The sequence below is a fragment of the Cryptomeria japonica genome, chromosome 4 (genome assembly GCF_030272615.1).
Source record: "Cryptomeria japonica chromosome 4, Sugi_1.0, whole genome shotgun sequence".
Taxonomy (NCBI): domain Eukaryota; kingdom Viridiplantae; phylum Streptophyta; class Pinopsida; order Cupressales; family Cupressaceae; genus Cryptomeria; species Cryptomeria japonica.
Window position 1 is genome coordinate 585,044,366 of NC_081408.1, and position 144,179 is coordinate 585,188,544.

The following is a 144,179-nucleotide window of genomic DNA, read 5'->3' on the forward strand; positions in this document are numbered from 1 at the left end:
TCCTACTAAAAGAGACTCAACCCTTCGACGAAGAGATTGGTTTGGTGACCTCATAATAATAGCCTTGCAAGCATAGTGTTGTGTCCTACATATCTAGCGCTATCATACATTGGCTAACCTACATGTATGACATTCCCAGCCTAGTATATAAACCTAGATCACAGTGAACCAATCGTGTAGATAATGGCAACCTAAACTACTTTGGTCAAAAAATTCATCACCCAGTAACTTCGAGCAAGAGTCGTATGTTTACCCACTTCTTAGCTCAATTTGGTATATTGACCATTTATACTCTTTTCAATTATGACATAATTCATTCCCTTAAAGGTGATAATAGAATTACTAACTAGGTTATTCCCATCAACGGATTATCCTAATCCTAGGATCAACCAAGTTAACCATATCTAAACTCATTTCTAATTAACATATTTACACCATTTTAGACATAGAATAATGTATGTATATATATGTATGTATGTATGTATGTATGTATGTATGTATCTCTATACATATATATACATATACATGTATATACATATAAATATACATGTATATACATATGTACATATATACACGTGTGTATATATATATACATATATACATATATACGTATATGTATATATATGTGTGTGCATATATACATATACATATACATATACATATTTATTTTGGCAAACTGCTACCTCCTTTTATTAACATCAAAATTAATTACATTAAATATTATTAGAAATCAAATGGCCTCCAGAACCTCTTGGAGGCGATCGATTTGTGCTGGGGTGAGAGAATCTTTATTAACCCTCACCATATATGCGTAAGTATCCGATTTAGAGTAAGTCACCCTGCATGCTTCCCACAATTTCTACCAACGACCCATAATCCTTCAGTGATTCAATGCATATGGCCTGGCTTACGCAGGAATTCGTGTCCAATTTTTTTTTTAATTTTTTTTTAAATTTTTTTACTGCTCCAAACGGCCTGGCTTACGCAGGAATTCAAGAAATACGCAGGGTAGAGGTATATGCAGGAATACGCAGGAGTATGCAGGAATAAGCCAGAAGGTTTCCAATATGCTGAGGGCAGAGGAAAGACAAATACACAGAGGAAATAGGAATACGCAGAGGGAATGCTTTCAGAGAGTTTTGTCGGCCAGTGGTTTCTGTTGCGGGACACTGTGGGTCCGACTGGCTTTGGAAGGGCCCCTCCCCTCCCGGTGGGTTCCAGTCTCTTCCTTTTTTGGGTTTGTCCTGCTTTTTGACTGCGGACAGGTATTCTCCGTTTCTGTCTTTTGTCTTTTTTCTCTTTTCTTTCATTAAAAATGGAAACTCAAGCAAACTCTTATTTCGAAAATGGACAAGAAGATCTTGCATGTGTGGAAACCAATCATTTTGGCAAGGTTAAGATTGCATCTTCAGTTAAAAACGGAAAATGGGTTTGGGTAAATGTTAAATAGTTTCGAGGCATCCTAAAATGTAGGGCAACACGTTTAAAATGAGAACAATCTAGAAAAAAAATTTCACAAAAAGGGATTAAGATGGGCCTTAGTCACAAGTGCAGCTCATTCAAATCTCCAATACAGGTAGGTGGAAAAAGTGGGTTTAAAGTTAGGCAAGATTTGGATTATTCTGGCATTATAGTCCCACTTCCACTCCTCTCCCCTGGTCTTCTAGTTTATATGTGCAAGAATTGTTAAAGGTGAAGAGGAGATTGGAGCTCTTGGAAGTCAAAGAGCAGATTTGGGAACATAAAATACATGTAGTAACAACAACAAATCACTCTTTGACAAACAATAATAAATTTTTAAAGGAGCAAGTAGCAATGCTGCAAGAGGCTCTCTCAGTAGGCAAGCGAGAATGGCAAGAGATGAAAGATGCTTGGCAAAGTATGAAAGTATTAGCAGAAGAAAACAGAGGCAAAGAGGTGATAAACTATAAAGCCTCACAACTTGAAGGGAAATCACATTATCAATCGAACTATCAAGCAATGAACGAAGAGACAAAGGGAAGTCTCCCAAAGGCATCGAAAACACAGACCCAAATGAATGGCAGGTCAACTAATGGAGAGAAAGCAACAAACACACAGGTTGGTACAATGCAAGAGAAAGAGTTTAAAGAAAGACAAGATAGAGAAGCCAACTTAATTATTAAAGGTGTGAAAGACTATGGGGTAAAGGAACACACTATTGACCTTGCAAGCGATTTCCTTAGTGACATGGTGAGGTGGCAAGGTAAAATTTTTGAAGCATGGAGGGTGGGCAAGATTTGTGATGATAGGGTTAGGTCCATAAAAGTCATCTTATCTAATATGCATGACAAACATATTCTTTTAAGCAAAAAAAAACTTTTGAGGGATTCTTGTTTCTTCCTTGATGAAGATTTAACTATTAGGCAAAAAGAGTACAAAAGAGAAGAATTGGGAAAAGTTAGACCAACAAGAGATGAAGGAAAAAGGATGTGGTTATACAAGGGAAAAGTTGTTATTGCACGTTTTGGTCCTCATTCTATAACAGGACAACAAGTTGGCAACAAAGTTATAGCAACAAATTCCTTGGCAGAGAGTAGAGGCTCAAGGTCATCATGGGAAAATGTGGTTGAAGACCCAATTTTGGGTCGGGCATGTCAATATGAATAACAATCAGTGCCTACCCAGGATTCCTTGAGTTTGGTTTGTTGGAACTGTAGAGGTTATCCGTGGAGACGTGGACCTGGGTTAGGGCCTATTGCGGAGGGGAGAGACATCATTTGTTTCACTGAGACACATGAGCACAAAGGGTGTATGAGCCCTTTGTTTAAGGGTTACTCAAAGATGGCGGTTTGGAACAAGGCAACATGAAATGGAAAAGGTTATGGAGGTATAATGGTTTTAGTGAAAGAAAGAGAAGGTCGTCTAATTCAGTTAGAAAGAGAAGACACAAACAAATAATTTGTATGGTTCAAAATTTTTGAAAATGGAAACCTCATTAGGATTGCAGCATGTTATTTTGCCCCACAAGTCTCAAAAACATACAAAAACTACAGTTTGGACCACAAAGATCCCTTTGCTGCCTTGAAAAAAGACATTGCAATTTATGCTCAACAAGGCGAGATCCTCCTTGTAGGAGATTTTAATGTTAGGACTGCAAGTGAGCAAGCTTGCATGCTTTGCAGTAAAGATGATTGCAATCCTCTATGGCTCACAGAAGTCAAAGACCATCAGTGGACAAGAGTGTCTGAAGACAAAAGCTACAATCACTTTGGGGAAGAATTACTTACTATTTGTGGCGTTTTTGATTTAATCATCTGCAACAGTGTAAGTAGATGGGCAAAATTTGGTAATTTCACCTGTAACACCTACAATGGGGCAAGTGTTGTGGATTATGCAATTTGTTCTCATAGCCTATGTGAGAAAATGGAGGTAATGATAGTTGGTAAACAACTCTAGGACTTAAAATTTGACCATAGGCCGATCTATTTAAGCTTTTCATGGTCAGATCAAAAGCGTCAAGAGGTGAAAACTCAGTGTACTCCACATTCTTCAAATAAAGGCAGAATTCTTTTAACCCAAAACAACTGCAATATTTTCAAGGTTGCGCTTGAGAGACTTGTTAGGAAGGTGAGAATCCTGTTCCATGGTTTCCATAGCCATGAACTCACAAATATAATCCATAGTGCACTGTCGGAGTGCAAAAGAGCCAGAATAAGAAATCTGAAACAAATTGCTTCCCGATAAATGCTTGGTTTGACGAAGAATGTAAAATTGCAAGGAGGAATTTGAGAGATCTGCACAAGGAAGAGATCAACATAAAGGTTTACAAGCATATTTTAAAATAGAAAAAGCTGATTTTGAGCTCACAAGGCAAGAAGAATTAATTTTCCTTAGTAAAAATAACCCCAAGTTTTTTTGGAAGGAGCTGCAATCCAAGAAAAAGCAAACAGAAAACAACATTGTACAACTAAACAATGGTTTGATTATGCTAAACAACTTTATGAGCAGGACGTTGGGGTGGAATCGCCTCCGATTTTCAACACTAATTCAGATCTTTTTACAAAGCAGGAAATTGAAAGGGGTATAAAAAAGTTGGGTGTTGGAAAAGCTAAAGACTTGGTTGATCTTCAAGCATAATATTTTAAGTGGGGTTTGAAAACTTTGGCGCCACACATCATGAAATTTTATAACATCATACATTAGGGTTTTCCTAAAGATTGGACTACTAGTCTTGCCATTCCTCTTTGTAAGAGTGGAGATGTCAATAATCCCTCTAATTACAGGACCATTATGATTAACCCTTTGTTTGCAAAGTTATTTGGCAGCATGATAGAGAATAGAATTATCAAGTGGGCGGAAGAGAATGGTAAGCGGGCAAAAGGGCAAGCTGGTTTTAGACCTAAGTATTCCACAGTTGATCATGGTATCACTTTGAGACATTTAATTGAAAAAAGATGAGAAGAGAAAGAAGAGATCTTCTGCTGTTTTGTCGATTTCAAAGAGGCTTTTGACACGGTTCCTAGGGTTAAACTTTGGAAAAGAATGGAAGATCTTGGGATTCTCATTCATCTTAGAGCTGCTGTCCATAGGATTTATGAGGAGGTTAAAGTCAAAATCACCTCTAATGGTCTTTCTGAAAGCTTTAGAAGTGATATCGGGGTCAAGCAAGGGTGTCCGTTATCTCCTACACTGTTTGGTTTATACATTAACAAGTTGGAAGAGTGGTTAAACTCTCAGGATGGTGATGGTGTTCATCTGGGTGAATTTGTGATAAAAGTTTTGCTTTATGCGGATGACCTCATTCTTATTGCTAAAACTGCTCTTGGTTTGCAAGAGCATTTGTATGCTTTGGAGCACTTTTGTAGAACGGTCGGGATGCAAGTCAATATCAACAAGACAAAAATCATGGTTTTCTCTAATAAGCGGAAACGAAACTAGCATAAGTTCTACTTTGAAGGCAGTATTCTTGAAGAAGTTTCAAACTATAAATATCTTGGGATTGACTTCAACAAAAATCTAAATTGGGATGGTTGCAAGAAGAAGAGAATCCTAGGTGGTTGGAAAGCTTGGTATGCTCTTCAGAATAGATGTAGAGAAGCAGAGCTTTGGGATTGGAAAGCCTCCCAAACTCTTTTTGGGATTTTAGTTCTTCCTGTTATTCTCTATGGTTGTGAATTATGGGCCAACAACACTTCAGGTTCACAGTGGAAGCAGATCGAGCAAATCCAAAAGCGCTTGATAACAAGCAAGTTCAAGATTAATAATACAATTCCTTATGATATCATGTTGAGTGAGACTGGGGCTGCTCCTATTGAAGCTATTGCTATGGTTCATCTCATTAGGTATCTCAAAAGAATTGGGCAAATGGAGGAAGGTAGATGGCCTAAAGCGGTTTTCAATGACACCTTGTGCAAAAGAAAGAAGACTTGGATGCAACAAAACATCAAATGGTTGAGTAAATGAAATATCTACCTAAATTCGTGCCCCACAAATAGTAAAGAGATAAAGGCTTTTGTTATGGATAAGTTTCACAAGTGGGCTTGCGGTAATGAGTTAGCGAGAAATAAAAAAATACTATATCACGGAGTTCAATCCCACTTTTGATCATAATCAAAAAGCTTATATAAGGGCTGATATTTCGTGGAAAGCTAAGTGTATTATTTCTCAATTAAGAACTAACTCTCATCAGCTCCGTAGTGAAACTGGTCGTTGGAAAAGACCAAAAGTAACATGGGAGGAAAGAGTGTGTATTTTTTGCACATTTGGGAAAGTTGAAACCGAAAAACATTTCATTTTAGAGTGTGACGCCTTCAAAGATGTTAGGGACAAGTATAGTAAATTATTGACTGAGGGATCTTGGTATGATTTTTTCAGCGAGGATTTTGTCGAGAGGTTGGGGCCACTTGTCAGCATTTTACACAGAAAGCGTGTAGATTTGCAGAAATCGGTTAGATCTGATGTGCTGTCCCATAGACTTTGTTAAGTCTCGTGGACATTAAAATAAATTTCTTTCTTTCTTTACGTCGCCAAAGAGGCCAGTCAAAGGGCGCACAAAAATCGATTTCATTGCTTCCTCCATATTGCCTCGAAGTTGAGGGTGAACAAGGTGATTGACAACTGCAAGTGTATGGTCCATGTCATCAGTGGTGCGTAGTTAATTTTAGGTAGACTACTCGAAAGCTTAAATAGCATTGAAAATCGCCCATCTCTCCGGACTATCAGTGATTTGACTAGATGGCTCATCAATAGCCACCTTGGATAGGGCCAAAGCTATTCTGGCTCCAAAACAAACCTTTCGTACAACGTGATAGCAAAGTGTTAGTCAATCGTAGCCGTTTATTGCAAAATCGACGGTGTAAAACGTGCGACTAACACGTGTGTTAGTCAATCCGTACTACCGTTTTGAAGCCAGAATAGACGCGTCCCTTGGATAGAAGGTTTGTCACCTGGTTGGCCTCCCTAAAAATTTGTTGCAAGGAAAAACATTTTTTTTATAGTTCGGCTTGAATGACTTTGATCCATGGGTCAAATTTCCAATTCTGAACAGAGTTTGTAATGATGGTGTTGATTGCCAATAAATACTCTCCCTTAATGTCTTCCCACACAATTTGGAGGTTTGATCCCCTCGAGCCACAATGTCTTCCCAACACAATCTTTAATGATGAAACCACATCTAGAAGCCCCAGGATTCGATTGGGATGCTCCATCAAAATTTAGCTTTAATTTGCGAGGGGTGGGGGGAATTTCCATCTCACCTTCGAATGATCATATTTATTTTTCACTATTTCACCTTTGGGCATAATCAAATGATTCTACTTCTTTATCATATCCTCATCCCAAGTAGAGAAGAACTTAAACTTTTTATGTTTCATGACAACATTCAAATATTCAATATTACCAATCTCAGTTTTATTCATAACAGTCTCAATAGTGGATTTGATACCCTTGAAAATTTGGGCGTTCTTCTCCCTCCATAGATGCCACAGGATAATGGCCAGAGTGGAGAACCATAATCCACTCCAAAGTGAGCCACGATCATGAGTTAGCCAACATTGGAATAGATCCCTGGCCGTGTTAGGGAGAAGCCCTTGCCAACCAAGTAAACATTGAAACTTCCTCCAACATGCGTTAGCAAAAGCACATTGAAGAAAGATGTAATCGGTCGTTTCATTGGCTTCCTTACAGAATGGGCATTGAAAAGGTCCCATGAAACCCAGTCATTCCATGCAATCACCAGTTAGTATACGTTTCCTAATCACCAGCCACGCAAACGCTCCTGCTTTTGGGAGAATGAACTTTTTCCAAACGAGCTTAATCGACCATTCACACTTGCCACTGTCAATTTGTGATACTTTGTGATGCTCTGCAAAATGGACAATGTTAGACAAAAGCTTGTGGTCGTATAACGCACAAAAACACAAGAAACAAAGACAAACGTTAGTATTAATCAACCAAAAACAAGTCTAAGCAGGCGTACCAAAAGAGACACTAAAAACATGATGATATATTTAACTATGGAAGCAAATACAACAAGGCATCTCCAAATGCCTTCTACCATGCTCTTAGCTCCTTCTCCCTTGTTCCTCTCCTCTCCAAGTTCCAAATTAGTGTAGCTCTCAACAACTTTTTGCACTATGGATGTCTTATGGAGATTCAAGATTGAAATGCTTTTAAACTTATGCTATGCAAGTGTAAAAATAAGCTAAATATGAGATGCTATGAAATGAACTAAGATTTATTTTAGTCCAAAATGACAATGTATTAGTGATTTTATGCTAAGATGCTCTCTAAAATTGACTATAGATTAAATGCATACAAGTTTTCAGGATCTGGATTATGAAGAAATGAGCTCTATTTATAGGTAAAATAGAGCAATGGATGGTTGAGATTGAGTAATCTCAACAAGGGTCAGGATTGAATGGTTTAAGATCCATGTGAGGACTTCCAACCCAATCCCAGGATGGCAAGTGTCAACATGAGATAGGTTGAGAGGAGAGGGAAGAAGCATTAAATGCTTGATATGACCTCAGGATTAACTTGGGAGGTAAGGTTAAGGTTGAGTTGAGTGGATAAATTCATTATTCAAAGAATAATGCTTTTATCCAATGGATAAACTCTTGTGCAAGAGTTAGTGAGGATAACTATGGTCAAAGCAATAAATTCTTAAGGAGACACATGGGTTACATGAGGGTTGAGTTAGAGGTCAATGTCTCTAACCATGGGTGCAAGTGGATTTAACCATAAATGGTTATGTAAGAGCCTTTAATGGTTTGGAAGACTTTAGAGGTTAACCATTTGAAGACATAAAGCCTTAAATGCTTTTCAAAAACTTTGGAGTCTTTGAGAAGTGACTCCAAGTTGCTTAGGAATGTGACAATATTTAGGGGATGGATTAGGCTAATTAGGAAGGGGTTTAGAAGAGTCTAGAAGGGGATTATGATTGCAAGTGGGTTTGGTGGGTGAGAGAAAATAGGATTTTTATTAAAATAAAATTCATTTATTTCAACAAATAGGTGCAACTTGCATTTTTAGGAGAATGCAAGTGGGGGGGATTTAATGATTTAAATAAATGTTTTAATTATTTATTTAAAAGAGGAAAGAGAATTAATTGAAATAAATAAGATTTATTCATTTTATTGATTGTGAATTTAGTTTAATGAATGAATTAAAATAAATTAAATAATTTATTTAATTAATAGGAGAATGTTTGGAGATGAATTAATTAAATGTTAATTTAATTAATTGATGGCTAGTGAGTTTTTAATCAAATAAATAGCAAATATTCATTTAATTAAAATGGACAGATTTATGTGACTACATTTACCCCTCTTTGAGACGGTGCGGTTTATCGTGTCGTTTCAAAGAAAGAAAAATAGGTGTGAAGAAATATGCCCCATAAATGTTAATTTAATGGGTGGTATGCCCCCTCGATAGATGGGCTGAAAATTTTGGAAAATCGTGCGATCTCTCGAAAAAGAATGAGAATTGGAGGGGAGGTAGAATAGAAGAAATTAACAACAACGATGAAAGAATGGAAGAAAACAGAGTGAATGCGGAGAAATGGCAAGCCAGTGAATACCCGTAGGTTATGCAGGAGAGACGGTGTAAATGTGGGGTTGTGCTTTTGATTGATGCTATATAATTGATCAAAATGGTTGGACAATCTGGTGCAATTGGTTAAATTGCCCTGGTTGAGTCAAAGTGTGACAGTTGATTTCAGTTGTTCGGTTGGACAAGATAAAGTCTGAGTAAGTGAATCAAAGTGACCTGTTGAGACATAGACAATTGATGTAATTGCCCGATGAAGTCAAGGTATATGAAGCAAAATACTCGTTGAGACTTAGACAATTGATGTAATTGTTCATTGTGATTGTGTTTGATTGGTGGATCAATTGATAGTGTGTGTGTGTGATGGATGGTTGTGGGGAATCATTGCAGCTCCGTTGAGACTAGGTCATTATGATAAATGCCTATTGTAGTCTAGGTTTGCCATGATCGATTACCTGTTGAGACTCAAAGATACTTGATCAGAGTATCTGTTGATAGTCTAGGTGTGTGTGAGTCGATGTGCCTGTGTAGATAAAGTAACTGAATTGATTGTGTGGATGACTGAGGATGGGAAGCGCAACCCCTCCTGTTAGAGATGGATGGTGATGAACGTAGCTTGATTGAGTTGATGGGAAACGATGATGTTGATAAGATAGGGAGGGTGAGGGGGATTCGATGTTGGATAGAAGAAATGGAGGACCTATGACTCATTCCTATGGAAGAAGAGGAAAATAGAGCATCCATTGTCATTACTATGCATGCATGATATGCATCTATTATGAATGTATGGATGGATGGAATGCAACGAAATGCAATATATACAGATGAGATGGAAATGACGATCCATAGTGCTTTTATTTTTCATTGTTGAGCATGATAACATCAAACTTGGATGAGGCAGTAGGAACCAAGGATGGAGCATTGTACCTGCAAACAAACAACATAAATAAAGAATAAAGAATATGGACCCTCGATAATGGTTCATGCTCATATGGTCGAGGTATACATTGTATTCAACAAACCATAGTGATTGTTGGTGTAAATAAATATTCATTTTTGGATATTATTACACTTACTTAAGTTAACTTAGGATAATGCATCTCTTCATAGTTTGGATTTGAGACACTTAGGGAAGTGTGCACATAGGGATAGAGCTTGTAGGAGAAATTCCACCTTTTGTGGTCTTATTTTGCTGTTACACTCCACATTCGGTGGGTCATCCACCTCTTGTGGAATATTATATTATTTCTCCTACCTACCCTTAGTATTTCTTACCTACCCTTGTTTCTCATTGAGCCACATGCCATATTTGTGTGCTCATACATCCATATGGCCTTGCCTATATAAGCAGGCCTATATTCATTGTATTGGTGAATCCAGTTGATCATTTTTGCATATTGATGAGAATACAATTTTGTTCTTGTCATTATATTTTGTTCTCTTTTATTTGTGCTTTCCATTGCCTCTTGATCTTGGCAAAATCTCACATGGTATCAGAGCCATTGGTTTGCCAATTGAGAGAATTTTGGGGTTTGCATTTTGGAGCTTTCTATTGCAGGTTATTATTGGAGCTTGTTGGGTCAGATCTGAGGTCATCATTGGATTGAGGAGGTTTGAGAAAGTAAGAATCGCCTTTTATTTCATCCAAATCCGACATCCGAGGCCAAATCTAGAGCCGTTTGAAGGTGGAGGGTGGTGACTTGTCCCAACAGCGATCTGCAATTTTGGAGCATTTTTTGTCAAATCCGTCATCGCCATTGCGCTCAGAAGGCCCAAAAACCCCAAGATCGACTGTCAATTCGTCGAAATCGGTCTCTGTCACCCCGAGTTGAAAAAATCTCCCCTCCCAGCGCGCCGTATGGACTTGCAAGTATAGGTTTGAATTTTTTTTAATTTTTTCCGTTTAATTATTTTCGGAAATTAAAAATATTTTTTTTTTTAATAAATTTGTAAAGTGGGGGGTACATTTTTTTGTTTTTTCGTTTTTCAAAAAAGGGGGGGCGAAATTTTTTGGGGGTCACCGCAATACTGTGAGTGACGCAGGCTGCAGTCACCGCAGTACTATGCCCCGTAGGCACTGCGGCCCCGCAGTGTACCTGCGAGTAACCACAGTCACTGCGGCCCCACAGTGTACTTGCGGTGGTACCGCAGTTGTTTGCGGGCCCCTCCCCATATGGGGGGGGTAAATTTTTAAAATTTTTTTTTTAATAAATAAAAAAAAAATTCACTTTTTCTTATTTGTTTAAAAAATAAGTTTTTTTAATAATTAAAAAAATAAACTTTTTAAAAACTTTTTTATCTTTAATAAATTTTTATTAAAGTTTTTTTTAATATCATTTTTTTAATCAAAAAAATGACTATCGCCTTTTTTGCATTTTTTTTCTTTATTTTTTAATAATTTTTTTTTTTTGCATGGGCATAATAATTGTTTTTATTTAGATTTTTAAAATATTTTAAAAACACAAACATCATTTAATAAGTCATATTGGGAACACTTTTTTTTCTTGTCACTTCGACCCTGTCTTGCAGTGCTTCCAACTGATAGTCAAGCGGGGGGGGGGGGGGTTGATTTGCTCCTTTATATCTCTTGGCCACATCCCAATCGGAGGCTTCTTTTTCTGCAATATTCTGCAGGGCTTCTTGGTGGCATCATCTTCATGTTTCCAGATTTGCACTATCATGTTGTATGCTCTTGCATGAGCAATGTTGTACTCGCACTATCATAAAGTGCCACACCTCTTTGTATCTTGTCATTGTTGACATATTTGATGTAATCCTCTTGTACATGTAGATTAGGAATATCTTGTGAGACTTGGTGCATGGCTCCAATTGAGACTTAGATTGTACACATTTGTGCATGGCTCCCGTGAGACTTGGATTGTACCGGTATTTATGCTATTTCTGAGTATCCAGATGATGCTCACAGTAGGTTGTCTCCATGCCTAATCTTCTTTTTGTTGCAGCGAGTGATTCATCGTCATCGACTTGGTACTTGGTTTTGTCACACTTTGACATTATTGGTGCAGCATTGGCTCTCTTTCTTCCTTATGGGGAGGTATTTTGGTCATCATCATTGGACCATCTTTGCAGGAGATTCGACATTGAGGGGGGGCTTCATGGTCTCTTCTTCTCTCTTATGGGGGGGACATAGTTTTGTTCTTCTCATTCATCATTGAGAGCATTGTGTGCTTTCATCATCTCTCTTTTGGGGGAGGGTTTTTTCCCATTAGGTTTTTCTCTCTTTCCCCACTTTATGGGAGATTGTATTTGCATTTGTACATGGGTACCTATCATGGCCTCGTAGCCGGGACTCATCTTGCATTGCTTAGTTGCATTGTTGACTTGAGTCTTCATTCCCCTAAGTTGCACTTAAGGGGGGGTGTTGGTGTAAATAAATATTCATTTTTGGATATTATTACACTTACTTAAGTTAACTTAGGATAATGCATCTCTTTGTAGTTTGAATTTGAGACACTTAGGGAAGTGTGCACATAGGGATAGAGCTTGTAGGAGAAATTCCACCTTTTGTGGTCTTATTTTGCTGTTACACTCTACATTCGGTGGGTCATCCACCTCTTATGGAATATTATATTATTTCTCCTACCTACCCTTAGTATTTCTTACCTACCCTTGTTTCTCATTGAGCCACATGTCATATTTGTGTGCTCATACATCCATATGGCCTTGCCTATATAAGCAGGCCTATATTAATTGTATTGGTGAATCCAGTTGATCATTTTTGCATATTGATGAGAATACAGTTTTGTTCTTGTCATTCTATTTTGTTCTCGCTTATTTGTGCTTTCCATTGCCTCTTGATCTTGGCAAAATCTCACAGTGATCCATGACTGGATTTTGCATATGATCACGTAGCTTAGTGAACTTCCCACGTAGACACCATTAGGACGTGCCCTAGTACTTCATCGGAATAATTCGCAGAAGACATACAAACAATGCGTAGGAACCATCCTGACCACTCTAATCACTTGCGGATATCTTGGAGTAGCGTAGGAACCTGATATAAATGAATAAATAACCCACAAATCTAACCAAGTATTTGATAGCTTAAACAAAATTTTCTTGTCAAAGACAATGTTATCATGTCTTTGTTTTGGTAAGGAAGGATGCATCCTTGCTAAGACAATTTGCGGGTTGATTGTTGATTGTTTGGTTGATATGAGAAGTGGTCATTGTTTGAGTATTTCACAATGTTTGTTTGGTATCTGCTTTGAAAAACGTATGTACAAGGCGTTGCCATGTTTTTTTTGTTTGATTTTTGATGTTTTATCATGTTTTTTGGATTTTGTGAGATAGTTTTCCAATGTTTTTGGGATTTTTTATTTATTTATTTTTTTTATATTTTTTTTTTTGAGTTTTGTGAGATAGTTTTGAATGAAGAACTCAATGAATCATAAGTAATGCATAATCCACTTCCATCAAACAGATTGAGGGCATTGCCCCTAGTTTAGACATGACTATGAAAAAGCGGGATGCGAGACGCATGAAGTACTATCCTTGATTGCAGATTAATAACAAGCCATGGTTTGAACAGATGGATGAATGGATGAAATGAATGCGATCACAACAAGTTTGAAAGATATTGGAGCCATAGCCTTTACGAGTGGTGCCTGTTTGCTAGGTTTTCACCATTGTACTTACCCAAGGTCCATCAGAGTGGTTGTTCACCGTTTGGATGCATGATTTTTCTTTACTATTTTGATGTTTTTGTATTTTCTTCAGGACACGAGACCTTGATGCTCTGTGTAGCTTAGGTATAAAACCGTTTGAGGTGCATGCTGTTGATTGGATCTGCTAGCGGTTCTCCTTTTGAAGTAGTCAACTGATATGCCCCAAACCCAAATACAACAATGATAACATATGGACCTAGCCAGTTTGATTCAAACTTTCTTTGATGTTCTCTTTTTGGTTGGTTACGAGGATTCTCTCAAAGAACAAGATCACCTACCTCAAATGTACGAGGTCTAACTCGGTGATTGTAGCTTCTGCTCATGCGCTGTTGATAGGCTTTGAGGTGATTGTATGTAGCTTGTCGTTTTTCATCAAGTAGCTCTAAGTCTTGAAGATGTGATACTCTGTATGCTTCATCATCGATGAGATTATGCAAGGAAACCCATAGTGATGGTATCTCAACCTCAATAGGTAAGATAGCTTCTGCACCGTAGACCAGTGAGTAGGGAGTTGCACCTGTAGGGGTTTGAATGCTAGTTCGGTATGCCCATAATGCTGGATTCAATTGAACATGCCAATCACAACCGACATCATTGACTGTCTTCTTGAGGATTCTCAATATGTTCTTGTTTGATGCTTCAGCCTGACCATTTCCTTGTGGGTAATAGGGATGGAAAAGCGGTGTTGGATATGAAACTTCTCACAGAGCTCACAGACATCTTGATTTTTGAAAGGAAGACCGTTATCTATGATGATGGACATGGGTACACCATACCGGCAGATGATGTAATTAAAGATGAATGAGGTGATCTGCTTGCTGGTGACTTGGTTGAGTGGAACAACTTTGATCCACTTTGTGAAGTATTCAATAGTGGTAATGATGAATTTGTGACCGTTGGATGAAGATTGATGGATTTTACCCACAAGGTCGAGTCCCCATTGACAAAAGGGTCATGGTGTTGTGATTGGTTGCAATTCTTGTGCTGGTGTATGTATCAGGTCTCTATGAACTTGGCATTTCTTTCACTTTTTAACAAAGTAGTAGGAGTTTTTTTCCATGGATGACCAATAGTATCCAGTGCGCATGAGTTTCTTGGCTAGGGACGGACCGCTTGCATGAGTTCCACAAATTCCTTCATGTACCTCTTCCAAGGCCTTTGTTAATTCATCTTGTTCCAAACATCGAAGGAGAGTACCATCAAGACTGCGTCGATATAGGGTTTCAACGATAATGGTATATAGAGCGGTTTGGCGAATGAAGGTTTTACGTTGGTTATTCGATTGGTTAGGAGGAAGTGTGTGATTGTGGAGGTAGGTGTAGAACTCACCATACCATGGGGATTCAGAACCGACAAGGCGACATATCATCTCGGATTCGGGGATATCATAAGCGGGAATCTAAAGCTGTTCTACCAAGAACTCATAGCATGTTGAATTCTGTGGAAGATCTAGGAGAGTTGCAATGGTAGCCATAGCGTCAACAACTCGATTCTGATCTCTGGGTATCTGCTCAAAGGTTATAGTAGTGAATGAGCTTTTAAACTGTCCACCATTTGTTTGTACAACATGAGTTTTTCATCCTTGGTCTGATATTCATCGGTTACTTGTCGAATGACCAGTTAGGAGTCGCCATATATCTGTAGCTCTTTCAATTTCCATTGGACGACTAGTCAGATTCCTGTGATCAAGGCCTCATACTCAGCTATGTTGTTTGTGCATGGGAATTTGAGCCTGTAATACTTTAGGATGCTGTCACCTTGAGGTGTGATAAACAAAATGCTTGCCCTCGAGCCATGCCTAGTGTATGAACCATCAAAGTATAGTTTCCATGGTTGTGCTGCTGTGATCATAAATATCTCTTCATCTGGAAAATTGGAAATGAGAGGATGATCGCTTATGAGTGGTGCATCAGCCAATTGATATGCAATAACCTGACCCTTGATAGCCTTACGATCTACGTACTCAATGCCAAATTCACTTAGAATCATCACCCATTTGGCTAAGCGGCCTGTCAATGCTGCTCTGATGAGTAAGTACTTGAGTGGATCGATCTTTGCAATTAGCTATACTTTATGTGTCAACAGATAGTGTCGCAGTTTAGTGGCTGCCAAGATTACTGCTAGGCAAGCTCGCTCAATAGGTGTGTAATTGAGTTCATAGCCAACCAGTGTGCGAGAGATGTAGTAAACAACACACTCTTTCCCTTCTGCATTGTGTTGTGCCAGTAGTACACCCAATGATGTATTTGTTGCTGAGATATAGAGTAATAAAGGCCTACTTGGATCTGGTGGGATCACCAATGGTATATTCATGAGATAGTCTTTAAGCATCCAGAATGCTTGCTGGCATCTGGCGTCCCACTGAAAGCAGATGTTTTTGTGTAACAGGTGTGTAAAGGGGTGACACTTATCTGCCAGTTGTGCAATGAATCTTCAGATGGATTGTAGCCGCCCTTGTAATGTCCTTAGCTGACTGATGTTTTTCGGAGGTGGCATGTCCATGATTGCCTTGACCTTTGCTAGGTCGACCTCAATACCTTTTCTTGAGACAATGTATCCTAGAAGCTTCCCGGAGGTTACTCCAAAGACACATTTCTTTGGGTTGAGTCGAACATGATATTGTTCCAGTCTGTTAAAATTTTTCTCTAATATTTCTAGATGACCTTCTCTGGTGAGTGATTTTGCCAGTAAGTCATCAACATAATATTCCATAATGGTATGCATCATGTCATGAAAGATGGTGGTCATTGCTCTTTGATAGGTCGCTCATGCATTCTTTAGACCAAAAGGCATTACATTCCAACAATATGTTCCCCATGGACATGTGAAGGTTGTCTTATGTTGATCCTCTGGTGCGATCTTTATCTGATTGTACCCTGAAAAGCCATCCATGAGAGAAAGCATGGCATGTCCTGCTGTTAGGTCCACTATTATGTTGATGTTTGGTAGGGGGAAGTCATCTTTAGGACATGCCTTGTTTAGATCTCTGAAGTCAGTACAGATACAGATGCCTCCATTTGGTTTGCCGACGGGTACAATATTGGATATCCAATCTGCATAATCAATTGGTCTAATAAAACCAACATCCAGGAGTTTCTTAAGTTTTGCTTTGATGAGTACTGCAATTGGAGGGTGCATCTTGCGAAGCTTCTGCTTGACAGGTTTGGCTCCTTCTGCGACGGTGAGGTGATGCATGACTAAATTAGGATCAAGACCAGGCATGTCCACATATGACCATGCAAAGTTGATCTGACGCTTCTGGAAGAACTCTGCAAACTTAGGCTGTTCCTCTGGAATTAAAAGAGATGCCAAATGTATGTGGTGAGGAGTTTTAGGAGTCCCTACATTGTATTCTTTTGTTTCCTCGATGAGAATTGTTGATCGTTCCTGCTGTGTACTAGAAGGGAGAATGTCAAACCTTTCATCCTCCGGCGCCTCAGAGAGGTTTTCACCATGGATACACTCTTTCTTTTTACTTTTGTGGGATCAAACAGTGCCACAGTGTGGTTTTCACTGGAAGATCCATGTTTTATTGTTATATTTTTGCAGCTGAAAGGTTTGGCATCCGCCCCGAAGTATGCTGCGCTATTAAGTTCAATGGTGAATCTAGCTTTGTGATCCCTACTTGGTATGTTATCCCGTAGTCCCAAAAAGTCAATGATCGCCTCATCGTTTTGGAAATGGTCAAGACATGGGGGATTAGGTTGGTTCCATTCGATGAGTTTAGGATGGATAATGGGCATTACCTCATCGATTAGGTTATGTTCGTTAGAGGTGTTAGTGAGGGTTAAGACGTTGTGGTGAAGGTCGTTGATGGTACTCTCCTTGTCAGAATCAGGCGTAGGATGTGACGTAGGATATGTGGAAGAATTTTCCAATTCAGGAACCCAAGAGGTCTTTATCTGTGCTTCTCCATAAACTTGGATGTCTTTGCGAGGTGGAGGTAGTGATGTGTCTTCCTCATCTGAAGTATTAAGCTTGACGGAATCAAATTCCCACTCATGTGAGTCAGTCTCTGAGTCGCTTTCCAGTATCCAATTGCTATACCATACTGGGATGTCTTTTGAGTTAAACACTGCAGGTGTGATCGGTTGATGTACCCTTGTGGATGAAATGATCGGTGCTACGGGAAGAATTATAGGGATCAATAAATCCAATACAGGGAGTATTGGTAGTGTTGAATATGCTGCTTCTGCTAGAATTGCCGGTGTTGTCGATACTGTTGTGGGTTCTGATAGTGCTAGTAGTGTTGTTGATGTGGTTGTTGCTACTGATGGGGTTGCTGGTTTGAGTGGTGGGATGATTGGTGTTGTGGATGGTTTTGTTGGGATTTTTAGCCTCAATGGGGCAGTTGCTATGATGCATGGTGCTGCTGATATAATCAAAGGTGACTTCTTTGTAATAGGCTGATATAGTAGTTTGCTGGGTTTCCCTTTGAATCTAAGCTTAGGAAGGATCTCCTTTTGAAAGCCTACTCCTATGTTATCTTTGGGCTTTAATTCCAGCTGTAGCGGTTCATGTCATCCTTACTTGCAAGGTCCCAGAGCACTCTGACCATCATAACCCATTCTTTGCATAATGAGAAGGCCTTTTCCATACTGATCTATGGGAAGCTTAGCTTGTGGGATTTTTGTGGTGATTGGGTCTTTATAGATCCATTCTTCTAGGTCCTCATCTCTGGTCTCTTCTTCTTGACTCTTTCCAAGGATGAAAGGCGTCAAAGTGCAGGCTGGCTTGACCAGTGGTGTTTGAAGTAACCGTTGAGGTTTACCATGAGTTCTAGGAGAAGTAGGCATTTGTCCAACACAAAAGAGTTGGCTCAAATTGTACTCCCCAAGACCTTCCTCTGCTATTTTCATCTTGAGCTTCTCTTGCTTGGGTATAGTGGTGTTTGAACTGGAAAGAGAGGTTGGACTTATATATGAGGTGGATGAGATGGCTTCTTTGTTGTTGGGCACGGTAATCTTTGGTTGATGAGTTATATTGTGACAATATGCAAAGGGGTTTGCATCGCCCAGGATTGTGATTTCTACACTATTATGTGGGAACTTGATACACTGATGGTAGGTGGATGGAACGGCTTGCATGGCGTGTATCCAAGGTCTTCCTAACAATAAATTGTATGGCAGAGGAAGGTCCAGAACTTGACAGATGATATGTTTCACCATGGGGCCTACTTGGATTGGTAGCACAACAACTCCTTTGGATGAACGCTCTGCATCATCATAGGCTTTGATTGTGATCTTCTTGCGGGGATCCACTGATTAAATTGCATATCCCAAAGTTGTGACTAATTGTAGTGTACAAATATTCCGGCCTACTCCATTATCGATAAAGACTCACTTGATCCTATGTTGGTTGATAAACCCTTCAATGTGGAGTGAGGCATTGCGAGGTTGCTGGAAGGATGAGTTGTCACTTTCAGAGAAAGTGAGACAAGGTGATGACCTTAGGTTTCCAACCATGGCTTGGAACTGATATGTATTTAGGTTTGCAGGGACTGACGCCTCTTGGAGAGCTTGATCCAAGATTGTTTTATGAGATGGGGATAGGCGCAATAGCTCTAAGATAGATATCAGTGCGGGTGTTTTGTCTAACTGTTCCACAAGGTTATACTGCTTTGGGATAGATGGGGTGCCTTGTGAAGCTACTTTTATGGTAATCTTGCCACGACATGTAACAACATTGCAAGTGGAGCTGGGATTTTTGATGGTTATAGTTACAATTTTTTCACTGACATCATATAGGTGATTCACAGTGTAATTATACGCGGCTTGCGTATAATCAGTGGTATCTGTGTTTCTCCCTGAAGTGGAAGGACCCCTTTGATCTTGGGATGGAAGTGGATTTTTGAACATAAGATGATCATTGTTTGTTGTTTTTGGGTCATGTCCTTCGATTTTGATTTCACCTCGATCAATAAGATCCTGAATAATATCTTTCAATCTGTGACAATTGCTTGTCTTATGCCCTTTCCCTTGATGGAAATCGCAATGTTCAGTATCCCTCCACCATGAAGGTTTGACTTGAGGTTCATAATTTGATGTTTTGGGTAAGGTCACCAGAGTTTGAGAAACCAACTGACGTAACACTGTTTCGATGGGTTCCCCTAAGGGAGTGTATGTTCGTTTTGGTTTAAAATTTTGTTGGCGTTGTCTGGGTTCCTCTTGAGAGACATCGCGTCCTTGATTTGGAGGAGCAACTGTGTTATTCTTGGGTGGGGGGTTCTGTCCTGCAAATCGTACCACAGGTTGTGCACTTTTGATAGTTCTTGCATCCACAACCCCGTCACTATTGAAGCGTGGGCGAGGGCCATCCTTTGGCTCGTTATATATCTTGATAAGCCCTTTTTTGATGAGAGCCCGTTCACATTTTAAACCTTTTGTGATCATGCCATTGAAAGAGTCTGTGTCTTTGACGTCTAGGTGAAATTCCATTTCATCATTTAAGTTGGAAATAAATATTTCCACTAGTTCTTGTTCAGGTAATTGAAGAGAATGTCTGCTAGACATTTGACACCATCGTTGCATAAAGACTGAAAATAGCTCACCTAGTTTTTGTTTAGTGTTACATAGATCATCCATTGTGATATCACGTTTAATGTTGTGTGAGTAATGTGCCAGGAACTTCTGGACGAGTTCTTCAAATGTCCTAATGCCACTTGGTAATCAGGAAAACCATGATGTGGTTGTTCCTCCCAAGCTTTGGGGAAAAAGTCGCATTAGGTATGTGTCCTCGTATGCCACTTCGAGGCAAGTTGAATGGAATTATCTAACATGATCGCGAGCATCTCCTTTTCCTTGGTACTTTTCAAACTTGGGTGTTTCAAACCCTCATGAAAAAGGTGGCATATGAAGATTCCTATCAAAGGGATAGGGACAAATGTCATTGAGTGAAAATTGATTAGTTTTTATACCACTATGAAGTTGTTGGGCGAGATTTTTGACTTGCTGCCGCAACATGTCTATTTCATTTGGAGGAGGAGGAGGTGGGGGATTACCTTGATGAAGGTTATATCTGATGTGATCTTGACCTCTTTCATCCTCATTGTGACTTTGGCGTTCTAATGCTTGCCTTAGTTGTGCAACATCAAAGTCAGAGGGTAGTTTGGCTCCCTCTTGAGCAAGTCTTAAAAAGTGAGCATCGACATTGCTCCTGAGTATTTCATCAAACAGTCGATTAAAGAGAGGGTTGTGTTGTGCCCTTTCTATTGCCGCTTGGATTGTCATCATTTACGTTTCCCCCAAGGGCTTCTTGGAATTCATTGATATTTTCCTCCTCTTCCTCTTCAATTTCTTGTTGTCTAGACCTGGACCTGGTATGCGCCATTTTGTTTATAAGTTTTTGTTGAAGTTTGATGAAAATGATGATGAGTTGGTGATGAAATGAAAGATTGATGTTTGGTGAAGTGTTTTGCATACAGATCCCTAGCACTAAAAGTAGATGCTACCAAAATTCTTCCTTGAATTGCTTGTTGTGTTTGATTGACAATGCTTGATGTGATAAGGTTTAGAGAAATCTGAGATGTATTACAGACTCAACTACCTAGTAATGAGAGGATTCACTCATAGACTAGTTTTAACCTGCGTAGAAATGTCTCTTAGGATGAGTTTATCCTAGATGTAGAGACACTCTAAAAAGTAATGTATTGTGTTTGATTCAAGCAATATCAAAATAGAACTTAGGATAAAAACCTCTTTGATGTTTTGAGAGTTGGAATGGATTGATGATGTGTGAATATGATAATGGATGAGATGTGAACTTCAATAGAAACTTTGTGTTATAAAAGGAACAAACTCTTCCTCTTCTTGTTCAAGGGTTGGTGGTTCTTCCCTAGCTGAGTTATATGTGATACAAATATCCGGAAAGAAGGCAGGATTGATCTTGCCTCCCTTATTTTGATGATAACTCAAAGCTCGATATTGAGTAAAAGCTCTGCGGTTTAATGAATCTTGATCAAACTCATTTGATTTCCCTTGAAGGTAAAGACACATGTGACGTAAAAAAGCTCTATGAGAGACAAAGATTTGTCTATTAAGATAGAAAATTTTTCTCCATTTGATAAAAGCTTTTGAGCTTAATGGTCTTTTCTTCAAGTTGATGTGTTGATGAAGATTCTTCTTTCTCAAGATGTGAAGAATGGTCATATAGTTTGATGCTTTTGATTGTTGCTCTTTGTTTTTGATCTTTTTGTGTTTTTGAAAATGTTTGTGTTGGATGAATACTTGTTTTGATTCGGGTTTATGATGTTTCTTTGACAAGAAAACAAAGCAAGCACACAAACACAAGAATGTTGCCTCAAAAGGCACAAATAAGTATGGGTCTAGATCAACACAATCTTTTGAACTTTTTATGACCCTTTCCTTCAAATGTATTTTAGGTGTTTTTCCAAAGCTTGAAGTCGGCTCAATTTGCATTGGTCTTGACTCACAACGAAAAACACTTCAAACAATCTTTATCCCTAAGGTCAAATGGCTAGTTGCGATAATTTCAGCCCACATCTTGATATTTCTTCGATTTTGGTACTACATACCTTATGAATCCCGTCGTGGCAGGTAAGGATGTGATATACTAAGTCTTGCGCGATCATAACAAATAGATGATCCCTATGATGGGGGAGTCACCACTTTTATTGGGCTACAAGTAACCTTTCAAAAAGCTATGTTTCTACTCAAGGAAATATGTATGGTGAGTATCTTGGGAGCAAAACCTTCTATGTTCTTGCACTGAATTTATCACAAATATCCTCAATCAATAGAACGGGTGGGCTACTACTTAAAGGTGTTTAGTAATTTTTGATGTTTTTGGACATAAGTTCATTCTGCAGTGACTCACTTAAGAGCCTTGTAACTTGTGGTGGGGCCCATTTGTCCTTTCAACAAGTTACACTGTAGGAACAACTATACCCAAGGCTACAAATTTCGCTCACACCTGATTTCTATAGCGGCTCGAAGGATTTACCGCGCGAGGTCGTTCCCAAGAGTGATGTGTCTCTTGGCAGGCCTCTTTTAAAAAGATAAAATTTGAGTGTTACTAACACTTTTCTCTTGCACCTAGGACCACGAAAGCCAAGGGAGAGGATAGTGTGTGTTAGAAGTAGGACCACTCGACCAACTCTTTTGCACAAGTGTGCCAAACACAAAATACACTTGTTCTTTTTAACTTGTCATTGCAATGATGTTCTATCTATTTGGAGATGTTGCTCCAACAACCATGATGTTCTTTTTAACTTCCAAGGCAATATGTTTGAGTAAACTAGGAATTTGAAATCCTAGTCAATTGAAATTGAAACATGTATGCATGAAGTAAATCGTTTGGCAAAATGAGACAAGTTGATTGTTCTTTTTATTTGGACAAAAATTGAAGTGTTGATTGTGAATTTTCAAAACTTTGATGCAAAAAATGAGATTTCTCTTGTCTTGTTTTAAGCACCAAATAAAAGTATATCCTAACTTGCAAGAAATAAAGTTGTGTTGTGAATTTTAGAGCACCCAATGAAGATTTTGATTGATTTTAAGCACCAAAATGGAGTGTTTGAGTTTTGTTTTTAACTTGCATGAAAAACAAAATTTTGTTTTGTAAGTTTTTAAAACACCAAATGAAAATTTTGATCTTAAGTAATGAAAGGGTTAGTTTTAAAACCTGCACATGAAACGAAAAGTTAGTAAAATCCGAACATATGGTGGGCTTCCACAAGCCTAAGAAAATTAATTTTATCGGTTACAAGACCTTTTTTACAACGTTCTGTTACAATAGCGCTACTCTGTGTGAAAACAAAAGCGCTACTTAACACAAACGCGCTAAAGTAAAAACAAAAGCGCTAAAACAGAATATTTATGCAGCAATACAAAAGCGCTAATGCCAAAACAAACGCGCTAACTAATGAAGAATAGTGCTATACTATTAACAAAAGCACTAATTTTTGGACAATAGCGCTATTGTAAAAACAAAAGCGCTAGAAGACCAAAAACAATAGCGCTAAAGCACGAACAAAAGTGCCGAAGCGTGACCTGTGTGTCAAGTAAAACAGTCAAAAAGTTAGTTTGTCTAAAAAAAGTTGGGATTCACGTCAGGTTCACCAAATGATGCTCTGCAAAATGGACAATGTTAGACAAAAGCCTGTGGTCGTATAACACACAAAAACAAAGAAACAAAGACAAACGTTGGTATTAATCAACCAAAAACAAGTCTAAGCAGGCATACCAAAGAGACACTAAAAACATGATGAAAAATTTAACTATGGAAGCAAATACAACAAGGCATCTCCAAATGCCTTCTACCATGCTCTTAGCTCCTTCTCCCTTGTTCCTCTCCTCTCCAAGTTCCAAATTAGTGTAGCTCTCAGCAGCTTTTTGCACTATGGATGTCTTATGGAGATTCAAGATTGAAAATGCTTTTAAACTTATGCTATGCAAGTGTAAAAATAAGCTAAATATGAGATGCTATGAAATGAACTAAGATTTATTTTAGTCCAAAATGACAATGTATTAATGATTTTATGCTAAAATGCACTCTAAAATTGACTATAGATTAAATGCATACAAGTTTTCAGGATCTGGATTATGAAGAAATGAGCTCTATTTATAGGTAAAATGGAGAAATGGATGGTTGAGATTGAGTAATCTCAACAAGGGTCAGGATTGAATGGTTTAAGATCCATGTGAGGACTTCCAACCCAATCCCAGGATGACAAGTGTCAACATGAGATAGGTTGAGAGGAGAGGGAAGAAACATTAAATGCTTGACATGACCCGAGGGTTAACTTGGGAGGTAAGGTTAAGGTTGAGTTGAGTGGATAAATTCATTATTCAAAAAATAATGCTTTTATCCAATGGATAAACTCTTGTGCAAAAGTTAGTGAGGATAACCATGGTCAAAGCAATAAATTCTTAAGGAGACACATGGGTTACATGAGCGTTGAGTTAGAGGTCAAAGTCTCTAACCTTGGGTGCAAGTGGATTTAACCATAAATGGTTATGTAAGAGCCTTTAATGGTTTGGAAGACTTTAGAGGTTAACCATTTGAAGACATAAAGTCTTAAATGCTTTTCAAAGACTTTGGAGTCTTTGAGCAGTGACTCCAAGTTGCATAGGAATGTGACAATATTTAGGGGATGGATTAGGCTAACTAGGAAGGGATTTAGAAGAGTCTAGAAGGGGACTAAGATTGCAAGTGGGTTTGGTGGGTGAGGGAAAATAAGATTTTTATTAAAATAAAATTCATTTATTTCAACAAATAGGTGCAACTTGCATTTTTAGGAGAATGCAAGTGAGGGGGATTTAATAATTTAAATAAATGTTTTAATTATTTATTTAAAAGAGGAAAGAGAATTAATTGAAATAAATAAGATTTATTCATTTAATTGATTGTGAATTTAGTTTAATGAATGAATTAAAATAAATTAAATAATTTATTTAATTAATAGGAGAATGTTTGGAGATGCATTATTAAATGTTAATTTAATTAACTAATGCCTAGTGAGTTTTTAATCAAATAAATAGCAAATATTCATTTAATTAAAATGGACAGATTTATGTGACTACACTTTGTAACCAAGCTTTGTGGAAGATTCGCTCGATTTGGTCGCACACCATATGATATTGTGCTCAAAATTACTGATGATCAGTTGGTGCTCGCCCAATTCTTCCATCAGTTTCCTTCTCATATCACTCTCTAGCATTTCAAAACATTTCCATTGAAACATAAGACTTCCATCATTCCATGTGATGTCCATACAATCACATATCGCAAATCCACAAACAACCTATGAGGCGTGAACGACATCGTGAAGTCCTTCTATGGATGACAAAGGAGCATAGCCATTCCATGAGTCATGCCAAAAGAGGACATCTTTCCCATTTCTAACTTTCCACAATAGGTGCTCAGAGATAAAAGTTCTACATTTACACATGAAATTCCAGATGGAAGATCCTTTCGGAGGATCAACAATAGTCGGTATTAGTAAGGATTCATATTGTCTAGATACTTATATCTTAATAGCTTACTCCACAAAGCTTGGGGTTTCCGATACATACGCTAAATAAGTTTAGCGTCAAGAGCTCGATTCTGAAGCTGAATGACACTAACTGCAATACCACCTTACTCTTTCCTCTTAGTTACATCTTCCCAAGTGACTAGTGGGACAAGATGGGTCTCATTAGCTCCCTCCCATAGGAACCTTCATTGTAGGGCCATCAGTTTCCTAACCATGTTGCTAGTGATTTCAATGCATGATAACATGTAGACTAACAAAAATTTAAGCATTGTAATCCTCTCGGCCATAATGAGCCATCTATCTTTCTAGTATGTCGTTTTCTTTTCACACTTCTCCACCCTATTTTCACATAGAGAATCTCTCGAAGTTCCACAAAAAAGAGGAATTCCCAAATATGTTGCAGGTAGCTTCTCGATTTGAAACTTCAAGATGTCTATTATTCTATGCTGTAATGAATTACTGGTATTGAAAAAATAAATTCTAGATCTCGATTCATTAATTACCTAATTTGACGCCTTAGAGTAGACTTCCAAAAGGTTCTTTATGGTTTGTGCCTCTTCAATTGCAGCCTTCCCAAAGATAAAAGTATCGTCCACAAAGAAATGATGGGTGAATGTTTTCAGTTCATTGACAACTGTGATGCCCTTCCATCTACCATCGTTCAAAGCTCGAGTTATCATATGGCTTAGCGTATCCACCATTATCACAAACAAGAAAGGTGATAATGGATCACCCTGTCTGAGGCCATTCGCGCCTTAAAAAAATTCGCACGAAGCTTCATTAACAATTACTGAGTATCGAGCCGTTGATATACATGCATATACCCATTCAATCCAATCGTTGGAAATCTCATTCGCTCCATGACTTTGGTAAGAAAGTACCATCTCACATTGTCATATGCCTTGCTCACATTCAATTTTAAGAGCATACATCTCATGTTGTGTTTCTTAATAGAATGAAGGGATTCGTGTGTAATTATGATTCCATCAGTAATGTTCCTCTTTGGAACGAAACCACTTTGTTCCTGAGAAATAACCTTGGGTAGAATCAATTTTAGGCGATTCGTCATTACTTTCAAAACAATTTTATATATGATATTGCACAATGAAATCGGTCGAAAGTCCGAAAAGGTCATGCAATCCAGTTTCTTTGGAGTAAGTGCGATATTTGTATTGTTTAGATCTTTGAGGATCTTCTTCTTTTTTCTTGATTCCTCGACAAGCCTCACAACATCATCTTGTAAAAATCCCCAACACTTCTCGCAAAAATGGGTGGTATATTCATTTGGGCTAGGAGATTTGTTTGGGTCCATTTGAAAAACAACCTCTTTAACTTCCTTGGTGGAAACTGGGCTCACCAGAAATTTGTTATCGTCTTCTATTACTAGGGATGGGATGCAATCCAGACATTCCATATTAATTTGTTCCGCCATCCCAACGCCACCAAGAATAGCTTTAAAGAACTCAACACCGACCCCTTGGATCTTCGAGGGGACCACGACTATCACTCTAGAAGAATTCCTAATTTGTTCAATCATGTTTCAACTTTTTCATTTTCGCCATATTGTGGAAGAAACTTGTATTATTGTTGCCTTCTAACAACCAAACTTCCCTAGATTTAGATCACCAATAACAATCTTCTCTCGCCAAAAGCTCTCCATATTCAACTAATAAATTCTTCTCTTCCAAGTACTCAACTTTAGTCATTCCACTAGCAGTTACCTTTCCACTTAGTTCATACATCTCTTTCTCCACTCTTTCTTTTTTTGAAAAAATATTTTTGAAACATGATTTATTTTAGTTCTTCAATTTGGTTTTCATATATTGGAGCCGTTTATTGAAGACAATTATTGTTGGAGTAAATAATTTTTATATTAATTATTCACTTAATTGCATTAATTCACTAAATAATCTATGCCTTAATTAGTAATTAATTATTGACATTTATTATTTAGTTAATTAATTAATTCGGGATAATATTAATATTTATCTCCATGCATAATGCAAACTAGGAAAAACAAACTATGTTTAGATTTCAAGAGTTTCATGCATTTAATTAGTCTATTATGCTATTTGTGCATACATGTCTGATTCATGCATTCTATTTCAACTCTCAGTCTATCTTATAAATTCCACCATTTAGGGTTTCTATCTTTAGAGTTAGATTTATTTACAAGGATTTCATATCCTTCATTGTAACTCAAGCCATTTCAAAGCAATTCAATCAATTTCATTGTTATTGTCTCCAATTATTTTGCTGTTCAATTCTCTCTTTATGTGCGACATGTATTCTTTTAGAAGATCACTAGGCTTGTGGGATTCACATTTCACAAATTCTAACTTGGTATCAGAGCTTCAGATCTGAAAAATTCATGTTCGCTTTTTTTTGAGATTATTTGCATACACAACAAATCGTTCATCTTGGGTTAATTTGGAGCACAGAATTAGTTCCCGAAGACTCGAGAAAATCATAATCGCCTTTTGTTTCGCTGAAATCGAATGCACATAGTCCATTTTGCAAGGGTTCAAAGTTTGAGGGTTTTCTCTGTTCCAGAGGGTACCTGAAAATTCAGAGCATTTTGGGCCAAATGGACCTCGCCATTGGTTTTAGAAGGCCTTTCAAACGAATTTTGATATATAACTCGCCTATTTTTTGGTGATGGGAGCATCGGGGTCAATTTTTTTTTCTATCTTAGCTGTACAGGTCGTACCGTACAAAATTATTTAACTTTCATCATTTCTTTTGGCAGTTTAACGACATGCCAGGGCGAGGCGATTAAATCCCGTTGGTTTAACCGCAAGTGGCAACAGTCACCGCAACTGTCTTCTTGACCGGCGGTGACACTGCCGTCGGTGGTTACCGTAGCGGCCGCTGGAGCTAGTTGCGAGCGACTTTTGTCAAACCATCGCAGCTAGCTGCTGCGCTTTGCCACCCGTCCCCGTTCCGCTCCACTGCCTAGCCTCACTCTGCTCTGCCCGAACTCCACTCCGCCTGCGCTTCGCCAGGGAGCCACCACCTAGCCACCAGGGGGGTGGCAAATCTTTTTTCCAAAAGGCCTTTTCACAAGACGATGGTTTTTTTGATCTAACTTGAGCATACAGAGGCAAAATTGGACAAACCATATATCGTTGGAAATCTCTTTCCAAGCCCGATCCAGATATGGAGGTATTTTTTTTTTTTAAATTTTTTTTTTCTGATTTTTCCATTTTGTAGGTTTTTTTGCCAGTTGAAGTCAAAAGTTGTTGTTTGCACTCCCGGGGGCATATCTTGTGCATTCAGACTCTGTTTTTTGCAAACGAGATATCATCAGAAAGATGATTCAGATCTCTATCGAGATCTTAGGTCCTTTTTTGCAGTTTTCTTACTAGACCACTGTCTCTTCCTTCTGAAGTCAACAGTTCTTTTTCTAGTCCTATTTTGCCTTCCTGTGATCCGAGCTCCACCTTTCTTGTCTCAAATTTGTACTTTTTCCAGCATCATGGAGAGAAGCATTCAGATTAGATGTACCTGTCATACCTCTCCCTTGTCAACATTATTGGGGGGGGGGGTTCTACTGTTGGTGCTAATGCTTCCTTAGTTTCGCGTTGGAGGTTCTATATATTCAGTGTTTGTTCCTATGTACTAAGTAGATGTAGCGACTGGTTATCCATGCATTTCGGTGAGATGGAGCACTTGTTCCTGTGTACTAAGAAGATGCAGTGGCTAGTTACCCATGCATTTCTATGAGATGGAATAATTACCATATGGACACTCTTGCATTCCTATTTCTGGAAGTTCTTTTTTCAGCATCATAGCAGTCATTCTATGGCAGTGTTTGCAACTTCTGCATGCTTCAATGTTTCTTCATGCTCGTCTTTTGGAGACGAGTTTTGTTCCCATTGGGTTTTCTCCTTTGCTCTATTTCTGAGAAACTTGCATGTTTGTTCATGGGTACCTGATCAGGCTTTATGTTAGGACCATCTTGCATTCATCTTTGCATGCTTTTTTCCTACACCTTTTTTGCCTCTCTCCCCAATTGTGCATTCAGGGGGGTGTTAGATTAATAATTTATATATAAATTATGCACTTAATTGTATTAATTCACTAAATAATTTGTGCTTTAATTAGTAATTAATTATTGGCATTTATTATTTAGTTAATTAATTAATTAGGGATAATTAATTAATATTTATCTCCATGCATAATGCAAACTAGGAAAAACAAGCTATGTTTAGATTTCGAGAGTTTCATGCATTTAATTAGTCTATTATGCTATTTGTGCATACATGACTGATTCATGCATTTTGTTTCAACTCTCAGTCTATCTTGTAAACTCCACCATTTAGGGTTTCTATCTTTAGAGTTAGATTTCTTTATAAGGATTTCATATCCTTCATTGAAACTCAAGCAATTTCAAAGCAATTCAATCAATTTCATTTTTATTGTCTTCAATTATTTTGCTGTTCAATTCTCTCTTTATGTGCGACAGGTATTCTTGTAGAAGATCACTGGGCTTGTGGGATTCACATTTCACAAATTCTAACTAATATCACGGTATATTGAAAGACATGCCATTCAAGACACCATTGTTCCATTCGAGCCACTATGTGTAGGTTATGCAACCACATTCCTTCAAAGCAAAATTGACATATTTGATTCTCTCTTACTTCTTCAATTCTCAATTCTACTGGAAAATGATCAGATATGGAAATGGGACAGATATAGGATGTGCGAAGTGTAAAAGATGATATCCACTTAGTCGAAACAAAAAATGGATCCAATCGTTCTGCAATATTTGTGAAGCCATCACACCTATTTCCATGTAAATGTACCATTGGACGAGAAGATGTCAAACAAGATTATTCATTTGCACAAAATGTTTGAAGTCTCTTTGTGTTTGACTTACCCGACATAAGCCTCTAGATTTTTCCTCAATGCTCAAAATTGTGTTGAAATCTCTTGCGAAAACAAAGTTATCAGTTAGGGATAGAAGAAAGTTTATGATATCTTCCCATAGATTCCTTTTTGTCTTTTGTCTTTGTTGGACCGTAGATATTGAGAATGGTAAAGGATAATTTGGAAGAAACACTCGCCAACTTAGCAGCCATCCAGTTTTGAGAGATATATTTTTGCTCAATCCTGCCTTTATTTCCCTTCCACATGATTTTGAGGCCGCTTGATGCCCCGATCGCTTCGCTAAAAAGGTCACTCCATCATTTGCAATGCTTGTTGAAAACCTTAGCTTCTTTTGAGGATAACTTGGTTCCTTGAAATAATACCAATTCACACTCTTGATGATCCATTTGGCGCTTAATCATGAGCCTTCTATTAGGGGCATTTAAGCCCCTAACATTGCATGTTAGGAGCTTCATTTCCCCAAGGGAATTGACGACTCCCTTAGACTGAGTTAAATAGGTTTTGATGCCTGCTCCTTTCGTCGTGCAATTTCTTCCCTTTTGTTTATCGGTTTTGTGCCCAGTGTGTTTCCTAATAGGTTATGTGTTAAGAATTTTAGCAGCTGATTGCGATATGGACCTTGGATTGATGATGTCAATCTCATCTTCAAAGGCTTATATGTTTAGATCCTCATTTGTTTCTTCCTCATCATCCAAAGCAAGTTGTGAACCACAATTGTAGGGAGTCATTGCCAAAAGATCAGCTTCATTCGAGCTCTCAGTTTCCAGAGTATCTTCCATTGATTTGAAATCGCATTTTGTTTGGCATAGCTTATCCTCATGATCGCCATTTTGTACATGCTATTCTTTTTTGGAGTCCATCGTTGGGTTGCAAGTTTTGGGAATTTTCCACTAAGTGTTTCCTGCTCCTACATCTAAGGCAGAAGAATTTCACCTGCTCCACTTCCAGCTCATGTTGCCACTATCCGAAGGAGAGTTTGACCACCTTCGAAATTATGAATATAGCTATTAGGCGTATATGCGCATAAAGAGTCGAGTTACTGCTTCCCATATCGATTTCAATGGTTTGGCCCAGATAACTTCTGATTCTTTTGAGGACCTCTTCAGACCAAAATTCAAAGCCCAGGTTGTATAATCTCAACCAAATGGGCGATTCATATGGATCCGCCAATTTGGGATTGAAGCCATGCGTCCATTGTTGAATGTAAACATACTGATCCTTGAACATCCATGAGTGAGATTCCAGAACCTGATTTCACATATCTTCATTGTTGAAGTTGATTATAAAGAAATGCTTGGGCAGAAAATATATTTTGGTTGAGCCGTCCCAAGTCTTCCTAACCCACTCTTTGATTTCTTGTCTTCACCAATATCTACCAAGGATGCGGCCAATGACAACTGTTCTACTTAAATCGCGAATGTCTGAGTCCATAATGTCAGACAAATTGATACTTAGGGTTTCGGTTGGCGAATTCGCAACTTGCACAATTTTGCAAAGGATCCATTTTTTTCTGTATCCATACTATACATATGTATATATGTACATATTCATGTATATATGTAATACATACATACATACATACATGCATGCATATACAAACACACAGATATATACACATATACATGTATATATACATATATACACATATATACATACATACATACATATGTGTGTGGGTACACACACAGACATGTACATATATATATGTATACATATACATGTACAAGTGGAGTTGGAGGTTCTTCCTTCTCTTTTGAAGATTTGAAGCTGGATGAGCTCTCCTCAACTTCCCATCTTTCTAGTTGTCTCGATTCAACTCTCTCATGTGTAAAAGGAAGAAAAATCACATCTTGTTTAGTTTGTTCTGGCTACAATGTGACAGGTGGGTTAATTTCACTAAAAACAACACTTCTACTATGTATCACCTTCTATGCAACAGGGTTCCAAAACTTGTATCCTTTCACATAATAATTGTATTGGATGAAGATACATTTCACATCCTTGTTTTTTTTTTTTCGACACATGTGCATATGTCTTACATCCAAGAACTCTAAGATGTCTCAATGAAGGCTTATGACAAGATCATGCTTCCATAGGCATTTTATCAACAAGAATTGATAATGCAAACCTTAGCCCAATTTTTTTGTTTTAGACTAGGACCACTTAGCATACACCTAGTCTTTTCCATCAACACCTTGCTCATCCTTTTTGCAACTCCATTATGTTGTGGAGAATGTAGAGTTGTCTTCTATCTATGAATACCACAATCTTTACAAAATCTATCAAAATCCACCACCATTATTAGTCCTCAAACATTTTATTTTCTTTCTAGCCCGCAAGTCAACCATCATTTTGAATTCTTTAAATCAACTAAATCTTCAAATTTACTCTTTAGAAAGCATACCCAAGTCTTTTTTCTAGGATAGTCAATAAAAGAAACATAATATGTGGATTTTTTAATAGAAGGAACATCTACAAGACCATACACATCACAATGAATAAGATCCAACATACTACAATTTTTTTGAGAACTCGAGTAAAACTAAACATGATTTTGTTTTCCATAAATGAAATGCTCACACAAATCAAAATCACGATTCCATAATCATTCAAACCTTCAATGAGGTTTTTATTTTTCAAGGTCATTAGATTCTTTTCTCCAATGTGGCGAAGTCTTTGGTTGCATAACATAGTCTTATCCATAGGTAATTTGTTTTAGAAGAAAAAGCAACCTTAGGTACCCAAAAACCATGACCATCCGCTAAAGGTGAAACCTTCACCTTTTTTGACGAAATATTCATAGATTTACTTTTCATAGAAGTACTATTACACTCAACAGCGTATGCATCCAACTTATATAGTGTGCTAAATTTGACACCTATAGAAATTACAATACCACCTTTGATCATTTTGCATTGCGCATCTGAAAAGACTACTTGCACACCCACATCTATTAGTTTTCTCATAGATATAATATTTCGAGCTAGTCTAAGGATATGCAACACATCATTAATCTTTTTTATTCTATCATTAGAAACTCGATTCTAACTTTATCACAACCAACAATATCTAAATGAGAGTCATCACCCAAGTACACAATTTCTATTAGAAGTCATATGAAAAGATGCACTTGAGTCAATTAACTATGCAACATTACCTGCATGAGTAGCCAAAGTTTCAATGAGCACGTCACCATCTTATTTCTTGGACTCAAATCAAAATCAAATTTCTTCTTCTTTTCTTCTTTCGACTCCTTATAGAGTTGTCCATGCTTATCATAATTCAAACAAATAACTTTGGATTTCCTCTTGGAGTTGAATTTAACATGCTTCTTATTCTTATTGCCTTTTTCCTTAGGTTTTTCACAAACAACTAAGGGCTCCTTGAAATTGATGGATACCTTTCTTCTCATCTCTTTAGAAAGCAAAGAACCCACTACATCTTCAATCTTCAAAATAACAGAAATACTACTGATAGCCATAACAAGAGAATCTCATGAATAGGGCAAAGAACAAAGCAAGATCTCACATTTCTCCCCTTCATCCATCTTGACACCTGTATATGCCAATTGAACCATCAACATATTGAATGCTTCTAGGAAGTCTGTAATTCATCCACTCTCTTCCATTCTTAAGGAATATAATTTCTTCCTCAAAAAAATCTTGTTCATTAAATATTTGGCTTGATACATCTCACCAACTTTTTTCCATAGCTTCTTTATAGAGAACTCTTCATGCACATTGATTAAAATAGAGTCTGCCACGCACAATCTAATTAAACCCTTGGCTTTACGATCCATAACATCATGTTGAGCAGTCATAGTAGAATCTATAGGTTTGAAGATATTCTTAGCACTAGAATCCCACAGATCTTGATCTATTGACAAATCCTTCAGCTTCAACTTTCACATCTCAAAATTATTTCCAAAAAAATTCTCTACCTCTATTATCCTTGATGAACTTGGCCATCTAACAATTCTCGCAACAAGATCACAAAGTATCTTTTGCACAAGCTCCCCCTCAAATCTAGATTAGCTCAAAAAAACCAATAACCCACAATTGAAATCAAAGGTGATCGGCCTTTGATACCACTTGAAAGGAAGTTAAAGCAAGGGAACAACTTCCTACACTAATTTTGAGAGGGTGGTAAAGCAAAAACTTTTTAGATCCTTACAATAGTTAAAAAAAATTAAAGAAAAATAATACAAATAGCATTGATACCACAACATATTGATTTATGTGAGGAAAACCCTTTTGAGAGAGAAACCCCATACTCCAAAAGTCGCTCAATAAATTATTTAGAAATCAACAACAAAATACAATATACTTGCAGAAAAAAGATTCTCAAAGGAGTATCACCAACTATAGATATGGAGGTAACTCAATAGTGAGGGTATGTACAATATGGACACTATTTGTTTGCTTCTCAGCAATATGCAACTCAAGTTAAAAATTAGAACACCGGGGACTTTTGTACTTGGTAAAAACTGTAGAGGGTAAGAACTTTTAAAACTCCAGTTGATTTTAGTTTTCTGGATATGTACGAAGTAACAAACTCAGGTCACCCAACTAAATAGAAATGCATCTGGGCCGATGATGTTATTTAGATCACAGGCTCCTGGAGGCAAGGGAGTTTCTCCAGAAACTCTCAGAAAAGTAATTTCAACTTGCAAAGATCAAGAGAATTTTCATAAGTTTTACAACAATGTATGAACATCTCAACAGTATTTAGGCATTTTGTGGAACTTAGTTTCTAGTCAATTAAGAACTAACATTCAGGAACTTCATCTAGTCGTATGTTGCAAAAAACCAGCGTATTGACATCTACATTTCAAGGAACCAGTGTATTGACATCTACATGAGAATTTTGTAATCACTTTTCCACAAACATGCACATAAAAGCATCATGTGAATTACAGCATAGGGATACAATAGTTCCCTTTCACAAGTTTAACTCATCTCCTGCTGATTGCACAATGTGCCAAAATACTGGATACCAGTCAAACATGAATAAGTAGTACATAAATATTCATTAATCAGCAATACGCCTGAACACAGATATATGAATCCAACAAATCATTTTGAATAATTGAAAAACTGGCCAAACAGTTTTTTACACTATACATGTTAAACTCAAAACAATTTCCATTGTTACCCTTTAAACGGTGACAACATATGTTAAGCATTGCTTTTTCTTTACCACAAGCCCAATTCTATGTCTGCAAATCTGTATCACGTATGATCGTTCTTGATGGAAATACAACTGCAGCGATTGGTAAATGCTCCAATCCTCCACATTCATCAATAATGAGCCGAAGTTTATCCACATAAAGAGTTCCATGGTGGCCACTTACAAGCATGACTTTCTTCTCTGATAATTCCTGCAATAAATGTTAAAAACCAGATCACATTTCTAAGGTACAGAACCATAAAAAGTTGGTCATTTAAAATTTAAATCAATAACCCGCTAAATTTAGCATGGAGATAATTCCACAGAAATTGATAAAAAGACAACGTTTTGCAATCCTCTTCTTTTCTCCCTAAGCTTTCCATTTACTGAAAACAGTTTGACCATGGCTATGGATATGGATGCAGCCATGATTGAAGACCCCCATTCTGAATAGGCTAATACAATATTCATAAAAAACACACACATTTAACACAATTTCCTAAGTTATTAGGGGAGATTTTCATTACTTCAGAAGCAATATAGACACATAATTGCTACAGATATAATTATAATTTGATTTAACAATTAACATACAAAAAATATACAAACCAGGACTTAATTAAATTAACAATAATGTGCCGGTAGTGGCATGGTGTGATGGTTAAGTTGTGGTATTGTTCTTGCCATCAAGGTTCAAACCCCACCAGAGTGGTATTGTTGAATGTTTAAATGGGGATGAGGTCCCTGTTTGTGACCTCACTGATTCATAGGTTCATAGCTCCAGTTTAAATGCATTTACCCCCTTTTCAAAAAAAAAAGTGAATAATAATGTCAATTAAATCTAAACTAAAATAAAATAAGGTAAAAGATAAATATAAATAATTAAATAAACAATAATAATCTAAAAAATAAAATTCACTTTCACATTTAGTTTTTCAAATCTTAATTAGAAATTAAGAACTATAATAAAATAAGTGAATTTAAATTAAAATAGTATTATAATTTAAATATTAATAATCTAGTAAAGAATAAACAATTAAATATATATTAATAAATTTTATTTATAATTAAAATAAATAAATTAATTTTTCAGAATTATATGACATTTAAACAACATTATATAAATATAAAATTAAAACACCTAAAATAATAGTAGAGTTGCATTGGAAGAAGATCCAAACAAATGGGTCGCTAAATAGAGAAAAACATTTCACTTGTCTTCCTTATTTGGTGCAGGTTTTGTTACCTGTGGCTATCCAGGGACCTAAACCGCACGGTGAATAGGGGAAGCGTTAAAAAAAATCAAGTGTTCCCTTCGTATGTACATGCATTTTAAGTGGCTGCATAGATGCTTCCAGTTTTGTTTATACCAAAAAAGTTAAAATTGCATGATTGAAGTTTTTTAAAATTGAGGTTTGGAAGATTCACAGCATGGAAAATCAGGGGATTTTAGGCAAATGTGGGTATAGTATCCAACATGTACACACGCTGTATCGTACCCATATCTGTATCAGGTACAGGGATGCACATGATTGGGGAGGGGTGGGGGCATATCCTGCTACTCTGGTCCTTACCACGTCTGTACACCACACTGAGATGACATCCACTGTATAGCCACACATCTAGAGCTGCCACTGGAAACATGGTTTAGAATTATTGAAGGTGTTGTAATCAGAGCAAATTTGTGGATCAAAACTTGCAGGAAATCTTTGGAATAGTAATTATGATTTGATCAAATATGTATTTAGGTGCTGCTATATGTGTTGGGCTTCATAGCTAGCACCTCACATGGTTCCTTGAAATCATATTAGTTACCAAAATCAAAGTTTTTTCTTCAGCATATCCTCCCAAACCCTATTTAAAGAATGCAACTTTGCCAATGGATGATCTCTCGTCTTCCTCTTGAGGGGGTTGAGGGGATACTTGGAGGAGAATTAAATATGGTTGAATGTGATGGTGATTGTTTAGGGGGGGCACAAAATAGCTGTTTGGATTAAATAAAGGTGGGCTTATAATGATTGCAAGAGAATTCTATCGTATGATTTACATTTTCTAGGGTTGCTTTACTACAGTTGAACACTTAATCCATTAGGTAAGCAAGAAAAAATTAATTACTAGCCAAACAGGACAATCTTTAGGCAACTAATATGCTGACAATTTCTCCTCTAGTGACTAAAGATTGGCCCTGTGGACACTTACATTACAAGATCAAATAATTATCCTTTGATCACTGCTATCTCCTACTTGGGGCTGATTGCAAGTTGGATACTGTCTTTATTCAAACTAAAGATTGCTCTTTCAGAGTCTGAAATGCATTTGAGGATAATTATAAGAGTTTGGAATTCGGTGACTAATCTGCTCAGGGATGAAGGGCAGACCATGTGATGGGAGGTGACCATCCAGCATTCAGGAAACTTTTTTGAGGACAACTAGTGATTTTTAGAGCAAAGAAAGGAAAGAAAAGTATGTCTGCTTCAATCTCCAGCAAGTTAGACATGATCTAGAAATACACTTTCTCAATGACGTGAAACAAAAAAAAGTAGCCAATGACTTCCATACTCAGATACAGAGTTTGATCATAGGCAACAGAAGCTAGAACTAGAGAGAGCACGCACTAAATTGTAGATGGAGATGTTTCTTGCAAATTATATTTTCAGTTGTTCAAAGGAAAACAGAAATTATGATGAAGTTTAGCCATCTGAGGTCCCAACAGAAATTTAATGGAGTATTTTTTAAGGATCTTTACTATCATGAGATGTTTCTGTCAAAGTCTACTTTCAGTTAGTTAAAAGATGAGAGAATTTAGACAAATTTTAGCCATTTAAGCTCCTAATAGAATCTAACAAGCTTCAGGAATATTTTCAGACTATCCTTTCATTATTATAATTATGAGGATCTATTACGGGGCCTTGTCCCTTCGAACTAGATAAACATCAAAATCTAGTTCATTCCCAAGCTTGGGTGACAAGTACCCAAAATCCCATACATAAGCAACACTAAGATCTATAATGCTAAAGACAGGGCACCCATGTTCCCACTAAAGCACACTTATACCCCAATAGACAGGGCACCCATGTTCCCACTAAGGCACACTCACACGCAATAGACAGGGCACCTATGTTCACTAGTGCAGGAAGTCACACCTTCACTGATACAAGAACCACCTCTGCCATAACAGGAAAGGGTGAAGACATTTGCAGACCCATCAGCTGAATACCATTCAATAACTCCAACCTCCAAGCCACCCTTGTAAGCATATTGTTTTCATAAACTGAAGGGGGAACACTTGTCACCTCCAGAAGTCCATTGTGATGATGTTTGATCGCGAATCTGATAACTTGAAACAAATCCATGATAAGGCCAACATCCTAACTGAGAGAATCAAACTCTTCCACAGACACCTCATTTTGCACGCACTAAATTGTAGATGGAGATGTTTCTTGCAAATTATATTTTCAGTTGTTCAAAGGAAAACAGAAATTATGATGAAGTTTAGCCATCTGAGGTCCCAACAGAAATTTAATGGAGTATTTTTTTAAGGATCTTTACTATCACGAGATGTTTCTTTCAAATTCTACTTGCAGTTAGTTAAAAGATGAGAGAATTTAGACAAATTTTAGCCATTTAAGCTCCTAATAGAATCTAACGAGCTTCAGGAATATTTTCAGTCTATCCTTTCATTATTATAATTATGAGGATCTATTATGGGGCCTTGTCCCTTCAAACTAGATAAACATCAAAATCTAGTTCATTCCCAAGCTCGGGTGAAAAGTACCCAAAATCCCATACATCAGCAACACTAAGATCTATAATGCTAAAGACAGGGCACCCATGTTCCCACTAAGGCACACTTATACCCCAATAGACAGGGCACCCATGTTCCCACTAAGGCACACTCACACGCAATAGACAGGGCACCTATGTTCACTAGTGCAGGAAGTCATACCTTCACTGATACAAGAACCACCTCTGCCATAACAGGAAAGGGTGAAGACATTTGCAGACCCATCAGCTGAATACCATTCAATAACTCCAACCTCCAAGCCACCCTTGTAAGCATATTGTTTTCATAAACTGAAGCGGGAACACTTGTCACCTCCAGAAGTCCATTGTGATGATGTTTGATCGCGAATCTGATAACTTGAAACGAATCCATGATAAGGCCAACATCCTAACTGAGAGAATCAAACTCTTCCACAGACACCTCATTTTGCACGCACTAAATTGTAGATGGAGATGTTTCTTGCAAATTATATTTTCAGTTGTTCAAAGGAAAACAGAAATTATGATGAAGTTTAGCCATCTGAGGTCCCAACAGAAATTTCATGGAGTATTTTTTAAGGATCTTTACTATCACGAGATGTTTCTTTCAAAGTCTACTTTCAGTTAGTTAAAAGATGAGAGAATTTAGACAAATTTTAGCCATTTAAGCTCCTAATAGAATCTAACGAGCTTCAGGAATATTTTCAGACTATCCTTTCATTATTATAATTATGAGGATCTATTATGGGGCCTTGTCCCTTCGAACTAGATAAACATCAAAATCTAGTTCATTCCCAAGCTCGGGTGAAAAGTACCCAAAATCCCATACATCAGCAACACTAAGATCTATAATGCTAAAGACAGGGCACCCATGTTCCCACTAAGGCACACTTATACCCCAATAGACAGGGCACCCATGTTCCCACTAAGGCACACTCACACGCAATAGACAGGGCACCTATGTTCACTAGTGCAGGAAGTCATACCTTCACTGATACAAGAACCACCTCTGCCATAACAGGAAAGGGTGAAGACATTTGCAGACCCATCAGCTGAATACCATTCAATAACTCCAACCTCCAAGCCACCCTTGTAAGCATATTGTTTTCATAAACTGAAGCGGGAACACTTGTCACCTCCAGAAGTCCATTGTGATGATGTTTGATCGCGAATCTGATAACTTGAAACAAATCCATGATAAGGCCAACATCCTAACTGAGAGAATCAAACTCTTCCACAGACACCTCATTTTGCACGCACTAAATTGTAGATGGAGATGTTTCTTGCAAATTATATTTTCAGTTGTTCAAAGGAAAACAGAAATTATGATGAAGTTTAGCCATCTGAGGTCCCAACAGAAATTTCATGGAGTATTTTTTAAGGATCTTTATTATCACGAGATGTTTCTTTCAAAGTCTACTTTCAGTTAGTTAAAAGATGAGAGAATTTAGACAAATTTTAGCCATTTAAGCTCCTAATAGAATCTAACGAGCTTCAGGAATATTTTCAGACTATCCTTTCATTATTATAATTATGAGGATCTATTACGGGGCCTTGTCCCTTCGAACTAGATAAACATCAAAATCTAGTTCATTCCCAAGCTTGGGTGACAAGTACCCAAAATCCCATACATCAGCAACACTAAGATCTATAATGCTAAAGACAGGGCACCCATGTTCCCACTAAGGCACACTTATACCCCAATAGACAGGGCACCCATGTTCCCACTAAGGCACACTCACACGCAATAGACAGGGCACCTATGTTCACTAGTGCAGGAAGTCATACCTTCACTGATACAAGAACCACCTCTGCCATAACAGGAAAGGGTGAAGACATTTGCAGACCCATCAGCTGAATACCATTCAATAACTCCAACCTCCAAGCCACCCTTGTAAGCATATTGTTTTCATAAACTGAAGGGGGAACACTTGTCACCTCCAGAAGTCCATTGTGATGATGTTTGATCGCGAATCTGATATCTTGAAACAAATCCATGATAAGGCCAACATCCTAACTGAGAGAATCAAACTCTTCCACAGACACCTCATTTTGCCTCCATAGGCATTGGATTTATGTATTAACCACACAGTCCCAAGAATTATCTACAAGCACAACACATGTCACAAAAAGATTATGTTACAACGATGAATGAATCCTTATTAAAGGATGAATGGAACCCTAGACTAAACTCTAAAGCAAGATTAAATTAGCTAGTGCTAAGTGTCACAATCATAATGAATGAGACAACTTTAGCTATTATTAGCCTGAATTAATAGAAGGTAAAAGCATCTAAGTTTAGCTCAAGTGAATAAAATAATTAAAGGACCTAATTAATTAAATAATTAGATAATGTCCTAATTATTCCAACACCACCCCCCCCCTTAAGATTAACTTAGTAAGAAGCTAAAAAACTAAGAATGAATGCAAAGATGCAAGCATGAATGGGTCCTAGAAACAAGGCCTGATTAAGTACCCATGTACAAACCAATGCAACTGTCACAAACAAAGAAAAGGAGAAAAACCCAGTGGGAGAAAACTCTCAAAAAGAGAGAAAAAGAAATGGAAAAGAGTAGATGTGACTAAGCATGAAGGACTTCAAACGCCCCCCCAAGTTCTAAATCAGTCACAAAAGTACAATCAATTTTCCCCCCATAGGAGAGAAAAGAAGAGAGGATGTTCCCCCCCATAAGAGAGAAGCTCCAATGCCGAATATGAAGGCTCAAGGTCGGAGGACAAATGCTAATGAAGATACAAGAGTGGCAAACCACATTCCTCCTCTTGGGAAGAAACAAATCCGATGGCCAAGGGAGAAGCAACTCCATGAAAGGAGATGGAGGGAATAGTTTCATGATGTGTGCCATGAAAGACTGCTCAATTATCCACATGTCTGAATCATGATATGCCAAATCAACTAAAGCAAGGTCAAACAACTGTGAAGATACCTGATGGACAACCTTTGAAAGCACTGCTAAAGATGAGATGATAAGAATGTACAATTTGCCATCAAAGAGGGATGCTGTAGGATTCCCTTCCTATTCTGTCCTTAAATCCCTTCCTATTCTATACTTAAATTTTCAGTTCGGTCCCATAGGCATTTCGTCAAACAGTTGGTGTTAAAGGACTAATTTGTAGTTTCTGAGTTCTTGAGCTAAAAATCACATTTCAAACACAAATCCTTTGCCTAAGAATTCTGTCAAACACTTGAAATTTAATATTTTTGCTTGTATTACAAAGACATAAACTCAAACACTTACTAAACTCACCAAATTGACAGATTTTTATGCATAATCATTTTAACAAATACTTAGAATGAAAACTGGTTGCAGACCTTTGCTTATTACTGACTCATTTTGTCAAACATTTGGCAGACTTCTTCTCAGAACAAAACTCTTAGGCAACCCAAACATTCAGATTTCAATATAAATGCAGATTTATTATCAACGACAATCACTCAGCAGACGTCTATATATTTGCAAACTTTATTATCATTTCACCACAACTTTACTAGATATTTTACCAGTCCATATTACAAATGGTTGGCTTCAGACAAAAGAAATGCATTAGAGTTTAGACTGCTAATAAAAACACATGCACCTGTACCAACTCGACTGTATATTCTGATTTTTGCCAGGGGTTTCTTGTTCTCAATGATGCGGCTGAATACATGGACCTGCCGATGACGTCTTGCTTAGTTGGGGAATCATGCCCAGCTGGGGGTGCCTGGAGTTGATGCCACTAGTTACTAAAACCCAGACATTTATGCACAGCAACTGCAATCCATCAACAATTTCAGTTGTGAACTCCGTATGAATCCACCAATCTTGAGGGAATGGGTTTCCGTCCAAACCTCCTTGGTTCTAAGGGGTTTCGTCCTCAGAACAACTCAGTCACTGATTTCCAGCAACCATAGAGAAATAGCTTCAATATCATATTCTCATAACCTGCCTCAAATGAAAGGATAGCCTTGCTTATATAGCTTCTCAAGTTGGTGAATGCTTGTACTTTTAGCAATGTGGGAAAAAACATTCTTTACTTATAATTCCTCATGAAGTAGCTTCTCAAACAAGCCGGAGAGCTTTATGAATTAAAGTGACTTTATATTGTCAATTTATAAAGTCACTTTATGAAAATGACTTAAATACATTTTAACCCCCACCTTATGTCAACATATCACAAAGTCATTTAATGCTATAATGACCCCACTCTTAATGACATTTTATAAAGTTAAATAATAACTTTATAATATAATCATTAGCAAATAATATCATTAAATGCCATTATAATTTTAATATCTAATTAACTGAACCTGGAGGTCAACCATTGTTCCCACTACGCATCCAGCTGCCTTACTAAAAATAGTAAGCTTTCCTCTCTAACAACCACTGATTTACTATAAATAGTAAATGCCTCATTATCTAATCAAACCAATTGTGCGTTGCAATCATAGCATGTTCAGGTGCCCTGCTATAATTAGTAACCCTGACTTTCCTAAAATAGTCACTTACTATAAATAGTAAGTGTGCCAAATTGAACCAAACGAAAAGCAATCTTGAACACTTCTAACCTCCGGAATGGGAATAAGCCTCCTGCATTGCCATCTGGGACCCTCTAACCGTCAATCTTAGCCTATGAGGGCCAATAATAGGCTAATCCAATCATAAATCATCTCATCCCAAAAGAGGACATTACAGATGCAATATCCTCAATTATGTCCCCAATGTCTAGAGTGTGTGGCATATCAAATAACCCTGCAATATTTGGCAAGTACTTATCCCACAAAGCAAAAACTGGAAGGGAACTATCACCCTGTTGAACTAAACTGATCTCTAAAGAAGCAAGAGGTAAAGGAGGAGGTACAACATTAAGTCTCAGGAACCACGGTGGATGATGGAAGCACACATAGGTTCAAGTGACCAAACCTCTCCTCAGATTTCTGATACACTCTAGATGCATGATAGTGAGGACCAGTCAATGGAACTGCACACTCGGTGTAATGTCCCCATTTTTGGAGTAAGAGTAATTAATTAATTTAATTAGTTAAGTTGTCCAAATTATTGTTATTTTTTTTTATGGATAGCTTAATTAATTAATTAATAGTATTAAGTTAATTATTTATAAAGTTATCAAATAAATTAAAAATTAAAAGATGACTTTATATTTAATTAATTTAATATTATATCATAAAGTCACTTAAGTGAAATAATATTAAATTAATATTATTTCTAGAAGCTTCTGGATGATGGATTAAAAAAGTATAAAAGGAGGTTTAGCTCAACTTCTAATTAGCCAGGAATTGATATTTGCTTTGTCGAGTTTGTGGAGACTAGGGTTTCTGCAAGGTATTGTCTTTAGGAATGAAAACTCCCATTGATAGCATAACTGAGGGAGTGAAAGATCTCGAGGGGTTGCATTTGAGGAGGTGATACTTCAGTCATCTCAATTGTGCTTAATTTGTGGCCAAGGGCCAACTTGTTAAAGTTCAATTTTGAAGGAATCAAATGGAGACTCTTTGGTGTGATAGACTTCATTGATTGTGCTACATTAGTGCTGACTACACCTTCTAGCTCACTGAGTTTTTATCTCAGGCATTTGCAGACCTGCCCCACGGCTGGGAAGAAAACTCATGATTTTGCTAATAGAAGCTCACTTTGGCACGGGTTTCACTTCCTAATTGGAGTGCTCTTCTATCAAGGTGGCATCAATGGTTTGAAGCAAGGAAGGGAACTCAAGGGCAGCAAATTATCCATTCTGATCTGAGTTGGAGTTGCTTTCAGATTTTTCCGTCAGCAAAGGATAAGACCACGATTTGCTCATAATGGCCTATGAATGCAGCGATTTCATCTTTCAGCCTGGGCGAGTCCTTTGTGAGGGAATACAGATGGGTTTTGATGCCTAGAAGGGATCCAATAAGCTGGTATTAATTTCTTACTGTCTGCAGCACTTTCTGAACAGGGGCGGCTATGATGAAGAGCACGATTTTGTTTATTTCACCTTGTTTAAGCATCAAAATCACCATTTGAAGATAGCGCTATTCATGGGGAAGGTCCACAATAATATTCAATGGTTGAGAAGAGACTTCCGTGCTGATAATTAATTATTTTCAGATGTTTACATCTGCAGCAGGGGTGATCTGAAGGTTTATTCAATTTGGCTTAAGGAAGGCTCAAAAAGCCACGGTATTGCTTTCTTCTTCAATATCAAACCTTCGTGATATTTTCCAGGTTCATCTATTACTTAGTTTTCATTGTATTTCAGTTGGAATCCATGGCTGTCCAATGTCTTCATACTGAAATTCATTGTTGAGAAGCCAAGAGTTTTGACCCTTGTTTTGGTATTGTAAATCAATAAAGTGAAGGAATAGGGTTGTTTTCATTCTCATGTTGTTATATGGTTGTATGACAACTGTTTGCTAAAATTCCAATCAGCTGTAGACGTGTGATTCTTGCATTCTAATTCATGTGATTGCATTGGAAAACACAAAACAAGTTGCACAATCATCCTAGAGGTTTATATTGTTGCTTAGAAGTTGTTTGCAAGTCATCCTTTGATTATACATTGTGGTTAATGGTGTCAAAACAAGTCTGAAGTTTTGTATCAGTCAGAACAGCATAACGCGCAAGTTATTCAGCTATCTAGCAAACCGCATAACACGCAGGTTATACAGTCTGAGATTAAGAACAACAGGTTGTCAGCTAATTGTTTGACAATATTCCTTGCATTTTTAGTCCTATATAAGCAGGGGATATTACACTCGGTGGGAGCAATATGAGCGAAATCATACAATCGAGATGCATGATCAATAGTCCCAACTGCAATAATCTCTCCATTATGCAGGTCTCCAATAAGAATTGAATCAGGTATGAACTCTATTGTCTTGCGTTGTCCACTGTGAGTAATCTAATATATAGAAAGAAGATTGGATGATAAAGGAGGAACACATAATACATCATTAAATGTGCCATCATCAACCTCAATAGAATATGAGTGTTATTACCCATCAAGATATGTGGTAAAGTGTGAGGCTCATATGAAGAGAACATATCTATAGATGAAGCCATATGATGAGAGGCTCCTGAATGAAGAAGCCAATGGCTTGACTGGAAATGTGTGGATGCAAAGAGAGCATGGCCCTTCATCATGTCTCCACCACATGCCATAGAAGTGGACCCGGAATGTGCAGGTCGTAAAGTGGTAGAAGAGAATGAACTAGATGAAGGTGGCTCAATATTATGCTTCTAGAGAAGCTGTTGTAACTCATCAATTTTCTTTGCACAACGTCAATGCCAGTAATGTCTTGCCTTAGTGCAATATGCACACTTCGGTTTATCCTTCTTAGATGAAGAACTCTTAGAAGAGAAAGAAGAGTCCGAAGAATCCTATGATTGTGTCTCCTAGGCTGCTCATGTGACTTGGAATCCTTGAATTTCTATTTCTTGCTTTTTCCATGTGATACCTTTCGATCTCTAGTGCCCTGAGAAGCAAGAAGAGCTTGTGATTTGGTAGATTGCAATCGACCCATTTGAACCAACTTTGCTTGCTCCCTTGTGAGGGATGAAGCAAATTCATCAAGTGAAGGCATGGTGTAACTGTGTTGTTAATGGTTCGGGATTTCTCTGATTTCTGTGATAAACTCTTTGGTTTGCACCTCCTGACGCTTGGTGGAATACTTCCTTGATTCCCTCTACTAGGACACTGTCGTTCAATGGTGGGAAATAGTATTCTGAATCCTCTACAGGTCCATTTGCAGATGCTGGCGGGAATTGAGATCCTGGTGGTACCATCGGTCCATTGGCCGATTCTGGAGGAAATCTCCCATTTTGTACTTGATTAATTTCTTCTTGTGAATATCTGCAGGTTTCAACGATCATGGCTTGACCATACTGCGTGGTTGGAACAATTTCGTACCCTGTGGTGGGAGGATTTTCAGGCGGATTGGTAGTACGCATCTCTTGTTGGAAAATGTCGGCCGCAATCTTGAACTCAGGACACTGCAACTCGGAATGTTGGTTCGTGTTGTGGAGTCTGCACCAACTGGATAAGGCTGCTTCGGCTAAAAACACTTTGCCCGAAGAGGGGTTCTCTTGACTTTGCGCATTTGGTGGATTGTCCAAAGGCGTTACCACATTTCCATTGTTCGGAGCTGTATTCCATGGTCTTCTTTGGAAACCTTGATTGTTATTTCCTTGATAATTGTTTCTGAATCCTTGATTATTATTCCCTTGGAAATTCTGGTTGTTCGCGTGTTGGCCGTGGTTGGCCCTCTGCATGCTCTGGAGTTGATTATTCTGGTTCCTCAAGTGAGTTACCTCAGTCGATAGCCTTTTGACTTGCTCAATTAGCTCTTTCATTTCGTCTTTCTCTTCTTGTGTCCTTGACGAGTTTGTAGCGTTTTGCAGGTACACAGGTTGAGCGGGTGGGGCTTGAGAAATTGGAGCTCCTGGGTGAAGGACCAACTGATTTGCCGGCTGTACGCTTGGATAGGTCGCTTGCGGAATTGGATTCATGACTGGAGTTTGGTTGGCCAAAGCCGTGCCAACTGCCTGTATCTGGTTAGGTGCTGCGACGGGTCCCATATGTAGTAGTGGTCCAGTGATGTTTTGTCCCATGTGCTTACTTACTTCAATGGCTCTTGTATATGCCGCATTTAGATCATTCGGAGTTGGATGTGTCCTTACGAACATAGCTGTGAGATGATCTAAGGCTCCATAGTAAATTTCCCTTGGATCTGCAATAAGATAAGGAGGACGTAGCATTGTGTATGCTCGGTGAAATCTGTCATTGAAGGAGGTAATAGGTTCATGTTCTCTCCTTCGAACCTCAACAAACTGTCTGTATAACTCTGCTGGTGTAGTTGGGATGCCAAATTTGGCAATGAATGCGTCTTTCATCGCGTCCCAAGTCCTGATGGACCCTGTAGGCAAATGAATAAACCAAAAGTATGCCTCTTCTCCCAATGAGTAGGGAAAAAGCCTACATGCCACATCTCCATATTCAATTTGTCTGTTACGAAGAAGGTCCTCGAACATCTTGATGTGATCTTCTGCTGTGCGATGGAAATCACTAACATTGAACTTGGAACAAAAGTGTTCTGGATTCTTCGGCATATCATGATAAACTGCAAATTCCAATGGTGATGGATTGTTGACTAGCCACGTCGCACCATTGAGTACATGAGGAGGAGGTGGTGGTGGTGGAGCACGATGAGCCATTGTATTCCTTGAAACTGAACTTGATGAACTAGCTTGGCTCTTTGTTTGTGAAATTGCCTGGATACTAGATTGGATTGCCGTTTGGACTTGTTCTTGAAGAACTTGTGATGACTCAGGAGATTCTTCCAATCTTAGTTCGAACTCTTTGGGAGTGTCCTCTCTTTTAACTCGCTTTGCTTTGGAAGTAAACTGAAGTTCACTTAGATCTTTGATGCCTGGTGTGGACCTCAACAATCTTTGATGTTTCTCGGGCGAGAAAGAACCAATGCGATCCAGCGTGAAGTCTTGCAAGGATTATTGTGGATTCCTTTGATTGCGAAGATTCCTAGCTATGACCCTTTGATGTTCTTCGGCTATATCTTCCTCTTGCTCTAAGATGATTCTGACTCTGTTATATTCGACTTGGCTTCTCCTTGCGTTCCAAGCTACTTGATTCAATTGGGAAATGATGTCTTCTTGGGTATTGCCTATTTGCAAATTGGGTTGCACCACTTGATTCCGTCCTTCATCTGGCAACACCATCGTACTTCATGATCATGTTCGCAATGTTTTTCTCTTTTCAAAATCTTCGGACTTCGAACTTTGAAATTAAAGAAAGCCCTCCTTCTAGCGCCAATTCTGTTGACGTGTGTTTTGTCTAACATCGCCCTTGTCCCAACTACACGCGATGAAAGACGCATTCATTGCCAAATTTGGCATCCCAACTACACCAGCAGAGTTATACAGACAGTTTGTTGAGGTTCGAAGGAGAGAACATGAACCTATTACCTCCTTCAATGACAGATTTCACCGAGCATACACAATGCTACGTCCTCCTTATCTTATTGCAGATCCAAGGGAAATTTACTATGGAGCCTTAGATCATCTCACAGCTATGTTCGTAAGGACACATCCAACTCCGAATGATCTAAATGCGGCATATACAAGAGCCATTGAAGTAAGTAAGCACATGGGACAAAACATCACTGGACCACTACTACATATGGGACCCGTCGCAGCACCTAACCAGATACAGGCAGTTGGCACGGCTTTGGCCAACCAAACTCCAGTCATGAATCCAATTCCGCAAGCGACCTATCCAAGCGTACAGCCGGCAAATCAGTTGGTCCTTCACCCAGGAGCTCCAATTTCTCAAGCCCCACCCGCTCAACCTGTGTACCTGCAAAATGCTACAAATTCGTCAAGGACACAAGAAGAGAAAGATGAAATGAAAGAGTTGATTGAGCAAGTCAAGAAGTTATCAACTGAGGTCACTCACCTGAGGAACCAGAATAATCAACTCCAGAGCATGCAGAGGGCCAACCACGGCCAACACGCGAACAACCAGAATTTCCAAGGCAATAATAATCAAGGATTCAGAAACAATTATCAAGGAAATAACAATCAAGGTTTCCAAAGAAGACCATGGAATACAGCTCCCAACAATGGACATGTGGTGACGCCCTTGGACAATCCACCAAATGCGCAAAGTCAAGAGAACCCCTCTTCGGGCAAAGTGTTTTTAGCCGAAGCAGCCTTGTCTAGTTGGTGCAGACTCCACAACACGAACCAACATTCCGAGTTGCAGTGTCCTGAGTTCAAGATTGCGGCCGACATTTTCCAACAAGAGATGCGTACTACCAATCCGCCTGAAAATCCTCCCACCACAGGGTACGAAATTGTTCCAACCACGCAGTATGGTCAAGCCATGATCGTTGAAACCTGCAGATATTCACAAGAAGAAATTAATCAAGTACAAAATGGGAGATTTCCTCCAGAATCGGCCAATGGACCGATGGTACCACCAGGATCTCAATTCCCGCCAGCATCTGCAAATGGACCTGTAGAGGATTCAGAGTACTATTTCCCACCATTAAACGACAGTGTCCTAGTAGAGGGAATCAAGGAAGTATTCCACCAAGCGTCAGGAGGTGCAAACCAAAGAGTTTATCACAGGAATCAGAGAAATCCTGAACCTTTAACAACATCGATTCCTCCAAACAATTTTTCGACTCCGCCGGACCCCCAAGCCAGCAACGTCCCTGAATATCCACAAAACACTCAAGAATACAGACAAAGAAATATTTCACCCCCCGCGGGAAATGAAATGAAAAGATTGGCCGCCTTGGTGTTAGATGAACTCAAGAAAGTCAAGGTAAGTTTACCACTCTACGAGTTGCTCAAAGTGTCTGAAATTAAAGAGGCAGTGATTAATAGTTTGAGTGAACCTAGTGCAACAAGGTCAAATATTCAAGCCACTATCAATGTGACTCAAGAGGAAGCCGATTCTCAAGAACAACCCGAGCAAAATGAGTGCATGGTTCAAACTATAACCTTCCCAGCTAAAAAGGAAGATATGTTGGAAGGAAAAGTATTACTCAAAAGAGGCGAAGCAAAGAAAGCTCAGCCTACAGTCAAAGAGAACCTCACTACTAACTTGGTTCTTCCCGAAAAGGAAGTCGCAATCAAGAAAGATGTGGTTAAAAAGGGAAAATCTGCAAACCAAGCCAGTCACTCGAAAGAGGAGAGCCCAACGAAGGAAGATCACTCGAAGATTAATCAAGTTAAACATCAAGAATCAAGTGAAGGAAATTCAGTGCCTTCTCAAGGAAAGGACGAACCGGCCCCGTTCCTGTTATCAGTCAGAATATTTGGAAAGCTATTACACAATTGCCTTTATGATTCCGGAGCCTCAAGCAATGTCATGCCTTTAGCTGTTTGTCAAAGACTTGGAATAACTCCTGCACCTACCAAGAGAAAAGTCACTCAGCTTGACAAGACAGAAGTTCCAGTCATGGGGGAATTGAACAACATTCACATGCAATTGGCCGCAGACCCAAGGGTCCAGAATTTTATAGATATATCAGTAGTGGATATTCCAGATTCATATGGAATGCTCCTGAGTCGAGATTGGTCCCGAAAGTTGAATGGATATGTATCGACCGATTTCGCACACATGTGGCTACCATGGAGAGGAGTCCCGAACCAGATTAAAATTGATAGCACCCCAAGGTTGAGATTGATGATAACTGAATATGGAGAGGACAACGAAGTTCTATTTTTAGAATCCGACCTAGGAACATATAAACCAAAAGTAGAGGAGATCTTAATGATACAAGACATACAAGATGAAGATACCCAACAAGAGGTCATGGAGTCAACTGAGATCGTCATTGAAAGCGATCAAGGATCCGACCAAGAGGACGAAGGGATGTTTGAAAACTTCAGAAGGTTCGTGCAAAGAAACATCCAGCAAAGTGTACAACTTGGCAATATAGCATCCGTCCGAGATCTGCTTCTTCCGAATTGGTGTAGAATTCACAATGCCGTCCACTCAGAATTATCTTGTGCTTTATGCCAGACCGCATTGGAGCAAGTGAACAAAAGAATCCCGCAGACACTAATTGTAGAGGAAATTCAAGATTCAGAGAATGAAAGCTCTACAGACACCGAGAGTTCTGTAGAAGATGAAGTTTCGTCCGATACAACAGATGAAAGTCATGAAAGTCCAGAAACAGACAATCAAGAAAATCAGATATGGACGCTAAGGTTCGACGGATCTAAGTCCAAACAAGGATCCGGAGCCGGATATGAATTAATTAGTCCTAAAGGAGAAACATACCTTGCCGCTCACAGATTGCAGTTCCCTTGCACCAACAACGTAGCAGAATATGAATCTTTGGTTCATGGATTACTGTTAGCCATCCAAAAGGGGGCAAAGATACTGCAAGTATACGGAGACTCAGAAATCGCAATAAGGCAAATCAGGAAGCAATATGTCTGTCATGACAAAAGGCTAACCAAGTATAGAAATCGAGTCTGGGATCTAATTGAAAGTTTTGAAGCTTTCAATATCAATTCAATTTATAGACATCAGAATCAAGTGGCCAATTCACTTGCACAGGCCGCGAGCTCATTGATTCCATTAGCAATGGAAGGATTAAAGAAGTTTACCATCGAGTTAATATCAGTCCCTTCAGTCCCAGATAACATCACCAATTTCCAAGTTTTCGAAGACGACAAGCACATTCTAGACTTCCTAACCAGCACGGACGTTTTCTTAACACAGATCATAGATGAAGATGAAGTGGGTGAAGCTGAGTTCGATGCCGAAGGAGTCCTGAACTTAAAGACAAACACTATTCCGAAAGGAATGGTTGAATTAGAAAGGATTTTTGATCCTGACAAGTTGAAAGAAAAGAAGAATCACAGCGTAGAAGGCAATATGTGCGACGTGATCAATCTAGGTGATGAGACACAAGTTAAGAATGTTTTCATTGGAAAGTCCTGCACAGCGGCTGAAAAAGATGGAATCCTAAAAAACATGAGGGACTTCCCAGATGTCATTGCATGGAGCTATGAAGATCTCAAGACCTACGACACTGCGATTATCACTCACACAATCCCGTTGAAGCCAGGAAGCAAGCCATTCAGGCAAAGACAAAGACCCGTCAATCCTTTGTTAGAACCGCTGATATACCAAGAAGTGAAGAAGTTACTCACAGCTAAAATCATCTTCCCAGTAAGACACTCGACGTGGGTCGCCAACCTGGTGCCTGTTAGAAAGAAAAACGGAGAGATCAGATTGTGTGTGGATTTCAGAAATCTTAATAGAGCGTCAGAGAAAGATAACTATCCGCTCCCATCATTAGATGAAGTATTACAGATCGTCAATGGATCGCAGATGATGTCCTTCCTAGATGGATATTCAGGATACAATCAAGTCCTAGTCGAACCTGAAGATCGAATAAAGACTGCTTTCACCACCAAATGGGGAACATTTGCCTATAAGAGAATGCCTTTTGGACTCATAAACGCCGGGGCCACATTCCAGAGAGCTATGGATATCGCTTTCAGAGATTTAATTGGCAAAAGCATTATTATATATATGGATGATATCACAGTTTTCTCTAGGCAGAGAGAAGATCATGTGGATGATTTGAGAAGAGTCTTCCAAAGATGTAGAAGATACGGTGTCTCCCTTAATCCGAAGAAATGCATATTTGGAGTCACAGAAGGAAAGCTTTTAGGACATGTCATCTCAGAGAAAGGAATATCTATTGATCCTGAAAGGGTGAGGGCCATATCTACTATTAATTTGCCAGCAAGCAAGAAAGAGCTCAAATCATTTTTCGGAAAGATCAACTTCGTCCGAAAATTCATTACTGGATTTGCCGAGATTGTCAGGCCATTGAATGAAATGTTAAAGAAAGATGCAAAGGTCGAATGGACTCCACAAGCCAGAAGGGCATTTGAAGAAATAAAGACCGCAATCATGGAGGCACCAGTTTTGATTAGCCCCGATTATCTCAAACCATTTTATTTATATTCCTTCGCTTCTGAATACACTTGTGCCGCCATTCTCACCCAAAGAAGTGAAGAGAGGGATGAAAATCCCGTTGCTTTCATGAGCACCCCGTTGAAAGATGCAGAATTGAGATATCCAAACATTGAAAAGCAAGCATACGCATTAGTGAAGGCAGTAAAGAAGTTCAGACATTACCTCCTGAGAGCCAAGATTTATGCAATAGTACCTGATGCGGCAGTCAAGACTCTTCTCATGCAAAATGAATTAGGTGAAAGAAGAGGAAAGTGGGTCGCCATTATCCAAGAATTTGACATCGAGATACAGCCCATGAAACTTGTCCGAGGACAAGCTTTGGCGCAGACATTGGCAATAGATGGGCCAGGATTAGTCCAACAAATTTATGAATTAGAGGATGTCACGCCTGATGAATGGTACAAAGACATTGTGACATATTTGCTTAATCACAGATGTCCTGCTCATATGACACCTACACAAAAGAGAGCATTAAGATTAAAGTGTCAACATTACATGCTTCAAGGATCTGTTTTATACCGGAAAAATTATGAGGGAGTGTACCTGAGATGTGTTGGCAAAGACGAAGCAAAGCAGATAATTGAACATTTCCATTCTAAGTTTGGAACCGGACATGGAGCCAACCTCGCCACAGCTCACCAGATCCTAAGAGCAGGATATTACTGGCCTACGCTTTTTAAAGATACGTTCAATCACATTAAGACTTGCCACACATGTCAAGTCGCAGCTATAAGAGAGAGAAATCCTGCCATGCCACTGAATCCGGTGATGGAAGCCAGACCATTTGCGAAATGGGGAATGGACTTTATTGGTGTCATCAACCCCGCATCCTCAGCACAACACAAGTACATCATTACAGCTACAGATTATTGTACCAGATGGTCAGAGGCACAGGCACTTAAGGTTTGTTCTACTGAAGTTGTAATCAAGTTTCTAGAGGAGAACATAATCACAAGGTTTGGATGTCCCTATGCGTTGGTTTGCGACAATGGATCGGCATTCACATCATTGAGATTCTCAAATTGGGCTTTTGAGTACGGGATAACCCTCAAGTTTTCATCAAATTATTATCCTCAGGGTAATGGATTAGCAGAATCCACAAACAAAAATTTGCTCAGCGTAATCAAGAAATTATTAGAGAGAAGCCCCAGAGAATGGCACACCCAGTTGAGATTTGCTTTATGGGCAGACAGAATCAGAACAAAGAACGCATTAGGCATTTCGCCTTATTTTCTAGTTTATGGCCAAGACCCAGTCTTCCCCATGCAACTCAGGATTCCGACCTTGAGATTCATTCAGGAGTACATGGAAGATACTGATGCAGTACAGGCCAGGTTGACACAGTTGATGAATTTAGAAGAGAAACGAGATCAAGCACTAGAGACCTTTGCTAAACACCAAGGAGTGGTGAAGAGATGGTTTGATCGACAAGCAAGAGTCAAGGCGTTCCGAATTTCAGGTCTCGTCCTGTATTGGGACAAAGCACATGAGAAAAGAGGAGAACATGATAAGTTTGATAGGCTTTGGAAAGGCCCTTATCAAATTTCAGAGATATTGGGAGAGAACGCATTTAGGTTGCAGACTTTAACTGGAGAAGACATCCCGTTGCCTGTCAACGGGAGATATCTCAAACACTATTTCCAATCCTAAAATGCCAAGGCCTTCCCTTGTACATAGCTAGTTTAGTTTGCTTTCGTCGTTTTCCGTTTGTTTGTTTTTCTCGCGTTGGTTTGCCTTTTGTTTTTCTTAGTTTAGGTGCTTTTGTTTTTTTTAGGTTAGTTGTTTTTGTCCTGAGGGGTATCCATTTGACATTGGGTGATTTTGTTATATAACGCTCTGACTTCCTGCTGGATTGTTGGATGCATTTGGAAAATCATGAGGTCTTTTGGAATTACTAAGGGAGTTTCTTTTAATGAAGCTTTGAGTCAGGACATATTTGCATTGAAGTAGATTAGCTTATTGAACTCACGTATTTTTGTCCTCCAGTTATTATATTTCACACACTTATAATCTCCGAGTCATTATGGTTTACAGGCGAAGCTGTGATCAGTGAAAAATCTAAAGTCTAGCTTCAGCGCCACCGCAATCCTCAAACCCTAGTGAATTTCGTTACTCACAAGCCAAAGAATTGACAGAACTGAAAAGCAGTATCAAAAGAAAAGATGAAAAAATGAGAAAATCAAAAGAAAAGAAATGAGCTAAGAGGAAATATCAAATTGGCTAAAGGGAATATGCGAGTAACTCCATCGGGGCTATAGACGCCTGACTGGCAATGGAGCAATGTTCGTGAGCTTGCGGCGATAACCTCGTCGGGACTATGGACGTCTGACTGGCAGCGAGGCTCTATCCAGGATGCTTTTGGAGTTTAGACAAACTATGTAGCTTATCACAGGGGAACTTGGAGATCATGATTGTCTTGTTGAGGGGAATTAACGCATTTGCACACACATGGGTAACCGTGGACTTGATACTTTGTCTCAATATGATGGTCTCTTCTTGTAAGTGTTTCTTAACTCCTGGTTTTGTTGAGGGAGGTTTTCTGGGTCTTCTTTTAGAAAGATTGATTCCCAAATGTTTTGCAACATTTCTCAGTGGTGTCGCCAGATGTTGTGACCATTTCACACATCGCCCCATCGCAAATGGGGACCCCCTCTTTTTCGCTTGTTTTCGCTTTCGTTTTTAGGGTTTTGTTAGTCCGTTAGTTGTCTGGATTTAGGGCTAAGCCTTAGGGTTTTAAATCTTGCCTTTTCAAGCCAAAATCCAGTCATTTTTGAGAGCTTTTGAGCTTTCTTTTCTAGAATGCAAATTTTGAATGCAATGATTTCGCCAAAATGGTCTAATTTTCAATTGGAATGTTCATGCAGAGCTTAAACTTGTTTAAATGATGATCGTCAATGTGAATTTTTGTCTGATTGAATATTTTGACCAAATTCTGACTTTTTTTGAAGTTTGATCCTAGGCATTGGAATTGATTTGTTTTCGCCTCGTGAAGTGTTAAAATGTGAAAAATCTTGTTATTTTGGCCTGTAGGAGCAAAATCGCTCCTGTCCCTCAGAGAAGGACAGGAGCTCATTTTCAGATATCTCATCATTCTTGCAGAGTCCAGACAAATTTTACGTTTGAAGTGATAGAGAACGACAAGATCTTTCATTTGAATATAAATTGAAGATTTTCATGAGCGCGGAAAGGCCTCCAGGAGGAAAATCGCTCCTGTCCCTCAGTCAAGGACCGGAGCTACGATTCAAATTTCGCCATGTCCATGCAAGATTTTGATAACTCAGCAATTGGAGGACGTCCGAAGGAAGATACTTTGCCAAATGAATATAATTTGAGATGCAAAAAATGAAGGAAAATGACCTATATTGACTAAATCGCTCCTGTCCCTCTCCAAGGGACCAGGGCGAGGTACCTTGTAGCTCTCGTCCCTCTCCCAGGGACCAGAGCGATTTCCTCCATTTTGCAAAATCCAGACAAGGGTCAAGGCAAGTTTACGTTCAAAAACGAAGGAGAACATGAGATGAATGCATTGAATATAAATTGAAGATTTTTGGGACGTCCATACCAATGCTAAATGCCTAGTTCGCTCCTGTCCCTCTCCAAGGGACCAGAGCGATTTTTGATATAATTGCTTTTCTTGCAAAGTTACAGATGATGTCGAGGCATGGACGAATGGAGTGAAGAGAGACGAATCCGTTGAATATAAACTTGGAACCTGGCAAAGTGAGGTAGTGGCCACAAGGGAAGGATCGCTCCTGTCCCTCTCCAAGGGACCAGGGCGATACATTGATGAAGATACGTCCCTCTCAAGTTCAAGGTCGTTCCTCCGAAGTTCAAGGTCGACACAAGTCAAGACAAGGTGGCGAGGGACATTTCAAGGCGTCTTCATCATGCGCAAACACTCAAAGGACGTTAAAATGAAGAAATTGACACCCTATAACATAGATCGCTCCTGTCCCTTGGGAAGGGACCAAGGCGATGTTAGATGCATTGGCCATTTCATGCAAAATTTACGTAAGGACAAGACATTGCAATGTTTTAGAGGGTCCATGGTATGGTAAAAGGATGATAAACAAGAGTTTTGAACGTGAAATGATCATTATTTTGAGCATGGAGACTATATCGCTCCTGTCCCTCTCCAAGGGACCAGGGCGATTTGCTTTGGATTCCTTGTTTTGCTTCAAGATCAAGCTAAGTCAAGACGTCTTAAGATAGCATATGGTCCAAGGCATCGTTTGAAGATAATTCGCAAAAGTGTTGAACGTCCAAACATTGCCAAATAATGTAAAAGCCTCACATCGCTCCTGTCCTTTGGACAAGGACCAGGGCGATATCATCAAAAGCACGCACGTTCCTTCAAAGATCAAAGCGAAGCAAGGTTAGGTAAGGTGAAGGACGACGTTTGAAGGGCATTACAATGAAGATCGAAGTGCAAAGTTGACAAGGTCAAGGAAAGGACATGGATCGCTCCTGTCCCTCTCCAAGGGACAAGGGCGATGATCCCTTTAATACACTCAAAACTTCATGCGAGCAAATGGAATAAGCGCAAAAGACACGAACAAAGGATGCTATTCGCCCACAATAAAAAATCGAAGTTAAAAGATGCAAGATAGACATGAAAACAAGAAGATCGCTCCTGTCCTTTGGACAAGGACCAGGGCGATGTGCACTTAAAGGACACCCATATGCGCACACAAGGCGATCAAATTCGAAGGACCGTCAAGGTGATCGATTTGGGACGTGGAAATGAAGGAGTTGAACGTTGAAAACGCAAGAATCTAGACCAAAATCATGGATCGCTCCTGTCCCTCTCCAAGGGACCAGAGCGATGAGGTACGTCCCTTTATTTTCCAGTTTTGGCGCCAAATTAAACAATTCGAATTTACTTTAAATGCTAAATCAATTTAAAAATTAAAAAATCCATTTTTTTATTGGCGTTTAATGTGGCGTTAAACATTTATTAATTAATTTTGCCTTATTTAAAAATCGAAATTTGCAATTTAAAAAACGCAAGGCATTAAATAATTAATTATTTAATTGATAAAAAATCGATTTTAAGCGCTCATATATGGAGGTCGGCCTTGTTATGTCATTGCAAATCATTTAAAAAATGGTTTTATTTTTATTAAGTCGGCCTAAGGGGTAAAGGATGCAAGCGCTATATAAGGGGGGTAGAATTGTCATTTTCTACATCATTATTTTACCTTCCTTCATGCGAGTTGACAAGAGGCGAATATAGTGCGAGTTTCATTTATCCAAGGTGGCGAAGACATTCCAAAGGTGGTGCGACTTCAAACTAAGGTGGCGCTTAGACATTCCCAAGGTGGTGTGAGGCGTCCGAGGTGTGTTTGAAGAGGTGCGAATTGCATTGAAGATCAAAGGTAGAGCGAATTTGAAGATCCATCCAAGACCACGCCTAAGGCGAATTTGCTAAGGACTTGGTGTTTTATTTGTGCGAATTTGAAGATCACATTCCTTTCAGAGGTGGCGAAATCAAGTTTGAGGGGATCATATTGAAGATTATCTTCATACCTCAATTTTGCCTAGGCAAATTTTGTTTTTTGCATTCTAGAGTTAGCTCTCTGTCGAGGTATGGCGATTTAATTATTATTGTTTTATTCATTCATCGTCATATTTCAAATTTTAAACTTTGAATCTCTTAGCTCAATCGTTGTATTTTAGGAAATGATAACTCTAGGGACTTATCATGAGGTTTCCTAAAATCTATCTCTCTTATCTACGTTATTTATTTCAAAAATCTATTTCTTATAATGAAATGTTGTGTAGGTATGGCGACCCCAAAGGCGGGAGCATCCACCAGTCGCTCGGCTCTCATGAAAGAAGATCAGAAGACTGAAGAGGTGGAGACCAAGATCGTGTCCAAGTGGAGCAACATTGGAGATACAAACTTGGGAAACTTTAGCACGAAGAAGTTCCGAGAGGTCCCTTACATCGGCAAGCCGTCACCTGTCGCCCGGAGAATAATAGAGAGTGGCATCATTAAGGCGGCCGGTTTTCCTCCAGCCATTCAGTGTCACGAGTTGATGATCGAGTGTGCCCGTCATTACAATCCACAGTCCAGGACAATTGTGTCCAATGAGGGAAACACTTTGGCGTACCTTTCAGAGGAGGCCATAAGTGAAGCCTTCCATCTTCCAGAGCACAGGGACATGATATACAAGAGCATTGAAGGAGCCAGATCAGTGTACGATGATGATCCAGATGCTTGCCTAAGCATAATCAACAAGAACTGGCTACTTAAGAGTCGTCCCCGTCTGAGCAAAGTACCGAACACACCACACCGGATTGATTTCCAAGAGGAGTACAGAGATTTGATTACCATGCTCAACAGAGTTACAGGAGCACCTCATGCCTTCTATTTTGAGAAATGGATGTTTTATTTCATCCAGGTGATTGTTCAAGGAAAGGGTACAATACATTGGGCTAGGATAATTAGCCATTGCTTAGATGTACAATTGAGAAGACTCAGGGCTACTAAGTCCTTCCACATGAGTTCATACGTCATCTATGCCTTAATAAGGAGCGTCGAGTACGCAGGACTACCTCACAGAGGAGTGATTGGAAGAGGACCCGGCGAGGTCAGAGTTTGTGAATCCTATACCTACTTGCATCATCCACCAGGGAAGAACTACAAGTTAATCAATGATACTTTCACGATGAACATCACCAGGACGTTGCAAGGAGGGATTCACAACAGATTATCTCAGGATGCCCAGGAGTTAATCAAGAGGTACGGTGCTTGGTTCATTCAGTTTCCCAAGTTCACTTACATTAGAGTGTATGGATGTCCTTTACCTCCATACATGTTGCCGAGGTACCCGACAGATAGAATTGTGTTACTTGAAGTAACAAGGCAGTTGGCAGCATATGTGAAGGCATTCAGACACAGACATCAGAATGGAGTTCAGGTACCTATTATTTTGGGTAATTCAGTTGAGGTATGTCCCAGTGTCTCAGCCATGGATGACGCAGAGAGGGAGTTAGCCTTGTATCCTTTTTCATCTTTTGCTTGGAGGAATAGTTTTGATCCTCATGGACATTTAGAGGAGACAGTCGGTAGAAGATTTAGACATGAATACCAAATTGAAGATTTTATGATGAATCTCCTAGATGATCTTGAAGTGAAACGCAAGATACATTCTAGATTGCCTTTGGATTTCATCAGGAAATGTAAGATTTACAGAGTAGCCGACCAAGCTCAGGACAACGGCAGGCACATCCAATCTTCATATGATAGAGAAAGTAAAACAATTAGTTTGAATTGGAATGAGCCCGAGGCCGTGGATTTAGATGATTTGATGGCACCAGTCTTGTCTTGTACTCGCAGATGGGTAGACATTCAACATCAGAAGTTGAGAGAACAAGGCATAGCCATGTCTTTTACTTTGGAAGAAAAGCCAGCCGAAGGTGGAGCCAGTGTTAGTGAAGGCAATCCTAATCCTAGGAATTCAGGTGAAGGTAACCTTCGATGTGCCAGTGAGGGCAATCTCCATCCGAGAGGTTCAAAGAGAAAGGAAAGATCAGAAAAGAAAGAGCCTTCCAAGAAAAAGCAAGGTGCTAACAAAGATCAAACACCAGGTACTTCTTCCAGGCCAGAAGATAGAACAGTTCGAGTGGAAGAATCCATGGAATCGATGGTACAGAATGATAGGCAGGAGGAAGAACAGGCACAGCATGTTTCATCCGATGGATCTCTCCAAGACTATGATTTAGATAATGATAATGAAGTAACATCTCCTCCCAGACAAGAAGAAATAGTACACAAAGAAATTCAAGTTCAAGAGACAAGATCAAATATCCCAGATTGGTTGAAGGAAAGATTGACTAAGGTGATCGTAATTGAGGACGAGGACAGTGCAATCGATTTAGAGAGCCTTGTTGGACGCTCACATATGACAGCAGAGAAGAAGAAGGCTACAAAGATGTCCAAGATGATTCGAGATGAGACTGGATCTAGAAAACTGCAGATAGCTACACCGGCAGCAGACAAATATGAGGGTGAGATCTTAGCAGAGGACTATCACATACAGACTATTGAGTTAGGACCATCCACAGCAGAGCAGACTTTAGATGATGCCACCGACACATTTGAGGCATTGAAGGATAAGTTTAGAGAAGAAGTAGAAAAGAATAGAAAGCTCGAGAGAGAGGTCGGTGCATGGAGGACATATTTCAGTCACATCAATGAACCTTTGGGACGTCAGGATCCAGTTAGATCACCATTGCAGGCATTGCCCCTTCAATCGATTAATGAAGCAGAAAGATTCAGGAATATGGTTCAGCGTACATGTAATTGGATGGATAGATCTCACACGGTGGCCATTGAGTTTATTACAAGGATGTCGAAGATCACCCATCAGGTTATCCAAGTTCTTGAGATAATCCACAGATTGATGGCAACAGTAGCTGCATTTGCCCATACCAAGGACGTTGTCATCCCTGTCTTGAAAGTTATAAGACATACATCTAGAAGAATTTTAGCACAAGAGAGGATCTTAGAAGGTGATTCTCACAGTTTGTTTCAGTGGTCAACCTTACTCCATATAAAGAGTGTTCTCTTTGAGGACATCAGTGTTAGATGTGGTCAAGTTGAGGAGGTGATCAATCCGATCCAGGACAGAGTATTTGAGGTACTTCGTACCATTCTTGGCAGGAGGATCGAGGTCGAGACAGATGTGGATTTACAAGAGTTTGAGGATAGAATCACTATCATCTTTCGCAAGGACGCAGATGTTACAGATGAGCAGTATGATCAGATGTATGCCACCATGCTCCTGATTGATAGAACAAAGGAACTTGAACCTACTTGGGACACAGCTCTTCTAGATGCATTTGATCAGGTTATCCACTTAGAAGAGAGTATCAAGAATCTTCCCGAGATTCCAATCACAGAAATCGAAGGAATCGTGACGAAATTCATTGCATATGCTAAGAAGGAAAATTGGAAAGGGAATAAGATTCTAGATGAAAGGTTGTTGCAGATGACATGACATCTTATTTCTCATTGGTTGATACCTCCTAGATTTTTGTGCCAAATTTAATATTTGGCTATGTATTTAATATTGTTCAGTAAAAAGGAGGTCATTTGTAATAAACCCTAATTAGGGTTTAGGTGTCATAATCTTGTCCGTTGATTTGCTTTCGATCTGGACCTTTCATTGTAATTGGGGATGCTATTTATACCCCCATTTTTCATTTCATTTGTAATGTAATAGTCAGTTAATAGAGAATAGAGTTAAGAGTGAAATAGAGAGATTAGAATTGTAAGCAATTTTTATTTTTGTAGCAAGATTGAGTCTTGAAGAGAGAAGTTCAAGCAATTGTTGTATATGATGACTTGGAAATCAATAAAATATTGAAGTTATGGTGTTTTGTTGCAAATTTCTTAAGTTATCTTCATGGTTGTTGGATGTACTTGAATCACGCTCAATCAAAGTAGTTTGTTAATTTGAAAGACTAAGTGTGAGATTTGATATTTGGTAGGATTCGCAATCCAAACCACTAGCTTCTTGCTGATTGTAGGAACGCCTTGCGTGGTCGACTGGAAAACACTTTGCATCCTTAACCTTCAAGCATTTTTGTATCTAGGATATGTACCTTCATAGTAGTGTCCTTGGTCTTTGATGCATTGAACACCATTATTACCTTAGAAGATCGCACTAATTTCAATTGAGTTGTTATCTTATGGCAAAATTGAAGTTGGTTGAGTCTTGCCAAATCTCATTCATGCTAAGTCGTTCATAGGGTTAGGCTAGATTAGACCTCTTAAGCCCTATCTTTTTCCATTTTTTTTGAAAGTTCCTTTTAGATTAGTGAAACCTTCGAACTATTGAATCCGTAAGAAGCCTTGAAGGAAACAGCAAATCACATCATACCACTAAAAAAGCTTGTCCACACGTGGAGACCCCACTAAAAGAACCTTGGAGTCCACCTAACTGATCCTTTTTGCAGATCTTCAGCAGTTAGAGACTATTTTCTCAAGAGAGGATAAGATGCCTGTCGGTATTTTATTCTGTGTATGATTGTGTACAAAATACACGTCAACAAACTGGCACCAAATGCATCTGGCATAAAAGGTAGAGACAAAAACTGAATAATCAAGACCAAGCTTGGCTAGGATTGGGAGAATCAACTGAGAGTCCTCTTTCATAATACCTCACTGCTGCAACTGTAATCTGGGAGACTTGAGTTTGGTGAAGAAGTCTTGGATGCTATCAAAATCTGTAGGATTAAAGCCAATAAGCTCATTCTTGAACTGAAATCCCCTTGATGTATCTTGCTTCCTAAACAAAGAATCTAATGTTCAAATGTGATTGGATGTGGTGCAAGACTCACCATCACAAAGAAGATCTAAATACAGACATGCATAATGTCCCAAAAGCCTCATCACACCTATTGAACCACTTTCTCTTCTAGCAGCACCTGTAGGCTCAAGTTTTGTACCCATGGTCACTTTGTATAACCCATGTTTCTTCATATTAATCTCCATTTGTTTTTTCCAACTACAGTAGTTGAATGGAGTGAAGGGAGTAAAATGATTTTGATCCATGACAAATGAATGAAAAAAAAGTACATAAATGGACTAATACGGCAATATAGAGTCTCGCAATGCCAAAAAAATTCACTTGGATCTCAAAAAGATCAACAAATTTGCACATTTTCCAAGAAAGGAACCCAAAAGACTAGAGCTAAGATCTAACTAAAATAGCAAATACCTAGTGAATATTTTGGAAAAAAAGGCTTGAGATTTGTGTAGAGGATGGCACTAGCTTTCCAATGTCACAAGAATTGTGCAAAATGGAGCCTAGATGTGAATGTTATGGCCCTCCAAGCACAAATAGCTAGATCTCACTTCAAAGGCTTGTAGAAATCACCAGGAGCAAAATCTGCAAAAAAATTCAGCACCATTGGTTTGGGCTCGAAGCCAGCTTTCCAATGATGTCTCCTTTGCTCAATTTCGGGCTTGTATGACCAAGTTATGGCCAAAAAACCACATGTAGGTCAAAATGCAAAAAGAGGGCAAGAAGGGAACTCCAAGGGTGACGGTATGGCTGACATCAACAAAATATGCTATAGAATATTCCCTTTGGCCAAAAAAAATCCTCCTCATGAGGGAAAAAATCGACTTGTTGAAAAATGTTGATTGGGCACAAAATATACTTGTTAGGGAATATTCCTTGCATGCACATGTATGATGTGACCTGCTAAAGTCACCTGCTTGGTAGGCTTGCACAAGCGTACAACTGCCTGTGCAGGGGTCCTTGAATTTTTCAAAAAAATTGAAAACTTACAAAATTTTAATTATTTTTTTTTTTAAATGACGTGTTAAAAAAAATCTTGTGTAGGGGCGATGAAAATTGGTATGACCTGTTGATGCGTGTTTTATGCACATACGAACACAGAATAAAATACCAAAGTATTTTACCCTCCCTTGAACAAAATCACCTTAGATGCTAAATATCTAATCAACTAAGACGATTCCAAGGTTTCTACCTTTAGTTCTTGACATGTGGGTAACTCAAAGGCTTGAAGCGAAATGTTGTTTTCACTTGGGGACTTAAGTAATTGTTCAAATTTGGAGATCTTTTCATGGATTTGGAATTGGAATAGGTTATGCCGATGACTTAGGATTTTGCAATATAGCTCTTGATCTAATCTAACAAGGATTTAAAAATAAAATAAAAAGACAAAAGGGATAGGGTTTGAGAATTTCTATTCTAAAACCTAGAATGCAAGAGGCAATGAACAATTCGATGGAATCCTACTAAGCAAGGTCTCACCATCAAAGAACAATGACACAAGCTTAGTGCAATCATCTAGGGTAAATTTCATAGATGTTCAAATTATCACCATCAAACATCGATACCATCAAGGCAATGCATACCAACGAACATGCAACAATTGAAGTTAAGTTCAATAAAATCCTAGTTGACCACGCAAGCCAAACTTACAATCAACAAGAAGCTAGAGGTATGCATTAAATGGATTCCACACAAATGCATTCAATAACTCTTTCATTCATCTAAAATGCTTGAAACAAATTCTAAACTAACTTGGAGGCAATGAGAACCACAAATGCATACAACACTTAAACAAATGACCAAACTTCAATGATTGTGTTCAAATCTGTAGCATGTAGGTGACAATTCTCAAAAATCTCTCCCTTACAAATGAGAGGCAATGGGGTTTATATAGAGTCTCAAAAGAAATGAATGGCCAAGATTCATTTAGAATCAAGAGCCAAGATCATGCCAACACAACCCTAAATTTGTCCTAATTAGGGTTTACATCAAAAAAGGAATCACCAACATTTGATCCAATGGGTCATCAAATAGGGAATCTTCCGACCAGCATTCCTCTCACTAGTAGCATATTCCAAGAATCTAGCCAAAACTGAATCTAACTCCTCCATGGTGATGTTGGGCAAAGCCTCCTGTTGTGCATCAATCACATCCAATGCATCAGAACAAGAATCAAAGGCATTCTCCCAATCTAGCATAAGCTTCTGCAAACTGTGGATATGGATCAGCAGGGTGACCAAATCATCAATCTAATTCTTCTTCAAAGAATCCAACCGACTAAAGTACATGAACTTCATCTTTTCTCTCAACTCTTCTAAGTGTAGACCGCTGGAAGCACTGACATCTACCCCTAACAATTCTTCAATGGATGTAAATATCCTTGATTGAATTTCCTGAATTGATCCTTCCATCTCAGCACAATCCTGCTTGGCATGGTCATAAGTGGATTTCCTCATAGCTAAGGAGCAATACCACCCCTAAAAAATCATAAATATCTCTCGTGCACAACTCCCTCATGAATCAAAGAACACATTGTGATTCACTTCAACACCTTGAGGCGCATAATTGTCTTCTCCAGTACATGCTGGAAATCATCCCAAACTCCTTCCAAATATTGTATCCTAAACATAAGCATTGACGATTTGTCAAATGCTTAGACAAATTGAGCTAGGAAATCATTTGCTTGTTTGTAATATCTTCAATCCATTTTCCAAATTCCGTATGTATATTCCTCGCTGCCTCATGATCGAAGGGAAATCAACGATCAACTGCGATAGGTGAGACAAAGGTAGGATCCTCATGGCGATTCATCCTTTCAATATATTCCTTGAGTTTCCTGTTCTCAACTTCCAACATATCTTTCTTCTCAATTGTTCTATCCAATCATGCCTTGATTGCCTAGACTGTGTCATCTAACTCCTGGAATTATTGCTTATGTGTGGTTGGTCCAAGGTCAATCGTAGTAATCTGATAATCCATGGGAGTAGCCACAACTCTGTTCATATTACCCACTTGGACAACCACTTGTACAATGCGCACACTTGTTTCATTCCTAGCAATCTTGGAAAATATCTTAGCCTTCTTTGGTTCTTTCTCCTTGTTTGTCCTCGCTAAATAATCATCAATATCTTCAGTAGGTCGTGTCCCTATCATCTTCCTTTTCTCCATGCTCTACAACAACAAATCGGGAATAGTGGAAATATCCATCCCATCATCAAGAAACATCTCCTGATCAAGTCCCCTCAATGCTAAGATAAAGTCATCATCCATCTCCTTGTCCTTGGTCAAATCATAGACATTGTTGCCCAAGGCAACCTCCAACTGGACAGTGGGAGATCCTGGTTGGTCTTCATCTTCATGTTGTGGTGTCGATGTTGCTATAGCATGTAATTCCCGAATATTCTCTGGTAAAATCACTATATTAGAGCATTGTTCAAACTCTTTGCTTTTCTCTGGCATATCTCTCTTTCACTAGTGAGGAACTAGGGATGGATAAAGGAGTGCTAGGCTTTTGTTTCTTCTTCTTTGATTGTTGACTGACTGCCTCCTTGCCCTTCATTTCAGATTCTCCAGGCATACCCTTCCTTTGTTTAGGAGTGTGACTCTCCTCGTCATGATATATCTTTGCATCGCTGATTGTTCTTTCATCGTCTTCAAGAGAAGGCTCCTCTTGTCTCATTTTCTCATAGTTGAAAGCAACACCCATCTCTCTCAATTGGTTCATATACTTGTCTATCCATTCCTTGGAAAAATCATCCACTTTTCTCATAAAAACATTCAAATCCACCACCTCCAGCCGTGACCAACTAGGCAAATAGGATAGGCACGTTCACTTCATTTTCATATTGTATGAGTATGATCACTATCATCAACTATTTGATCTGGAATGAAAAAAAGTTCACATTTCCTCATAAAATCAACTGACATTGTGGACCACATCCTCTTTCTTATTGCATGTTCATCCATGAGATTAGCCCAATAATCCTCAATGTCAATCTTATGTGTGAATCTTTCTCCCTTGATCTTTACAACATTCTTATGTGGATCAAATCTATCTCTGCTCTTGTAAGTTCCAAGGCAATAAAATGCAAGCTCATCAATCACCAAACTAGCTGCAACGGCAGTGTGGCACACCTCCAAAGTCTTTCCCATTGCAATAGGGAAAGTTATCCCTGTTCTGTGCTTCTCCTTCTGGATTGAATCAATTCCAAAACTTATAGGATCATCTTATCAATTGGATACCTAGGAAGTTTGTAAGGTGCGGATCTGAACCCCTGAATCCGTAGGAATGTGAAGGTGGGAAACTGTATGTACCGCGATCCATATTTCTCTATTTGTCAGGTTGCCTCCTTGGACATCCGTTTGTGGATCTTGCCTTGCAACATTCTTGTAATGTACATGGTGAAAGCATCGTTCACCCTTTTGTAGTCTTCAATTTTATGCATATGAAGTTGTGGATAACATTCATAACTTCTGTATTGTCCTGGTCCATTCCCGACTTCGCCTTTGCATATCAATCCCTTATATTAAACAAATCTTGCATGTATACAAGGTAGAAAGTCATGCCGAATGACCTAGTCTTTTCCACATTCCTCAATATTGTCACTTGTAATCTTGGCCTAATTGACCACTATTCCTCTCATACAATCCTCGATAAAATAGAACATCCAACCCTCGAACAAGGCACCATGAGGCATCCCCATCACTCGATTGAGCAAGAATATTAGGTCACTATATTCATCTTTAAAATCCGTACACAAGTCTTTTAGGTGCCTTAGAATGGTGAGGCCTTGGTTCAATCATCCATTCTTTATTCACAATTGTCATGCACGCATCCGCCTTCTTATATTTGGCTTCATACTCATCGTTGGTTCTTTCTTTCATATCCGCACTCCTAGGAATTCCAAATACTTCCGCAATTGCATCCTCCGCGAGGTAGGCAAGAGTTGCCCCTTTGGATGATCGGATCATCTTGGAAATTGGATCATAATGCCTTGCACACCCCAAAATAAGTTCATTGCATTGTATGGATGGAGGAAAGCTAGCCGCTTGGTATATGCCACTCTTCATGATATTGGCGGAAAGGGGAGAAGGAAGTTGATTCCTCACTCCGAACATCCTCTGCTGCATCCGTTCCATGTCCATGAATTCCATATTTGTATCTATGATTTTCTTCCATTGGGAGGACAACTACAAATTCGAATAGAATTCCTCTTGTACTATCTTCACTTGTTTCTTCCTCATGCCGATTCCTGATTTAGACATGGCATCTGTAGGAAACTCGAAGTCAATATCATGAAAAAATTACTTAAATAACCTATTTTCAGAATTGTATGAGTTCTGATTTCTAATGATTTTGACAAATTTAGGAATGAAAATCAGAAATTATAGTCTTATTTATCATGAATACTGAAAATAGAATGAGAATTTGATAAAAATAGGGTACAAAACCCTCATAAACCTTTATTTTCAGACTTGTATGAGGTCTGATTATAAAAACTAAGTCTGAAGACAAGCTGGTATACTCAGAAAATTGTCCAAAATGGTGTTTGAATGCATACCAAAAGTCTGATTTCTCTTTAGAAAAGGTGAGAGAAGGTCTGATTTTCAATTTTATATGTCTGAATACACCTTCCAAGGTCAACAATGGCTGCCCAAAAGGCTGAAGACAACCTGCAACTAACATGAATCAGTCATTTGAAGTAGTTGCAGCCATGTGAAATGTTTGCATTTGATTCATTTAATCTCTCCAAGGGTCAAAATGGCTAAATATGGGCTCTAGTAGAGGGCTGGTAAGAAAAATTTAAGTCTGAAGACAACCCGCAACTATGGAATTTCAGATTGTAACAACAATGGACTCCTCAGAAAACACCTCCAAACTTCTCAAAAATGGCCCCCAAACAAAATCGCCTAAATGTGGGAGTGGCTGGAAATGAAAAATTAAATCTGGAAATGAAAGTTCCAGCCAACAATGGTGTTCAAACAATCTCTAGCTATGGCGTCTAACTCAGATCTAAGTGCAATGGCAGCCCCTTCATCAACAATGGTGCCCAGCAATATCAACAAAATCGCCCAACATGTGGCATACTCTGCCTTACAAACAAAATCACAGCCCCTCCAATCATGGCACCATCCTCAAATTTGCAGAAATGTGGCTTAATCAGCCACCAAACTCGCTGTAGCTCCCTCTAATGGTAGCGCCCAGGTCTTATTGGGCAAATAATCCTCTCCAATCTGCAACTTTCTTCAACAATGGTGTCAAAAAATGACACTTGGGCAAAAATCGCCCAACTAGAAACTCCAATCAGCCTTCAAATGGTGTCTTCAATCAGTCACATCAGCAAATATAATATTATTCTATTGCTGGCCAGGTATATTTATTCACCTTTTCACCTCAACATTTCACCACACAAGCAATGTGGGATAAAACTTGCCTTCTTATACTTGCCTAGGAAAATCGATTTGCCTTGGGATAATAAATTTTGTCATTAAATAATTATTGCTAATCATTAAATAATTTGCAACAAGGCAAAAATAATTAAATGTGCGCACACTTGTCATTAAAATCATTCACCTTCATTAAATTTAAGCCAGCTGGGGAAAATCAATCCATATCTGGACAACACTTTGCATTTATTTCAATTAAATTCATTCACAAGCGACCCCATCAGGGCAAAGAATTTTGTCCGCATTAAACTTCATCATTCATTCCTGGGGAAATTCACACCTCATCAGGAAAATTTCCAACACTTAGTCAAATTTTGGGCCTCCTAGTGGAAAAACGTGGTCCATCAAGAGAAATGTCAGGACAGTTGGGGAAAGACACCCCTCATCAAGAATTTGAATGGGGAAAATCAGAGTCCATTGGAAATTTGTCCAAAAACTTGAGGGAAAAACATTCTCCATTAGGATAATTAATTTTTAGGCCTCAATTAAAGGTTTTCCATCGGGAATTTGATAATTTTCGCACTCAAAAACATCTGGATGTCAAATTTCATCAATATGCATCGAGACTTAGTCAAAATTATCTGAAATTGAGCAAGAGAATAGGGATTCCATCGGGGTAAAATGCAATTCTGACTTGATTTACCTACTAGGAGCAAAAAAGCAACCCCTAAAGGACCTCTTGACACTTGGGCACAAAAATATCACCGACCTAGACTCATTTAAACTCAATTACGCTCAAAATCCAGACTTAAACAAAATTAGGATCACACTAACAAACTAACATTTTATACACTTGATCCTATTCAAAACTCAAAACCCTACTAGCACTTTACGCATGATCACATCAAAACTTGAGACTAGGGCACTGAAAAGCTCAAAATTGTTGCATGACTGCCAAAACCCTAAACTAACATGACACAAAAAGAAGGAAAGAGGGTGTCCCAGTTTGCAATGGGGTGATGTGTGAAAAGGTTACAACATGACCCTGTGCAAAGATGTGTGACCATATGGATCCCATATAGTTTGTACTGAATTTGACCTTGAACAACGAACCCTCAAAAAGATTTCACCCAAAATTTGCCCAACTCGAATTTTGGCATTTCAACAAGTGTTCCTGGGGTTTTCAGCTAATCTGAGTACGATGGCTAGGTCGGATTCATCCTAAAGTTCTCGAATTTGTTGCTGGCCACCGGATCTTGCCTCGATTTTCTCACTCTTAGCAAAAAAACCTACAACTTTAATTGCTCGGATTTTGACAAAATGACAACTGATCTATAGGTTTTTGGGCGTTGCAAACGTGATCACAACCTCCATTTGAGCCCAAAGCGCACAAAAAGTTCTCTCAAGGCTGGATCCCTCAAGAATATGGACAGCAACTTAGCAAACTTGGCTTTAATACCATGTTGGATTTATGGATTAACCACACAATCCCAAAAATCATTTGCGAGCACAACACCCGTCACAAAGAAAGATCAAGCAAGGATACTTTGCTCAACAACTTGAGAATTTTGTATTGATGCACAAAAAGATTATGTTACAATGAATGAATGAATCCTATTGAAAAGGATGAATAAAACCCTAGGCTAAACCCTAAAGCAAGATTAAATTAGCTATTGCCAAGTGTCACAATCATAATGAATGAGAGAACTTAAGCTATTACTATCCTAAATTAATAAAAATAAAAGCACCTAAGTTTAACTTGAGTGCATAAAGTACTTAAAGGACTTAATTAATTAAATACTTAGATAATGTCCTAATTACTTGTTGTGACGTATTCCCACATCACCCCATTGCAAATGGGGACCCCTACTTTTTGTTTGCTAGGGTTAGTTTAGTTTGCTCGATTGCCTAGTCTTGGCTATTAGTCTTTGCAGTGAAAGTTGCCAGAGAGATCATTAGGATAGCAGGCTCTGCTTAAGTTGAAGTGGGTCAGTAAGTGGTCTAGGTCAAGGTCTTTGTGAAAGCCTTTTCTAGGTTAGGCTTTGCTCTTGTTCCTAGGTGATGTCTTGTTTGAGTTTGAGAAAGTCAATGAAGCTTTGTGAGTGAATATCATCTTCGAGGGTTTGAGATTGGTCCAATTGATGAATGGTGAGGTTCTAGGCACTGATTGATGTAAAATTGACCTATTTTGGCCCTTTGAAATGCCTAATGACCAAGCCTAGACTTTGAAATTTGGAAAAGGGTTTAAAATTTGAACATTTTTGCAAATTTCACCCCTAACTCTTCCAAAGGGTCCAGAGTGAAATCCTTAGAAAGACCTAATTTGTCATCAAAAGCATTGAATTGACATCACCTTGAGGACAAACGGACTTGATTAAGACGAAGAAAGGATCTAAAAACCAAGTCGGAGAGCAAAGTTGAAGGGAAAATGAGAAAATTGAGCCAAAAACCTCAATTTCGAGCGAATTTCCTTGTATCTCTCAACCTGGTCCTAATTTGCATAGAAAACTTTGTCCTTATGGCATGATCAAGAAAGAATTGATGTATTCAACAAAGCAAAGTGATGAAAAGGTCAAGAAATTAAGCATAATTGCAAATTTCGCTCTTGACCCTTCCAAAGGGTCCAGAGCAAAATTCATCCAAGCTCCCGACCCTCTCAAAGGGTCCAGAGCGAAATTTCTTAAAACACCTATTTTCTCCTTGTTTGAGGTCAAAATCTTAGTTCCTAAGGCATGGTTGAGAGGAGGTGGATATATTCTTGCCCTAAGAAGTGAATTGAAATGGAGGAAATGATGGATTTAAGCCTAAAAGACAAAATTCGCTCCTGACCCTTCCAAAGGGTCCAGAGCGAATTTTCCTAAGACCCTCCCTTTTGCTTAAAAAATGGACTAATTTCATGCCTTGGGAAATCAACTAGGACGTTATCATGCTTTGGAAACAATTGAAGTAAAGAAAATGATGAGAAAGTGAAGGAAAATTAAGCAAAATAGCTAATTCGCTCCTGACCCTTCCAAAGGGTCCAGAGCGAAATCCCTTATAGGTCCTGTCCTTGGCCAAGGTTTAAAGCGAAATCTCTTAAAACACTATCTTGCTCCTTGTTTGAAGCCTAGATTTTGTCCCTATGGCATAAGATTGATGTATTCTTGCCTTGAAAGGAGATTTGAGGCAAAGAAATTGTGAAAATTGAGCTAAAATGCTAATTTCGCTCCTAACCCTTCCAAAGGGTCCAGAGCGAAATTCCTAGGAGGTCTAATGTTTTGACTAGGTCTTTGAGCAGAACCCATTCTTAAACAATTTTGGAGGCAAATGATTTGATCTTGGTCCAATTTCGCTCCTGACCCTCCCTTTTGCTTAAAAAATGGACTAATTTCATGCCTTGGGACCTCAACTAGGACGTTATCATGCTTTGGAAACAACTGAAGTAAAGAAAATGATGAGAAAGTGAAAGAAAATTGAGCAAAATAGCTAATTCGCTCCTGACCCTTCCAAAGGATCCAAAGCGAAATCCCTTATAGGTCCTGTCCTTGGCCAAGGTCTAAAGTGAAATCTCTTAAAACACTATTTTGCTCCTTGTTTGAAGCCTAGATTTTGTCCCCATGGCGTAAGATTGATGTATTCTTGCCTTGAAAGGAGATTTGAGGCAAAGAAATTGTGAAAATTGAGCTAAAATGCTAATTTCGCTCCTGACCCTTCCAAAGGGTCCAGAGCGAAATTCCTAGGAGGTCTAATGTTTTGACTAGGTCTTTGAGCAGAACCCATTCTTAAACAATTTTGGAGGCAAATGATTTGATCTTGGTCTAATTGAGCAACTTTGTCCAATTTCGCTCCTGACCCTTCCAAAGGGTCCAGAGCGAATTTCACTATAGGGCTTGTCCCTGGAGAGGATCCTAAGCGAATTTCATTCTAAAGCCTTCTTGTTGATGATTTAAGGTGAAAAATATTATGTTAGAACAAATATATCATGTATACTTAATCATCCTTTGTTTGTTTTGTAGATTAATAAAATTAGGATGGAGGAAGATCAGGCCAGGACAAGGGCGACCTATTCCAGCTCCATCATCATTAAGGACGCCTCAAATGCATGGAGGACTCAAAGTGCTTCAAAGTTGGAAGACATCAAGTGTTCAAAGAGTTGCACATAATAGACCGGGCTTTCCTCAAGGACCTCATTTTGCCACATGGAGAAACCACAAAATATCAGAAGAAAGAGCTCACAAACACTTCAAGGCGAGGTGAGCTACCAGAGGAGGAGTGACTTGATTGTGAAGAGGCCTCATCAAACACAGGGGAGTCAGGGAGAGGTACATCATCCATCGCGTACATCAAGGACGAAGGAGGATCAACCGAGGTCAGTGCAAAGGTACATTGAAGAGGCAAATAGTTAATCAAAGTTAGCTTCTCAGCATCACCAAATTGAGTATCAAAAGAGATATGAGCAAGTATCAAACAAGGTGGCATCCCAGTCACTATTCCTCCAGTCAGATAGCTCCACCTCAGCATGTCCAGATTCAATGTACCTAACTCACCAGTGATGGCACAAACTTCGAGGCACCTACCCCTAACATCTATTGGTCCACACTCATGGAATGTAATTTTCTTATTGGCTAAAGGAGTTTGTTGTAACAAACCCTAATTAGGGTTTCTATCTTGTAATCCTAGCCATTCATTCTCAACCAATTTGAGTTGTTGAATTGTAAAGGGCTCTCTATATAAGGCTCTAGCTCTTCATTTGTAAAGGTTAATAGTCAGAGATTAGTTAATAGTTAGGAGCTAAGAGTTAGTAGCTAGAATAGTGAATAGAATAGCAATTAGAGTAGATTAGGAAGATAAGGCAAGGAATTGTTGCCTTGATTGTAAATGAACTCCATTTTCATTGAAGATATGGTGAAATATGTCGTTTCTTTGCAATATGCATGGTTTCTCGTTGAATCTTCATTTTAGATGATGGTTAATTAGATTGAATGAAGGAAGTTATTGAATGCACTCGCATGGAATCCGCCTAGTCCAAACCACTAGCCTCTTGCTGACTGTAGTGTGCCCTGCGTGGTCAACTGGCATTGAATGAGCTTAATCTCAAGTCATTACACGTCTACTGGTCATGCATTAACTTGAATGATGATCAGTGATGATTTGAACATCTTCAAAACTACCCTAGAAGATCGCACTAAGCTGGTGTTGAATTGTTCAGTTTGATGGTAAGACCTAGCCCAGTAGGACTCCACCTAGTCGTTCATACATCTTCTTGCATTCTAGGTTTTAGATTAGATTCTCCAAACCCTGTATCTTTTGCCATTTCTTTATCTTCTAGCTAGTAGATATGATTCAAGTTCCAGCAAATTAAACGCTCATGCAGTCGAACATAAGTCCCCTTGTGATTCCAGCATAATCACATCAGACCAAATTGAGCCTATCCACATGTAGAGAACCTACATACCAGAACCTTGGAGTTGCCTCGATTGATCCTTAGGCGAAACCTTCAGCATTCGGGGAAACTTTGTTTAAGAGAGGATAAGATACCTTGGTATTTTATTCTGTGTTCGCATGTGCATAAAAAACACATCAACATTACTCCAACAATACGAACCAAAATGCTTGAATCATGAAGCAAAGATCAAATATCCTTGAAGCCCTCATCTGCTGATGCATTGAAGGACAGCATATTGAAAATTCATCTTCACACTGCTCATTGTCATCTCCAGTTTAATGTTGAAGTCTGCTGATATAGAAGCATTTGTCCTGAATATACCAGTACCTAGTAGCTCCTCTAGACCCAACACAATGTTAGCAAGTTGAGAGCATGCACATTTGACAATAGAATATTTTCTTCAGCCACAAGTTTGATACATGTCCTTCACACAAAGAATCCCTTGAAGACCAGAATCTAGGTTCCACCATGAAATAGAAGCCCAAGCATTACCAAAGCCCTCAATCAGCAATCTACAATAAAACATCCAACAACGCACCAAACAGCCAATAGAGTAACTCAGATGGGCTGCACCCTCCTTAAAAAATCTTAATCTACTCATTATGGGAGGCTTCACCACCACCCTTCACACAAAAACTATTGTGCACACCTCTCCCATTAAAAACAATCAGTAATACACACAAACCAATAGCCATCCGAGTTACATTGGAGGATATTAACTTGTAGACATAAAAGGATATCCATACTCTATGGTTGATATAATGATTTTTTTACTCCCTTGTTTGCTAGGATATTGATTGTAGAGTTTTGTTCCCTATAACAATGAAGAAATAAACAACCTTGAATTCACTAAGCTACATGCTTGCCTCTTTGAGATATGACTTCATCCTCCAGTTTAGACTATCACCTTTCTTTATTGCAGATATTACAACTAACAAATCACAATATCCTTCCTTGCAAGCCAAAAGAAGAATAACAATTAACACCTCCCATCCTAATTCATTGTTAGGATATAGTGCTAATCAACTGGGAATCACCATACAAGAACTATCCTTTGTCATCGCATAATATGTATTCTGCTCCCACTATTCCAGGATTTCCCCCTAGAAACGACATCAAAGTTTTGCTTGTCACCTACCTTGGAGCCAACAAAATTTATTTCATTTCTAGTTTCTTATTATCTCTTAACCCATTAATGGGTATTTTGGATTTTCAAAGCATCCTTCCTCCGATAAACATTGACCTTTGCAAAGTGCTTTAATGGCACTTGTGAAGAATTTTGTTCCACAATAATTTGAATGATATAATATGTCTACCCTTCTAGTCAAATGATATAATATGTCTACCCTTCTAGGGGGACTAGAAGGGAAGAGTTTGAGAAAAGTATAAAGTACATAAAAATGAGATACATGCACACTCAGATGGCCTTCTTGTGGAATTTTATAGGATGTCGCATGTACTTGGGATACGTTATCTCTAAATATGACAGAAATCTATCAAAAGATGAATCAAGGGTGCACTAATGAATGAAGGCCTCATTACCATCCCTAAAAGTTTCAAAACGAAAATGATAGAAGATGCTCTTGAATGTTTCCTACCAAATTCCAACAAAGCCCCTTGCTAGTAGAATTATGTTGCTTGTTGGACGAATATTCTGAATGTATTAGACTGCATTTATAAAAGGTAGACTTAATCTTGACTATCCAATCACTCCTAAGTTCTTGAATGGTTAAGTGAATCTAGTCAAAAGGCTTTCTTTCTCAAGACAGATTTTTTTAATCTTATGAGAAGATTGAATGGCACTCCATCCTGATCATCCATTCACAGCTCTATGGCAGCCCTCTTTTCCGTACAGGCTGGTAGATTTAGTGTGATTAGAAACCTTTCCTAATCCATTCATCTACATAGATTCAAATCAAAGGAATTTCTTTACCAAGAAGTAATCAATTGCTTTAAGTGCTCATTGTTGACCATCCAACCTCAAGCCATTAGCTTCCTCAGCATTTAGTGGATAGCATAATTCTTTGGACGAATTTAATGAAAGTATCAGCATGGTTGAGTTAAAAATGAGGTTATGCTGCTTGAACAAGATCGTCTTGCTTGACTCAACCCAGTGTGGAAACATATGTAATATTATTCACCGTTTGGTTATCTCCTTTGGTATCCAGCTTTCCATTGCCAATCAAGAGCAATGAATAATGGCCAAATTTACAGAAAATATTGTAAACTTGGAGTAGCCTGCATCAACCAGGGGAAGAGTTAAAAATCGTTGATAGAATTTCAATGACAAAACAGATCTTCCAATTCTCTTTCTTTTTCTCCTCTTAGACACCTTAGTTCTCAAAAGCATTCTCACTAGAGGTGAGATGAATTCCTTAGTATCTTGGGACTTCTGCACGCTTCTAAGGGATCAATGAGAATTGGGAATCCCTCAAATTCTTTACCAAGAAGCAATCAATTGCTTTAAGTGCACAGTGTTGAGCATCCAACCACAAGCCATGAGCTTCCTCAACATTTAGTGGAAAGCATAATTCTTTGATTGCACAATTTTGCCCAAGCTGTCGGCATAGTTGAGGAAAAAGGTGAGATTTTGCTGATTGAACAACATCCTCTTGCTTGATTCAACCAAATATAGAAATAAATCCAAGTAAAATTATTTGCTATTCGGTTATCTCCTTTAGTATCCAGCTCTCTATTGCAAATTAAGAGCAATGAATAATGGCTAAATTTGCAGAAGACATTGCAGACTTGGAGTAGCCTGCATCAACCTTTCAGAAAGTTACAAATCATTGATAGAATTTCAGCAATAGAACAGATCTTTTAATCCTCTTTCCTTTTTGCCTCTGAGGCAACTGAAGTTCTCAAATAATTCACTAGAGGTGAGAGAAATTCCTTCAGTATCTTGGGACTTCTGCACTCTTCAAAGGGATCAATAGGAACTGGGAATCCCTCGTATCAGAGCATAGGGAGTAGTCCTTGTAAATAAACAGAGATGTGAAAAGAGATGCTCCCTGAGAGGTCTCCTTGTGCAGCTCTGAAGATCTCAATCCTAGATACGATCATTACTATCATTTGAGAATCCATTTCCATCTACTGTATGACTGTTTAGCCTACTCAAAATTTCCTCATTATCCCTGAAAACGAGATAGAATTGGAAAAATATTCCCAACATTAATAGCTTACGTAGTTGATAGGGCCATCATCAATCAATAATTTTCCATATGGTGCGGTATTTTCTGTCACTACATGTGCCCTTATGACTATGTCCCTGACCATGCTCTCACACACAGCCTATTGAGGATTTTTTTCCATCAAAAACATAACGAAGGCGAATTAAAGACTCAATGGATTGTTAAATACAATTATACAAACAAGTATTAATAAGAGAACATAAGCAAATAAAAAAATATAAGACTAGTAAAGCAACCTAAAGAAGAACGAAAAAAGAAAACACTTACCTCTAGAATTAATTTTGTTGGAAGTCAAAAGCCTTGCTCATCAATGTTACAATCTAAAACATCAACTTTGGCATTGGTCCTCGAGCATGAAGATTGGTACTGCTCCTCACTACCAAACATGTGTTTCAAAGCAGCGTTTGATTGAAACAGAGATTGTAAATATTTTGATATTGATTGCACAGTTGGTTTCACCAGTATAAGCCACCTGCTCTGCATTGTTTGCTCATTAAGTCATCAAGCCAAGAAAGTTTGCTGCAAGCTTTCAATGTAAAGTCAAGGCATTTGAGTGAAACAAGTTTGGAAAAGGGTTGGGCATTCTAGAAGTAGACTACTTGTAGGCTGTAGCAACACAATTCGTTGCATCGTATGTAATGAATTGCACCACAATCGCCTCACCCATCTCTGCCACAATTTCCTTTAAAATATCAATCAAAAAAAGAATTCTTTGCCCACCCTAAAAGCATCAATAGATTTCAGAAAAATATCCCACCTTAGGAAAATATATGAAAAATCAATAATATATTGTCTTTCTTATTTATACAACCATCAAACATACTGGTTGATGCAGGAGCATCTAAGGGTGTAGGGCAATCTCGCATCATCTAAAAATGTTGTTATTTTAAATTTTAGTTAAGGTTAGGCAAATACAAATAATGCAAGCATCTATAGGTCTCCATGTACCTAGGAAAGTGACCTTGCATGGGGGTTGAAAATATTTAATATTTGTGGCCTATGTGTAAAGGCAATTATAATTTTCAAGAAGGGACACCTTTTCTATCATTTAAAATGCTAAAATCATAAAAATACCCTTCTTGATGCGGGAGCAAGGAAGGGGGAGAGTCATGCACTCATATTTATTGAATGGTTACATAAAAAAAGGGAAAAGACACCTTTCTAGGCACCCACTTTGGAAAATTGAAAAGACACCTTTTAGGAGCCCTCTTGGGAAAGTTGAAGAGTCATCTATTGGCTATGTGTTGCATTTATTAATTGGCATGTGTTGTTCATCAAGAGGGGGAGTGGGATTTACAAGAGGCACAAGAATGCTATAAAAGAGAATCTTGGGCTAGTGTTTAAGCATCCAGAGTTGACTGGATCATTGAAAGTTGATCCAAGGTTGAGTGGATCATCTAGAGTGATGTAAATCATTCAAAGTGAAGTGATAATTTGAAGTTGAGAAGCTCCTTCATTTGAGAGTGAAGTGATTATTTAAAGTTGAGAAGAATTCTCCTTCATTTGAGAGTCGAGTTGTAGTTTTTCTTGCAGGATTGGGAATGCCCATGAGGCTAAGCACTGTAATCTCTAAGGGCATGTTCCCATGTGGCTGCTTAGTTTATTTTGGCTAGCAGCCGTTGCTCAATATTTTTAGGAATTATTTGTGGAGCAACTGGCCCCATGAATATTTATCTTTTTTGCTTATTTTTCAACAAAACATTTTAATTTTGTATTAATAGTATTAATAATAATTTGGGCACTTAAAATTTGAAAAAAAAAATAGAAATAAAATCTTAAAAAAAGAGGGTAAGCAAATTGTGGAGCCATGTGGCATTTTTGTTAATATGCAGTCGCTGCTTATTTCCAGCCCCCTTTTCTTCCACAGCTTATTTCTAATTCCTAAACAATAGCTGCTCCACCAAAATAGGGAAAGATTCTAAATTATCCTTTTTTTCACAATTTTAAAGTTGCATGGGAACACTTAACTGCTTAAATTTAAGCAGAAAATAGAGTTTAGCAGCCGCAAGGGAACATAAGGTAAATATTTGTGTTTCTTTGTATTGAAGTAATAGAAAATCAGTTATTTCTATTCTTGCAATTTCTGTGCAATTTTATTTGTTATGCCATGCATTAATCTTGGGTGGAGTAACCCTCATATGGTGTAAATGAGCATGTGTTTTGGGTGTGTTAGGGGAGTCCCCTACATCACTTGTTCCCCTCTTCTTCCTCCATATTCCATGCTACTCTCCAGTAATGGACCTCAGATTAACTACTTATTCAAAATTGAGCCTTTTTTTACTTCACTATTAGGGACTTTGAACCCCATTCCAATAATGCCAATCACATTGACTAAATCCTTAACTATTTCTTGTTGCTTTTTGTCTTTATTTAAACCTACACCATCAATGGATGGTTGGGAACTTGAATAAATATGTGGTACAAGGCATGAATCTAATCCTAGTCCATGAACCATATGAACTATAGGGTCAACACTGGTGCTTGAATGTGAAGGGAATGGAGGAAGATTAGAAATACTTGTTTGTCATGTGGCCCCATCTCTTCTCTTTCCTTCTTACTAACTTCATTTTCCTTAAAGCTCTATAATTGAGCTCGCACCTCTCACAATTTTAGGTTAGGCTTATGTATAAAAAGAAACAACTAAGTCAAGTATATGAGCAAGGTACAATTTTAGGTAAGTAAAGTCTCATCTACTAAGTTTGGTTTTGCAATAATTTGAGACAATCTCCCCTTTACACTGACAAGGGATGTCATCTTCCAGCTTGGATCAATCTTTGTGGGATGACAATTTGCAGGTAGGTTACAAATAAAGCGGGAAAAATACCAGGATTTGAAAGTATTTTAGAGAGTCGAAAAAGAATTGTACAAAAAACTTAAAATGAAATATAAGGGAAGAAAAAACTTTATATTCAAAATTTCTAGATTACAATGCCCAAGGAAAAAGATCTTATTATCCTTTTGCATTTTTCCTGTTTCTTCCCCTTGTTCCAGGAGTTCAGTTGTTGGAAAAAGAAGAGAACGAGGTAAATGAAATGATGGAGGGATAAGTTAGAACAGAGGTAGACAAATGAAAAAGAGGAAAAGAAATAGTAAGTGTAGGTGTAACATACCTCTTAAAAATCATTGTGACTGCTGCATATTGAATTCCCTCCAAAAAGGTTAGAGACCCATCCAAATAAGTTGCTGCGGCTGTTTTCACTTTTTGCCAAATCCCTTCAAGGTCCAAGGAAGTCAATTTTACTGCTTGATACTTGCTACTGTGAGTGAGGGAGAGTCCGCTGTCTTTTGTTTTGGGTGTTTGTGTTTGCTTTTAGGAATTTTTCTTTTCTAAAGAGTTTTGTGTTTATAGTGCAGGGGATAGAATTCAAATTAGGGCTTGCAGGTAGTATTCAGGAAATCGACAAGTCTGTCAGAAAACTCTGCATGTCAAGCAAATTGAGCCGGCGGGCCTCATTTCAGATTGCTTGGAATAAAAGCCAAGGAACTTGATGAGTCTTTGGCAAGTCTCATAACAATGGTTTGGACAAACAATGTTCTTTGATTAAATATGAGGTCAGGCCTAAACCAACCTCAACGCAGAATGTTCCCATTTGCACTCTCCTTGCAAGTGTATCTCATACTTTGCTCAGCCCAGAAACACAGTTTAACAGCTTCCTTTAAAGAATAATTTTCAAACTAAACCAGTAATCAATTTAATACAAAAGTAATTTGCAGAATAAGATTCTCAGGGATCATATTATAAGCATTAAAGTAACATTGATGCAGGATTAATACAGTGATTATGAGCTCAAACATAAGATAAATCAATTAAAATATTATGTACTGTCCCAGTTTTGAAATAGGATTTAATAATAAATATTAAATAATAAAATATATATATATATATATATAATACAATTAAAATTTAATTAAGTTTAATGAATGGTCAAGAGGCATGAAATGAAGAGTAGTGACTCCCTCAAACATGAGATATAAAAGGGAGATCATTTCATTTGAGGAGGGCATCCATAGATCATCAAGTAAAGAATAAATAAATAACAAATTAGAAAGGAATAAAGAATTGAGCATATGAATCAAGGAAGGATTAATAGAAAGGAGTAGGAAGAAAATAAAGAAGAAACTATTTCAAAGGGCACAAATTATGAAAGGTTGTACTCTTTCAAAGAGTGATAATTGTGAAAGGTTGTCTCTTGCAAAGGGCAGACGTGATGAAGAGGAGTGACTTCTCCTGCACACTGGAAGATATAAAGGGAAGAAGGTTTTATTTGAGGTGGACATCCGAGGGCGATCAATTTGAAAAATAATCCAAAAGGCAGCAATGAAGGGTGGTGACTCAATTCTTATGAAAGGTGGTGACTCTTTCACCAATGAAGTTTTTAGGAGAAATCATTCCAAGCATTCAAGAGGACACTCATCAATCATCACTCACCAATAAATCAAATCAGCACTCATTCAATCATCACTCATGAATCCATCAAAGCAATCATCAATTATCAAATCAAGCAAACAATCAATCAGCAAATCATCGTCATAAATTATCAATTCACTCAATCATCAAACCAGCAAGCAGCAAAGATTAATCAATTCTTCTATCAACTCAAACAGTCTAATATCTATCATTCAAACACCAACTATTCAAGCCTCAACCATTCTAGCATCAGCTCATTCAACAGAAGCTCAGATCATTTATAAGAAGAATCAATGGGATTGTTCACTGAATCAACAAAGTCTGAAATATAACCAGCAATATATATACATATATAATTCTAGCAAGTTGCTCAAGAATCATTAAATAAGATGGTTCATGAATTTGATGGTAAATCCATCAAGAGATATTTTGTTAGCAATAGTATAACAATCAATTTAGAATTTATGGAAGTGTCATAAGCAATCAATTTAGAATTTATGGAAGTGTCTTTCAAATAGCAGTGTTCCACGGGCGTTGGGGATGGGGGGACGGGGGGATGCGTTTGCGGGACGGGGGGACCAAGGGCCTAAGTTTAGGGACGGCGGGGGGACGGCGGCAGGCGGCTGGCGGGGTGGTGGTGCTGATATAGTTATACATATACATATAGTACTTGAAAAACTAGTTTTGAAAAGATGTATGACAGTATTACAGTGTAAGAATTACATTTCAAATGAGACTATAGGAAATTTGAAATACTAAATCTAAATACCAAGATTTCTAAGTTGTGTTGTTATGTGGAGCCCAATCAGACTCGGAGGTTAGATTTTCCCTACTTCTATCGGCGCGGTTTCCCCCTATATTTTTCAACGGGGGTTTGGGGGCAGCGCCCCCAAGTTGGGGTCAAGGGGCAGCGCCCCTTGCGCGTTCCCTATTGCGATACAAGGCGGGGTCGAGGGGCAGCGCCCCACGAGGCCAAAAATACTTTTATTATTTTCTAAAGGCGTCGGGTGTTATTTTTCTATCGGCCCACGTCCAATTAGAGTTACCCCTTAACCCTCAAAAAACTTAAAAAGTCACTTTTTTTTTAAATTTTAATTTTAAACATTGCATATACGAGGGGCGACAGGAGACGTCTGGGCGTCTCCCCGTCCTTGGAGAGACGTCTGCACGTTTCTCGAAGGATGTGGAGACGCCCAAACGTCTCCCAAGGAGACGTGGAGGCGTCTCCATGTCTCTCTGGGAGACGCCCAGACGTCTCCACGTCTCCCTGGGAGACGCGGGGACGTCTCTGCGTCCCGACGGCGCTTGGGTGGCGGTGGCGGGACGGCGGGGGACGTCACGTCCCCGTCCCCCTGTCCCCAAGACGTTTCTGACGGGGGGACGCGCCCAAAAAGGGGGGGGACGCGTCCCCGTGGAATGCTGACAAATAGAAAGGATGGCCCCCTTTCCAAGTCCACGAGAGATGAGAGGATGGCCCCCTCTCATACTCTTATCAAGTTGGCCATGGAAGGATGGCCCACCTTCCATGCTCTTGAGCTTGATCAAGGAGGATGGCCCCCCTCCAAGGTGGACTGGAAGTTGTAAGTATGCCCCCCCTTACATGCTCTTGGTAATATTCAAGATGACCCACGTTAATATTGCTATTTGCAAGTATTTCTAAGAAATTCACTATGTGATTGGCTATGAGGAATACGCCATAATCCGAATAATAACGATATTATGATGTATTGATTTGAATACTAATGATGCTTGGATATATATTGATTAGGTATTATTGTAACTTCTTGATACTTAATATTTCTAATATCAGTTTTTAGTGATTACTACTGTTTGCAGGCCTAAAAACAGGAATATCCGAAGAAGGGGCATTACATATTAAGTCATTATGAGCTCATTCAGAAGACATCCCCTCAGTGGCTCTCCACAATCTATCAGTAGGGAACAACCACCTTCTCTCAAACCTTTGATTGAGCTCCTTGGTTGACACTTCATTATAACCAGACAATAACACAAACCACAATCTCTCGAGTATCAGAGGCAACAACACACTGTTAAGCTTCCAAAATCCATGATTATTGCAAATAGAATTCGAGAATGAAATGTGATGGAGATTTGAGAGAATCCAAGATTGCTAAATGTTATGTACAATTTAAAAAAATCAGATGCCCAGCAGTAACAAACAGGAGGAAGGTACCTTTGCTATTTCAAATCAGTTTTTAAAAAAATCATGTAGCTCATAAGATAAGTAAAATAGTAAAATGTGCTAAAAATAGGAAGTAAAGTCCTTTTTAACTAAACCCATGCAGTAAGGAAGGTTGCCTTCAAGACAAGTAGTAAACATACCATCACCCACTCATCATCCCACAATCCCCTTCAATTAGTTTCATTTTTTTTATTCCTCAGCCATCACAATTACATTGAAACTGTTATCATTACAAACCTTCTAGGCCGATCATACCAGAGCCTCGACAATAAAGATTCATTAATGCTCATACAATCTTGTGTGAATATTGCCTTGAACAATTTCTATTTCATTTGCATTACATACATATTTGAATCTTCTCAAAAATTGGAAATTGGGGCACTAAACGAGCATTGATTCTTCTAATGTAATACTAGAATCATCTTCTTCTGCACATAAGAATCAAGACCATATAGATCCTTTGCCACTTACTTCCAGTCCCCACAAATAACATGTTTCATTTTTACCAGAGTTATGAAATTTTTTAGTTTGCAGACAATAAGATAAAAACATGCAATAAAAAAGATCTTACCAATGGAATGTCCCATACATTCTTTCTCCCACTAAGAGCCTCAATTCTTGGAAATGTAGCATCCCTGTTATATAAGACATTCATTTGTTCCTCCACACTATTTGTTTTTTCAAGACCTGCATGCACAGCAACTAACTTGGTGCAACCAATTTCTGGATCTCCAGTTTCAACTTCTTCCTGTGTTTGTCAATGCAATGAAATATATTGCCTTTTAAGAACATCCAGTCAACTCTAGCTAGTATATATCATGTCATCTACCCTAGAAAGTACAGATTTTAAATATATAAAATACTTTACCATCAAATAGTGAAGCATTAATCTATAATCATCACATTTAAACTCTGTAGTTAACAAAATACCTCTTCATGTACCCACACAAGATCGTGCAAAAATTTCTTGTGGTTCTCTGGAACAACATTTATCAGATCTGCAAGAAGTGTAAACATTCAAGAATCACCCCACAAACCATTAATGCACATTAAATCATGCCATATCCATTTTACACAAATTATCTGTCACATATAGTTTTTCATTTTATTTCATACTGCTAATAATAAATTATTTTTGTGATGATTTATCAGATTTCAACAGCATAGTTTTTAGATCAATAAGTGTCTGCATTAGCATTTATCAAAAATAATATTACATATATTCACAAAAAAAAATGGATAGATATGAAATCACACCCCTAGAGTCAATACAGGGCTAACGCCCAGATCAGAAAACATATAAAAACTAGCTGTTAGGTGTAAACAGCAGTGGCAAAGGGGAGAGGGGGAGGATCCCAGTCATCCAGATTGTCCCATACATCAGCGGGGTCTACAATGCCTACAGGAGGGTCCTAGCCCTCACCATCTTTATTATCGCATGCTAGAGAAATAGCCAAAGCCAACCAAGGAAACTTATTGGAGTAAAACCAGCTAGAAGCTCCACAAGAAGGCCACCAAGGAGCTCCACCCATGTGAGGTGAAGAGGCAGAGGGATGCCAAACAGGTCGTGACGCACTCCGGTGATCACAATCTCCTCTACCACCCAAGGGAGAAGCATGCGGTCGACCAACACAATTACCATGAGTAGAAAAGCTTTGACATCACTGATGCCCAAGAGGATTCAAGCGATCCCAAGAGGAGGAGGGAGATGGGGGAACTTTGGCCACAACAAGGATTCCCCCAACAGTCGAGTAGAACTTGAACATAAGCCACTTCCAAGACAACTTTGTTAGCTTGCATGTGGATTTGTAATAACACATTAGAACAAATAATTGCTTTAGAAAGAAAGGAAACATGTTGATCAAAGCAATGAGAAAAATTTGCAAAAATTTCTATCTTACCATATGATGAAGCGAATTTCCACCTTGAAAGCATCACATATTTGGCTAAATTTGTGTGAGATATGAGACCTACCTTCCAAAAGAACCATATGGTTGGAAAGGATGAAAAAAGTCATGAATCCAACTCCAAAGCTTCTAGGCTTTGGGACAAAACCAAAAAAGGAGCTTAAAAGATTCAAACTGCTCATATGAACTAACCATGCTCCCAATGACCAACTTTGGAAAAGAATATACCATGTGAAGTGTGCCAACTTGGGTTCCAAAGCAATAGACTAGATGGTGAGAAATTTGCATGGCCAAACTAAGATCGGCAACTACAAATGCCATCTCTAATTTAAAATTGGCACCATGGATAAATGTGGAGAAAGTCGACGATATCCAAGACCATGCTTATAATCATGAAAGGCAGTATTTGGACCCCACTTCCAATCTTTCCAACAAGGTCAAAAGTCCAACATGGAGCTTATAATAATTAGAGTGAATACTAATTTTGTGGACCAAATCAATTGGAATTGCCCCTATAGTAGTGTCAGAAGTCCGATGCTCTTGGTTAGAGAGGCAAAACTTTGTTTCATTCCATGCAATGAGACTCGTAGAAGTTTTTGAGTATAAATCCTACAAACATTGAATGTCTTTCTTGTGAAACCACAGGGCTTGCACCCAAGGCAAATGAGCCAAGGGGCGATCTTGGTCTTGCAGAAGAGGAGACGACCAAATATTCTAATAATTAATGGAAATGCCATCATGAAAACCAAAAACATTCTAGAAAAGCTAGGGTATAACGATCTCCCAAGCTCTCCATATAACTAGATAGCCAAAGGAGATGCAATGCCAAAGCAATATTTTCCAAGCTTCAATTTTGGTGAGGGCCAAATGATCCATTTGACACAGAGCCAACCCTTGTCTTTGGGTGGACAACCCCAAACCTCCAAAATCGTGAGGGAGACAATAGAATTCCTAGGTGATTCGATGAAAACCCTTGTGGTTGTTAGAGGAGGGCCAAAGAAAGTCTCAAAGCAGCTTCTCCAATTCTATGTAAGGGTCTTTGGAAGGAGCACAACATGAAGAATAATACACGAGTGGCTGCAAGAATCTTTTTAGCAAACTTGAAGTTTCCTTGCCAAAAAAAGGGGGTTTGTAATCCAATATAAAAGCTTATTCTCAATTCTAGAAAGAACTACTTGCCATAAAGCAACTTGAAAATCTTGAAATGCAAAGGGAATGCCTGAAAATCTGAATATTTCTCCATGACTTATTGTTGGTGTACATTTTATCATTCACCGAACATTAGAATAAAATGTCAAGGACACTCTACCCTCTCTTGAACAAAATCACTACGTGTGCCAAGATTGCAAAGAAAGATCACACGGCGACTCCAAGGCTTATATGTACGAACGGGCGACTTTATGTTGGATAGTTTCCTTGGTTATGTATGTTGAAATACAAGGGGGACTTACGCTTGGCTTGTTCAATTCACAATGAAGGTCTAGATAATGAAGCTCTATCGTTTGGGTCTTGGAAAGAAAACTGAAAAGGAGATAAGGGTTTAGAAGTTCTAATCTATCCCTAAGAATTCAAGAGAGGATATTGACTAGGTGAAACCAATAACCACGCTTTGCTCCGCCACGCTAAGACAACCACACAAAGTGGGTGCAATCTTCAAGGGATGTGCTTATGATTTTCATGTCATGAATAACTACCATCAAACCGAACAATATTTATCTAGACAGAAGTTAAGCATCCACAAAGTAAGCTCAGACTAACTTTACACAATGAACAAAAATCATATGTTCATCAAAAGAATGAGCAGAAGATTTACCATAAATCAATACTTATCAAATCTTACATTCGTCTAACATACATGAAATAAAATCTAAACTATGATGAGGGATAAGAACCATGCAAACTCCAAAATAAGAGAAGTAATCACTATCAATTCGAACAATGCATTACTTGTTACTTTGGCAGTCATAAACAACAATTTGCTTATCTTAACATGTTTTGCAACATGCTCCCATGTTTTACAAATGAGGGGCAAGCTCAAGTTATAGGCTCCTCGATTACAATTCAATGGCTAGGATTGATTTCAAATCAATGGCCGAGATTACAAAATAGAACCCTAATTAGGGTTTGTTACAACTAACTCCCTCTCAACCAATGAGAAAATTACATTTTAGGACAGTTGTCCTTCCGCTAAATATAAACCAATAATAAAATAGAAAGTTGTTGCATTGTGAAGTGTGCCTTCTAGAAGCCTCTGTGGATAAGTCAGGTTCATTGAACCTGGACATGTTGACTTGGAACAATCTGATTGGTTGGAAGATGACGAGGTGCCACCTCAACGTGTTGGATGTCCTCCTTGGTCACTTTGTTCTTTTTCCAATTACTTGCCTTAGAATATCTTTCCTTGCCAACGACTCTGTCCTTTGCGCTTGCTTCCTCCTAGCTTTGATCTTGGATTCCTGTTAATCCTCTGAATTCTCCAATTTGTGTCAAGAAATTGTCTAAGTATGGATATCTGTTTGGAATACTCTTCTTGTCACCATCCGATTCTGGTTGGGAGCGTGTCTTTAATTCTTTTGGAGATGAAATCCTTCAAGAAGTTGCCCTGATTGCCTCAATGAAATCCTTCAAGAAGTCCGAATTTCTTTCTATATTTTCACCAAGTCTAAAGACTTTTCTTTCTTGATGCCTTGAAATTATTTCAAGTGCCTTGAATTTGAAGAAGAATTCTTTTGTGCCTTTGCCACAATGGAGGAATTTGGAATTTTCTTTGTGAAGTATTTCCCATACTTAACCAAATTTTGGCTATTCAATTTCATTTTGACACCTTCATGTGAACCCTCCAACACCTAGCCAAGATTTTGGCCATCTCTATGCTTGAATGAACTTTGCTTGTGGATTCGTCTTCAATTCTCAATTTGGCTTGTGTTAAGTAGGACAGACTCCATCCTTGGACAAGGATTTTGCTTTTCCTCTTTATTCCTCTTCATTCTTCTTGTTTCCTTTCCAACACTTAGTCAAAATTTGACTTTTGTTGTGGAAAATTTCACAGCCATTTTTTTAATTTATTTTCTCTTGCAAATTCCAACACTTGGGTAGGCGAATTGTTGGCAAAGAGTCTTTAGAAATTCAAGTGAGTTCGAAAATTTTCAAGTGTTGAATAAATCTTTGAAAAATAATTCTAAGTGTTGGATGAATTTTTGAAAATCTCTCCAAGCGTTGGATAAACTTTTCCGACTTTCCAAACTTGACCAAACCTTCACTTATGGCGGACTTTGCCATGTGTTATGCCATTTTTCTCAAAGTGTCAAGGCAGACTTGGTCACATGATAGGCTAAATTGTGCTTTTCTTGAGTGGACTTTACCTTTCATGTGCCATGCTTCTCCTTGGCGGACTTGATGATGTGCTAGGATAGTTCATTTTAACCTTGGCGGAGTTCATAGTTTTCAAGACGACTTACTTCTCTTTCTTACTTCTCCTTGGCACATGACATGTTTAACCCTCTCATGTGCTGGGCGGACTTTACACTTGGCCAGCCAAACTTGGGCAGACTTCATGCTTGTCAAGACATTTCAACCAAGTGCTGGGCAGACTTTAGCATCAGCAGGCCATGCTTGGGCGGAGTTTAGCAACTTCATGCCACTTCCTTTACTAGCTGGGCAGACTTCATGTGCTGTTGGACATTTTCAATTTAACTTTGGCAGAGTTGGCCTTTGTTTGGCCATGTTTTGACCTTCTTTGCTGCTAGGCGGACCTGACAGCTGCTTGAACAATGTGCATGGCAGACTTTGAGATGCTTATGCCATTCCCCTTGATTCTTTCCTTGGCGGACTTTATCATTGCTTTGCCAAGCTTGGGGCGAACTTTGTAGATGTCTTGCCACTTTCTAACATAGCTGAGCGGACTTTGTTAACCTCATGCCATTCCCTACCTTGGACGGACTTTGAGCTCAGCATGCCATGGCGGATTTCAACTTTCTTGTGCCATCTTCATACCATGCTCCCCTTGATTTCTTTCTAGCGGACTTCATAATTGTCAATTCATTGTGCATGTGCTAGGGCGGAGTTTCCTTTTGCATGCCAAAGCATAGTAGACTATGCATATCCCTTGCCATCTCCTCTCCATTCCTTCCAAGGCGGACTTGATGCTTGGATAGCCATCTTGACTTCATGGCATGGTGGACTTGATGATAGGTTGGATATTTCTCGGACCTTGCCAAATCCAATGGTGGCACACTTTGAACCGGCCTGAGACATGAATACTTGGATGAATTTATGTTTGTTTGGAACATCTAGAACAATACCTTGCCTAAAGATTTCCCCTTGCTTTTTGTACTTGAAGACACAAAATTTTGACTCTGAAGATAGGAACGTTGTTGCCATTACCCGAGGGACCCAATCCTAGGTCAACTTTCGGAAAAAGCTGAAAAAAGCAAAAAGCAGGCCAAAAAAGCTGCTTCCCGGATTGGTCCCAAAATGCCAAAAATAAAAAAAATTAGAAAAAGCAAAAAAAAGCAGAATTCCACAAAAATAGAAGTTGTCAGAATTGACCCTAAGCAATTGCGTTTTTCGTCCTTCGGGCCTTCTGAGCACTTTGATGGTGTCCAAACACTGTTTTGAGCATGATTTCCCTATTTAACCTGGATGACTTCTCAAAAACTCTAACTCCTCATTGTAAAAAGACTGATGATTAGCAGTTGTGACACCAAGGCAAAACCCTAAAAAGCAAAAATAGGAGGTCCCCATTTGCAATGGGGCGATGTGCGAAAAGGTCACAACACTAATCCATTTCCAGCATAAGGCATGAAGCCAAGGAGGGGAAGGAAGAAAGGATTGTCTATAACACTAAGTCTTGTGCCATTGAATGGTTGAGCCGCAACGTGATAGAAGATGTTGAGGGCATTATTGATATCATGCTTCTCTTCAATGGGAGTGAGTAATAAGTCATCTAAAAAATGGCCATTAATGAGATGAGTTGATCAATCAGGTAAGGCAATGCCTCTAACTAATCCTTGGGAAACTGAATGGACTAAAAGGTAGCTAAACTCTTTAGTAGCAAGCATATAGAGCACAGGGTGTAGGGGCCAAAGAACAAACCTAGCAAATAGAGCGAAAGAGCCCAAAGGCATTGGACTAATGACCAAAAATCATTAATGCTTATGCAAGCAAAGGCATCGCCAAAAAGCATGTTGCCTGATTGAATGAAGCGGGGTCCAAATCCTAGAGCTTGATGAATGGAAAGAATCAACAACCATTTAATATGATCATAAGCCTTGCCAAAATCAATCTTTGTGAAGAGAACCTTTTGTTGGGAGCATTGAGCTCATTCCATACCTTCCCAAACAGGAACAATATTATCCAAAATATATTTGGATTTGATGAAGCCAATTTTCTCATGACAAATTATCTGCAAGAGGGGATGATGAACCTTCAAAGCTAGAGCTTTGGTGATGATTTGTGGAAAACATTAAGCAAAGTGATAGGCCTCCAATTGCAAATGTCCTCAAGATCGCCTACCTTAAGTATGAACTTGATATTTCCTTTATTAAAAACTTCCCTAAAGATTTGGAATGGGAAGCTTCTAGATAAACTTTATGTAGGTCATCCACAAAACAATCCTAGAGTGCCTTGTAATATTCACAAGGAAAACCATCACACTCAAGAGTCTTACTATCAACCATGGTGTGAACAGCCTCCTTGAGATCAGCAATGGAGAGCAATTGATCACAAAAAGTTTGTTGTGAGGAAGAAAGCAAGCAAGGACAACTTGGAGGCATAGTTTGATGTCAATCTTCATTTACCCATTTTTTGTGAATAGTGTTTTAAAGAACCTATCTCTCATGATAATGAATGCTCTACTTAGCATTCATTGCATCTAGGTGATGCACATTGGGGTGAAGCACTAGGAATTCCAGAGAGGTCACCCATAGTGGTACTACTCTAGTTGAAGCATGCTTAAACATTGAGTTTCCTCTATAATCAAGCTCACTTAGCTTGCTAACCCATTTACAAAACCTTCAAGAAGTGTTGTGCCTTATGAACCATTTATCATAGAGCTCCTTGGCTCATTCAATTTCATATAGGTGGTGTTCCTACAATGTATGAAATCATTTGATGTTTATTGGGATTCGACTATGTAGTTTTGAGTCAGACTTTATTGACCCAAATTTCATGAGCAGTGGTTCACAAGAGTAGATGCAATCATTGATGGAGGTTCCACATAGAGATCATCTAACCATGTAGCTAACACAAATCACTCACTAGATTCATGCAACAAAATTCAAACACTCGTACTAAATTCACATCACACGATATATACCAAACAAACTTTATTGAATCACTACTTAAAATTGCATCAATAGATTCTACCAATGGGGTTTGCAATCAAAATTGACTTCAGCCTTGAATTACAACTAGGAAGAAGCAAAAATCAAGTGTAAGGCTTCTGGGACTCTAGACTTATGCATTGATCTTCTATTTGGTTCTCTATCTAACATTTTGCATTCCTACCTCTCCCAAAGCTCCTCCCATTGTCCCTTCTAATGTGAATGTTGATCCTTTGATAGACAATCATGATGTAGTACCATTGTGGCGACTCAAATGTAGTACATTTCCCTTTGCACAAGACATAAAGATCACGGGTCCAATATTAAATGAATTCTCTAGTGATTTCACATTGCAACTGGTTGATTTATTGTAAGTGTAAACATAAGTGCAGCAGGATGTAAGCTTTGAAACTTGATGTGTCATCAACCACAAATTCTCTCCTTGTGTCCAATAATGCCAAGTAATATTATCCATTGGCATGAGATTCAAACATGTGGAATTAAACTCAAATAGGCCTTCCTTAAGTAGGTGTAACAAGCCACAATGCATGAACATACTCGGAACACTTGAGTAAACAGATGTGCATGTTAAGGACACCCTTAAGTTCGCAGATTACAATTTGAAGACATTTTGCTGAACAAGTGCTACCACATAATAGAATTGCTATCAGATGTTTTGTATGCTCGTCATGAAGGCTGCACTAAAAACAAAACTCTACAGCAAGAACAAAATGACTATGGCAACTATGAAAACTTGCAAATGACAAACAAACATAATTAGATATTTCTGGTTGATGCAAATTGCCCTTACACTGGGGATGCCCCTAGATCATGAACCCATCACTCATAACCATCATTGGTTCACTTAGCATTCATGGCAGTGTAAGTGAACGCGTTTTTAACTGCCTATATCTTGTTGTTTCCTTAAACTCAAAGATCAATTTCTAAATATTCCCTAATTCATGGAAGTTTTCCAAATTTTTAGCATCCAAATTTTGTTGTTTTATTTTCCAAGATAATCTTCGGTGATAAAATACGGAACAATGCATAAGAAGATAAAATAGAGAACGATGCATGAGAAGATAGTTCAAAACATTAAATGCACTCTTGTTCTTTCTAAAATGAAATGGCACTCGGATTAGCTACTATCTATTTTGAGGGTATAATGTCTATTTATTTCTTTTCTTGCCATTCATCCATATAGGGATCATATAGGTATAACATACTAGAAAAATTAGTGAGGCAGTAATTGTTTCATAAAAAACAACAATTAAAAATTGGGTAAAGGATAATTTCTAAATTGTACACAAGTTCAGAAAACTCCCATGTGTACATAGAGACTTGAAATTGCATGGTAAACCAAAGTGCTTTTCTTCTAAAAGAAGCTGTAAGTTGTAATCCCGATACATCATTCGTCTTACTGGTAATTCATGCTCATTTTACACTGTTTTTTATTAGTCCTCGAATGTTCATGAATGGTGGAAACTGAATCTCTAAGAAAATAAAGAATGTCTAAAAGACAGTCATTTTAGCTTAAAACGTCAATTAGCTCAGATGGATGTGGTCTAATAGAGTTTGCTGTAGGTGGGACACCCCAAGAGGGCAACCCATCCTAAACATCCTCGACAAAAAAATGTTTAATTTATTTAGATCTGTCAAGCGGCTGAGACTGAGTAGTAATGATTAAACTTTATCACAATAACAATGGAGGTTCAACTCTCCCTGGAAATTTCTGGGCAAGCTCCAATTGTGTGTTAATCAGCAAAATTAAGTGCAGCTATACACATATGTTACTTGGCCCAGCTTGTGTGCTTGGCACGAGGAGGCAGTAAAAAATCACTGACCAATTAAAAAGATAGAAATGCCAATAGTTCGTGTGCTTGGGCTAAGGAGGCAGTAAAACCTCATTCACCAATAGAAATAAATGCATTGGAGCAATTAAGAAAAGATCCCGGTTTGTGTTCTTAGGTTGAGGAAGCAGTAAAACATCATTCACAAATTTTAAAAAAAATAAAAAATTGAGCAGTTAAGAAAGACCCCAGTTTGTGTCCTTGGGAAGAGGAGGTTAGTAAACTCTCATTCAACAATTTAAAAAAAACAAAATTGAGCAATTAGGAAAAGATCCCAGTTTGTGTGCTTTGTGCAAGGAGGCAGTAAACTCTCATTGACCAATTCAAATAAACAGAAATATTAGCAATTAAGATAAGACCATAGATTGTGTGCTTGGGGTGAGAAGGCAGTAAACCTCTATTCACCAATTTAAAAAAAATAATTTCAACAATGAAGAAAAGATCCAGCTTGTGTGTTTGAGGCAAGGAGGCAGTAAGCACTCATTAAGCAATTAATAAAAATATAAATTTCAGCAATTAAGAAAAGGCCCCTGTTTCTATGCTTGGGGTGAGGATGCAGTAAACTCCCATTCACCAACTTTAAAATTATTAATTTGAGCAATTAAAAAAATATGAATTTGAAGGGCAATTCTGATCGAAGGCCAACACGAGCTCAAACTGTTTCCACAAACGAATTTAGTGCTACGCAGTATAGAGAAGGTTTGAATGAAAGAAGCAAATAAAAAACCTGGGTGTCCGTGAGGCAGTCCATAGGACTCGAATGTTGGACCTGCGTCGTAGATGGAACCCTTGTACTCCATCCCCTTCTTGACATTGAAACGGTCGCGGATATTACCAGCCCACCGTCTGCCCTGGATGTGCATTCGTTCAAAACCCGGGCCCGACCACCATCCCTCCCGTTCCTCATTCTTCTCATACTCAGCCCAGGTAAGAGCCAGTGAAGAGGGGGTGGCGGGCAGGAGGTGAAGAAAAGCGGCAAAGGCAAAATCATGGTTGCCGGCGAGGAAGACGTGCTTCTGCGAGGGATATCGCGAGGGGAGGGAGGAAAGAAAATCGATGACCTTGGCCGTGTGGGGTCCTCTGTCACAGTAATCCCCCAGGAATATTATGCGAGCTTGTTGAAAGGCAGCAGAGCCTATGTGTTTTTCCAGATTTTCCCACAGCCGCCCTAGCTTTTCCATGAAGCCATGGATGTCGCCTATGCAGACTGTCACCCCCATTGCTTTTGCCTTGCGTCAAATTCATGAGTGAGACTGCTGAATGCTGATATAGTGGTGGGATTCCGGGTCGTTCTGGAACTCCTCTGGATTGAAAAGAAAAAAAATTGTGGGATTTGAAACTTGTCGTTGTTGCCACTGAGGGTTGCACAATTTTTTGAATTTTATAAATTTTACGTTAAAAAAAAATTATAAGGCACGTTCTTAAAGTCTATGGAGAGTTTAAATATATTAAATTATATTAAATCTAAATGCCTACAAACAAGTGAATATATTTGTCACTTCTTGGAGTGCCTTAATGGATATGAATGAATGAATGAATTTTAATGACGTTCACAGATCTAGTGGTCTAAGGGATCAAGAACTAAAATTAGTCCATTTTCAAGTTCTTTTTCATGTTGTTTCTTTTGTTATGAATCTTAAGCAAGAAACTCGTTGTTTTGTGAAGTCTTATCTCTTCAAAAAGTTTATTCAAACTGTCCACCTTTAATTCCTCCTCAAACTGACTGTGAATATCCTCATATGTTGCACACTCCTTGATGAAATGCCATTATGTTTCCACCTCTCTCTTGTTGCAAAAAATGTGCATCCTCTTTCCCCACTCTTCTTTGGGAACCTTCCACTTGCCAATTTCGCATCTCAAATGATGAGATCTAGTCCTTAGTTGAGCAAATAAGACGTTGGCCTTTTGTTGACCATAGATCTCAAATAAGCTTTTTCATCATGTTTGCAAGTATGGTTAAATTCTTTAATGTAGTAAGTTTTTTTTTCTGCCTAACTTATTTGTCCACATGGCATCCCTGAATTTTTCTAATACCCACTTTTAATCTCCTCTTTAGTGTTAGTACATTCATGCAAATTTATGTCCCACTTGTTCATCAACTTGTTGTGTTGTTTCTTCCATGTCTTCTTCCTACGACTTAGCTCCTCTTCAACAATCATTTTGGGCCAGTGGTGCTTATCCATATTTTCAATCTTTTTTAAGTAGCATAACAATTGAATTACCGTTGAGGCCTCAATTGGGAGCATACCAGCTTTTGCTAAAAGAATCTCATAAGGTATCGTTGATTTGAATTTGAGACTGCTAGTGATTAGATGCTTTTGAATTCTTTCTATTTGTCGCCATTTGTGGTATGAAAAAAGTCTATTGGTTCAATTTGTTAGCTCTTGGGATAATCAGAGGGTGCAGGTTGGAGGAATATCATTTGAAATTAATGAAGAGGTCATCATGAAGGCTATGGGTATGTCTACTAGAGGAAGGAAATGGAAGAGGTGGAGTAGAGTTGTTGATTACAATAGCTTGTCCCTATTCTTCAAGGAGGGAGAAAAACCTATCAAACTTTACAGAGGATTTGACTGAGAGGAATTGTTGAAGCCTTGGTGCTAAGCATGCTTAATGCTCATGAAGTTGTTCACTCTGGAAGGGTGTGTTAAAGTCTATTATTTCTATCATTTGCCCCTACTTAACCATTTTCACCATAACTCGTTGATTAGCCTTCCTTTTTCCTCCTAATCTCTTTGGAAAGCTTGTTATAGATGCCCTAGAGACAACTAAACGTTTTGAAAAAATGCATATCCCAAGATTCACTAGGGACTTATTTTTCCTTTCTATCACTTCCATCTTGCTTTGTGTCCCCCTAAGCCTATTGTTGTTGTTGAGAACCCTTTGTTTTTTGAATCCCCTTCGACTGCTACTATTTTGGAAGCCTCTAGTGGCCTTAATAGCAAGAAGAAGCATTATTTATGTTGAATGTGAACTATTTGTAAACCCTAATGAAATCCAACCACTAACTTGGGTCTACAAATGCATTCAACACAACTCAATAGAGAGTTGTCATGCAATATAAATAAACCATAAAATAACAAAGATTATACCTTTACATCCATGATAGGCTTGTCTCCATTGTTCTCCTGTCCTCCATGATCTTCTGTTTGATGGTATGGATTTGTATTGCACTTGCACAAGAGCTCAAGGAAGAATGGATGTGATTGTGATGATGTAAGACTATGCTTGTGATGTTGTATGCTCTAGCTAGATTTTGGTAGAGTGTAGGTATGATTGCTCGTAGATGATCAAGAATGAGAGGAGGAAGCCTCTTTTATAGAGATCATCTTAAAAATGGAGGGTTTAGAATAAGAGGTGCAATCATGAATGGCCAGGGTCTCATAGATGAAAGGGGCTCAGTAGGATTTGAGGGTAAGTAAAGATGAAGGGTCAAGATAAAGAGTGACTATGGAGAAAGTATAAAGTGAATGAAGAGACGATTAACACTTGTCACATGCCTACGATATTAGATTATGATCCATGGGAACAAGTTGGAGGGCTAGGATTAAAGAGGAAAAAGGTAAGTGAATTAATTAAACAAATGAAAATATTTATTTAGTCAATAGAGGAAAAGGGCTAGATAATTAAATAAACAAACTATTTATTTAATTTAGGAAGGAGGGATCTAAATAAATAATAAATATTTATTTAAAATAGAAAGAAGAGGCTTGGTGAATTAATTAAATAAATTAAAATATTTATTTAATCAATAGAGGAGATTAGGATAAAATAATTAAACTAGCATACCTATATTTTAAAAATAAAATTTATGTAGAAGACGCCGAGAGATATCAAATTTAAAAAATATTTACCTTTAGCATAAATTAATAAATTTCATATGGTTAATATTTATTAGAATTTAGTCCAATTTTAGAATACGAAATGATTTGCATGAAAAAAATAGAAGTTTGTTTTAAATCTAGATTTAAAAACATAATTTTTTAAATTAGAAGTTTTTTAATTCTAGATTTAAAAATAGAATTTTTAGAATTTAGTCTTATTTTAGAATATAAAATGAATTGCATGCGAAAAAAAAATAGAAATTTCTTATAAATCTAGATTTAAAAACATAATTTTTTCAATTAGAAGTTTCTTTTAAATCTAGATTCAAATATATATATTTTTAGATTTGTTTCTTTTATATCTAGATTTAAAAATATAATTTTTTTTTTTGCATTTAATAAATAATAATAATAATAGGAAGTTGCTTTTTAATTTAGATTTTAGTTTTTAACTTATTTTTAAATTACCCGTTGTTTAGTCATTAAATTGATACAATAAGAAAGTTCGGTGGGTGCCATTGTAGTGACGTAATTATATAATCTAGTAATAATAAAGGTAATTAAATGCCTTTTCTCTTTGAAAAAATTAATTTATAAGTTTTTTTTTAAATTATTATTTTTTATTTTTTATTATATTTTGATTGGAGATTATTTTTCATTTAAAACATAAAATTTGACAATAATAAAGGAAATGCATTTTTTTTAACACGAAAAAAAATTACATTTAAAAATTATATAATATGGTAATAATAAAAGAAATTAAATGCCTTTTCCTTCTTAAAATGGGAAAAAAACTTTGCATTTTAAAATTATAAAATCTAATTTATAAGTTTTTTTAATTATTATTCAATATTTTATATTATATTTTGATTAGTAATTTTGTTAAAATGTGATAATATTTTAAGACCAATTTTAAAGAAAAATTTGAATTTAAATAAAATAATTTTAATAATATAGATAATGTTTTTTATTAATTAACAAATTTGTTGACGTCCAAATGCACCTCAACTTAAATGACTTTTGTTTTAATTGATGAAGGTTTTTACATCCGTTTGTGAGTGTAATACGCCTCTCGACATAATAAATAATAAATATTTATTTAATTAAAGGATAATTTTAGGTGTCTACATTGTGTCCCTCTTTGAGAGTAGTTTATCGTGTTGTTTCAAAGAATAAAATTTAACTGATATATGTTTCAGTTTGGAAGGTAGTATGCCCCCTTGAGAGATTGGATGAAAGATTAAAAAAAAGGGTGGGTCAATCTCTCGACAAGAAGGGAAGGATAGGCTAGGCAAAAGTGGTAGAAAATAAGGAAAAAAAGCAATGGACCAATATTAGGTCATTGGGGCTATGCGAGAGCGCGACAAGTTAGCACAGCTAACTAGGGTTTCAACACCTATATATAGGAGTTGGGAGGGTCATCTTCCTTGTTTGCATCCCACACATTTCAGAGATTAGAGCCCAAAATAGCAAAGCAAAGAGAGAAAAGTAGTAGAGATGGCAAGAACTTACATATGTAGCCACCAATTTGAGTGAGTGTGATGATACGATAGGCCAGAGGATGTGGGGTTAGGCGATATGTATCTAGCCCTTTTGTCGGTTTCATCCATTTATGGCATCATTAATAGGGCTAGAAAATATGTTTTGCAAGAATGCAATAGGATAATTTTTATATTTTTGTACACTAAGGATGCATATTCGATGTGAGAACATGTGTTTGTTAGTGTCCTGAGGCATATATGCTTGATCATACATTTTTGTTTTGTCGATGTGTTTTTTAAATGTTGGTGTGTTTCTAGCAACCTAATACTATGTTTTTGTTATTAATACATTTTTGTTGCATGAAAACGTGTTTTTGTAAAGAAATTACATATGTGTTAGGTGAAGCCACATTTTTTTATTTAAAAAGAACAACTGATAAGATAACTGCCCAATTAATAAAATTGGGTAGTTGAGTAGCTAATTAGGGTTTTGTTGATGTAGTGATCAATGTGTCAATAGGTTGATTTAACATTGATATCAGTGGGCCTATGGCATGCGGTTTTTACGCCCAAGATTGGGGCTAATTTAGGGATGTCATTTGTGCTAGCAGAGAGATGGCACAACAAGTACAACTCATTTCATCTCCTAACTTGGGAGATGTTGGTGAATTTGGAGGACGTTTGGCAGATTTTATGGATATTAATTGCAAGAGAGATGGTTGTCTATGATCAAGATGGAGATGTATATGCTATGCACTAGACATTTAGGCATGAGGCTATATTTATCAGAAGGGATGGTATAATCAGTTGGAGGGAGATGGTAGCATCATGTGATCCACTCCCCTCGGTTCTAGAAGGGGTCATTGGGGACTACATTGGCCTTGATAGGTAGTCTCATGGATTTTATATTGGATGGGGCTGCACTCTAGAGCGAATGATCATGGATGGGACTCGATTCATCTAGGGTCCATGATTGCTAGCACACTTATACCATGGTATACATCAGTTCATCTATAGAGCTATTGCAATTTTATCAACAAGAGTTACCTTACTCCATGTATGGGCCTATGAGAAAATAGTAGTTTTGAGGCCAGTATGCATGAGGTTTTGCGGGGCAGGATAGCCTTATGTTTACATGTATGGCATGATCAGTGTTGGAAACCTAAGTTATTGTGTTGTGTTGTCCTTGATGTCAACCTATCTTGTGTTGTCATTGATTTTGAAGTAAGGATGGGTGTAGTAGAAGCTTCAATATGCAAGAGAGAGTATTTATGTGTTCTACTATTGTTGAGTTGTCTTGTGGAGATGTTGACGCATTTCCAGAAGGTTGGTGTAGTGGAAGTTTCAACATGTAGGAAACAATATTTATGCAGGAAAGAGTTTTTAATGTCCCAGTGGAAGAATGCTTTGCATTCCTCTGATATATGAAGCTTCTATGCTATTTCTTTAGATACAATGATTATGATCTATGTATTTTGAATTATTAGATTTGCAGGTCCTTTGTTACTCAGATGGTAGAATTGGTTGTTGTTGTCTCTGACAATAAGGCTATCTATCAGAACAAGTTTGAAGAATGTCTAGCAGCTTCCAAATATATGGATTCAAGTGTTGCAGTTGGAGGACATGTTCATGTGGTTTGTACAATATTCTAATTCAATTTTTGGGTGATGATTTGATTGGAAAGTGGAGTTATGATGTTTTGAGTTTTGTGTTGTCAGTTGGTCTTGGTTTTGGTTGACATAGTGGTGTTGTATCCTACTTGGGCCATATTCTCTTGGTTTGGGTTTTCTTTGGATGATGAGTCTAGTTAGTTCTTTGGGTCCTCTCAATCTCTTGAGGTGGACTAGAATGAATATTTTAGGTCTAGGTAGCCAAATTCATGTAATATTGTTTATTTTATCTGTGGTCGACCTAGTTAAGGGTTTTAATGATTAATATTGTATATAAAGAAGTCTAGATGTATGAGTGAATGCGTGGAAGGAGTGTGAATTGGCAGTAGAAACTGTTGATGGTTTGCAAGCATATTTGATGTTGAGGTTGTGCGAAAGTCAGTTTTGAAGAGCTTTGATGATAATATCTTTTGTATGATAGTGTTTGAGATAGAGTCTGAAGTAAGATGTGTTTTCTATGATCTTGGTTGCTTGACACTATGGTTCAAGGACAATTTCATGATCAAGAGATTTTGTTTCTTTCAATTCATCTATTCCTTTTTTTGTTGGAAGAGAGTGAGTCTCTTGATAGCTTTCTATATCTTGCCTTGAGATAGTGTGTTTCGGTTATGCAAGTCATTTGTATCTTGCCCTAAGGTTGTGCACCTTAGTTTCGCAAGTCCTTTTAGGATAAATGAGTTCTAGAGGCAACATTTTAATAAATTATATTCATATTGTGAGTTTGATTCTCATCGTGGTTTTTCCCTGCTTGGGTTTGCCACATAAATTTGGTGTTCATATGTTTGATGTGCTTGGTGCTTTCATGATTTATTATTGTTACGATTATATAATTGAGTTTTAAAGTTTAAAGATCTGAAACTAAGTTATTTGGATTGATTCACCCCCCTCACAATCCTGTGGTGCATTCAATAATCGCTACCCAACCTAAGCTGGGTAAGATGGAGTATTGGAGGCACATTATCAATGGCGTTGACACAATCTTCTAGAGACTATACCTATACCGTGAGGATTGGGAGGACGACGATTCAAAGTTCTCATTTTTCTTTCAGAATCAATGCCTTCTTGGCTAGACTTAGTACATAATCCAAAGGCATTTTCTATATTAGGTATCAAGACCAGTTTGGATGGATACAAGGACTGCCACAAGGATCGATAGAGTTTGCATGGACAATGTGGTAGATGCCATAATAGGGACCTACATTGTCATATGATGTAGAATTGGTAGAGTTCCAAGCCCTTTGTCCAATACCATGGGATCTCAAGAGGGATATTGTGACATAGGCATGACACTTGAGTTTGAGGCTTCACTCACGACACATTATTTTACATGGCTTGTAGGTCCAAGAGAGTTACATGCCTTCACAAGAGATGATGAGGATGATCCTTAGTCAAGAAAGACGTATAGGAGGAGGATGGATCAGGCGGAGGGTGGGGTTGAAGTAGGAGACAAGGGACATGTCATAATAGGGGGTGGAGGATGAACAACAACTCCATAGGTGGGATTACTCCCTAGACCACTGCAAAGGGAAGGAGGGATGCCCCAGACTAGAACATAGGGTATACAGATTTGGAATCAATCTGATCCATAAGGACACGATCAGCCCATGCATGCCTTAGGCACAGGGAGGAGGGGATGGACACATACATGGTGATGAGTAGGTCTCTACTCTATAGGCTCAAGTGTAGGTTAGGGATGCACATATTGGGATACTGTAGGGGGTCATCATAACGAGAGATGATGAGATATCATCTCTTAAGAGGAAGTTGCATGATGGTCAAGATGGATACTACCATCTAGTGGTATGGTAGGGTTGAGGAGATTATTCAACAAGTTGTGACAACTTAGCAGAGTGATGCAACTAGTAATATGGCATTCATCTACCATGTTGGGTAGGAGACACAATAATAGCGACAACTATATGAGTCCATATTACCACCTAGATAATGGACAAACAATCATCATTAGATCTCTTTTGGGAGGTCGAGGATGACATGAACAAATAGTGGAGGAGTGATGGGGTGACCACCTCCACTAGTAGTAGGATTAGAGGGGGCGAGACTATCAAGAGCTCAAAGGTATTCAAGACCAACTAGTTTTGAGGGTGAGAGAACATCATAGCTCGGTTTGGTGCTTGTGTATCAATTTTGATGTAGACAGATGATTTTGGGGCTCCTAGTAGCTATTTATGATTTTTGACATCATTGTATTTGACACATTATTTTTTTATCATATATGAGATGCCATGATCTTTGGCGGTGACTTATATGTATGTGTTTACATTCTTATGTGATGATTATGGATGCACTTATGTTATAATATGATAATGATGAGATGTTTTATTATGTTATGATTATGATCCTATGATATGATGTATGGATGCATTTTATGCTTGTGATGTTAAGATTATGGTCCTATGTGTTGCTTCTATATGATCTCCATGATGTATGATTCCTACGTATATACATGCACTGCCATGATGTACTTGTGATGACCTACATGGATATGTGCATAAACTTATAATGGTTTATTATGAGCTAACCCTTGTGGATGCAGAATGCAACACTATATGATATGTAGTCCTAACATGTGGTGATGCGGGGTGGATTTCTAAATGCACGAGATTCCCCTAGTGTTTTTGGTGTGTCAATATACTTAGTTAATTGATGCATGATTTCTAGCATGGAGGGGAGATCATTGATTGGACATAGAAGATATAAGAGAAGATGGATAGATAGAAGACAGGGGGTGATGAGCTCTTGTGTGAATCTAAGTGCTATATATCATCATTGAGCTTATTATGGCAAGTGGATTCGAATATCTGGATGAGTTAGATCTAGACAATCCACATACCATTTGTAAAGAGAGAAGGCACTCATAAATAAGGAATATCCTCATTCACAGTAGACTCATAGGCCATCAATGATTATAGACAACAATGTTAGGTAGGACAAGTCGTAGTATTACTAGAGAACAATCTACAAGCAACAATCGAGTGATCATGCCCCATCTCGACCACTCTATTTAGGAGACATCCTTGAGTAGCATAGGAAGCATGTCACAACAAATCAAAACAAAAAACAAACAAAAAAAACACCTAAACAAACAACCAATCAAATCCTTGTGCCACATGTGTTTCTTACCATATCTTGATTTGGTCACATTTCAATGGTGTCCTGATGAAGGATAAATGGTGCTTAGGCAACATAGGATTGTCATGCATGTTGAGTCTTGGTCTTGATCCACAAGATTGATTTCCTGAAGCACAATGTTGAATAGGTTTATTTGAAGATTCTTAATCCACAAAATGGATGCTTTATTGTGAAGAAAAGATGGCAAGCTTATTATTGATTAGTGATGCAAGTGAGATTACATTTCCATTGTGAGCATGAGAAGGGAGGTAGAAAAGTGAAATTCCTCTTAAGCCAAGGATCTAATTCCATCACTAGGTCAAGGATATGCCCTTAGTTGGGGATAAGACCTAATTATTATGGGTGAAGCAAGGGTGTCAAAAGATTCTATCATGAATGGATGAACAAGACCCTAAATGGATGGTATAACAATAACAAGACATGATGAGGATAGATGAATATGTGATGGAATATTGAAAGAGGGAAGAGAAAAATTCCCTACACATGGCATCAGTTGCCCACTTTTCACCATGGTACTTGCCCAAGGCGCCATTGAAGTGGTTTTCACCATTGGACGAGTTTATTTTTTACTTTTTTTTTTAATTTTTTAATTTTTTTTAACTTTTGATATTTTTGATATAGGCATGACTCTTTGAGGGCTAAGTATAAAAAATTACGAAGGTGCATTTTGTTGATAGGATCTTCAAGTGGTTCACCTTTGAGAGTAGCCAACTGATATGCTCTAGATTCAGAGACTACAATAAAAAACATAAGGGCCTAGCTGTTTCGGTTCAAATTTGTCCTTCTTCTCATGGTCCTGCTAATTTCTAGGATTTTTCTTAAGAACTAGATCACCTACCTAAAATGTTTGAGGTTTTACCTTGTTATTGTAATTATGACACATGCATTGTTGATATGCTTTAAGGTGATAAAAGCATGTTGTTGACTCTCATGTCCAATAACTCAAGATCTTGAAGTTTGGAAACTTGGTAGTCTTCATCACTAATAAGATCATGTAGGGAGATCCACAAGGATGGTAACTCGACCTCAATGGGTAAGATGGCTTCAAATCTGTAGACAAGTGAATATGATTTAGTGCCAGTGGGAGTGTAGACACTTGTACGATAGCCCCACAAAATGGGATTTAGTTGTATATTACAATCACAACCAACATCATTGAATGTCTTCATAAGGATTTTAAAATAGTTTTATTAGATGCCTCAACTTGATTGTTGCCTTAGGGATAATATGGGGTGGGGAAATGGTGTTGAATGTGGAACTTATCATAGATTTCATGAACATCCTAATTTTTGAAAGGACACCTTTTATCTATGATGATGGAGATAGGGACACCATATCGACATATAGTGTAATTAAGGATAAATTTGGTGATCCGCTTACCAACAACTTGTGTAAAGGGAACAACCTCAATCCAGTTTCCAAAGTACTCAATGATGGTGATGATTAATTTGTGGCCATTGGAAGATGGAGGGTAAATATTACCCACAAGATTGATTCCCCACTAATAAAAGGGCTAAGGTGTTGTGATCGACTGTAATCCTTGTGCTAGCTCATGTTTCAAGTCTCCATGTATCTGAAATTTCTTACATTTCTTAACAAATTGATATGCATCTTTCTCCATGGTGGGCCAATAGTAACCAATCCTCATCAGTTTCTTGGCCAAGGTTGGTCCACTAGAGTGAGCCCCACATATACCCTCATGTACCTCACATAATGTGGTTTGGACTTCCTCATGGTCTAGACATCTTAGGAGAGTATCATTGACACCTTTATGATAAAGGGTGTCAACAATGATTACGTAATAAGAGGATTATTAGATGACGGTACTATATGTTAGACAATTCAGATAACCGGAAGACAACTGAGAGGGGGGGGGGTGAATAAGTTGTTATATATTACAGGAATGTTTAGCAATTAAAAATTTAATACTGGAACCCAAAAAAATAATACTAGAATAGCAGTTAAACCAATTAAGCATAAACAATAATCACAGAATAAAAGCCATCCACACAACACCAAGATTTGTATGTGGAAAACCCGGTAAAGGTAAAAACCATGGTGGGAAACCTACCCACAGTCAGATAATACTTTTGCAGTAAGTATGTGAATTACAATGAAGGGGCATGTAGGCCAACAACCTAGAGCACACTGCTCATCACAAAAGGAGCCTCACTGACTACATACAAATCCAAACTACAATCTGAAGAAGTGTTGAACTGCAAAAGATAGCATCTCCTATGCCTGAGTATAGTTTTGGTTAAGCTCAATACCGAAGGAATAAATCCTCTTGCACAAACCCAATTCGATCTCCAATTATCAACCAAATCCTCTACCTGAATGATATTACATTATTTGCACATTACATTCCTTGACCATGACCTCTTACATTAACCATGATGATCTACAATGAGATCTTACATCTTATTTATACAAACCCTTGACCATAAACAATCAGGTCGGCCACCAGACAATAAACCAATTACATAATTACGAACCATGTTGGCCTTAGAATAAACAAGTAATATCAACACATAAGACATCCTGAAAATACAATAATAGATCCTATCCACACGTTACATTAATGTCAGTCCATAACCTAGATCAACCGGGACCAAGTATAGGTCCACACGCTTCAGAAATGATCTCCAATTGCCAAGTCTCGAACACGATCACCAACAACATCCTGAAACTCCATCAGAAGCTGCACCAACACCACTTATGCAATTCATCAAATATCTCCACCAAAAGCTCTGCTGGTGAAACCCTTGCCAAAACCAGAAACCAATCTTCTAAGCAAGCAGAATAGCATCCAATCACCAGACCAAAACCAACTGATCAAATATGAGTATAAGTATCATGAACAAGCCAATTCCATCACCAGATTATATCAGAGTCTATTGGATCATGCCAGATCCAGGTTAATTAGAAACCACTCATCCTGCTGAAACCAGAAGGGTGTCAGTAAAGCATCCAAATAACTAGTGTTGACATCAATGACAAAACATCAATGCAACACATAATCAATTCCACCAAATGTCCAACAATCTCCCCCTTTGGCATTGATGGCAACACTAGATGTGAAAAACATCTAAGTACCAAGAAATGCCAAACAAGTCTCCCCTTATGGAAGACAACCAACAGTCACCTGCATATATCTATATCTCTCCCCCTGTGAATAATATTTCTCCCTCTTTGATATTTACTTTTTCACATCACTATCTCTCCCCCTTTGACATCAATGCCAAAAATCTAACAGAAATATCAAATCAAAAACATAAGCCTCTTAATCTCAAAGTTGACTACTCCCCCTGAGCAGTAGCATCCCACATCAATGCTGAAATGAATAGTATATTTGATAATGCATGTCGAACTGATGCCAAACTGCATCAATCAAGTCTCTGTCAAAGGGGCAGAAACCCCCAATTTGTCTCTCAGGTACTCAAATGCTTCCTTGGATAAAGGTTTAGTGAAAATATCTGCAATTTGTTCTTTAGTGTTCACATAAACTAGTTTAGCTTCATTTGCTTCCACCTTCTCCTTTAAAAAGTTATACTTGATAGATATGTGCTTTGTCTTAGAATGAAATACCGGATTCTTTGATATATCAATTGCAACAAGAGTTATCATAGTGAATAACTACCGGTGCATCACAATCCACCTTTGTATCCTTCAACATTTGCTTCATCCATAAAACTTGTGTACAGTTAGTAGCAACATCAACATACTCAGCTTCATCAGTAGATAAAGAAGTACATGATTGTTTCTTGCTGATCCATGAAGCCAACTTCTTTCCAAGAAAGAAAGCTCCACCGGAAGTACTTTTTCGGTCATCAACATCTCCAGCCCAGTTAGTATCTGTATATGCACATAAAGTAAAGTTATCATCCTTAGGATACCATAAGCCATATTTTGATGTACCTTGCAAGTATCTAAAAAGCCTTTTCACCGCCATCTCATGATTTTCTCTAGGATCACTCTAAAATATTGAAACAATACAAATAGCATTCATAATGTCAGACCTAGTTTGAGTCAAATAAAGAAGACCTCCAATCATAGATTTGTATCTTGTAGGATTTATTGATGTAGAAACATCTTTTCTTGTCAATTTCTCACTTGTAACCATAGGTGTACTTGTCGGTTTATAATCTCCCATACCAAATTTCTTCAACAATTCCTTAGGATATTTAGTTTGACAGATAAAAATGCCTTTGTCACTTTGAGTAATATGCAAACCTAAGAAAAATTTCATCTCACCAATTATAGACATCTCAAAATCTTTCTCCATATTCTTAGAAAATTCTATGCATAATTTATCTTCACCTCCAAAAATAATGTCATCAACAAATACTTCAACAATCAGTATATCATCATCAGTGATTTTATAATATAAATTACTGTCAACACTGCCCTTAGTAAAACCAAGCTTCAAAAGATATTTATCCAACCTTGCATACCAAGCTCTAGGTGCTTGTTTTAATCGATATAAAGCTTTCCTTAACCTGCAAACCATATCAGTATCATTTGATAGTGAAAAACCATCAGGTTGCTCAATATAAACTTCCTCATTAAGATCCCCATTCAAAAATGCACATTTAACATCCATTTGATAAACCTTGTAGTTTTTATAAGCAACATAGGCAAGAAATAATCTTACAGCTTCAATCCTAGCTACCGGTGCAAAAGTCTCTCCATAATCAATTCCTTCCTTCTGAGAATATCCTTTACAAACCAATCTAGCCTTATTCCTTATAACTTGACCATCCTCATTCAATTTATTCCTAAAAACCCATTTAGTTCCAATAACATTTTTATTTTTAGGCCAGGGAACCAAAGTCCATGTGTTATTTTTCTCAATCTAATCTAATTCTTCTTCCATAGCTTTTAACCAAAATTCATCTTTATATGCCTCAATTACTGATACCGGTTCTACTTGTGAAATTAAACATACCTCATTAGTTGCCAGTCTTCTTGTCATCACTCCATTTCTCTTATCCCCAATGATTTGATCTTCAGAATGATTCAATCTCACATACCTAGGAGTCTTCTGACTCTCTATTCCTATTCCCTGTTCTTCAGTTATTGTAGAATTCTCTGATGTTGCCAAAGTAATTGGTTCAACTCTCTGTTTTGGTAAAGGTGCTATCGGTTCAGATATAATCATTTCCACTATTGGTTTTTTCTCATAAAATTTGATTTGACTTCTATTCAGCTCATCTACTTTGACATTAGCACTCTCCACAATTCTCTGCAATCTCTAGTTATAACATCTATATGCTTTGCTTTCATTAGAATAACCAATAAATATACCTTCATCACTTCTAGGATCAAATTTCCCAATAGCATCATCTCTCCAGATATAACATTTACTACCAAAAATTCTAAAATACTTAACTATAGGTGTATTGCCAAACTATAATTCATAAGGTGTCTTACCGGTTTCTCCTTTGATATGTACTCTGTTGAATGTATAAATCGATGTACTCACTGCTTCTCCCCAGTAGATATGAGGTAGACTTGCTTCCATCATCATTGTTCTAGCAGCATCCAAGATAGTTCTATTTTTCCTTTCCACAACTCAATTCTGCCGAGGTGTCTGGGGAGCAGAAAATTGTCTTCTTATACCATGTTTGTCACAAATGTTATTAAACTCTCCGGATGTGAATTCTCCACCATGATCTAATATCAAACATTTAATCTTCAATCCTGTCTCAGTTTCCACTTTAGCCTTAAATATTTTAAACTTTTCAAATGCTTCAGATTTTTCTTTCAAAAAAGTAATCCACATCATTCTAGAATAATCATCAATGATTAGCATGAAATATCTATCACCATGAAAACTTTTAACTCTAGTAGGGCCACACAAATCAGTATGAATAAGATCAAGAACATCATTTGATTTATCTTGTATACTCCTAAAAGAGGTTCTAACCTGTTTACCCATTTGACATTCTTTACATACTGGATTATAGGGCTTCACAATCTTAGGTATATCTCTAACAACCTTAGTTGAACAGATCTTCACAATGCAATCAAAATTCAAATGACACAGCCTTTTATGCCATAGCCAACTCTCATCAATCTGTGTAATCAAACATGTTTTCTCACCGGAGTTCAAATGAAATATGTTACCTTTTGTCTGTATACCAGTTGCAATCTCCAAGCTAGATCTGCTAATGATTTTGCATTTTCCATCCTTGAACTGTAATTGAAATCCCTTATCTACCAATTGTCCTACACTCAAAAGATTATGCTTCAAACCTTCAACATAATAAACATTGTCAGTATTGTAATACCCTAAAAATGGTCATCTAAACCATAGGCCCCCTCATCTCTATTTCATCACCAAGCTCCTAACCAAAGGCAATTAAAATTAATCTTGAGCACACAATTAATTTCTTAAATCATCAAAGTCACATGGCAAATTCATCACTCTGAATTAATTAAATAAATATTTAATTAATTGATCATTTCAAGTAAATCATTTTTAAACAATTATCCTATTTATTTGATTAAATATCCTAGTATATTTAATTAAATAAATCAATTTGCCATTAAATCATCAAAAAAGGAATTAATTGGAAAAAAAGAATTAATTGGAAAAAAGAATTAAAAGTTGAGAAAAGAAATCCAATGGAGATAATCTTGAAAAACAAATTAAAAATTGAAAAAATCTCAGAAAAGCAATTAAAACAATTAAATCTCAAAATTGAATGAAATAGAGAATAAATCAGTTTTTTCTGATTTTATCTTAATTTTAGTTCAATTTCCTTTAAAACTGAGAAAAGCAGTCAATCACATTAATTCACTTGGATTGTGCTTCTTCTGGGAAAATCTTGACCACTCGTCATCATTTGATCTCAACCGTTGGTTTCTTTCTGAATTTTCTATAAATTCAGGCTCTTATCTCCTAATCAAGGATCCTGGAGAATATATTGTTATTATGTTGGTTTTTCTCTAGGTTCACTAAGATTTTGTATTGAGAATATTTGCATATTAGTTATTGCATATTTGTTAAATCATTTAGCTTAATATTTATTCATAGCTTAATCATGTTAGCCTAATATTCAGTAATCTTGCATATCTTGCATTTATCTAGCTTAATCTTGCATCCATTTAGCTCAATTTCGTACTCATATAGATTAAATCCTTCGTTTAGGTGTTGTCTAGTATCTTGTATTGCATATAAAAATATGAGAGAAGGCTAAACTCACATCTACTAGAAGGCAATAGGTCGCTTTGAGATGGTTTATTGTTCATTGATGATTGATTAACTAACCATGCATCTAATGACTTAATTGAAGTGTTGTGTATTCCAAATATAGATACGATCCACTTTTCACACACACATTTTTGGCGCCCACTGTGGGGCACGAAATTCAATCTTTCGGCCTCAAATTTTTTTTAAAATTCTCAGGTTTCGTCCATACAAGCCTCTGCAAAAGGTCGTACGAGTATTTACCCAACATCGTACGAGTTCTGTCTTTTATCATTCGGTTCAGCGAGAATACCCGTATGAGTTTCTGCTCTGGATATCTGATTTTGTGTTTTGTCATCTGGGTCTGTGAGAATACGCGTACAGGAAGGTATATATTGTCGTACGAATTTATGTTTTTATCGTTTCAAAAACAGTATACTTTTCAGGTTTTTCATGAATCAAATTTGGATTTTATTGACGCTAACCTTGGTCTATCTTCTGTCTGCCTAATATTTTCACAACCTAACTGGTTTTTTGTAGAACGTTTGTCGAAGAATTTATCAATCAAACATACGCCTATCAAAGAATCAAAAGCAAAATGACTACTAATGCGTTGGTTTTGCAAGTTGCCTAAAGATAATCGACCAAACATCGTGTATTCTTTAACTTTATTTTTTTTAGGCACTTAAATTACTATCTAGTTAATGAACAAATTTGTCTTTTGTATTTTGAGAAAAATCTAAGAGGTAGGAAAGTATGCTCTTGTCTGCACAGACAATCAGAAATCCATACCCTCGAAGCTTTTTCTAAGTTTGAGATTTGTGTACCTTTAGCCGGCCTGTCATAGTGGGAAAAAAGTAATCACCCTGTGAGAATGACCCAAGTGAGTACAGTTGGACCTGAGCATTCCAACTCACTATAATAAATAGGCCTTTGGTGATTAAAGTCTCAGACGACAGGATTATTTGAGTTTTCTCTTTGAGATCTCTCATATCGGTCATTTTGTAGGGCCTCATGGTCTCAATCACGTTTACGTGACTACAACTTGTTTCGGTACCTTGTCGGGCTATAGGCCTCAATCATTCTTGCGTGACTTCAAGGGGTAATTTTGAACGAAATTCCTGACTAAGAACTATAAAATAGAGGCTATCTGATTCACCTCCGAAAGGGGGATAATCTTTGTGCAAGAGAGATAGTAACTCTCCCAAGACACTTGTCATATCGTGCCCCCATTAGCATTTGGAGTCGGCTAATACAACATTCAGAATCCATTGCATGAGACTCAATGACTATATTCTGATTAGCTATTGGGTGTGTACCTAAGTCTGCAAGAAAAAGTTTTCTTCTCTAAGCTAACTTCCGTAGGGTTAGCGTGTTGTGCTTGAAAGTCATTATACATCTTGTTTGTTTACTGTGTTTTCATCCTCGAAACTGAAACTGGAGAAAACAAATCAACAACATCAACAACTTAGTGATCAAAACTCTGTCTGTGTCCAAAAACTAGTCTCTGTTAGTCATAAAAAAAACTCAGTCCTTATCAAAAACTGGTCTTTGTTAGTCGTCAAAACTCTGTCTGTGTCAGAATCTCGTCTCTGTCCAGTCCTCTATCGTACGAGTCTATTGAATTATCATTTGACTATATATGTATTATCGTATGAGTCTTCATTGATCCTATTAGTTTGTCGTCTAGCTCTATTAAAATTGTCATATGAGTCTGCAGAACTATCGTCTGGACCTTATCATACTATCGTACGAATAACTATCATACTCAATAAATTGTCATTTGGAGGTCATTAAACTATTGTGCGAGTTTAGACAACAAATCATACAAGAAACTGTCTCTATCGTCTGGGAGCTGCTAAATTATCGTCTGGGTCTGAAAACTCTATCGTACAAATTCCTGATTTTGTCAGTCCAGAATAGTCAAACTTTCATAAATCGGTCTACAACAATCATAAAACTGGTCATCATAATCCTAAGCATAAACAATCTTGAAAGTGTACCCCTGTCGTTGTGTTGCATGATTTTGTTGATCATCTTTCAGCTAGCTCAATCAACTACTTATCAAACTTAAGTTACTTGGATCACGTCTTATACAAGATAGATCATTCTTGAAACTAGATTGAGTCTTAGTCACTTCTATCAAATCAAACAAAGTTACTTAGATCACGTCTTAAATAGGATAGATATTTCCTGAAACTAGACTGAATCTTAGTTACTTCTCTCAATCACTACGTTAAACGAACAACTAGCTTCAATTTGATCTTGACTTCTACATCACATCTTGCCATCGGTCACGTCAGTTATAAATGCATATTCAAACCAGAAGCTCTTCTAAAAATTCTAACAAAAGTAAGAAGCCCATCGCCACCTTGGCTCAACAAATTCAAAATCTCAAGCAAGAAATATATGATATTCAAGCTCAACAAAAAGATTCAATGACACCTCTTGAGATAAAAATTCATGATATTAAAAACACTAGACTTCAAGAAATGCTAAAACAATTACATAAGATGGAACATAAAGTAATTGAAAATCAAAAGCCAAATCTCATACAAGATCATGAGACATCTTCACCAAGACAAAAATACATTTATCCCTTGGATAGACAATTTACACCTTTAGGGCAATCTATTGAGTTGGCTTTGGAAGAGCTTCTTATGCACAATCTTATCATATTACCTAAAAAGACCACATGGGGATGTGAAATTTTGAGTAATTATTGTGCATATCATAGGCATAACAAACATAAGACTTCAATGTGCATGAAATTAAAACATAAAATTCAAGACCTCGTTGATGATAGTGCTATTGAAATTGAAGATCATAATAATTCACCTAAAGAGAAACCAGATGTCATTACCAAGCATGATCAAAATGATGAACCCGTGTCTAGAAATGGCCCACATGTAGCCTCCATCTCTTCTATGATGCCTCTATCTTCTAAGGCTTCTCAACAACAATCCATACCATATCCCTCAAAGGATGAACCTAATGATGAATCTTCTCATGTTGACCCTCAAGGGCTATCTCAAGGGCCATCCCATCCAATGGTTGAAAAAGATCCTACCTCCCTAGAATCCCATGAGGATCCCATTATACCTTTCCATTTCATCCAAGATGATCCCCTTCCATCTCAAGAGAAAAGCACCCTTCCTAAGAAAGATCATGATGCCTTTTCCACCTTTCCAAATGATCCTATTAAAAATGAAGAGTTAAATACCCTATCCAATGGTCCTCTTCCATGTCAAGATCAAAGTATCCCTTCATCTTCTTGTCATGATCCTTCATGTTCACCTCAAGGATCAATCATGCCTACAAATCCCTCTCATGATCCTACAAGTCAAAACATTTATAAATGCAAAGGGGTAGACCTTCACAAGAAAGAACCCCTCCATGTTAAAGAAACTATTAAGAGTCATGGTCTCAATGACATTCCTCAAGATGGTGGTATCCCTATTAAACCAAAATCCAGATACATGCCTTCCCCTTTATCTCTTCCATCCATTTTAGGATCCTATATTCCTTCATCCCTTATGCAAGATCAACAAAGGCACACATCTTTGAGTACCTTCCATCCATCTAAAAGGACACAAAGGCTCACTGAGCAAAACAAAGAAAAATCAAAATCTATATGGGTTCCTAAGGCACTTGTAGAAGCAATGCGTTCCAAGAAACTGCAAAAGCATGAAAAATAAAAAACCATGTGGATCCCTAAGCGTCTCCTTGAAACACAATAGTCTAAAGAAAAATCCAAATCAACAGCCAATATTATTGTTCCTCCATCCAAACCTTCCAAATCTATTTCTCCATCACCTCTTTCATCCATTTTGGATCCTTATGTCCCAAAATCCCTGGTTGTTCCTCCATCCAAATCTCAAAATCTGAGATCCACTTTTCCTCCATCAATCCATCATCCCTCAAGATGTGTGCCAATGGTGATCCCACAAACGTTTCCATTTGCTCATGCACCAAACTTTCAATATTTGGTCCATTATCCAACACCTCTTTTTCATCCTTCCATTCCCCTTATCCAATCCTTTGCATATGACTTTACCCTAGTTTCATTGCAAAATCCAAAAACTAAGGGAATCAACATTGGGGATACTGAACATGTACACTTAGTTGAGTCCTTCTTGGAAATACATCTTTATGCTGGATCAATGAACTACCTACACAAAACTTTCTGACCTTATGAATAACATGGACCTTATACGATACTATATCTAAGGGCTGGGTTAGTTTAGCATTTGCTTTTGGCACTACATATCATTTTCTTAAAAGCACTGCATCACATATAGTTTTTGTTTAAATGCATCACATTCACAAATTTCATAGCATATAGTTTATGCATTTACATATAGCAGCATCAATAAAACAAGACAATTGTCCAAGTTTATCATTTGTTTGCATTCAAGAGAAACAAGGGTTGTCTCCTTTCTTAGATATTGAAACATGAAGTCCTTGAGGTCATAAGATCATTCATTTTCAACATTACCCTGTGATGATGCTTTACTTATGGTTGGGTAGTGATTTCACTATTTGAGACTTGTTAACCCAAAATCTATCAATTGCTATATCTCAAACACATTAACAAAATCTCTAATTCATTCGAGACACCTAGTTGATCATATGACTAGTAAAAAATCTAAAATTCTACTTCAGCGCCGCTGTAATTGTCACACCCAAGTAGGTTTCATTACTTACAAGCCAAGGCAAAAAAAGAAAAGAAAAAAAAAGGAAAAAGTGTTATGCCAAATATTCATCTCAAGGCAAAAGAGCAATGATATATAATTGAAATATCACGCATACAAGTGCAACAAAAAGCTTGACTATGGGAGCATGCGAGTAACTCCATTAGGGCTATGGATGGCTACTGGCAATGGAGCAATATTCGAGGAATTACAGTCTATAACCTCGTCGGAGCTCTAAAAGCTTGCTGGCAGCGAGGCTCTATTCGGGATGCTTTTGAAGTTAGAATAATCCATGTAGCTAGTCATATAGGATGCTAAGGATCTTTTGTGAACACAAGAGCAAGAATTAACTTATTTGCACTCATATAGGCAAAAGAAGATCAAAGTTTCAAGAATCTATGGGGAATTTTTCTGTGTCTCCATTTGTAAATCCTACTCACTAAGTGTGTTAATTAAGATGTTCCAAGGGACCTCAAGGATCGATTGACCACTTATCTATGAAATGTTTTATACCTCCAATTCAATTGGTGTATTACAAAGTGCTAAACAAACATGGTCATCCTTGTTCAAATAGGAAATGCATCTTCATCATGCATATTGCATTAACATAGGTCATATCGAAAAATCATTGTCTCCATATACATTCTACGTATCTTCTTGTGATATAGGTCTACATACTGGGGGCATACCTGAAAAAATCCTAAAAATCATAAAATGTCCTGAGAAAATGCTAAAAAAAATAAAAATTCACAAAATAAAAAATAATAAAACTGACAAAATCAAAGCAAGGAAGCATAGACCATCCTTCAAACCAAATCAACCACAAACAAACTCTCAAGGTCTACAATCAAACTTATCGCATGTCTTTTTAATCAATCTATCAAACTCTATCAAACATCAACATGTCTTATACAAGGAAAGGTACACTCGAAATGAGACAAATCGGTCTTATACGACGTACTTACTCTTTGAAACTAGACATTCCTATCACTGAACAAGTCAAAACAATGACATAGATCAATATGGCTACCGGATTTTGTCCATATTTGTCTTATCCCCTGTACTGAAGTGCTGCATTTTTGCTTTATCTTTTAGTCGATTTTGTGACATCCCGGTTCTTTTGGAACCCTCATGGCTTGAAACCGATCAATGTCCCAGTCTTAGGGTAATCGACTGATCAATTTACATGTCCTAAACATTATCAACCAAGTCATATTTCTGTCAGTAGTACTAGGTCATCCAATCCAAGTCAGTCACCTGTCTCCAAACTACTAAAGAGTTTTATCAATGAGTAAACAGGCAAAACAAGACTGCTAAAAACAATCTTTAAACTGTTTGATATATGATTGAAATTTTATTTGTGTGTTGTCTTTTTAAATTTGTTTTCGATTATCATTCCCTCTAAGTAACTCGAAGAAGTCTATCTTGACTAAGAGGAGCAAGGATTGGGGGCATAATACTTTTCTTTGTTTTCTGCTTGTAGGAATGAATCTGATGATCTGGAAATATCTAATCAACTGGGTGTCTGTGATAAGTGCCTTCACATCAAGGTGAAATCGCCACACATACCTTGACTCTGCTTATTTGTATGCTACAGAGAGGTCAGAGTCATTTCTTTGTTTGTTTGAGGGAATTTCTTTAATATGCAATCCAGAAGCATGCATAATCTATCCAAGGACATGAACGAAAAAAGGGTCATTACGGACAAGATAATTATATTGCATATGAAAAGGAAGGAACTCTATTTTGCCTGGTGTGTTTGTAAAATGCTTAGTGATGAAAATTAAGCATACCAAATCTAGTGACTAGGTTTAGGTTACATTCATTCTAAATTTTATGCATTTAAAGTGATTTCGGCATGATACCAATGATCTCTTTATCTTTTGAATGAGAGTCTGAAGCAATCGTCATTTCTCAGCTAAGTGGTCTCTTTTTCATCATCGTTTCTCTGATCGAGTACTTGTGTATTGAGATGTTAGTTGCATACATGAACATCTTATATAGATCCATACATTTCATATATTTATTAGCATTCATATTATTGCATGAAAAAAAACAAAAAAACAAAACATTTGCATTACTAGTTACTCATTTCCATCATTCATTTGCATATGAAAAAGGAACAAACAAATGAACATCCATACTGAAAAGATATGCATACATATAGAATAAAGCATATAGAAAGATATCTCATAATTAATCACCATAAGTATGATGAAATCAAATCGAGATCTCGTATATATCATCATAATCTCAATATCTCAGAGTACAAATAATATCAACTGTCATATACAATATCTCATCGGAGCAAGAATCGTATAGGCTACAAAAATGGGGTATATAACAAACTCTAGGAGATATAATAAAGCTATCTCTCTACCTCTCCCTCATCACCAGGTGGAGGAGGTGGTGCCTGCTAACCAACGTCCTGTCTGGGTGCCCTAACTCCCTCAGATCGAGCCATCTACTGAGAATACGGAACAACCTGCTGTGCTACTAGGACTTCTACACTATAAGCTATGACATAATAGGTTGTTCAACTCGTTTGATGTAACACCTCTCGCTGAAGAGCATCATGCTCTACTCTGACCTCTGCAAGCTGTCAATCTCGCTCTGCCAATTGCATCTGTGCCACTATCAACTATGATTGCAAACCTGCCAACCTTGATCTCAATGACCGTACTACATCTGGTACTCCCTGCTCTCCCAACATCTCCCTCTCTGCCTCCCTACTCATCTCTCCGCTGCCTAACTTGCCTAGGAGCCACTCTCTCCTCCTCACCTCCACCCTTTGCTGGCCTAGCACTGCCAGCCTCCACCCCAACAACTCCTAGGGATCCACCCTCCCCTCTTTGTTGCTGTCTAGCTCCAGTTGGTACCCTGCTGCTACTAGCCCTGGGATCACCCCTTGCACGCCTAGGTACATCTGCTCTCTGTCCCTGTACCTGCCTTCATCCTTGTACCTGTTAGGGTTTCAAGCAGATCCAAAGCAAATATGAACTAACAATTATATGTAGATTTAAATACAAAAGATAAAGAAATAAAACAGGACACAGATAACACAGAGATTTAACGTGGTTCACCCAGAATGGGTTACGTCCACCATACACAGCCATCCAACCTTTCTTATTATCCAGCAAAAACAGTACATCAACCTTACCATGCCTTAAGCATCCCAGCCGCTTATAACATGCGTTTTTAGGGCAACAAACAAAGTCGGCCTTTTTTTAGGGTTTTATTACAATGTCGGTTTTCATCAACAAAAAACGACAAATTTTTTTTTCTCGGGGGCTGCCGCCCTTGAACCCCTGCCCGAGGCCCGGCCCGGCCCTGGACCCTGGCGAGGATACATGCTGAGTGTACAGTACTTTGCTGATCAGTTGCCACATTTCAACAATCTCCCACTTGGAGACTGATCAGGCTCCACACCGAACAATCTCCCACTTGGAGACTGATACTACACGACACCACTGTACATAAAACATCCGCTGGATAAAACACTAGGACTTGATTGGTATAAATTCCACAATTATCAATCAAGAAGACCAATAGAAACTGATGAAGAAATCAGCTTCTCCTGTGGAACTGCCTTTGTGAACATATCGGCAAGATTCTCACTTGTGTGAATCTTCTCAAGCCGTAACTGACCCTCCTCCAAAATAGTCCGGATGAAGTGGTACCTGAGTTGAATGTGCTTTGTCCTTGAATGAAAAGCAGAGTTCTTCGTAAGATGAATGGCACTCTGGCTATCAGTATACAATGGGCTATCCTCTTGTGTCTGACCCAATTCCTTCAGAAAACATTGCAACCAAATCATCTCTTTGCTGGCTTCTGTAGCAACAACATACTCAGCTTCAGTGGTTGAAAGTGCAACAACCTTTTGCAGCCTAGAAATCCAACTGACTGCAGTTCCCCCTATAGTAAAAACATACCCTATAGTACTCCTCCATAAATCAATATCACCTGCCAGATCAGAGTCAACAAATCCACTTAGAGCAGCATTAGATCCTTTGAAACATAATGCCTTCGTAGTAGTTCCTTTCAAATACCGAAGAATCCATTTCACAGCATTCCAATGTTCCATACCCGGATTACTCATAAACCTGCTCACAACTCCCACTGCATGTGCAATATCTAGCCTTGTGCATACCATTGCATACATCAGACTGCCAACAACTGATGAATACGGGATGTTAGACATTTTATTAACCTCTTCTTGTGCCTTTGGGCACATCTCCTTAGTCAATTTGAAATGACTAGCCAAAGGTGTACTAACTGCTTTTGCATCCTGCATGTTAAATCTTTTCAACACCTTCTTTATATACTCACTTTGGGACAAATTCAAGGTTCTATTTTTCTTGTCCCGTGTAATCCTCATACTGAGAATTTGCTTAGCTGCACCCAAATCCTTCATAGCAAATGACCTGGCTAATTTCTGTTTAAGATCATTTATATGTTGCATGTTAGACCCAGCAACAAGCATGTCATCAACATAAAGCAACAGAATAATATAACTGCCATTATCAAATCTCTTAAAATATACACAATGATCAGAATGACATCTATGATAACCGTGTTTAGCCATGAAACTATCAAATTTTAAATACCATTGTCGGGGTGCTTGCTTTAGGCCATACAGACTTTTCTTCAACCTGCACACCAAGTTCTCCTTACCTTTGACCTCATATCCCTGTGGTTGCAACATGTAAATTTCCTCCTCCAAATCTCCATGGAGAAAAGCTGTTTTGACATCTAATTGTTCAAGATGTAAATCTGCAGCCACAAGACTAAGTACAGTTCTAATTGAAGTCATTTTTACAACTGGAGAAAATATTTCATCATAATTTATACCCTTTTTCTGTGCAAAACCTTTTACCACAAGTCTGGCCTTATATCTTTTCTGACCTCCTTCCTCCTCCTTCAACCGATAAACCCATTTGTTAGGCAAGGCTATTTTTTCTGCAGGTAAAGGGACTAAGTCCCAAGTCTTATTTTTCATCAAGGAGTCCATCTCCTCTTTCATGCCTAGCTGCCACTATTGTTTGGCATCCACCTGCATTGCTTCTTCATATTCTTCTGGTTCACCAGAATCCGTTAATAAAATAGAATACAAAGAAGGAGAAAATCTTTCAGGGGGTCTACTTGTCCTCGTAGAACGTCTAACACTTGCAGGAGTTTGTGGGACAATCTGTTGTTGTTGAGCATCAGGTACCTATGGCATTTCATTTTCAGGAATCTCATCCAACACCACATATTCTTGTTTGTCCTATTCATGCTTCTTTTCCTGCATCTGTTCTTTATACATAACCTTCTCATTGAATATAACATCTCTACTTCTAATTATTTTCTTATTTTCAAAATCCCATAACCGATAGCCATATTCATCTATCCCATATCCAATGAAGGTACATTTCTGAGATTTAGCATCAAGCTTGGTTCTGTTTTCTTTATCAACATGGACAAAAGCTTCGCAACCAAAAGTTTTTAGAAAAGAATAATTTACCTTTTTACCAGTCCATGCCTCCTCTGGAATACCACCATCCAAAGGGGTTGAAGGTCCTCTATTTATCAAATAGACAACAGTATGTACAGCATCTGCCCAAAAATGTAAGGGCAATCCAGCATGCAATCTCATGCTCCTCGCACGTTCCATGATGGTCCTATTCATTCTCTCTGACACACCATTTTCCTGTGGAGTTCCTGGAACTGTCTTCTGCTTTCGAATCCCATTTAAGGAACAGTAATCTTCAAATGTTTTGCTGCAATACTCACCTCCATTATCCGATCTGAGACACTTCAACATTTTTCCTGTCTCATTCTCAACCAGAGCTTTCCATTTCTTAAAAGTTTCAAAAACATCTGATTTTTGTTTTAGGAAATATACCCATGTTTTTGTGGTTGAGTCATTAATAAAAAATAACATAATAACAAGAGCCACCAAGAGATGATACCTGAGCCGGTCCCCATACATCTGAATGTACAAGCTCTAACTTCTCACTCTTCTTCTCTTTCCCAACCTTGAGAAATCTGACTCTTTTCTGTTTACCATAAACACAGTTTTCACAGAACTCTAAATCAATCTTCTTTAGTCCTAGCAATAGATTTTTGGAGTGAAGGATTTTCATCCCTTTCTCACTCATGTGCCCAAGCCTATGGTGCCACATTATCGAATCTGTTCTTGCAACATTTATTGTTGTTGTCCCTGCAATAACTTTATCTGTAGCAGCTAAGGTAGAGTAAGTGTTACCAGTACACAGATATAATGTGCCTACCTTCGCACCTTTAGCTACTACTAATGATCCTTTAGTGACCTTCCACATACTATCTGAGAAGGTAACTATGCAACCTTCACTACCTAGTTGCCCTGCAGAAATTAAATTTCTTAAATTAGGAACATGTCTTACCTCCTGCAGAAACCAGTCATTACCATTCTGCAACTTGATCTTTATCTTTCATTTTCCAACAATTTGACAGGGCTCATCATCACCCAAATATACCTGTCCAAAATCACCTTGAACATAATCTAGAAAATATTTTCTATGGGGTGTTGCATGAAATGAAGCCCCAGAATCTATTACCCAGGAATCATTAACATTATCCAAACATAAGATTAAAGCATCTTGTAAAGTATTACTTGCAATATTAGCTTCCTTACTGTCATTTTCATTTTTGTCTCCTTCTTTGTTTTTCCGAGACCAACAGTCTTTCTTTAGATGACCAGGCTTTCCGCAGTACCAGCAATCTTTCTTTCCTCTAGATTGAGAGCGTCCTTTCTTTGACTTCCCTCATGACTTCTCATTCCCAGGGCCTTTTCCTCTTTCCTTTGATCTTCCTCTGTTCTCCACATTCAAAACACTACCCGATGATGTTGGAGTCTCACCTGTGCTTTTCCTTCGCATTTCCTCGCTTAGGATAACACCAACAATATCATCAAATACCAAAGTATTTTTACCAGAGACAAAGTTACTTACAGCCATAACCAAGCTATTCCAGCTTTCTGGCAAAGAACATAAAATCAAGAGAGCCCAAACCTCTTCTGCAAAGGTAATTTTTGCCGAAGACAATTGACTGGTAATTGTATTAAATTCATTTAAGTGCTCCGCTACAGATCCTCCCTCACTCATTTTCAAATTAAACAAACGCTTCATAAGAAATACCTTATTCAAAGTTGAGGGTTTCTCATACAGCTTAGCCAATGTTGCCATGAAATCTACAGTCATTTTTGCTTCTGTTATTTTGAATGCTACAGACGCCGCAAGGCACAATCGAATGGATCCCAATGCCTTTCTATCTAAAATGTCTCACATGATAGTCTTGGTGCCCATCCTCGTCTCTCCTCTCCATATCGAGCATAGGCCGTGAACTCCTGGGATATACCCTACGGTCTCCCATACTGCCTCATCATCCTAGATATTACAAACCGCTCAATGATAGACACTAATCTGCCAATGAGAGGTTGATTTATGAACATGTCCTTCCTCTGAGCTCTCCAATCGTCCCACAACTCTAGACCCATATACGGTCTCCATACTATGACAATCAGATCATCCAACTACCTCCTCTAATAGTCAGTCTTGCCCAGATGGGGCTGAGTAACATACCCTAAATAACAATAAACAATAGGTTGGTGTGCCTCTCTAGAATCATCTACTATCAGTCTACATATTGGGTTATGCTCCCATGCCCATAGTTGTAGCACTAACACACTTACTGCCATGCTCTTCCCCTCTCGATATACAACCTCATGCATCTCATGATACATATGGGCAAGCAAACATGATCCCCGCCCTAATCTCTCAGGATGAGTCAACAACCTCTCAAGCATTCTAGCCGAACCACAAAGAAAACCCTTCTATCCTCTATTAGGCATAACAAAATAACCGATAATACCTGCTAAAACACATGCCAGAGGGTACTGCTCACCATATCTACTCATCAAATCATCCCAAGTAATGGCGCGCTCAAGAAGAGTCTCATCATGGAATATCCGTCTCAATGCTAAAACACCCAGTCACTGAGTAGAATCATAATCAACCTTGTCTCCAACAAATGAAATCCTCAGAATCCTGTATACATCCTCTGGTATAATCGTCATCTCTCCAACTAGTAGATATAAGGTGTTATGCTCTGAATGAAAATGCTCTACTAATGTAGTCAACATCCCGTGATTCACATGGATATCAGGCATCTGTAAAAGGTATCTGAATCCTTACAAATTAATATGTGCTCTCTCTGCATTTGATAACCCATGGACTAGCCTCATCGTCGACATAAATACACAATGAAACTGGATATCCGGCAACCGAATATGCAAAATCAGACATACAAATTGTTAGCATGTGATCCAACTTGCGCTAAAAATAAGTTAAACATGCTCACGAATCCAAATATACAAAATTAAAAATTAAAAATTGTTGTTTAGACTCTAAAAAATGCTTGTTGTTTTTCATACGAGTTTCTACAGACAAGTAGAATCTCATACGAGTAAACATCACACCCCGCATGAGCAAACATGTCCATACAACAAAAGATCTTCTCGCACGATAAAATCCAAAAATCAACAAAAAATTCGAAATTTACGCAATGCACATGCTAAAGATTGATCACTTACTGTTGGGTCATAGTTTTGCGGTTGATTATGACGTCTATGGCGCTCGAATTGATGCTTCTGGATCAGAATGGCCATTTTTCTTCATAGAGGGTTTTTTTAATTTCCAACTTTGAGAGGTAAAAATGAATTGAAAGTGACATATTGAACCCCTTATATAGTCCAAACCCTAATTTTCAACTTGCTCCGATGGCCGTAAAACTTGTACCCTAAGCTAAATCGACTGTCCTGAGTCCATTTTCAGGATCGAAATCAAAATCTGACATCACTTACCTAATCGAAATTTCACGACGTTGACCACTTAGCACTTTTATCCTCAAGTCAATTTTCGAATCATGCTTCAACTCTAAATCTCAATTTAAATTCTCAAATCAACTTTGATTTTAATCTTCAACATCAATCTTTGTGCTCAAATAACTTATCATCGCTCAAAAATTGCCTAAAATCATCGTACCCTCGCTATCTTTCGATTTCGATCTTGAGGGGGCATACTCATGACCTCATCATCTTTTTCAGTGATCATCATCATCAAAAGTCGAATTTTTTTTTCAAATCTTCATCTAAAGTCGAGCAAAAATATTTTCAAATCAATTAAACCTTTTTACTAGGGGCATCTTAACTAAGTCATATTGTATCAAGTTGAGATTCTTCGATGTCAAATAAAGCTATCTCTAGGGGCATATCAATCTTTGTCCTTATCTGAATCAATCTTCAAAATTGATGTTTAGTTTTCAATCACATCAAATCAAGCTGATCATTTTCTCTTGCTAATAGATTCTTCTTCAATCAAGTTCAGAATTGGTTTTATTGCTTTTCTCAGTCGATTCTTATTCAATCAAGTTCAGAATCGATTGCGTCTCTCGCTCAATCTAGTTCAATTAGGTTCTAGATTGATGCTTTTTTCTTGATCAATCAAGTTCAAGAATGGTATCTCACTCTTTGTCGATTCTTGTTCAATCAAGTTCAGGATCGGTATTGCTTTAATCAACTCTGTTCAGTTTCATCGCTTCAAATCGAGCTGAACATCTTGCTCTTCATCGGTTTGTGATCCATCAAGTTCATAACTGATTTCTATTTGACATCAACTATTCTTTGAACCAATGCACTGCTCACACATTAATTCAAAGAGGGACAAATGTAATACCCTAAAAATGGTCGTCTAAACCATAGGCCCCCTAATCTTGATTGCATCACCAAGGCCCTAACCAAAGGCAATTAAAATTAATCTCGAGCACACAATTAATTTCTTAAATCATCAATGTCACATGGCAAATTAACCACTGTGAATTAATTAAATAAATATTTAATTAATTGATCATTTCAAGTGAATCATTTTTAAACAATTATCCTATTTATTTTATTAAATATCCTAGTATATTTAATTAAATAAATCAATTTGCCATTAAATCATCAAAAAAGGAATTAATTGGAAAAAAGAATTAAAAGTTGAGAAAAGAAATCAAATGGAGATAATCTTGAAAATTAAATTAAAAATTGAAAAAATCTCAGAAAACCAATTAAAACAATTAAATCTCAAAATTGAATGAAATAGAGAATAAATCAGTTTTTTTTTTTTTTTTTTTTTTTTTTTTTTTTTTTTTTTGATTTTATCTTAATTTTAGTTCAATTTCCTTTAAAACTGAGAAAAGCAACCAATCACATCAATTCACCTGGATTGTGCTTCTTCTGGGAAAATCTTGACCACTCATCATCATTTGATCTCAGCCGTTGGTTTCTTTCTGAATTTTCTATTAATTCAGACTCTCATCTCCTAATCAAGGATCTTGGAGAATATATTGTTATTATGTTATTTTAGCTCTAGGTTCACTGAGATTTTGTATTGAGAATATTTGCATATTAGTTATTGCATATTTGTTAAATCATTTAGCTTAATATTTATTCACAACTTCATCATGTTAGCCTAATATTCAGTAATCTTGCATATCTTGCATTTATCTAGCTTAATCTTGCATCCATTTAGCTCAATTTCATACTCATATAGATTAAATCCTTCATTTAGGTGTTGTCTAGTCATTGGTATTGCATGTAAAAATATGAGAGCAAGACTAAACTTGCATCTACTAGAAGGCAATAGGTTGCTTTGAGATGGTTTATTGTTCATTGATGATTGATTTACTAACCATGCATCTAATGCCTTAATTGAAGTGTTGTGTATTCCAGATATTGTTCTTACCATCCAATGATATAGTTCTTTTTCCCTTAATCATACATGCCTTGTCATCTCCAAATCTAACTAGTCCACCATCAAATTCTTGCAAAGATAGAAAGTTCCCTTTATCTCCAGTCATATGATGTGAACAACCACTATCAATTCCCCATTCATCCTTGTCATCAATTTTAGTAGCAAGTGCCTTCTCCTCAGGTACATTCTCTTCCAGTGCCAGATCATCTTCCTTGATAGCCAGGAATACCCATTCCTTCCCATTGTCAAATCCACTAGCAAAGTCTTCTGTCGGTTCATCATCTGAATCAGTAATGTCTTCCTCATCTGCTATGTAGCATGATTTGTCTATATTTTTATTGAATCTATACTTGTTCTGATATCCAGGGTTAGGTTTATATGATCTTTTAACTCTTTCTTCAAATCTTGAATTTCTTTCAAGACATCTAGATGCAAAATGACCAATCTTATTGCATTCAAAACATTTAAAAGGTGCTTTTCCTTTATACTTACTTCCTACCGGTCCTTTCGGTACTCTTTTAGCAAATAGTGCTTCAAGTTTCTCAAACTCATCATCTTCTCTCTTCATATATTCTAATTCTTTTTCATATAAAGCTTTCCAACCTTGCTTATCGGTTGGAGATGTAGATGCATGAAAAGCAGGTTCAATCTTCACAACTCCAGAAGGTCCAAATTCCTCAAGCTCAAAAGCAGATAGTTTCCCAACCAAAGTATCTATGTTGACAAATTTATTAGCCATTGTTCTCAACTCATTAATAGCAGTAGCCTTCATTTAGTAAGCCGATGGTAGGGCTCTCAAGACTTTAGAAACAATTTCATCTTCGCTCAGAGTTCCACCACAATATTGAATTCCCATAACAATCTCATTTACCCTTTCCATGAATGCAGTAATCCTTTCATCTTCTTCCATCTTCAAGTTTTCATATCTCACCCGGTAATCATCAAGTTTAGCAATCTTCACTATAGGGTCACCTTCATTAAGAGTCTGCAAGTTATCCCATATAGCCTTTCTAGATGATTTGTTGGTTAATCCCATTATTTGCTTATCAGAAAGTGCACACAAGAGGAATTCTCTTGCTCTACAATCATTCTCAAGCTCCTTGTCTAGGTTTTCTAGAGGAGGATTGCTAGATCCCAGATTATAGGGTGTAACACCATTCTGTGTGATCTCCCAAATCTCCTTGCCAAGACATCTCAGATGAGTCTCCATCTGAATCTTCCATACTGTGTTATTTGTTCCTTCAAGCCTCGGTATATCCCTTTGAAATATAGCTCCGGAAGAACTGGATGAACTTGAACTGTCAGTCTTCATAGGATCTTTGTCAAGCGGTTAAGCTTTCTGTAGAGATGACCAAAGCTTTGATACCAATTGTTAGACAATTCATATAACTAGAAGACAACTGAGAGGGGGGGGGGGTGAATCAGTTGTCATAGATTACAACAACATTCAACAATTAAAACTTTAATACTGGAACCCAAAACAATAATACTGGAATACTAGTTAAACCAATTAAGCATAAACAATAATCACAGAATAAAAGCCATCCACACAACACCAAGATTTGTACGGGGAAAACCCGGTAAAGGGAAAAACCACGGTGGGAAGCCTACCCACAGTCAGATAATACTTCTGCAGTAAGTATGTGAATTACAATGAAGGGGCCTACACATGTAGGAAGGACAACAATCTAGAGCACACTGATCATTGTAAAAGGAGCCTCACTGACTACATACAAATCCAGATTACAATGTGGAGAAGTGTTGAACTGTAAAAGATAGGATCTCCTATGCTTGAGTACGGTTCTGGTTAAGCTCAATACCGGAGGACTAGATCCTCTTGCACAAACCCAATTCGATCTCCAATGATCGACCAACTCCTCTGCCTGAATGATATTACATTATTCACACATTACATTCCTTGACCATGACCTCTTACATTAACCATGATGATCTACAATGAGATCTTACATCTTATTTATACAAACCCTCGACCATAAACAATCAAGTCGACCACCAGATAATAAACCAATTACATAATTACAAAACATGTCGGCCTTAAACTAAACAAGTAATATCAACACATAAGACATCCTGAAAATACAACAATAGGTCCTATCCACATGTTACATTAATGTCAGTCCATAAAATAGATCATCTGGGACCAAGTATAGGTCCACAAGCTTCAACAATGATCTCCAACCGCCAAGTCTCGAACACGACCACCATGATCATCCTGAAACTCCATCAGAAGATGCACCAACACCACTTATGTAATTCATCAAAGATCTCCACCAAAAGCTCTGCCGGTGAAACCCTCGCTAGAACCAAAAACCAATCTTCTAAGCAAGTAGGATAGCATCCAATCACCAGACCAAAACCAACTGATCAAATATGAGTATAAGTATCATGAACAAGTCGATTCCATCATCAGATTATACTGGAGTCTACCGGATCATGCCGGATCCAAGTTAACCAGAAACCACTCATCCTACCGGGACCAGAAGGGTGTCGATAAAGCATCCAAACAACTATTGTTGACATCAATGACAAAACATCAATGAAATACATAATCAATTCCACCAAATGGCCAACACTATATTCATTGTTAGATAGGTTGGGAGGAAGTATGTTCTCATGAAGGTAGGTGTAGATGTTGTCATACCAAGGGGAATCGGGACCAATGATACACACAAGCTTAGACTAAGGGATATCGTATGCTGGGACTAAGAGATGATCTACCAAGAACTCACAATGAGGTAAATTTTGTGGCATATCCACAAGAGAAGCAATGATGGTCATAGCGTCGACAACCCTATTATTATCTCTTGGAATCTACTTAAAATTGATCTCTATAAAATACCTCTTGAAATCATCGACCATCTACTTATAAGGAATCGACTTTGCATCCTTTGTTTACTAATCATTATTTGTTAGCGGAATGACCAATTGAGAATCACCAAAAACTTGAAGCTCTCGAATTCTGCACTGAACTACAATTCTAAGTCCTATAGTAAGTGCCATTAATTCTGTTATATTATTTGTGTAGAGAAATGACAACCTATAATTTTCTGGAATATAATCCCCCTGTGGTGTAACAAAAAGGATTCTTGCTCCCGTCCCATATTGTATAAATGATCCATCAAAATAAAATTGCCATAATTTTGAAGGTGTGATGAACAAGATGGACTCATCTAGAAAATCGAAAGTCAATGGGCGATCATCAATCATAGGTGTATCTGCAAGTTAATTTGTGATATCTTGTCCTTTTATGCCCTTTCTCTCAACATATTCAATGTCAAAATTATTGTCCTTCATAATCAAGTGTTGTGCTAAGAGTGCTACCAATGCTATTGATGTTGCTAGTATGTATAAAAGTAGAGGCTTGCCTTCAATTGGTGGCATGAGAATAGGAGGTGACATGAGATAATTCTTAAGTATTTAAAAATCTTGGTGACATTTATTGTCCTATTTGAATGTGTTGGTATAAATTATGACTCATAATTACACTTTACTTAAGTTGACTTAGGATAATGCATTTATATTAGTTTTCATATGAGACACTTAGGGAAGTGTGCATAAAGGGAAGTTGCTTGTAGGAGAAATTCCACCTTTTGTGGTGATATCTTGTTATCAAATTCCACCTTCAGTGGGTGATCCATCTTTAGTGGAATATTCTATTATTTCTCCTACCTACCCCTACCTACCCTTGTATCTCATTGAGCCACATGTCATGATTGTGTGCTCTCATAGCCTCGCCTTTATAAGTAGGCTCATTTACATTGTATGTAATCAATCCAATCAATTTAGTTAGTTGGGTATTTTGCATCTTGATAAGAATAAAGTTTATTCTTGTCACATTATTTCTCTCTTATTTTTGTGCTTTTCGTTGGCCTCTAGATCTTTGGTTGCTATAGGCAAATTCTCACATTGTATCAGAGCCATTAGAGTGCCATTGGTTTTCCATTTTAGAGAAATTTGATGCAATTTGGGGTTTTGTATTTTGGAGCTTTCTATTGCGGGTTATTATTGAATCTTGTTGGGTCAAATCTAAGGTCACCATTGGATTGCGAAGGTTCAAAAATGTCGAAATTGCCTTTTGTTTTGTCCAAATCCGACACCGAAGGCCAAATCTAAAGCCATTTGAAGTTGGAGGGTGGTTGTTGGACTCGAGAGCGATCTGCAATTTTGGAGCACTTTGGGTCAAATCTGACATTACCATCATGTTCAGAATGTTCAAAAACCCCATAATCCCTGTTCATTCGTCAAAATCGGCCTCTGTCACTCCGAGTGGAAAAAAAACCTCCCTCCCTTGTCGTCGTACGATCATCTTTGCAGATTGGTTCATTTTTAATTAAAAAAAATTGCTTTTCTATTTTTTTATATTTTAAAAATAAATAAAAAATCATGTTTTTTAAAAAAAAGCGTTTTTTGGTTTTAAAAATAAAAATAAAATCTTTTTATGGGAATATTATTGCGTACACAGGTTATTCCTGCACACACATGAGCCTTGTGTCAGTAGAGTACTCTTGCAGACGTAGGAGCCCTGCATATGCAAGGTACTCCTGCAGTCGCAGAAGCCTATGGGCGGGGGGGGGGGGGGGGGGTTGGTAGTCCTTTTTTATTTTTTAATTAAAACTTTAAATTTGAAGTTTTTAAAATGTTTTTTAAAAACGTTTTTTTTAATTAAACAAAAAATTAGTTTTAATTAAATTTTATTAGATAGTTATTAATAAAGTTTTTAAAAATTCAAAAAAAAATAATTTTCTTTATTATTTATTAATAAAGTTTTTTCTGAATAAAAAATTTAAAAAATCATGTGTTTTTTTCTTTCTTAATATAGTTTTTTTTGTCAAAAATAAAAAAGGTCTTTTTCTTTATTAATTTTTTAATGAATTTTTTTATGGGTAATAAATGTTTCTCTTAAGCTTTAAAAGTTTTTTGAAAAATAAAATTTTCATGTAATAAGCAAAATCGAGAAGACTTTTTTTTTGTCCACGTACATACCTGTCTTGCAGCGTTCTCTAACCGACAACCAAGGGGGGGGGGGGGGTTAGTTTGCTCCTACATTTTTCTTGGTGACATCCCAATTGGAGGCATCTTCATCTACAGTCTTCTACATGATATCTTTTTGGTGGCATCACCTTCATGTTTCCAGATTTGCACTATGTTGTATTCTCTTGCATGAGCTATGTTGTACACACACTAATATCAAGTGCCATTCTTCTTTGTTTCTTGTCATTGATGACATAATTGATGTAATCCTCTTGTACTTTGTAGATTAGGAAATATCTTATGAGACTTGGTGCATGGCTCTAGTTGAGACTTAGATTGTACAAATTTGTGCATGGCTCCAGTGAGACTTAGATTCATACCAATCTACCATTGATGAATATCTAGTCGATGCTCAAAGTAGGTGTCTCCATGCTTGATCTTCATTTTGTTGCAATGAGTGATTCATCGACATTGGTACCTGGTTTTGTCACACTTTGACATTCTTGGTGCAACATTAGCTCTATTTCTTCCTAATGGGGAGGAATTTTGGTCAACATCATTGGACCATCCTTGCAGGAGATTCTACATTGTGGGGGGGCTTCATGGTCTCTCTTCTCTCTTATGGGGGGGACTTTTTCCTCACGAGGTTTTCTTCTTCTCATTCTTCATTGAGAGCATTGTGTGTTTTCATCGCTCTTTTGGGGGGGAGTTTTTTCCCTTTGGGTTTTTCTCTCTTTCTCCATTTGTGAGAGATTGCATTACATTTGTTCATGGGTACCTAACATGGCCTCATAGCTAGGATCCATCTTGCATTGTTATCTTGAGTCTATATTCCCCTAAGTTGCACTTAAGGGGGCTTATTGGTGTAAATTATGTCTCATAATTACACTTTACTTAATTTGACTTGAGGGTAATGCATTTATAGTAGTTTGTATATAAGACACTTAGGGAAGTGTGTACATAGGGAAGTTGCTTGTAGGAGAAACTCCACCTTTTATGGTGATAGATCTTGTTATCACATTCCACCTTTAGTTGTAGGAGAAATTCCACCTTTTGTGGTGATAGATCTTGTTATCACATTCCACCTTCAGTGGGTGATCCATCTTTAGTGGAATATTCTATTATTTCTCCTACCTACCCTTGTATCTCATTGAGCCACATGCCATGATTGTGTGCTCTCATAGCCTTTCCTTTATAAGCAGGCTCATTTACATTGTATGTAATCAATCCAATCAACTCAATTAGTTGGGTATTTTGCATCTTGATATGAATATGGTTTATTCTTGACATATTATTTCTCTCTTATGTGCTATTCATTTGTCCTCTAGATCTTGGTTTCGATAGGCAAATTCTCACATAATGCAATGTTCTTATGTAACAAATGTGTGATGGGATGGTACTTGAAGACACTAAAAAATGGTCAATGCTTGCGGTGTCATACTTTTTAACATGTCCACATTATCTTCTTTTAGGTTTTTCATATTTTACTATCACTTCCTCTATGTTGCACATTTGGTCTTTATCATTTGTCAACATTGTGTCATTCTTCTACTTTCTCTTTCTATTCGATCCTATTCAGTCCTTTCAATTTGGATCTTATTGATGTCAATCTCAATTGTCATTTCATGATCATGGTTAGCTATCAATGTCATATAATCATCATTTTAACCCTAATCAATGTCGATAGCATCTACCTCAATCGATTCCAATCAATTCTCAATGTCATGTCATCAATCATTATCAATCATTTATCATTTATCAATCATCAATCAATATTCCATCAATCATTTATCTTTGTCAATTGTCTTTGTCATTTCAATCATTATGATCGATCTTGAGCTTTGATTTCAATCACTATTATTTAATTTGTCAATCATTATATCAATCAATCAATTCAATTATTAAATCCTTATCTTGATCATGTTACTTGTTTCATGACATTGTTTTGACCTATTTCATTCATTTTCTCCTTTCTAGGGTTTAATAATTCTTTAATTATTAATCCTTTCCAACATCCTCCTTAGTATAAATGAATTTATTCATTTACCCTATTTCTTGTGCCACAATTAAATATTTTATTTAATTGGCTAATTTCCCTTTTGTGGACTAATTAATAAATGAAAAGTTATTAATCATTCCTACATTTGTCTCCCTTAATTGTTTCCTAAATTTGTGATAATTTGTCATCCCTAATTTCATGCTTTCCATTTCCTATAATTTCTCCCACCATTTCTCCACTAATTTGTCTCCACGTTTTTCTCAAATCAATAAGCTATTTTTGTGCTCAATTTGTCATAAATCATGAAGCTATGATTAAGGGTAATTTGTCATAAATAATGAAGCATAAATCGCTCTTCAATTTGTCATATTTGTCACAAATTATGTCATTCAATTTTCCATTTTTGAATCAATTTGCCTTTTTCAATTTCCTTTATTCTCTCATGCCATTTTGATGATCAATTTATCTATAAATTGAGCTTCTTTATCAATGTTTTTCAACCACGCTTCTAGTATCCTTATGCTACGATTTTCATCCCATAATCTACTTGCTTTTCACTTGCATTTGAACTTGTAGGTGAGATCCACACATCATATTTGAAGGATAAAGAAGGACAATGGAGTTCAATGGAGGAGATTTCTACATGTGGTTTGCACTTTTGTTTTGAAATCTTATCTTTCATTCCTTTGTTGAGTGTATTAGGAGTTATTGTCATTGCAATTTAGGTTTGTGGTTGCCTAATTATATTGCCTTGATTCTTTCCCAATTTCCTAGCTACAATACTTATCCACAAGTTGTGCGCTAAATCTATGAATTGATTATAACTTTCCTTGTAATGGTCTGAGCTGGCTGATGTTCCTTGGTGGAGACATTTCTAAGATAGCTTTAACCTTTGCTGGGTCAACTTTGATGCCTCATTGTGACACAATGTATCCTAAGAGCTTCCTTGAATTTACTCCAAAGACACATTTATTGGGGTTCAATCACACCTTTTACTTCTCAAGTTGAGTGAAAATCTTGTCAAGGACATCCAAGTGGCTTTCCTGTGTGAGTGATTTACCCAAGAGGTCATCCACATAATGCTCCATTAGAATGTACATCATGTCATGAAATATAGTGGTCATAGCCCTTTGATGTGTGGCTCTAGCATTCTTGAGACTAAAAGGCATGACTTTCCAACAATAGGTTCCTCGAGGACATGTAAAAGTTGTCTTATGTTGGTCCTCAAGTGTGATCTTAATTTGGTTGTAGTTGGAGAATCCATCCATGAGTGATAACATTACATGTTTGGTTGTAAGATTGGCAATAAGGTATATGTTAGGTAATAAAAATTCATCCTTAGGATAAGCTTTATTGAGGTCTCAAAGGTCTGTACATATTTTGATGTGGCCATTTGGTGTTTCTTTGGGTACAATATTTAAAACCTATTCTATATAATTTATTGGCTTGATAAAACCAACATCAAGTAACTTCCAAAGCTTGACCTTTACCAAAAGTGCTATTGTGGTTGCATCTTTATCAATTTTTGTTTGACGGGTTTTGCATCTAGTGCTATTGTTAAGTGATGTATTACAAGATCAAGATCTAGACCAGGCACATTGACATACGACCATGCAAAGTTGATCTGATGTTCTTGGAAGAATTTGATAAAGCTGGGATGCTCTTCTTTTGTTAAGGATGTCGCAAGGTAGATGTTATGAGGATTTTCCTTAGTTCCCACGTTGATCACTTTTGTCTCTTCTATTAACACAAATGATCTATCATGATATGTTGTTAAGGGGAGAGTGTCAAGCCTTCCATCCTCTAATGCCTCAAAGAGGTTTTCATCATCAGATGTGTCATTTCTTTTTACTTTTTTCATGGTCTAAAAGTATCACAGTATGGTTTTCACTAGAATATCATTTATTTATTTTTATATTTTTGTGACTGAAAGGCTTGGCACCCTCTCCAAAATAAGCCACATTGCTGAGTTCAATAACAAATATTTCATATCATCTTAAAGTCTAAGGTAATCGATAATAATCTCATCTTTTTGGAATGTGTCTAATTATGGAGGCCCTTATTGGTACCAATCTATGAGTTGGGGGTAAACAAGTAGCAATCGATCAGTTTGGTAAAAATCAAAGGTTGTGAGAGTAAAGATGCATGAATATTTAAATATATCAATGACATCGTTAGGGTCCTCGCTAGAACTCTCCTCATCAGTTTTGATTGTGGAGGTAGTAGAACCATCACTACGAGAAGCACACTTAGTACTCAAGATCATCAACTCTCAAGGTTTAGACCCTAAGCCTTGAGACATAGAGGGTTCAGGATCCCATAGAGTTTTAATCCATGCTTCATTATTGACATGTTTAGTTTCACAAAGATGAATGGGATTATCTCTTGGAGGTGAGTTTGGTTCTTCAAAAAGTTTTGTCCAATTCATAATCACTAGAAGTATAAGAGTCACATTCTCATTTGTTAGAATCTATTGTTGGATAATATTCTTCAGATTGTTCATGACCATCATTAGTAATATTAATTGTAGAATTTGATTGACCTACTTGCAATGCTACTTGTGCTAAGTGTTTAGTATCAGGACCACACAATCTCAAAGGTGTGAACCCCAATCCTTTGATTCTTTACTTCTTAGGAACTAACTTGGATTGAAGGGGTTCTACAATGCCTTGTTTTTCAAGTCATTAAGACCTTTACCATCATATCCCTTTTATTGTGAGAATTTGAATCCTTTACCATAGTTCTCAACGAGTATCTTGACATCATATTTCTCTTGATTTGATTGTGCCTTTGTATCTTTGTACAACATTTTAAAAAGGTCTTCGTCTTCCATCTCACCCCATTTGGTAATGGTGGTGGGATCCCATTTGATGATAGATTTTGACACATGTTATTATGACTATGATCTTCCACAAGTCTTAAAGATGAGTCCATAAGTTGTTTGATATACATTAACTACTACAGACTATACTATCACATTCCTTTATCCTTGAAATTAGCCTTGATCTCAAGTTGTTTGTATGTGGAAGGTTTTAATGATACAGATTCAACATAATATGTGGATGAACTGGCTTGAACCCTATCGATAGGAATGGTGAACTTGATTTTTGGTTAAATGTTATTACAAAAAGGGTATGAATTTGGATCACCTGGGATAGTAATCTCCACTCCTTTATGTGGGAATTTGATGAATTGATGGTATGTGGAGGGAATGACTTGCATGGAATGTATCCATGGTCTACCTAGGAGTATGTTCTAAAGTGAGATCAAGGTCTAAGACTTGGAAAACCACATCCTTCACTGTTGGTCTAACTCTAATTGGTATGTAACTAACCCTTGGGATGAATGCTCTTCGTTGTCATAGGCTTTAATTGTTATCTTCTTCTTTGCATCTATAGCCCCTTCAGATAACCCTAATACGATAACCAACTTTAAGGTACAAATATTTAGACTTGCTCCTCCATCTATCATGACTCATTTTATATGATGTTTATGAATGAAGGCTTCAATGTGGCGAGGCACATTATGAGGTTGTTGGGAAGATGTATCATCTTGCTCAATGAATGTAAGGTAATGAGGAAAATAGAGGTGTCCTACCATGGCTTGAAACTAGTCCACATGTAGGTCGGTAGGTACAAAAATTTCTTGTAATGCTTTGTTTAGGATAGCCTCGTGTGAAGGAGATATACATAGAGGCTCAAGAATGAATATGTGGGCAGGCATCTTTCCAAGCTAATCAACAAGGTCATACTAGTTGGATGAAAAGGTAGGTTTGGATGTGGTACCTTTGAAGGTCACTTTACTTTGATGGCTTGTTACATTGCACTTAGGGTTTTAATTTTGACAACTACAGTGGAGACGTGATGGTCCTTTTTAGTAATGTGATTGATCATGTACTCATAAGAAACATTGGCATAACTAGCATTATTATTAGAAGCACTCTTGGTGGATTTTCCTTTATCATCTTTAGGAAATGGATCCTTAAAAAACACACGTTCCTCATTGGATGAATGACCTTCAACTTGAATTGCACTAATATCAATGAGATCCTATATGAGATTCTTAAGCTTGTTTCAATTGCTAGTCTTATGACCCTTGTTGCCATGGTAATCGCAATATTCATTATCATTCCACCACACTGGTTTGATTATAGGTTCAAATGCTCTAGCCTCTAGCAATGTGATAAGCTTATTAGCGACAAGATTATGCAACATGATTGCTATGGGTTCTCCTAATTGTGTGAATTTTCATTGTGATTGAACCATAGCCTTTGATGTTGCTCTTTGGGTGTTAAATTGATTGTCTGATGTGCTAGGTCTTGAAAAGCTCATCCAGGGTTGGGTAGCCTTAACCATGTTTGCATCTACAACCCCATCATTGACAATGTTCTTGTTCTTAGACCAAAAATGGGGTTTCTCATTATTACTTGGGCTAGGTGCCTCCTTGTTGTCCTTATAGGACTTAATATATCTTTCTCAAGGATGAGTCCCTCAATAGATATACCTTTCTCTATGAATTCTTCAAATATGGTCAAAAATTGTAATAAAAGTTAGAACACTATCTAGGTTTTGCATAAACATTTGAACCATTTATTTATGCGAGATATGACAAGGGATTCAACTAGTCAAACTTCTCCATCTTTGTAGGAAAGATGCAAAATATTATCCATTTCTTTTCTTGGTATTGTACACAAGGTTATCATGTAAACTTCATGCTAAATGTTGTAGGAGAAATGTGAAATAAATTTATTAGCCAGGTCACCAAAAGATTTGATCCTAGCAGGTAATCATGAAAAACACTCCATGGCTTGCCCATCTAAGCTATGTGGTAAAAGGTGCATGAGATAAGTATCATTGTAGGATACATCTCTACAATCTTTGAAGAAATCTCTAGTATGATCCTTAGGATCTCCTATCCCCTTATACTTGTCAAATTTAGGCACCTCAAAATTGGGGTCAAAAGGCATTATTGGTAGGTTCAGATCAAAAGGGCAAGGACAAATATCCCGAATTGTGTAATTTTTGAGAGGGGTTCTTGATTGTATATTGGCTATTTGTTGTTGTAGTATTCATACTTGCTTTGTTAAATCCTCATTAGGTTGTAACATATTTCCTTGAGTCACCCCTATACCTAAGCCACTAGGTGGAGGAGGAGGAATATAATTTTGGGATTGACCACCAGGTAGAGGTGGAGGAGGAGGAATATAATTTTGGGATTGACCACCAAGTAGAGGTGGAGGAGGAACATGGTTATAATATTGAACATTGAGTGGAGGTGGAGGAGGGACATAGTGTTGGTAATGTTAGTTGGCATTTTGATTATGGGCATAACCCATATTGAAAGCATAAACATGGTTTTGATCATTAGATTGACCATTTTCTTGACTAGTAGAAGCATGACCATGATTTTGACTAGTAGTATGAGATGATATGTTCCTTCGACCACCCATACAAAGAGTGTTGACATGAGGTTGACTTTGATCTTGCTAACTATGCATTTGGGTATCTTGAATGGGGATTCTTGGCTTCTACAAAAGGGACAAGGGTGACTCGGATATAGAGATGGCTCCAAACCCTTGTCCATTGGTACTGGCATCATTAGTGTCATCATACTTAAGTTGAGACACATCAAAATTAGGAGGCAATATGGCACCTTGTTTGGCAAGCATTATGAATTATCAATGTGGGTCTTGTCTTAATATGTCATCAAGCATATTGAATTTGTGATCGGCTTTATGGTCTTGGATTTCTTCCTGTATTGGGGGTTCATCATCATTATCATTGAAATACCCTTGATTTATAAAGTATCTCTAGTTGAAATACTCATCATCACCATAAAAATGATCCATGGTTTGAGATTCTTGAGCTTCCTTTCTAAGTTTATGGACTCTAGTTTGAACCATACAAAGGTGGATTTGAACTAGGAAATGAGATGGAAAGATGACAAGGGTGATGATGTGGACTAGACTAAGGTGATGACTTGGATGAAGAAAAGTCAAAATTTGTCTCCAAGGTCCTAAAGTTAGACTCCAATGGTGAAAAGATCAGATTAGGACTATGATGTATAACCACAAATTGATGACTCAAGAAGGATGCGACCCACAAGGAGATGATTAATTTCAAAGTAATCTAGTCTAACTCAAGAGACTAAGATGATCTTCTACTTGAAGATGATAGATCTAAGTAGAAAACCACCTAGTGATCTCAAGGCTGATACAAGATTATGAGGATAAAACACAACTTTTGATTTTTTGAAAGATTAATTTTTGGACAAGATTTTAAATTTGATGAAGGAGATGATTGGAAAAATGACTATAAATGGAGCAAAGGCTATGGTGAAACTAATTGATGACTGGTCAGGAACCCTATGAAACTAGTTGGAATAATATGAAAACTCAAAACCTACTGGAATTGAAACACAAAAATAGATGACATATACATAGTAGAAAGCTACATATATGTAGGGAGAGAGTTCAAATACGCAACATAATGCCATAGATACGCAACAAAATTCTACCAAAATATCATTTCCTAAAGAAAAAATGTAGCAAAAGACATAAATGTAGGAAGGCCACCGAATGAGCACAATGTCAACAAACTTGAATCTATGTACTAAACTACTAGTCTAATACTTCAAAAAACTAAGTCCAATATAAAAAAATATAAGTCCAAGACCTCTGAAAAACTTAAGAGCGAAGAAACCCTAATGTGAAAAGATGAGCTAATGTCAATCAAGATTGTCAAGGTGCCAACTTATGATATGATATGATGTGTTTGAAACCCCTAATGGGAAAAGATGACCTAATGTCAATCAAGATTGCCAAAGTGCCAACTTATGATCTAATATGATGTGTTTGAAACCCAGGATGACATGATTGAAATAGACCATAATGATGTTGAATTTGAAGCTTGATTAACAAGTTGTAGGTCTAAGTGAGTGTCTAAATTGATATTAATTGTTAGTCAGAAACACAACAATACATCCACAAAAAATGCAGTGATAAACTGATAGAAATGGAAGACCATTTGAAAAATATGCAGCAAGAGCTCACAAATATGTAGGAATATCTGACAAATACGTGAGTTTGGTGAATGCCTATTTAAACTTGTCTAAGATGTCAAAATTGTGACTAGATTTGAATGTTTGATAATCAATATGGCAAGAAAACACTTCAAACACAAAGACACAATGGCTATTGATTATTTGTGATAAAAAATAAGGGTATGGCCAAGACCCCACAAAACCCAAATTTCCATTGGTTTAGCACAATAGAAGACACTTCAAGCACTCTTTTACAACATAAAAGTCAATACTTATTGCAGTGAAATTAGACCCACACTTGGTATTCTATCAAATCAAATGTGCAACACCTTAAGGGGTTCTTTACATTCTTATCTTTGTGAGAGAAGGATAGGTAGGGAGGACCTAGGACTAGAGGCATAACCAAATCACCCTATTTTTGGAAGCCACAATCAACTTATACAACCCAAAAATTTCTATCTCAACTCAAGGAAGTATGAATGGTGAGTAACTTCAGGGTAAAATGCACACCCCTTGCACTGAAATAACAACAACACTCAATTAAAAAGGGTGGGATACTAAAACAAGGTGTCGAATTGTGATTTGGAGACACCTACATATGTACATTTGGGGTGAGGAACTTAAGTCTCTAGTCAACCACTTCAAGGGCCATACATCCTCTGCACAATTGACATGCTCAGTATGTAGTCACAGGTTTGAGCTCTGGCTTTCTCTTTTGCCATTTTTATATAGTGATCCAAAGGAAATACCACTTTAGCTCATTCCCATTGGAGTGACAAATTCTCTAAGGGTAGGCCTTCTAATAAGAAAAAGAAGATATTGTGGTTCCTTTTACACCCAAGATCCATGAAGGCTAGGGGAGAGGATGCTTTCATAGCACCTTGAGTTGTAATCTAAACACAAAGTGTGTAGGCACACAAGACATGACAAACAAATGATTTTTTTTAAAGAACCAAATCTAAATGTGATCTATTATATGAACTCAAACACAACTAATTATCCCTACAAAACCACAAGTTAGTAGTTGCAAAATAAGCCCCTTTTTCCATGCTAGGTCCTGCAAGAAAGGTACCAGTAGTCTAGAGGGCCCTTCTACAAACAAAAACATGTTGCACCACTTTATTAGTATAGTAAGGGTTAGCTTAAAACCAAATAAAATATGAAAAAAGTAGAACTAGATAGAAACACAGAGACATATTGAAAAAAATGTGGTAACAAACTGATAGATATGCAACAACAAACTGACAAAAATGACTAA

General features: G+C 37.7%; 1 protein-coding gene across 1 annotated transcript; it reads right to left on the minus strand.

Moving 5' to 3' along the window:
* Positions 1 to 35,386: 35,386 nt before the first annotated feature.
* On the minus strand, positions 35,387 to 97,382 carry LOC131076269 (tyrosine-protein phosphatase RLPH2). The gene is made up of 4 exons (XM_058013360.2): positions 96,792 to 97,382; positions 86,915 to 86,982; positions 86,556 to 86,732; positions 35,387 to 35,968 (listed from the first exon to the last, which is right to left on the minus strand). The coding sequence occupies exons 1-4, from the start codon at positions 97,282 to 97,284 to the stop codon at positions 35,801 to 35,803; spliced, it is 906 nt and encodes a 301-aa protein (XP_057869343.2). The 5' UTR covers positions 97,285 to 97,382; the 3' UTR covers positions 35,387 to 35,800.
* Positions 97,383 to 144,179: the final 46,797 nt, after the last annotated feature.

Excerpts from the sequence above, each read along its gene's own strand:
- LOC131076269 (XM_058013360.2), bottom strand. The coding sequence starts at position 97,284 with ATGGGGGTGACAGTCTGCATAGGCGACATCCATGGCTTCATGGAAAAG. Across the intron at positions 86,983-96,791 it reads ACTGCCTCACGGACACCCAG|ATCTGATAAATGTTGTTCCA; the intron begins GTTTTTTATTTG and ends CACTTCTTGCAG. Across the intron at positions 86,733-86,914 it reads TTGTGTGGGTACATGAAGAG|GAAGAAGTTGAAACTGGAGA; the intron begins GTATTTTGTTAA and ends TGACAAACACAG.